The following is a 144179-nucleotide window of genomic DNA, read 5'->3' as shown; positions in this document are numbered from 1 at the left end:
CGCTCCCACTGTCCCTCTCTCCTCCCATCAGCATAGTGTCCATGGCTTTCTCCATGTCAGAGGCCTGGTTGGACAGATCTGGTTGTAGGCAGAGAAAGGTGGATTTGGATGAGAAAGTAGAATGAAGCATATTTATTCCTCCTGATCCCATGTACAAACATGCAGTAGTGAGGTGTGTGTGCAGTACCTGAATCTGCTGCGAACTGGGCCCTGCGTGAGGCGTACAGCGCCAGGACCTGAGACGGTGGGGGGCCAGGTGGGGGACCTGGGGGTTTCCTACCAGGGGGTAACCGAGGGACGCCTGCCACTGCTGCAGACATGGAGGCACTGATCCCCTTACTGAGAAAGAGGGAGATTACAGAACAGTTGGTAGGGTTGTGGTATGGTTCACAGGAATGATACTGAGACAGCACTGTAAATTCAGGGGACTGCCCACCTAAACGAGGAGCCCTTCTTCAGGATGGAGGGAGGCTGGGCCCCAGGCAGGGGGATGTCCTGGATCAGGATGCTGGAGGGGGCGTGGGGCATCTCTGGGAGTGGGATGCTATCCACCTCCACTAGTTCAGCATTCTAGTTGACAGAGCGAGGAAGAGAAAGAGTGAGTAGTGAACAACAGCAACAATTATGACATGATCTCAGCACTGCTTGGTTTATCTGTGCAATTTATACATGTTCATCAGCATAGCATACACACCTTGACTGAGTCGAAGTAGAGTGACAGCTTGCCGCGATTGCTCTCATAGTCCAGCTCCAGTTTGCGTAGCTCCTTGTAAGTGTCTGGGTTCTCTCTTTCGTACAAACGTACGATGCGCTCAAACGTCTCCCGTAGCTTCTTCCTCTTGTCCCTCAGCACCTTCTCATTCAGCAGCGGCTGCTGCACAGGGTTGAACTCTGGCACAGAAAAAAACAGAACAGATGTGAACAGGAGAAAATACAATTATTAGCAAGATCTTTCTGGAAGACAAATAAATGCACAACCTTGTTTAAAACCCGTTTGCAATGGCTCACCCATTTCATCCAGCTTCTCCATATCTTTGATGATCTGTCTGGGGTCCTTCATCTTCAGTACAGCTGTTCTCACCATCATCCTCTGCTTCTTGTTCTGTGGCGCAGCAAAGAAGAGCGCAGTGAGTTTTATAGACAGAATACAAAGTCAACCTGTCATTGACATTCAACTTGTCAGCCAAGGTCTTACCTTCTTCAGCTCCCGCTTCCTGGCCTCCTTCCCTGAAGAGGAAAAGGCACCGCATTAAGTTTGATGTAGAAACTGTTACCTGACAGCTCCTCTACGTTGATGCATTTACTATTGTTCATAGTGCTGCTGAGCTCAATAACAGACACAGAAATGATTTTCCTTTCACATACATGAGATCCCCTGAAGCTTAAGTAACAATGGGTGTCCACTGATGTGTTCATGCGCAAGTTGAGGTGAACGTATGATGTGAGAGGTCACATGATGACGGAAAGGGTATGACGTTACTTACTGGCCTGGTCGGTGGGGTTCATGAACTTCCCACTCTTGGTGGAGGAGGTTGAACGTCGCCCCATGGTGATGGCGCGTCTCCTTCACCCTGCCAGGGAAGATACAGTATCAACTTATTGGAATTAGGAGAAAATAAAAATCTATAAGTTATATAAGATAGCTGCTGGGATGGTGTAAATAAAACTAGGCTGCATTACACACTGCAATGGATATTCCAACCATGAGCCCCAGCCTGCTCTGCTCTTGCTGATCAAAAACGTTTTGTGTGATGCCTAACCAATGCTGTGCTGTGTAGGCCTACAGTGGCAGTTCAGAGGGAGAGTCAGAAGCTTCTTCCAAAAAACGTACTCTTGCGCATGAACAGTGTTTCCCAACCCTGGTCCTCCGGTACCCCCAACAGTACACATTTATATTGTAACCCTGGACAAGCATACCTGATTCAACTTGTCAACTAATCATCAAGCCCTCAATGAGATGCGTTTGTCAAGGGCCACAACGAAACAGTGTACTGTTGGGAGTATTAGAGGACCAGGTTTGGGAAACACTGCTATAGCCTATGTTCAGTTCAGTTTGACAAGGAAAGCGAGAAGATGAGGAGGACCGGAGGTCAACCTTTATAGCTTGCTACTACTATAATTGATTTGATTAATGATGAAGTAGGCCTATTTATCAGAGTTATTGACCTCACAATAAGCCAGATTTGAGTAACTTACATTGTGGTGCTGGAACGAAGCAGCGGCACAATCAATCGGAAAATGGACAGCTCATTGTGCTGAAAGTAGGCAAATTCGAGTAGGCATAATTCATTTCAACATTCTTAATTAGTTTACTAACAACAAGAGGGCTTTGTGTTGGAGCCTAGTTTGGCAGACTCACTTAGGCTATAGGCTGCTATGTCAATAGATTTGTTGGTCGATTCCTCCATCCACTCTTTAAATAACAGCACTTCACTGACACGGAGGTAGGCCAAGTTAAAACCAAGACTCGAATTGATGGGGTATGAGACGGTATGCCATAGGCCTGCTTTTTATTAAAGAAAATGGCAGAAAACAAAAAACAAAAATGATTATATAAAGTGATCTATACGAGTGCTTTGGTCCGCGATGCTTTACGTTGGAAACAAGCTGTAAAATATCCAGGAAAGACGTGACTCCGATGAATATGGGGATATCATTGTTTCTAGCATAAAGAACACAAATACATTCCTTTGCTTGGGAAGTAATCTAATTCTGTCACTATCAATTGATTAAGTTATTCACTTTCTATACAATATAAGATGTTTAAAACCAGACAGCTTTTAGGTAAACACTTCTGACCTCTCGTTGGGTTGGGCTACAGAAGAAGAGTAGCGAGCAGTTAAAGTTTCCATTTTTCTGTGTCGGTAGGTCCACTCTGTCTGGGGTCATAAATTAGGCCTAACTTTGGAAAGCACCATGCTCAGATTCCTAATGAGGTCTCAGATTTTATTATTTGCAAACAGGGGCAGTTTCATTGCAAACAAGACACATTGATTTGGCATTGGAGAAATATGATGAGATGAACACATATGTTCATTCTTAGCCCGTAATTTAAAAAAGATTCATCTTTAATGCTCTGGTCTGTCCAAGAAGTGAGAGTAAACGGTAGACATGTTCTCTGCTATCCACTTTGTTTTAATTATTATTTTGGGTATAGGGGAGGGTCACTGTTTTTTTGCGTTCAGGGAGGGTTTAGGTCAAATATATTTTGCTCTAGGGAGGGCCATCCATTTCAGAGAGGTCCTTATTATAAATAACTTTCACTCTCTTGTTGCGATTAAACCAATAAAGAATTGCCTTTTGACATTGTGCTGGGAAACATACTTGTACATACAAGTTCGTCTCCCAGCCCAATGTCACAAGACAATTATTGTTTGAATAGCAGTTAGTCAGAAGTATACGTTAACTAGTTCAAACTAACAACATTAGCTAAATTAGCTAGCAAAGCTGTACACGTTCTAATGTTAGCTAGCTTTAGACGATGCAAATACTCGCCAATATTAATTTACTTAAATGTTAAATAGTTAGTTAGCTGGCAAATGTTGTAACCAACGGTACCTATATCACCAAAGTCTGCAAATTTCACATCGGCATAACGTTAGCTAGCTAAATTAGCCAGTCAACTAGCTCGATGAACTTGAATTGACTCTACCTTTATCCACGTGAAAACTGTGGGCAGTGCTTTCCCCTCTCTTACTTTCCAATCGGGTAAATGGTCAACTATGAATGTCGTTGCCTGTATCAAACTAATTTGTGTAATACCCTTTTAGACATAAACGCTTTTGGCTAATTAATGCAGTCCGCCATGTTTTGAATGCCGCGAGCTAGGGCGGATGTCTCGTGTGAGATAAACCGAAAACGCCAAAAAAAAGGTCAAACAAAATACGCTCAGCCCCCCCCAGTGGCTGACCTAGTAGACTGCAGTTTTTCTTTGCTTCATGTCTGCAGTTTTGGGTGAACATTCTACCTTTGCTACTGCTACTGTTACGAATAGCCTACGCTTCAACCAAGTTCTCTTGCAGGTGAGTGCCTTTTGCATTGTATTACACATATCTTTTTGGGTAGAATGGCCAGGTTACACTAATCTTAAGGCAAGATGACCTTACATAAATACGAACATTATTGACAGTGATGACAAGTTAAATGCTCCAGCCTTGGGATCATTTATGCAATTGAACTTGTCTTTGTTTCGACAGAGGCACCACAGATAGATAGATATGTTTGTTCATGCAATATCAAATTCAATGTAGTCTAAATGTTTTCAGCTGTCATTTCATGAAGGTGCTGAAGATCTGTACATGTAACTTTTCTCTTTCAATATTTCAATAAACAAAGTCAGTAATGTCAAGCCAATGGAACTTTTTGCTCCACTATTTTGGTATCAAGGTCTTTACCAGCCTTTGATACCACAGAGGTAATTTCTTCAGGTCGCCATTAGTGTGTAGCCTAATCTGTTTCTCATTTGTTCCCTTAAGGAAATGACAGATCTCACACAATGTATCATGTTATAACATTGTTAGAATATTGTTATGTAATATGAAATAATTTAATGAAAGACACATTGTTTAGATAATTTTATTGACCGTACTACACTACAGAATATAACCAAAATAGTTATTTTAATAATTTCTCATTGTCCTCTTTCTCTCTCGCTCTCCCTCTAACACCGTATCAATTTATACTTCATTTATTTAGATTTATTCAGATGTTTCATCCTCAGAACATTACAACTATTTCTCTCCAAAAAGCCTTGCAAAATGGAAGTTGGTTTGTGGAGTGGATTGACATCTAGTATGGGATTGGTCCATAGAATTCGGTGTAGGCAGCAATGATCCCAGCTGTGTCCATCATGTTCTCACACCAGTAGTTAAGCTCGCACACCTCCCTCAGACTGGGAACGAAGGGGTTGGGCAGTTTCCATAAAATAAGAGGAAGAGGTGAAAAAAGAAAGGGGGAAGAAAAAATCCCAGATGAAAATCTGGATATTATCCAGTGTGAAGAAATAGGCTTATATAATTAACATTTCACTCCATGATAACAACAGCAAATTCCCTGAATATTTGAGCACATTTAATCTTAAATGAATCTTAAATAAAGAGGAAATTATGCTTGTTCCCATACAAACATTGATTAACAGCAAAACACATACACTGAGTGTACAAAACATTAAGAACACCTGCTCTTTCCATGATATAGACTGACCACGTGAATCCAGGTGAGAGCTATGATCCCTTATTGATGTCACTTGTTAAAGCCACTTCATTCAGTGCAGATGAAGGGGAAGAGGGATTTTTAAGCCTTGAGACAATTGGGACATGGATTGTGTATGTGTTCCATTCAGAGGGTGAATGGGCAACACAAGAGATTTAAGTGCCTTTGAACAGGGTACCGGGCACAACGGTTTGTGTCAAGAATAGCAACACTGTAGGGTTTTTCACACTCAATAGTTTCCAGTGTGTATTAAGAAGGGTCCACCCCCCAAATTACATCCAGTCAACTTCCCACAACTGTGGGAAGCATTGGAGTCAACATGGGCCAGCATCCCTGTGGAACGCTTTCGACACCTTGTAGAAAACAACCTTGTGTGCCAGGCTATCATATGACAGACGGGGGACAACAGAGCAGTACTGTACCTCTCCAGCTGAGTCAGGGACAAGTCTGCAAGGGCAGTGCCGGCTCTCTTCTGTCGCACCAAAGTGGAGGCCAGGTCCTTCTTAACAAACACACCTGTAAGGTCATAGAACATATTCACTTTTTAAAACGAGAGAAATATAAACAAGTGTAATCACACTGCACTTAGAATAACCATGTTCAGTGCATCTACGACTGGTCATCAACATTACAGTACACACAATCAGACCACTGCCATTCTGGTTCCAAATATCCTACTGATGTCTCTTACCCACTCTTTTGTCACTAGCAGGCTTTGAGGCAGTGGAGGTAGAGGAGTCTGTGTAGAGAGGAAACAGTATTGTACATGATTCATCATCTCGATCTGAAAACACAATTACAACATGTACATGTTTTATTTATTCTTTAACATTTATATGAAGTTTCATTATTTATTTGATTCTTTTCCATTCCATTTATGCTGAAATTCAAAAAATAGTTGCACATTTTGCACAGGTGCAAAACCTTGACTAACGCTGTCGCTCTATCTCTGCTCTTACCTCCAATAGAGTGGCACACACATGCCAGAGCACAGAGGACAAGGATGGCCAAGGTCTTCATCTTTCTCTTTGCTGTTGGTTCACGATCTGGACGATCAACAAGTATAAGATTTAGACTGTTCTGTCTTGCTTGTCTCTCTCACCAGTACATGAACACACACTCAGTTTATAGTTATGACCCTCACAATATCTTGAGTTTGTGATTGGTTGAGGAATCATGTATCATACACCCACAACAACAGCAAATGTACACTGGCACGAGTGAACAGATACACACACACACACACACACACACACACACACACACACACACACACACACACACACACACACACACACACACACACACACACACACACAAATCAAATTCTCAAATCATTTTGCATATATTCTAAACATTCGAAAAAACATTCTACATTTATGCTTCATCATATTTTTTGGTGAGGTCATGCTTAAAAAAAAATGTTTTTTAAAAACCCCATGAAAATATAGTGTTACACCTTTTATACTTAACTGTTGTAAAAACATATGTACATGTCTCTAAAAACTCCCACACCTACAGTGGGGGCCGAAATTTACACCCTTGATTAAGATGAAATAAATAATTAAATTGTATGCAAATTTTTTGGGGAAATGCTATTATTTTATACTAATAGACAGTGGTTGAAAAGTACCTAATTGTAATACTTGAGTACAAGTAGAGATATCTTAATAGAAAATGACTAAAGTAAAAGTGAAAGTCATCCAGTAAAATACTACTTGAGTAAAAGTCTTAAAGTATTTGGTTTTAAATATACTTAAGTATCAAAAGTAAATGTAATTACTAAAATATACTTAAGTATCAAAAGTAAAAGTATGAATAATTTCACATTCCTTATATTATGAAGCAAACCAGACGGCACTATTTAGATTTTTTAACGGATAACGAGGGGCACACTCCAACACTCAGACATCATTTACAAACATAGCATGTGTGTTTAGTGAGTCTGCCAGATCAGATGCAGTAGGGATGACCAGGGGGGTTCTCTTGATAAGTGTGTGAATTGGACAATTTTCCTGTCCTGCTAAGCATTTGAAATGTAACAGGTACTTTAGGGTGTCAGGGGAAATGTATGGAGTAAAAAGTCCATTATTTTCCTTAGGAATGTAGTAAAAGTAAAAGTTGTCAAAAATGTAAATAGTAAAGTACAGATACCCCAAAAAACTGCTTAAGTAGTACTTTAAAGTATTTTTACTTAAGTACTTTACACCAATGCTAATTTAATTATTCAGAGAAAGAGATTTTGTTTAAAGTAATACTTTTTTTCTCAAAAAGGTAGGGTTAAAAACTATTGACATCCCTGTTTTCAATACCTTTCAATACCTCACCTTGCTAGGATAATGGCAAAGGCATTTTATTTTATGAGTTGGAAAACATGTTGGGAGGGATCTTAGACCATTCCTCCATACATAACTCTTCCAAATCCTTGATATTCTTCATCTGTGCTTATAGACGGCCCTCTTCTATTCAAACCACAGGTTTTCTATGGATTTCAAGTTTAGAGACTGAGATGGCTATTCCAAAATGTTGATTTTGTAGCCAACAAACTATTTCTTTGTGGATGTTGACATGTGCTTGGGGTTATTGTCTTGCTGGAAGATCCACTTGCTGCCAAGTTTCAATCTCCTGGCAGAGGCAACCAGTTTTTGGCTAAAATGTCTGTGTACTGGGTAAAGTTCATGATGACGTTGACCTCAGCAAGGGCCCCAGGACCAGTGGAAGCAAAATAGCCCCATAACCTTCAAGATCCATCACCATATTTTACAGTTGGTATGGGGTTCTTTTCTGCTAATGCATTCTCAATTCGACGCTAAACCCACCACTGGTGCACGTGGCCAAAGAGCTCTGTTTTCATGTCATCTGACCATAGCACTGATTCCAATACAAGTGACAATGCTGTTTAGCAAACTCCAGGCGTTTACATTTGTTGGACGACATGAAAATAGAGATTGAAAATGTCCCAATTTTTTTTTGCATACAATATAGCTCAGTATTTGAATTATTTATTTTATACAGTCATTTTTGCTCATCTTTGTCAAGGGTGTCAATAATTTTAGACCCCACTGTATAAAGACAACACTCCTTTAAATGTGCAGTACCACCAGACAACCTCAAGAGGTCCGAGTTTTACAGCATGCCCACACGACATCCTATTCAAACCACTAACTACTGGTTGATAAAACCATATGATACTATTTGAACAAGAAGAGAAAACGCCATCCGTCATTTTGTGACAGACTTTTGATCAGAGGTTTTGCTTTTTTATAGCAAACCACAGTGAAGAACCTGAAAGCAATTTTTAGATTGATTGTTGATTGTATATTCATTCACCAGTAATACACATGGTATGGTATATCCAGTGCCTGTATGGAGCATTGATAGGCATATAAAAACTAAAACACATAAATTGTTCAACTACTGAAGTAGAACAAAATTCTATTCTATTCGGCTCCATTCTATTCTGCTCCATTCTTTTCTATTCTGCTTCATTCTATTCTATTCTGCTCCATTCTATTATATTCTGCTCCATTCTATTCTATTACTCGTTGCCTTTTCCTCACTCATGTTCCACTTCTTAATAAGTAGCACATTATTGCTTGACAGCATTGCAGAATGTAGCGTTATGTATAGACCTCACCCTTAAGGGAAATCTCCCTCTATATTTTGCTCTCTCACTTTCTTTCCATGTCGAACTTCTGGGCCACTGAAGTGGCCTTGACAATTCGGGGTGTAATTTCAGCGTCTGGGTCAGTGCTGGTGTCGTTCCTCCATGTAGGGACAAAGTTCAGAAATCTATCCTAGCAAGCCTTAATTATGAACATTTTAGTTCTGCGGAATCACACAAAAAACATCAATGTGATTGCCCATTCGTGGGCAGTGGTGGAAAAAGTACCCAATTGTCACACTTGAGTAAAAGTATAGATACCTTAATAGAAAGTTACGCAAGTAAAAGTGAAAGTCACCCAGTAAAATACTACTTGAGTAAAAGTCTAAAAGTATTTGGTTTTAAATGTAATGAAGTATCAAAAGTAAATTGAATTGCTAAAATATACTTAAGTATCAAATGTAAAAGTATAAATCATTTCAAATTCCTTATAATAAACTAAGCGGACGGCACCATGTTCTTGTTTTTAAATTGTACGGATAGCCAGGGGCACACTCCAAATCTCAGACGTTATTTACAAAATATGCATTTGTGTTTAGTGAGTCCGCCAGACCATAGGCAGTAGGGATGGCCACGTGTTCTCTTGATAAGTGAGTGAATTTCACAATTTCCTGTTCTGCTAATCATTCAAAATGTAAGGAGGACTTTGGGTTGTCAGGGAAAATCTATGGAGTAAAAAGTACAATATTATCTTTAGGAATGTAGTGAAGTAAAATAAAAAGTTGTCAAAAATAGAAATAGTCAAGTAAAGTACAGATACCCCAAAAAACGACTTAAGTAGTACGTCACACCACTGTTCGTGGGTGTGCCGTGACCAGATCCAGTGTGATGCTTGTGTCTCTCTCCTCTTCTAGAGACTGACATTCACTGTGTTCAGATGACCTCTGGTTCTTATGGTAGGGTAAGGAGCTGCATCTTGTCTACAAAAACAGTGACCAGCTGACTAATTATTTTTGTATGTGACCTGGAAATGAACATTTTCTATTGATACCATTGATGCTCCCATTTACAAAAGTTAGGGACAAAATGGCCAAAAATATATAAATTTACATTCCAAAAGTGGAAGATGAGGCCATACAAACTACTGGATAATCAAACAAATAGTAACTGACTTTGAACATCATTTACACTTACAGTTTAAAAACAGGTGCAAAAGTTGTCATGCTGGTGCAAAAATGTAGCTTCCCTTGGCTTTTATTGTTTCCACACTACATTTTTCTGATTTGTTGCTACCACACTAGTCAAACTGGGACAGCTATTAGCGTTCACACATCTGCTCCCTATTCAAAATCATATTCAGCTGAAATTTGACAACACGTGGAACCAAATGAGGTGGAATTCTGTAGCCCACAAGTAAGGTTACTAATCCCCTCTGAGGAATATCGTGACCCCATAGGATTTAGACAATGAATGTAAGAAACTCTTCAAAAACACTTTTTAATACATATAAATACATATGGGTTAGACAAAGACTGTTGTCTTAGTGTGGATGGAAAAAGGGAACAATGGAGTTGGGTGTGAAGCTAATCTTCACGAACAGATTTCTGAAAGCAGTTATTCTTTGAGGGTGTGGTGATTGTGAGTAGGCCATAAAGTTATACAATAAATGGAGCTTGAATTATATAAATACGCAAGAATATTGCTCACTATATTCGTAATTGATTTACTGATATGTTTTCATATATTTGTCACATCTCTTTTACTGTTACATCACCGAACCAATATCCTGTTACGTAATGTCAGAGTGTGTTGAATGAGCGTACAGTAAATCAATAGCAGGAATAATTGCTATGATAAGATGGACAGGGAATCAGAATCCACGGCTCCCCGTCGTGCCTGGATTCCTGGCTCCAAAATATCTCTGATAGGCCAGTTGGTAACCATAGCGATGGGCAAAGAAGCGACAGGGAGAGTAGTCTTCACATGTCTCTGAGCGCCTTTCCGCTGGAGACTTCATTGTTCTGAAACACAGACACAAGTCAACAACAATCACAGTCAACCATTATGAAACACAGATAAACAAAGAACACAGAGGCCTACAATGCCTTCAGAAAGTATTCATATTCCTTGACTTTTTACACATTGTGTTGTCCTACAGCCAGAATTTTAAATGGTTTCAATTGATATTTTTTCTAAAACATGTTTTTAGAAATGTTAGCAAATATATTGGCATTTAAATACAAAAATATTAATTTACATAAGCATTCACATCCTTGAGTCAATACATGTTAGAATCAGCTTTTGCAGCGATTACAGCCGTGAGTCTTTCTGGGTAAGTCTCTAAGAGCTTTGCACACATGGATTGTACAATATTTGCCCATTTTTCTTTTCAAAGGTCTTCAAGCTCTGTCAAAATAGTTATTGATCATTACTAGACAACCATTTTCAAGTCTTGCCATAGATTTTTAAGCAGATTTAAGTCAAAACTGTAACTTGGTCACTCAGGAACATTCACTCAGTCTTCTTGGTAAGCAACTCCAGTGTAGATTTGGCCTTGTGTTTTAAGTTATTGTCCTGCTGAAAGGTGAATTAATCGCTCAGTGTCTGGTGGAAAGCAGACTGAACCAGGTTTTCCTCTAGGATTTTTTTCCTGTGCTTAGCTCCATTCCGTAAATGTTTTATCCTGAAAAACTCCCCAGTCCTTAACGATTACATGCATACCCATAACATGATGGAGCCACCACTATACTTGAAAATACAGAGAGTGGTACTCAGTAATGTGTTGTATTGGATTTGCCCCAAACATAACACTATGTATTCAGGACAAAAAGTTAATTGCTTTGTTTTTCAGTATTACTTTAGTGCCTTATTGCAAACAGGATGCATGTTTTGGAATACTTGTATTCTGTACAGGCTTCCTTCTTTTCACTTTGTCAATTAGGTTAGTATTGTGGAGTAACTACAATGTTGTTGATCCATCCTCAGATACTCCTATCACAGCCATTAAACTCTGTAACAGTTTTAAAGTTACCATTGGCCTCATTGTGAAATCCCTGAGCGGTTTCCTTCCTCTCCGGCAACTGAGTTAGGAAGGACGCCTGTATCGTTTGTAGTGACTGGGTGTATTGATACACCATCCAAGGTGTAATAAATAACTTCACCATGCTCAAAGGGATATTGAATGTGTACTTTAAAAACAGAAAAACAACATCTACTAATAGGTGCCCTTCTTTGTGAGGCATTGGAAAACCTCCCTGATCTTTGTGGTTGAATCTGGGTTTGAAATTCACTGCTCGACTGAGGGACCTTACAGATAATTGTATGTGTGGGGTACTGAGATGAGGTAGTCATTTAAAAATCATGTTAAACACTATTATTGCTCACAGAGTGAGTCCATGCAACTTGTTACATGACTTGTTAAGCACATTTTTATTCCTGAACTTATTTAGGCTTAACATAACAAGAGGTTGAATGGTTATTGATTCAAGACATTTCAGCTTTGACATTATGGGGTATTGTGTGTAGGCCAGTGATCGTGTGTGTGGTACCTCCTGTAAGTGCTGCCTCTTGATGGAGTGTTGTAGGCACGTCCCCTCTGTGGACTCTGTGGGTTGATGAATGAGTTGGCTCGGTATGGACTGACAAACACATCTGGAACGCAATGGAATTAAATAAAACCATTTTATTAGAAGAAATTACCCCCATCTCAACAGGGGCGGGTATACAGATTTCATTGACAAAATCATATTGAATTCACTGAATGGCCTAGTTAGTCTGGAATTCTAAATCAGATGAAATAAAATAAAAAAATTACAAATATAGTGCTTTTATAATACATCAAATGTGTGGGAATGTTTTACTGCCATAAGAATCTGAAGGTCAATCACCTTCAAAGGATTCTGTGCTTTCTTGAGAATCTGTGGAAAAAAAGAGGAAAGTTATTAGTGACTTATCACTGTAGATCACCAGGTTTACTAAAAAGATTCTGAATTGACGTAGTGTTGATTTGTTGAAATGTACCGTAGCAGATGCAGAGAGAGATAATGACACACAGGGCCACACACTGGAGGAGAGTCCTCATCCTCACTCTGGCTGTCTGTCGGTCTTTTGGTCTGCTGGAGAGAAGACTGATGTTAAAATGTGTCATAATACCACCACCACCATGAGAGAAAGAAGGCATGGAGGGAGCGCATGACGTTACTGTACGTTAGGGACTGTGACAGCTATAAACAAGTGAACTGGTGATAAAGATTCTACATGGGTCTGTATGTGGGTTCATGTACATGTTAACGCAGCCATAAATCCATTGACTACACACTATTTCTCAATGTCAACAAAAATAGTAATATATAGGCCTATGCATTTATGTATTTCTAGAGTAGAGGGCAAAACAAATTCCCAAAACCAATGTTATTTTTGTGTGACTGGATTTTAGGGTCCCTCGTGATGTACAGACAGGAAGTACAGACAGAGTTTCTATGGGCATACGAGGGTGTGAAAAAGTATTTACCCCTTTCTAATTTTCTCTACTTTGGAATATTTATGTTACTGAATGTTATCAGATCTTCAACCAAAACCTAATATTAGATAAAGGGAACTTGAGTGAACAAATAACAAAACATTTACATACATATTTAATTTATTTCATAAATAAAGTTATGCAACACCCAGTGAGTGCCCCTGTGTGAAAAAGTAATTGCCCCCTTACACTCAACAACTGGTTGTGCCACTTTTAGCTGCAATGACTCCAACCAAACACTTCCTGTAGTTGTTGATCAATCTCTCACGTCGCTGTGAAGGAATTTTGGCCCACTCTTCCATGCAGAACTGCTTTAACTCAGCGACATTTGTGAGTTTTCAACCATGAACTGCTCGTTTCAAGTCCTGCCACAACATCTCAATTGGGATTAGGTCTGGACTTTGAGTAGGCCATTCCAAAACTTCAAATGTGTTACTTTTTAGCCATTTTCATGTAGATTTGATTGTGTGTTGACACAGCTGCACTTCAGCTTCAGCTCACAGGCGGATGGCCTGACATTCTCCTGTAGAATTCTCTGATACTTAGCAGAATTCATGTTTCCTTCTATTATGGCAATTCATCCAGGTCCTGAGGCAGCAAAGCATCCCCAAACCATCACACTACCACCACCATGCTGACTGTTGGTGTAAGGTTCTTATGGTGGAATGCAGTGTTTGGTTTTCGACAGGCATAATGGCACCCATGAGGTCCAAAAAGTTATACTTTTGACTCATCTGTCCATAGAACATTCTTCCAAGAGTCTTGATTATCATCCAGGTGCTTCCAGGTTTTTTTTGGCAAACCTGAGTCAACGTTTTGGACGGATCCCATTATGTCTGGCGAAAACCACACACACACACACACACACACACACACACACACACACACACACACACACACACACACACACACACACACACACACACACACACACACACACACACACACACACACACACACACACACACAGTGACCTTGCCAGGTTTCTGACACCTGTACAAATAGCCATCCCAGATGTCAACAAGACCCCAACCTTCTGAACAAAAACCCCCCACATTCACCCACATCCATGTGCCCCATGGCAGACCCTCTCTGTCGCCTCCTGTGTTTGTAGGGTTTGGATAACAACCTGGTACAACGCCCCTCCTTTACATACCCAACGGCACACGTCACCCCCCAGGCATGGGGCACAGCTGGCCCACAGGGAGGGCGCTCACAGACCTTACAGGCAAAAGGGTTACGAGGATATCAAGGAGTGGGTGTGTGTCTGTGTTAGTGAGGTGCTGACAGCATCGTGTGCAGCCTTTTATGCGCGTCTGCAGCCTGGCGGGCACACAGTAGGCCCTGAGACCTCCCCCCAGGCCTGAATGTGCTCACCTCACTGGAAAAAAACCTTTACCATGCAGGATGCTACGAACCCACAGAACTGCACCACCAGGCTAATGACCCCTATTCACTCAGCACTCAGTAGCACATCAAACAAACTGAAGGCTGTACCCATGCATCTCACTGTATCACTACTTTAATGGATCAAAGTCTGTATGTTTTGTTATTTACAGTTACACTTAATTCTAGGCTGCAAAAAGTGACAGCCAGTATTTACACCTAAACATTAACCTCCTTTATGGGATTTCTGTTAGAGTTATGTCAAAGTTACCAATATCAAATGTATATCTTGTTTTTAGTATATTGTGGATAGTATATTGTTATGTAGCTATAAACCTATGAGATAGTTGTACTTACCCTAAGAAGGTAGTTATGGTGTCAACTCTGTTGGTAAAGTCTCTTTCACAATCTCTCTCTCTTTCTCTCTGGGGATATTTCTTTATTCTGTATAGCAAGGCTTTTATACCTCTTCTCCCCCCACCCGTCTGTTTCCCCCTACTCCCTCTTTCTCAGCCCTCCCTCTCTCTTTCTCCTCCCTTCTTCTTACTATCAGCCTATTCCACCTCCTCAATCAGACCACACTTAACTCCCTCTCTCCCTCTCTCTTCTATAAACATACTCACACGTTCGCTGAAAAACAGATTATGGAAAGGTGGAGTGGAATGAAGCAAAACAGACAGGGTGTAAACAGAGAACTAGAGAGGGATGGAGGAGAGGAATAGAGAGGAAGGCCAGTAGCGGAGTTACCTGCTCTATCATAGCTACCTGACAATATTTACTGCTGTTTACCAACGTGACAGCATGGTATGAAAAGAGCAAGTAACATACAAACTCCACACGGACTGACTCCACTATTTATCATCAACACTTTACAAAAATGTCATGTAGAATTTGTACTGTAGTGCCAGTCCTTGTCATTTCATGTTTTTGACTGCCAAAACTGTTCTTAACTGCATAGTGGGGTGATGCATTTATTATACTAATCATATATCTAGGGCTATTTGAGTATAGTTCTACAGTTGGTTGTATGTAATAACCTCTTTAGATTTCAGCTCAGAGGAGAATATAAATCCCTTATGCAATCTCACTTAAGGTTTCCTTATGTAACCTCACTTAAGTTGGAATGTTGTAGGAATAACTCCGTGAAACCAGACCTGCCCAAAGGGAAACAAACAGAAGGTGAAGAGCAGGACGGATACAGTGCCTTCAGAAAGTATTCACACCCCTTGACTTTTCCCACGTGTGATTGTGTTACAGCCTGAATTTAAAATGTATCAAATGTAGATGTTTTGTCAGTGGCCTACACACCATACCCACAATGTCAAAGTGGAATTATGTTTTTGAACATTTTTACAAATTAATAAAAAATGAAAAGCTGAAATGTCTTGAGTCAATAACTAAGACTAAATAAGTTCAGGAATAAAAATGTGCTTAACAAGTCATGTAATAAGTTGCATGGACTCACTCTGTGTGCAATAATAGGTTTTAACATGATTTTTGAATGACTACCTCATCTCCTCATCTCACATACAATTACCTGTAAGATCCCTCAGTCGAGCAGTGAATTTCAAACAACGGTTCAACCACAATGACCTGGGACGTTTTTTCCAATGTCTCGCAAAGAAGGGCACATATTGGTAGATTGGTAAATATCCCTTTGAGCATGGTGAAGTTATGAATTACACTTTGGATGGTGTATCCATACACCCAGTCACTACAAAGATACGGGCATCCTTCCTAACTCAGTTGCCGGAGAGGAAGGAAACCGCTCAGGGATTTCACCATGAGGCCAATGGTAACTTTAAAACAGTTGTGATAGGAGAAAACTGAGGATGGATCAACAACATTGTAGTTACGCCACAATACTAACCTAATTGACAAAGTGAAAAGAAGGAAGCCTGAACAGAACACAATTATTCCAAAACATGCATCCTGTTTGCAAGACAACGTGGCACATTACTGAGTACAACTCTCCAAATGTTCAAGCATAGTGGTGGCTGCATCATGTTATGGGTATGCTTCTAATCGTTCAGGACTGGGGAGTTGATAAAATAATTTATATGTTTAAAGATAATGATTAAATAATTCCACCCTGAAACCTAACTATTAGGGATTATAGTTTATGTAGCATGTTTAAGGAATAATTAAAGTATTAAACGTATGTCCAACTAGGCTCAGAAGATACCTGTGAGGGAGAGAAATGTGTGTGTATGTGTGTGGCTAAGAAAATACAGAGAACAATTAAACTGTGTTTGACCCGACCTGGCTAGAACTCTGAGAAACTTATGATAGGACAGGGAGTACTTCTCAAGGTTTCCCTAATCTCGGGGGAATGGAACTGTCGGCTGGGTAGTGATACACAGTGGTGAGAACTCTGAAGAAGGATACAACTCACCTACTGCTCGTGCTAAACACTAAACACTAAAGCCGGGAACTAATTTCCGTTTAGTATTGAAATAAAAAATATAAAAAATAAAAACTTTAAGCTGTAAGTAACACTTACATTTTTTATGTTTTTAACAGTAGGATATCTACTGTTTGTGTGGAAGTATGTGCGTAAGTAAGGAGCAAGGTATAAAATGGATGAGTGCTCTCGTGAATAAACATTTTGACTATTGTAAGCTGGGAACTCTATCTGTTTCATTTAAACCAGAACCTTACAAATTCTGGGTTGCAGACTGGGTAGATTAATTGAAGTTTATGAACATTGATAACAAAATTCTCATAACAAGAGTTTTTCAGGATAAAAAAGAAACAGAACGGAGCTAAGCACAGGCAAAATCCAAGAAGAAAACCTGGTTCAGTCTGCTTTCCAACAATTCACCTTTCAGCAAGACAATAACCTAAAACAAGCCAAATCTACACTGGAGTTGCTTACCAAGAAGACAGTGAATGTTCCAGTTTTGACTTAAATCTATGGCAAGACCTGGAAATGGTTGTCTAGCAATGATGAACAACCAATTTGACAGAGCTTGAACATTTTTGAAAATAATATTGGGCAAATGTTGCACAATCCAGGTGTGGAAATCTCTAATTAGAGTTTTCACATATAGTCCTCTTTAAAATAACCTATCTCAGTTCTCTTTAAAATAACCTATATCAGTCCTCTTTAAAGTGAACTCTGGGGTAAAAAAGGGCTAGATCTCAGTTCTCGTTGTATTCACACTGCCCTTGCCTTTGAATGAGGACTCAACTGCCTGTTCACTGCCTGTTCACCCCGCTACCATCCAGAAGGCGAGGTCAGTACAGGTGCATCAAAGCTGGGACCGAGAGACTGAAAAACAGCTTCTATCTCAAGGCCATCAGACTGCTAAGCACCAATCACTAACTCAGGCTGCTGCCTACAAAGAGACTCACTAGTCCCTTTAAGCAATGCCACTTTAATAATGTTTACATATCTTACATTACTCATCTGATATGTATATACTGTATCTTATACCATCTATTGCATCTTGCCTATGCCGCTCGGCATCGCTCATCCATATATTTATATGTACATATTTTTATTTCATCCCTTTAGATTTGTGTGTATTAGGTAGTTGTTGGGGAATTGTTAGATTACTTGTTATGTATTACTGCACAACTAGAAGCACAAGCATTTCGCTACACTCACATTAACATCTGCTAACCATGTGTATGTGACCAATAAAGTTTGATTTGATTTGAACTATTTTCCAGTTCACTTCACCTATTTTGTGGTCCAAATCCTCTTTGCATTCTCATTGCTATGTTTAGAAAGGAACCAAGATCTTTTTCCAACATTCCCTCAGTGCACTGTGGGTTTTGCAAAGTGCAGGATAAGCCATTCCACATCAGAATGTGTTATTGGACAGCTAGATATACTCTACCATATACCTACTTACATTTTGGAAGCTAATAGATTGCATTTTGTTAAAAGGTGAGACATAATAAGTGTAATCAGAAGATACTATTAATATGCAAATATTATTGGCAACAGAATAAATAGCAGAATAATAAATGCAGATTAAATAATGCTATAATTGAAAAATGTACACCCAATGTAGGCTACTGCCCCTTTAAGAGCTAGAATAGATTTTGAACCTTGTGATTCTTACCAAGTAACGTTATGTTTTTGTCTTCTTATGCTATTCAAACCCCGCAATCAAACAAACAGTTTATGAAGCTCTCTTAACCTACAGATCACATATCCAAAACAAATAATCTGAACTAAAAACTCCACACATATTTTGGAATATCTGTGCATCCTTGACAATCGCTAATCAATATCCAAAAACAGCACACATATTTTCCGCGAACATGCGCATCATTATTTTCTTTCTTTTGTGGCAGCAATGTGAGTGGCTATGGCAGGGTAGGTTAGTGTGTGATGCGGGATTAATTACAAGCGAACCTGTGGAGCTTTGTGTTCACATTTCCCTAAAAAGGAGAACAGGACCCCGGAATTCAAGCGAACTGAACTCTCAGTTGGGTTCTCTTCGGGGGGCTCATTTTTGTGGTCTGAGTTCCTTTGGAGTGTTTTCACTGCACACAAAGTTAAGCAAACTGCACTAAGTTCACAACAATTGGCTGAAAAGGACCAAGTGTGAAACACCCTTTAATAGAGACTTTCCCAGAAAGACTCAGCTGTAATCACCGCCAAATGTGCTTCTAAAAAGTATTGACTCAGGGGTGTGAATACTTATATAAATGGACTATTTCTGTATTTTAATTTCAACAAATTTGCAAACATTTCTTAAAACATTTTCACTCGGTCATTGTGAGGTATTGTGTGTAGATCGGCGAGAGAGAAAACATCTATTTAATCCGTTTTAAATTCAGGCTGTAACACAACAACATGTAGAATAAGTCAAGGGGTATGAACACTTTCAGAAGGCACAGTCAAAATGAAGGCAGGGGCGTAGGCACAGGTTGTCAAACAGACGTTTGGCGCTCTGGTTCATACAGGGTTAGTGATGTGGTCATATTAGGGTTGCAACACTGGGCATGTGCAGTCGTGCTGAAGTTGAATATCTAATGGCAATATTAAAGATCCTATTTCCTTCTACAAACATCAACAGGAAGGAGAGAGATTGGAAGAAAAGGGAGAGGGATCATAAGAGAGAGAGGAATGCAACAAGACAAACATGAGAGGGAGCATATATGTGTATTTATGTTATTTTTGTCTTGCTTTCACTGGTATTCATATTGATTTCAGAGCTTTGGAACACGGCCATCTCATTACAGTGCCAAGATAGTCTTGTTTGATTTAGATATTTTTTTCAAAACATCTAGGGGAGAGACAGAAAGACAGAGGCAGAAAGAGAGAGTAGGCAGGAAACGGAAAGAAACGGAGAGAGTGAGAGCATGGAAATATTGACAGCAGTGTCCATGCTTTTTCACCATCTCTCGCTCTTTTTTCCCTTTGTCTTTCTTTACTCTAAACTAGCTGTATATTTCCCCCCCTCTTGTATTTTCTCTACTCTCTCCCTCTCTTTTACTCTCTCTTACGCAATTGCTGTCCTGTTTTCACCTATCACCCTCTGTCTTTTTACAATCTAAATATATATATATATATTCACCTTTATTTAACCAGGTAGGCTAGTTGAGAACAAGTTCTCATTTACAACTGCGACCTGGCCAAGATAAAGCAAAGCAGTGTGACACAGACAACAACACAGAGTTACACATGGAATAACATGGAATAAACAATAAACACGCCAATAACACAATAAACAAGTCAATGACACAGTAGGAAAAAAAGAAAGTCTATATACAATGTGTGCAAAAGGCATGAGGAGGTAGGCAATAAATAGGCCATAGGAGCTAATAATTACAATTTAGCAGATTAACACTGGAGTGATAAATGAGCAGATGATGATGTGCAAGTAGAGATACTGGTGTGCAAAAGAGCAGAAAAGTAAATAAAATAAAAACAGTATGGGGATGAGGTAGGTAGATTGGGTGGGCTTTTTACAGATGGACTATGTACAGCTGCAGCGATCGGTTAGGTGCTCAGATAGCTGATGTTTAAAGTTGGTGAGGGAAATAAAAGTCTCCAACTTCAGCGATTTTTGCAATTCGTTCCAGTTACTGGCAGCAGAGAACTGGAAGGAAAGGCGGCCAAATGAGGTGTTGGCTTTGGGGATGATCTGTGAGATATACCTGCTGGAACGTGTGCTACGGGTGGGTGTTGTTATCGTGACCAGTGAACTGAGATAAGGTGGAGCTTTACCTAGCATAGAATTATAGTCGAGGATCGGTAGGATAGTCAGTTTTACTAGGGTAAGTTTGGCGGCGTGAGTAAAGGAGGCTTTGTTGCGAAATAGAAAGCCGATTCTAGATTTGATTTTGGATTGGAGATGTTTAATATGAGTCTGGAAGGAGAGTTTACAGTCTAACCAGACACCTAGGTATTTATAGTTGTCCACATGTTCTAGGTCGGAACCGTCCAGGGTGGTGATACTAGTCAGGCGGGTGGGTGCGGGCAGCGAACGGTTGAAAAGCATGCATTTGGTTTTACTAGCGTTTAAGAGCCGTTGGATGCCACGGAAGGAGTGTTGTATGGAACTCAGGAGAAATGTTCTGGATGTCATTCCTAAAAAAAGCCACAAAACAAACTGTGCCAGATGCACGCTGCATAAATGAAAAACAGGATGAGAGACAGTCACCCGAGCCCACGGGTCCAGTTGTGACTAACACAGTGCACCTGTGTGTCTGGCTCTAAAGCCAGCGCCTGGACCAAGACCCAGTGACAGGCATAGGGAGAGGGAGAGAGAAATTGTTTTCTTGACAATGCCACACGCTCAATGTGGAAATTGGATTACCGTAACCCAAAACATCAGGTCCCTAAACATTCACACTCAAGACAGTCTTCTCTCTATTTGAAGCTGTCTAACAGGTATAGGTGTACTTTGTGGCTCTATCAGCTGGTTTGCTGGCTAGTGGGAAAACAGAACCCACGAAAACACTGGCTAACATTCACTCCAAACCCAAACCCAAACCCATAACCAAACTTCTATAGTAAAGCCTATCTTGGCCAACACTTGTGTTTTTCCAGCTATTTTTCCAACATATTTTTGTAATAGTCGTTGCTATGATTCTGTCTCAAGTTATTAGAGGACAGTAGACACATTTAGCTGCAGACACATTTAGAAAATGACTCAATAAAATGAGGAAATACAAACAGTAAACAACAGTGTGATGTCATGTCGTGGCTCCACCAGTACGTCAGCCAGTGGGGGATTTTACGAGACTGGACGTATGCAGACATTACTCAAGACCGTCTCCCTATGAGCCAACAATGGTTCCACTACTGTCCCTGTCCCTAGCTGGCCTGTGACAAGCCTGTGTGGGCCTTGTGCAGGGTGTAGTGAAAGTTTGGTAAGTTACCTCTTCAGTTCATTAGAACTGTAAAGTATATGCTCTTCAGGTTTAACATTTCAGCTGGCTCTTGTAGAATATGCATTCATAACAGGTACTTGTTATGCCAGAGTTGTTCTTTGGTGTGTGCTATTTCTCCTCTTGCTTGGCCAATAAAGTATGTTTATTCTGTCCCGCATCTCAGCAACAAACATCTCTCCTCTAACTGTCAGTGGGAAGGAGGAACAGGCAGCTAGCTGAACAATGCCAAATCCAAACACATCTCCTCTAACTGTCAGTGGGAAGGAGGAACAGGCAGCTAGCTGAACAATGCCAAATCCAAACACATCTCCTCTAACTGTCAGTGGGAAGGAGGAACAGGCAGCTAGCTGAACAATGCCAAATCCAAACACATCTCCTCTAACTGTCAGTGGGAAGGAGGAACAGGCAGCTAGCTGAACATTGCCAAATCCAAACATCTCTCTCTCTCTCCACCGCCCAACAGATTATTACTTAAACACCAATTATAAATTATTTCCTGAATTAATTCATTGTGTTTTGTTTGCCATTCTCTTTGAAATTAATTGCTCTACATTCTCTTGCATACGCCCTTTGTGAATTATACAAAATCAAGGAGGAAAAACTCTTTATTACAGCAATATCTCTGTGCAGCTTTGTCAACAATTATGATACTTGTTTTCATAATATTTACCATAATATTGTGGTGTTCCTGGCTGTTTGGGCTCGCTAGACAACGATTTGGATTTGTCAACGTGACAGCATGTCTGTGTATAAGATACATGTGCAAGCTGTTAAGGTTTATTCAAGGATGGGGTTAATTGTATCAATGAGTGGGGTCAGTCAAGGAGAGAAGTAGACTTTGAAAAGTAAGTGTGTGTGTGCGTGTGTGTGTGCATACAGTATGTGTGTGCAAGTATAGTTCTGTCTGCATTCCACAGTTTAATCTGATTCTATTCCTTGTCTGAGATTACTATCCAACTTTCTCTTTTTAAGTAATCTTAGTCTCTCTTGCCTCAGTTCCCCTACACTTCCTCAGTACCAATATCAACAAACTGTCCTGCACAATGCCAACACTCATTCTACCCTGTCAGCAGTTTGAGGTACGAACATACACACTCAGACATATCAAATACCTAACAGACAGTACAGTCACAAGAATATTTAACCACATCCTGTACATGGATTTAATCACACGTTTGGTACATTCACAAACACACACATTCACTCTAACAGAGATACACTGACACAAGACAGGATAACATATGGTGTAAAATGCGAACAGTAAACACACAGAGACACATGCAGAGAAGTTTGGACACACCTATTCATTCAAGGATTTTTCTTTATTTTACTATTTTCTACATTGTAGAATAATAGTGAAGACATCAACACTTTAAAATAACACATATGGAATCATGTGGTAACCAAAAAAGTGTTAAACAAATCAAAATATATTTTATATTTGAGATTCTTCAAAGTAGCCACCCTTTGCCTTGATGACAGCTTTGCACACTCTTGGCATTCTCTCAAACAGCTTCATGAGGTTGTCACCTGGAATGCATTTCAATTAACAGGTGTGCATTGTTAAAAGTTAATTTGTGAAATTTCTTTCCTTAATGTGTTTGAGCCAATCAGTTGTGTTATGACAAGGTAGGGGTGGTATACAGAAGGTAGCCCTGTTTGGTAAAAGACCAAGTCCATATTATGGCAAGAACAGTTCAAATATGTAAAGAGAAACAACAGTCCGTCATTACTTTAAGACATGAAGGTCAGTCAATCCGGAAAATGTCAAGAACTTTGAAAGTTTCTTCAAGTGCAGTCGCAAAAACCATCCAGCGCTATGATGAAACTGGCTCTCATGAGGACCGCCACAGGAAAGGAAGACCCAGAGTTACCTCTGCTGCAGAGGATAAGTTCATTAGAGTTAACTGCACACCTCAGATTGCAGCCCAAAAAATGCTTCACAGAGTTCAAGTAACAGACACATCTCAACATTAACTGTTCAGATGAGACTGCGTGAATTAGGCCTTCATGGTCGAATTGCTCCAAAGAAACCACTACTAATGGACAGCAACAATAAGAAGAGACTGGCTTGGGCCAAGAAATACGAGCAATGGACATTAGACCGAATGAAATCTGTCCTTTAGTCTGATGAGTCCAAATTTGAGATATTTGGTTCCAACCTCTGTGTCTTTGTGAGACGCAGAGTAGGTGAACGGATGATCTATGCAAGTGTGTTTCCCACGTGAAGCATGGAGGAGGTGTGATGGTGTGGGTTGCTTTGCTGGTGACACTGTCTGTGATTCATTTAGAATTCATGGCACACTTAACCACAGCATTCTGCAGCGATATGCCATCCCATCTGGTTTGCGCTTAGTGGGACTATCATTTGTTTTTCAACAGGACAATGACCCAAAACACACCTCCAGGCTGAGTAAGGGCTATTTGACCAAGAAGGAGAATGATGGAGTGCTGCATCAGATTGACCTGGCCTCCACAATCACCCGACCTCAACCCAATTGAGATGGTTTGGGATGAGTTGGACCGCAGAGTGAAGGAAAAGCAGCCAACAAGTACTCAGCACATGTGGGAACTCCTTCAAGACTGTTGGAAAAGCATTCCAGGTGAAGCTGGTTGAGAGAATGCCAAAAGTGTGCAAAGCTGTCTTCAAGGCAAAGGGTAGCTACTTTGAAGAATCTCAAATATAAAATGTATTTTGATTTGTTTGACAATTTTGGTTACAACATGATTCCATATTTGTTATTACATAGTTTTGATGTCTTCACTATTATTCTACAATGTAGAAAATAATAAAAATAAAGGAAAACCCTTGAATGAGTAGGTGTGTCCAAACCTTTGACTGGTATTGTACATAAAATTGCACATTCACATACAGAATCATGGCTTTCATAAAAGGGTGTTGAGTGCAATGACATGAAAGCAGTGAACAGGCAAACTCTGCCCTTTGCAATCTGTTTTAGAAGCATTTCCTCAAACCAAATCCCCATAGTGATTGTTATGCATAACCACAAAGACTTAAATGCAACAGTCTGCCCATCTATAAATAATTCTCAATCTTATTCACTCCCTCTCTCTTTCTTTCTCTTTTTCCTGCCTCAGCACAACAGTACTTTTCTCTTCTGTGGAGTCCCTTTCCTTTGGCTATAGGCTCCCCACTAATTATCCACAACCAACTCTAAGCTCAGTTTGTCTTCTCTTTTTTGGAATCTATACTTGAACTTTATAGCTGAATGTCTCTGTCTCTGTAGGGTATAACAGGTTTTATAATAATCCTAGTCCTTCTACCCCTCATCATGTCTGAGTTAAACACCTGTACTTTTTACTGGGACACTTTTGCGCTTTCATATTTCCTATGATTTCTTGCTTTTCATCTATATTTGATCAGTCTCAGATTCAATTTAATTTACCTCCCGCCTTTGGTGCACTCTCTGCCCTCTGTGTAACGGCTGTCTAATGCCTCCTCCTCGGATGAGGAGGAGGAGTAAGGGTCGGACCAAAACGCAGCGTTGAATGAAGACATAATGAATTTATTTACAGACAGACGAAGACGGTAAAACTCTTAAACAAACTACAAAACAACAAACGATGTAGACAGACCTGAACTTGAGAACTTACATATACACGAAGAACGCACGAACAGGTACAGACTACACAAACGAACGAAAACACGAAACAGTCCCGTGTGGTGCATACAGACACAGACACAGGAACAATCACCCACCTACAAACAGTGAGAACAGCCTACCTTAATATGGTTCTCAATCAGAGAAAACGTCAAACACCTGCCTCTAATTGAGAACCATATCAGGCAACACATTTAACCCAACATAGAAACACATAACATAGAATGCCCACCCCAACTCACGCCCTGACCAACTAAACACATACAAAAACAACAGAAAACAGGTCAGGAACGTGACACTCTGACACTCTCTCTCGCCCCCTCTCTGTCGCCTCTCCCTTTCACCCCCTCTCTCTCACCCCTCTCTCTCTCCCCTCACTCCCTCTGTCTGTCTGTGGTTTGTTGATGTCTGTGTAATAACATGTGTTGAGCCACTAACACAACACGCCAACACAGAATGGAACCAGCAAGTGACACACAGACAGTCCACAGACAGACAGATACACAGAGCACAGAGCACAAGCATTTTTACATGTAATCAGTGAGTTAGTTAACCCATGGAGATGAACTATGTTCAGGCCATATTCACTTGTGAATTAGACAGCATAAACCTATGGGCTGCATTTGAACTATATGACACCGCAAAGCCCTGATCATCTTTTCCCTAATCTCTTAGCTGCAGTCAATGTACGGTATAACGCCGTTTACAGTCCCTGCTCAGTAGAGTTAGTCTGCTCTCTGCAGGTGGATAGTGGGAGGTGTCTGCATGTGGTCAGTGGAACCTTTTTTGCAAACAGTCCCATGGCGTCCTTCTGTTGACCAGGTTTTACTTTGAACAAGGATGCCACAGATGAGTAAAGTCGATGAAGGACATGAACATTTGGACATTGTATAGCAATGTTTACAAAAATAGAATAACAGTACAATTTGGGAGAAATATAAATTAGTTGTAAAATAAAATGTATTTAGATCAGAGACAGATCTCAGATCTTAGGCAGATACACACAGAACAGATTTGTACAGTATGCAGGCTATTTCAACACCATCCCTTTTGCTCTGAGCCTCTTTCATTTACGATGGTTTTGGGGTGCTTGCCAATCCCATAATTCCTCGCTTGCGGCCTCATTTCCTGTACGCATGCACCCTCCACCCTCCAGCCTCCAGCTCCAACTCCCCTACCCTCGCCAAGAAGATCACCAGCCAACAGGGCTTGGCACTTGGAGGCCCATGCCTACATAGCCTCATTGCCACAGCGACAGAAAGGTCCTGTGCCAAACATATGGTTACAGAGAGAGAAACAGAATAGAGATGAATGGTATAGCAACATAATAATGACAGCAACTAGGAATAATGAACTGTATATCACTGTTTTCCTATGAGTATTTCCATACCAGTCTCTCGCTTTCACTATGAGTGTTTCCCAACCTCTCCCTAATTGCCTGTGTATCCTTTTCTCAGCTATCAGTAAACAGCTGTAAGTGACAATCTGAGAGTGGCTTAAAGGTTATTCCCCGTTCTCCTCTCTTTTCACCATCTGATGCTTTGCCTCCCATCACTCCCTGTCACCTTTTAGTCTCTCTCTCTCTCTCTCTCGCTCGCTCTCTCTCTCTCTCTCTCTCTCTCTCTCTCTCTCTCTTCATTTCATCTCTCAGCAACATTTCTCTCTTTCTCTCTCTCCCTCTCTCTCTCACACACACACACACACACACACACACACACACACACACACACACACACACACACACACACACCCTCTATCTCACTCTCTCGCTCCATCTATCTGTACATTTTCAACTGTGTGCGTGTGACACTGAGAGTGAGACCAAGACCACTGAACCACAAGGCTGGACTGAAGTATGGGAGGAGGAGGAAATCTGGGGAAGTTCAATATAGACTCTACGCTCCATGAGCCAACAGTCTGAACATCCACTTAACCATAGTTGGGGAGTCCGTTACATGTAAGGGATTGCAAAACACGGTAACTGTAATCCGTAACGTTACAAGCAAAAAAATTGTAATCGGATTACAGATACTTTTGAAAAACTAGATGATTACTTCAAGGATTACATTCAGAAAGGATGTTTATGACAAACAAATCTTTGACACTTCTTTGTTAATGACATTCAAATCAGCATTGAAAAAAGGCGCACATTTAAGTTTGTTCCACCCGAGCGAGTCTGACCACAAGTCGAAGACCACTATGACGACACACCAAATGTGTTTGATGGATCGTGGGAAAAGAGCAGGAATAGTGTTTTGTAGGCTACAGTTCAAGCTACTGTATTTCTTCCAATGGTGCGACTGCTGTCAGCATCCAAAGATTATCCAATTTGAATAAACTCTTGGAGGTAAGGATGACAGCAGTGGTGTAGTCTGAGGTGACATGGATATAATTTATTATTGATCAAAGCATGCCATTCCATGAGCACAGCATTCATTTTTCAACTCGAATCAATGAGCCCAATCAGTTCACCATGACAACAAAATCCTAAACAACAGAGTAGGGCTGGCTAATAAGTCCTTCATTTTGGTGCTCATGTAAAACATTATGGCTAATCTATGCTTCCATATTTCCAAGTCCTATTCTTGAAGATCAAGGGGTATAACATTTATTGGAATGACAGGAATTCTGATAGACTTTGGTTTTTAATGTAAGGATATAATTGAATCGTTTTATTATATATAGTAGAAAGTGATGGGTTAGAAGAAGCCTACATAACCAAGCCATAAAGTAAAATGTAACATCCATATATGGCCAGCTATGTAAACTTTAACATTTATCCTGCAATAGATGTGGTTCAATTGGTAACATACATTTTTTGTCTTCTTCTAATGCCTCTTAAAGGGGAAAGTAATTTAAAAGTAACTGAATGTAATCAGATTACATTACTGAGTTTGAGTAATCCACAAGTTAAATTACTGATTACAATTTTGGACAGGTAACTAGTAACTGTAACGATTACATTTAGAAAGTAACCTACCCAACCCTGCACTTAACACACAAAAAGCCTGAATGACAGGGGGATAAATATACCCAGTGTTGTCTGACATGCTTATAAAAAATCACATATGCAGTAAGTAAATGGAATAGCATAATATTATCTGTATATATGATTCGTTCATTGGTGTGTTCTATTCAGTAAGAGATACATGTGTAAAAGGGTATGCTAAGGGTATGCTTAGCTGTGACTGTGTCTATAATCTCTCGTGGGCAGACTTCGCAAACATTACGCAAGACTTACTGTGCCTACAAAGGTCTTTAGAAAATCTTTGCTGTAGGTTCACGGAGTTTGTTTTCTCCTGATTTGTTTACTGTTGCACTGCAGGTATTGTCTGCCACAGATTAAAAGTAAACATAGCATTTTCTATTACATTGAAGCCTAAATGTGGAAGTTGTTGGGTCGTTATAGGTTCTTTGTTTGGATTAGAAAGAACCTGTGCTGTAGCAGACAACACTACCAGGAAAGAGTGAATGGCGAGCCAAGAAATACCCTGGATACAGGATTTGATAATGACACTTCACAAGTCCTGTCAACCATTTCCCCCTGTTTTTAAAGAGACAGACTCATCTAAACGACATTGAGCTGGAGAACATAAGGTGGACTTTTGAGAAATATTTTGTTGATGTAAAGTATTTAGACATATGGTACATTGTATGTGTAATTGTTTTGCAAAGAGTTGGGCTTGAATAGTCATCCAATGACCTGTGTGTCTGTGTTTGAGGGAGGAGCATGCATTAACACTCTCACAATTCAACTGAACCCACTTTGTGAAAGCTATTTTTTCCCTTGATCAAATTAAATGACGTAATGGTCTTGGGTACTGTAAAACTTCCTCCAGGTAGACCCCACTCTTCCAGTTTTCAGAATAAGTCATGTGGGCGTGGTTATATCCACTGCATATAGCGAATATTAAGAGCACCTTCCTAATATTAAGTTGTACCCCCTTTTGCCCTCAGAACAGCCTCAATTCATCAGGGCATGTCCTCCACAAGGTGTCGAAAGTGTTCCACAGGGATACTGGCCCATGTTGACTCCAGTGCTTTCCACAGTTGTGTGAAGTTGGCTGGATGTCCTTTGGGTAGTGGACCCTTCTTGATACACATGGGAAACTGTTGAGTGTGAAAAACCCAGCAGCGTGCAGGTCTTGACACCAACCGGTGCTCCTGGCACCTACTACCATACCCCGTTCAAAGGCACTGACATTTTTTGTCTTGCCCATTCACCCTCTGAATGGCACACACACAATCCATGTCTCAATTGTCTCAAGGCTTTAAAATTATTCTTTAACCTGTCTCCTCCCTTTAATCTAAACTTATTGAAGTGGATTTAACAAGTGACATCAATAAGGGATCATAGTTTTCACTTGGTCAGTCAATGTCATGAAAAAGTATGTTTTGTATACCCAGTGTTTATGCTATAGCGGGTTCAATTCAGTTCCAGTCATTATGTTTTGAACCCAACATCTGAGGATGTGTACCATGGAAAATAACAAAATCTGTAACCAATTAGATTGAAGAGTAAAAGTCTACATATGGCAAGTAAATACATTGACTATTTGCTGTAATGTTCAATGATCAGAAATGTTACCAAAATGAACTGTTATTTCTCATTAAAGTTATATTTTATTGGTGGGTTAGGTTGGTCTGTTTAAACTGAATATGGCTCTGAAATAGGATTTTAGTATAAATCTCTAATTTCAATCCAAATGAATGCATTTCTTACCACATTTAAAGGGTAGCCAAAGTCTTAGACTACATGAGAAAACCTCAGAGATGTAAAAGCAGAATGTAAGGAGACGACGGGGAACCTCAAGTGTATAAAATTAAATGAGACTGCAACATGAGAAATCATATCAGATCAAATGAAAGGCATAATTTCCCCCTCAGTGTTCTGTTTCTTCATGTGGGGGTATGTTACTGTGAAAGCATCTGTGTTCTGTTTCTTCATGTGGGGGTATGTTACTGTGAAAGCATCTCAGTGTTCTGTTTCTTCATGTGGGGGTATGTTACTGTGAAAGCCTCTGTGTTCTGTTTCTTCATGTGGGGGTATGTTACTGTGAAAACCTCTCAGTGTTCTGTTTCTTCATGTGGGGGTATGTTACTGTGAAAGCCTCTCAGCGCTCTGCTTCTTCATGTTGGGGTATGTTACTGTGAAAGCCTCTCAGTGTTCTGTTTCTTCATGTGGGGGTATGTTACTGTGAAAGCCTCTCAGCACTCTGCTTCTTCATGTTGGGGTATGTTACTGTGAAAGCCTCTCAGCGTTCTGCTTCTTCATGTTGGGGTATGTTACTGTGAAAGCCTCTCAGTGTTCTGCTTCTTCATGTTGGGGTATGTTACTGTGAAAGCCTCTCAGCGTTCTGCTTCTTCATGTTGGGGTATGTTACTGTGAAAGCCTCTCAGCGCTCTGCTTCTTCATGTTGGGGTATGTTACTGTGAAAGCCTCTCAGTGTTCTGTTTCTTCATGTTGGGGTATGTTACTGTGAAAGCCTCTCAGCGTTCTGTTCTTCATGTTGGGGTATGTTACTGTGAAAGCCTCTCAGCGCTGCCTTTTAACTTTTTCCACACTGAATAACGTCTTTCATGCTGTTTATTTCTCTGGTTCTCATCAAAAGTTACCCACTTTTATACTCTCTCTCTCTCTGTTTCATTCTTTCTCTCTATTCTCTCTTTCTTCTCTCTCATAAATAGCTACTATATTTGTTACAACCAATGAACCAATTTACAAGGCACATGCAGTGTTAGTGTTGTTCACCTTGAATGTTCTTTGCTCTGCAGAGAGCCGTTAATTGAATTAACATGCATGCATACCTTCATCCATGCACGCACAAGCGAGCACACACACACACACACACACACACACACACACACACACACACACACACACACACACACACACACACACACACACACACACACACACACACACACACACACACACACACACACACACACACACACACACACACACACACACACACACACACACACAAACACATACACACAGACACACAGAGAAACCCTTTCTCTCATATTCTTCTCATAGCTTGGATTAAGAGCCTATTTGTGGCTAGAAAGCATCATTAGCCCACCGCGTATACATGGCTTGGCTTAGCATCGTTTCCATATGGTGTGCACATCATCTCTCTGTCACAGGTCCAGGCTCTCAGACACAGTGGTGTAAAGTACTTATGTAAAAAATACTTGGAAGTACTACTTAAGTAGTTTTTTTGGGTAACTGTACTTTACTTTTTATATTTTTGACAACTTTTACTTCACTACATTCCTAAAGTACTTTTTACTCCACACATTTTACCTGACATGCAAAAGTTCTTGTTACATTTTTAATGCTTAGCAGGACAGGAAAATTGTCTAATTTGTGCACTTAAAGAGAAAATCCCTGGTCATCCCTACTGCATCTGATCTGGTGGACTGACTAGACACAAATCCTTTGTTTGTAAATTATGTCTGAGTGTTGGAGTGTGCCCCTGGCTATCTGTAAATGAAAAAAATATATAATATAAAGAATTAATATAAAGAATTTGAAATGATTTATACTTTTACTTTTACTTTTGATACTTAAGTATATTTTAGCAATTACATTTACTTTTGATAGTTAAGTATATTTCAACAAAATACTTTTAGACTTTTACTCAAGCAGTATTTTACTGGATGACTCACTTTTACTTGAGTCTTTTTTTATTAAGATATCTTTACTTTTACTCAAGTATGACAATTGGGTACTTTTTCCACCACTGATCTGACGTCAGGGCCCTGATTTTGTCATATCCAATTAGTGCCTGCGCTGAGGGGAAACACTCAGTCCAATCTAATAAGTGCCCTGGCTTTAATACCCATAGAAAGCCTTAAAGCCCAGATTACAACTGCTGCTCTCTATCTATTTTGCTCTATCTCATCTCTTCAACTTGACCTTTTTCAACTTCACCCCTCCATCACGCTTTCTCTTCAATTCTCTTCCTTTCTCTCCCCTTCTCCATGTTTCTAGAATCGACACCTTTCTGTGCTGCCTCATCCATGCACTGTGTGACTTCCCTTGAGATTAGGGTCACACTGATTTCCTAAGTATTGTTCTTTCTGTTCAACCAGTCATGGTTACCATGTTGATGCTAAGAAGTGGTTCTTGTTATTTTGGGAGTGTAGGAGATGGATTGGGCGTTGAATGATAAGACAGTCCCCTTGTGAAGTGCCCTTTAAAACAAGCATGCTATCAGATCCCAAGCTGATCCAAACGGCATACTGCAGTGACTCACTCCTATCTATTTCTCATCTTCTCCCTCTGTATCTTTAATCTCCCGCTTCTTCCCTCTCTCATTTTTTATCAATTTGCGGTTGATTTCTAACTTCAAAGCCAAGGTCATGTTCATGAAATCTCAGTGTATGACAACCTGAATCTCAATGTAGATTTCCCTGTTTGTAATTCAAAATGTTGGTAGCAGCACAGCTATTTGCAAACCCTCACATTACTGCACACAAATGAACATGTCACACACGTCCACTCTCACTGGAGAGTTAAAACCCCAAAAGGATTCTGTGACTCCAAGTACCTAGTAGCTATAATTGGTCAGAGAAAAGTGGTATTTATACATCAAGTGAATCTCTTCTGCTAGGCCTTCAATGCGGTAAGGAGACAAAGTAGGATCTGAAGACACAATGTGAATCACAATGGCAACTGCAAGGCTATACAGTACCTTAAAATCACAGCCAGAAACCGTTTCCAATTTGAATCTAAATTGATGATATAAAAACGTATGTGACACGATCTATTTGCATATATTCCTTTTTAAAGGTTGTGTTGATGCATTTCTATTGTTCCAGTGTACCTTGTATCATTCACAGTATATCTATTTCTATTGTTCCAGTGTATCTTGTATCATTCACAGTAGATCTATTTCTATGGTTCCAGTGTATCTTGTATCATTCACAGTAGATCTATTTCTATTGTTCCAGTGTATCTTGTATCAATCACAGTAAATCTGTCTTTGTCATTCTCTAATTTGAGCAGCAGGGGCTGCAGATCAAAATGAGCTTGCGCTAAATCCTGTGTAATGTATGAAATTTGTGCACTTTTGTGAAAACTGTCACATGCTCCCTGACAAATGAATGAATTCAATATTGCAGGTGTCATTCACACAGCCTAATATGGACATTAACACAACTGGCAACTAACAACTTAAGTGCAGAATTTTGTCAAATACAGTTTTAGTCTAATTAAACATTTTTGAATGACCATTCTGTAAATAATTTGTGACCTTGTCATGAATTAATTATTAATTATTGTGATTCTCCCATAGAATCAACTTGTTACACTGGTGTCTGAACTGGTTCAATGACACGATTAAGAATTACATAACGACAAGACACATACATTTGGGAGGATTATTGACACTATAGTGATAACTTATATTGATACTACAGCTTCATAATCAACGTAAGCTAAATAATAACTCTAACAGTGGCTTTTAAAGCTGCAATATGTAACTTTTTGGGCAACCCAAACAACTTCACATAGAAATGTAAGTTATAGAGCTGTCATTCTCTTTGAAAGCAAGTCTAAGAAGCGGTAGATCTGTTCTATGTGCACTATTTCTTTGCTTCCCAGTCTTAAATTTTGTTTTCACTTCTTTTACTTTCGGGTTTGTACACCAGCTTCAAACAGCTGAAAATACAATATTTTTGGTTATGGAAAATGTATTTTATAGCGGTTTAGATGGTACAATGATTCTCTACACTATACTTGCTTGTTCTGTCACAAACTGAAATTAGGCGGACTATTAGAACTTTAGCAACCAGGAAATGGCGGAGCGATTTCTACAAAGTGCATCTTTAATTTTTCAGTTATATATATATTTTTAAGACATCCTAATGGGGTTAAAGCATTTGTGACTTGCATCTAGCATGTTTGTAGTGATTTTAAATTGGATACAATTATGTTGATTCGCCTACTACTGACAAAATATAGGCAACACAATATCTGATCCACGCCCACATACAAATCAGCCCAATATTGTGATAAGAATGAAAAAAATTTGAAGACGCTGTCTGCGCGACAAGTGATTTTTAACAACAATGTGTATAATTCTTGAGCTGTGGTGCACTGCAGTGCTTAAAATTATAATGCAAACAAATTACAAATAATCCATGAGCCAGGGGGGTCGGTCAGGCTCACTTGGGTTGACGATATCTCATAGTGATTTTCTTGAAATGTCCTTTGAGTTGGAAAATGTGTGATAGCAGTGCAGCAATGGGAGCTTTCTCTGTGTTATCACTCTTTCTTTCATCCCTCCATCCCATTCATTTCTCCCATAGGGATTTTAACCTATGACAATGTCAGTATACAACAAGTTATTGCTCACGTATACCTTTTAATCATATATCATTGGAAAGTTTAGATCCACAGTTATCCATCAGACACATTTTTTTGTGCCATTGACATTAGGATGTTGAAACCTTAGCTTATATCTGCTTCACTACATAGAATTCTTTCAAATTACATATGATTTAAGGGTTTATGTGAGCAATAACTTGTTGTATACTGACATAGTTTCTCACAGGTTAAAATCCCTATTGGAAAAATGTATGGGATGGAGGAATGAAAGAACGAGCTCTCATTGCTGCACATTTTCCAACTCTAGGGACATATACCTTCAAGGACTAAAACAGCAAATCCTGATAATTTGGTTGTTGCCATGGTAGCAAGAGATTTTGTCCAGAACTGAAGGGGTGAGGATTTTGGGATTCCACACTACAAAGCGAAAAGGAGCTTCATTGATTTAATAAAATATTTAAACAATCTAGTTTTTGAATGAAAAATTGCTAGTTATTTTCTTTTATATATTTATTGGGATAAATGTACATGAAAATAGCCTAAAAGCTTCAAACATAAAGTGCCAGGAAATATTCACACCCCTTACCTTTTTCCACATTTGTTGTGTTACAGCCTGAATTTTAAATGGATTAAATTGAGATGTTGTGTCACTGATCTAGACACAATAACACATAATTATGTTTTTGGAAATGTTTATAAATTAATAAAAAATTAAAAGCTGAAATGTCTTGAGTCAATAAGTATTCAACTCCTTTGTTATGGCAAGCCTTAATACGTTCAGGAGTAAACATTTGCTTAACAAGTCATATAATACATTGCATGGACTCACGCTATGTGTAATATGTGTTTAACATGATCTTTGATTGACAACCTAATTTCTGTTCCCCACACATACAATTATCTATAAGGTCCCTCTGTCGAGCAGTTTTCCAATGCCTCGCAAAGAAGGGCACCTATTGGTAGATGATGAAGTTATTCATTACACATTGGATGGCGTATCAATACACCCAGTCACTACAAAGATACAGTTGTCGTTCCTAACTCATTCACCGGAGAGGAAGTAAACCGCTCAGGGATTTCACCATGAGGTCAATGGTGACTTTAAAACAGTTACAGAGTTAGGAGAAAACTGAGGATGGATCAACAACATTGTACTTACACCACAATACTAAAATAACTGACAGAGTGAACAGAAGGAAGCCTGTACAACAAAAAAAAGATTCCAAAACATGCATCCTGTTTGCAACAATGCACAGTGCACAATACTGCTAAAAATGTGGCAAAGAAATTCACTTTTTGTCCTGAATACAAAGTGTTATGTTTGTGAAAAATGCAACACATTACTGAGTACCCCTCTCCATATTTTCATGAATTGATCTTTCAGCAGGACAATAACCATAAACACAAGGCCAAATCTACACGGGGTTGCTTACTAAGAAGACAGTAATGTCCAAGTTACAGTTTTGACTTAAATCTACTTAAAAATCTATGACAAGACCTGAAAATGGCGGTCTAGCAATGATCAACAACCAATTTGACAGAGCTTGAAGAATTTGAAAAGAATAATGGGCAAATGTTCCACAATCCAGGTGTGGAAAGCTCGAAGAGACTTACCCAGATAGACTCACAGCTGTAATTGCGTCCTAATTTGCTTCTACAAAGTATTGACTCAGAGGTGCGAATACTTATGTAAATTATATATTTCATTATTTGCTAACATTTCTAAAAACATGTTTTTTACTTTGTCATTATGGTGTGTAGATGGGTGAGAAAAAAAAATATTGAATCCATTTTGAAAATAGGCTGTAGCATAACAAAATGTGGAATAAGTCAAGGTGTATGAATACTTTCTGAAGGCACGGTATTAAATTCCTTTTTATATGATAAAAAATGTCAGCATTATTAAAGGCAATTCTCTCTTTCTCTCTCTAGGAAGTGTGCCAGTTACGAAATGTGTCAATAAGGTGACAGGTCAGTGTTGGTATTCTATTTCAGGGTTGCTTGGCGATTAAGGGGAATACGAAGGATTATATGCAGTGTCACACATCTCACATGGTCTATCTGTCCAGACACCTTTAGTCTAGAACTGGGTGAGCTGAAACAAAGCTCCTCTCTTCCAGACAGTCTAATATGTTGATATTGGTTGATACAGTTGAAGTTGATACCTATTGAAAAGGATATACTGTATGATACAGGGCTTACTTAAAAGGCATAATCCATGAAGGTTCTATGTCCCATTTGGCAATGTTATAAACTACACACATAATGAACCTGAGACTAAATAAAAACAAACCAGTGCACCCAGTTCCTCTTCTTCATTTGTTTTGTGCGGCAGGTAGCGCCAACACTGTCTCCCACAAAAAAGATTCCACTAAAGAGGAACAGTGGCATAAGATTCCAGCCTTATAATTGACTAGTGCCATATAAATTGGTGTATAGGATAATGGATATCAAGAGTATAAACTGGTTGACTACACTAGACCTATGTCGGCAGATGAGTTAGAGACACATGTGACTGCTTTTAAATGTTAGCTTGTGGTCAGGTTAGGGCTGGGCAATATCGCTTAAAAACTCATATCTTGGTTTTTTCAAACTTCTGGGCGATTAACGATATACAATAGCAGTCAAAAGTTTGGACACGCCAACTCATTCAAGGGTTTTTCTTTATTTTTACAATTTTTTACATTGTAGAATAATAGTGAAGATAACACATATGGAATCATGCAGTAACCAAAAAAGTGTCAAACAAATCTAAATATATTTTAAATTAAGATTCTTCAAAGTAGCCACCCTTTGCCTTGATGACAGCGTTGCACACTCTTGGCATTCTCTCAACCAGATTCATGAGGTAGTCATCTGGAATGCATTTCAGTTAACATGTGTGACTTGTTAAAAGTACATTTATGGAATTTCTTTCTTCTTGATGCATTTGAGCCAATCAGTTGTGTTATGACAAGGTAGGGGTGGTTTACAGAAGATAGCCCCGTTTGGTTAAAGACCAAGTCCATATTATGGCAAGAACAGCTCAAATAAGACAAGTGAAATGACAGTCCGTCATTACTTTAAGACATGAAGGTCAGTCAATTTGGAAAATGTCAAGAACTTTGAAAGTTTCTTCAAGTGCAGTCGCAAAAACCATCCAGCGCTATGATGAAACTGGCTCTCATGAGGACCGCCACAGGAAAGGAAGACCCAGAGTTACCTCTGCTGCAGAGGATAAGTTCATTAGAGTTAACTGCACCTCAGATTGCAGCCCAAAAAATGCTTCACAGAGTTCAAGTAACAGACACATCTCAACATTAACTGTTCAGATGAGACTGCGTGAATTAGGCCTTCATGGTCGAATTGCTTCAAAGAAACCACTACTAATGGACAGCAACAATAAGAAGAGACTGGCTTGGGCCAAGAAATACGAGCAATGGACATTAGACCGAATGAAATCTGTCCTTTAGTCTGATGAGTCCAAATTTGAGATATTTGGTTCCAACCTCTGTGTCTTTGTGAGAAACAGCGGATAATCTCTGCATGTGTGGTTCCCACCGTGAAGCATGGAGGAGGAGGGGTGATGGTGCTTTGCTGGTGACACTGTCTGTGATTTATTTAGAATTCAAGGCACACTTAACCAGTATGGCTACCACAGTATTCTGCAGCGATATGCCATCCCATCTTGTTTGCGCTTAGTGGGGCTATCATTTGCTTTTTCGACAGGACAATGACCCAACACACCTCCAGATTGTGGGCTATTTGACCAAGAAGGAGAATGATGGAGTGCTGCATCAAATGACCTGGCCTCCACAATCACCCGACCTCAACCCAATTGAGATGGTTTGGGATTAGATGGACTGCAGAGTGAAGGAAAAGCAGCCAACAAGTGCTCAGCATATGTGGGAACTCCTTCAAGACTGTTGGAAAAGCATTCCAGGTGAAGTTGGTTGAGAGAATGCCACGAGGGTAAAAAATCTCTCATCAAGGCAAAGGGTGGCTACGTTGAATATAAAACATATTTTGATTTGTTTAACACTTCTTTTGGTTACTACATGATTCCATATGTGTTATTTCATAGTTTTGATGTCTTCACTATTATTCTACAATGTAGAAAATAGTGAAAATAAAGAAAAACCCTTGAATGAGTAGGTGTGTCCAAACTTTTGACTGGTACTGTATATCTCCATTTAAAAAAAAGTGTTTTCTCTAAATAAGCTTTGTTGTACAATTAAAATGTCAAATACACTGCATTTAAAACAGTCAGCAATAATGTTTGAATTCAGAGCTTGTAAAATTATACATAGGCTGAATATATGCCTTCCACAACCATAAAACCCACTAATAATTTTATTCTCTCCTTCTCTCTTTCTTTCTCTCTCTTGAAGGACCTGAGCCCTAGGACCATGCGTCAGGACTACCGGGCATGATGACTCCTTGCTGTCCCCAGTCCACCTGGCCTTGCTGCTGTTCCAGTTTCAACTGTTCTGCCTGCGGCTATGGAACCCTGACCTGTCCACCGGACGTACTACCTGTCCCAGACCTGCTGTTTTCAACTCTCTAGAGACCGCAGGAGCGGTAGAGATACTCTTAATGATCGGCTATGAAAAGCCAACTGACATTTACTCCTGATTATTATTTGACCATACTGGTCATTTATGAACATTTGAACATCTTGGCCATGTTCTGTTATAATCTCCACCCGGCACAGCCAGAAGAGGACTGGCCACCTCTCAGCCTGGTTCCTCTCTAGGTTTCTTCCTAAGTTTTGGCCTTTCTAGGGAGTTTTTCCTAGACGCCGTGCTTCTACACCTGCATTGCTTGCTGTTTGGGGTTTTAGGCTGGGTTTCTGTACAGCACTTCGAGATATTAGCTGATGTACGAAGGGCTATATAAAATAAACTTGATTTGATTTGATCAAAATAGTGTACCTGCTTTTTTGTGCAATAATCACTGATCTGGTTTTCAGGTCTGTCTATAAAAAGTGCCTTTTTGTTAAGAATTTAACCAGAACCATACATACTGCACATTCACTAATACTGCAGCAGGCATTATAGAAAATGTACACCGGTCTCATAAACAATCTCTCAAGCAAAAGCCCACGCGTTAGTGAGTAGCCAGCTAATATTTTTATTTCAAGTTTAGCCAAATTTGATCTAGGTATAATCACAAGCTTTGAATTCAGCTAACAAGGCTAAACAGTTTAATTGTTATGAACACACCATTCTGTCCGTCTCCCAACTGTTTGAACAGCATGCTAGCCTGTCCAGTTTATTCAGATGTTGAAATCAAGTGGCCTACCATATTTCTCAGAATGAGAACGAGTTGACAAATATAATTGTTTTATGATTATTGTACATTTTTAAACACATACTAAACAACTAGTATAACAATCTTTATTTGACAAAAAATGCTGCTAGCCATACACCAGGGGTGTCAAAGTCAAATGGACGGAGGGCCAAATAAAAAATTTAGCTACAAGCCGAGGGCCGGACTGTTCGAATGTTCATTGAAAAATTTTTAAATGACGCATATAGTCTAGTGAACCTAATTGAACCTACTGAAAACCTAACAAATATATTCCAATATGATCAGATAAATAAAGCAATATTTTCTTATGGCTCTGTCAGTAATCTTTAATTTTCAACAGACACAAAAGACAAATTTCCTTTATATAAAAATCCCCATAACATGAACATTAAATGAAAGAAACCGGTATTCAAGGCACCATCAGTAGCCTATATTTTCTATTTTAGCAAAAGTGGGCTAAATTTACTTCAAAGAAAAAAACAATAATAGCAATTTTCTATCATCCACTCAACTGAAATATTTTTAAAATATAATTGGATTGAAATACAATAAAATAAAGTGCAAAAATCTATTAATCAAAAACAACACTTTGTTTAAGGAGAAGTAACATGCAGTGAAAACAAATATTAAACTTTAACTTTTAAACTTGAACTGAGTAAAAACTCTAAATATGTGATTGCACAGTAATGTTCACTTGTTTGAGGTTGAGGGTGATACTTGGTGGTGTCCCATCTTTTCCACAAGTTCATCAATGTTCGGGGTAAGGCTCTGAGCTGAGGAAATCCTCAGAATTGAGTGGAGGTGTTCAGCAGTAAGTCGACTTCTGTGTGATGTTTTGTTCAGGTTCATCAAAGAAAACAGTTGTTCACACAGGTATGTGCTGCCAAACATAGACAACGTTTGAGCAGCCTGGATGCGCAGCTGGGGCATTGTGTCGGGGAGGAAACGGGCGAACTCCGCAGCACCCACTGCCGCATATTTTGCCCTCAGTGCATCATTGCATTGGAGGTCAATCAACTCCATTTGGAGGTTTGGTGGTGAGCTTTCCACGTCAACAGCAAATGGGTTACCGAGCAGTTCCAACCTGCTTTTTTGTGCTTCAAAGTCAGCAAATCGGCGTCGAAAGTCAGCGGCAAGCATACCTATTTTATCAGCCAACTGTGCGCTCGGGAACGCACTGGTAGAGAGCTTCTCTTTCATGGTCTGGCAGCTGGGAAAGTGGCTCAAATTTTCTTTCCGCATCTGCGTCTCCCACAGAGTCAGTTTGGTTTTAAATGCCTTCACTGTACTGTACATATCAGAGATGACATGATCCCGACCCTGCAGCTGCAAGTTCATTGCATTCAGATGACTCGTAATGTCACACAGAAAAGCCATTTCACACAGAAACATTTCGTCTCGGAGTTGTGTTGTGTCTTTCCCTTTGCTGTCCAAGAACAGACAAATCTCCTCACGAAGCTCGAAACATCTTTGAAGCACCTTTCCCTGGCTTAGCCATCGCACCTCTGTGTGATAAGGCAAATCACCATGCTCCGTTTCTAACTCCGTCAGAAATGCCTTGAACTGGCGGTGATTCAAACCTTTGGCTCTGATAAAGTTAACTGTGCGCGTGATGATGCTCATTACATGCTCCATTTTCAAGGCTTTACCGCACAACGCTTCCTGGTGTATGATACAATGATAAGCTGTCAGCTCACCTGTCGCGTTTTCCTCTTGCATCTTTTCCCGTATCTTCGCCACCAGTCCGCTCCTGTGTCCACACATCGCAGGTGCTCCGTCGGTTGTCAAACCCACGAGTTTTTCCCAAGGCAGCTCCATCTCATTTACACATCTTGACACCTCTTCATACAAATCATGCCCCGTAGTTGTGCCATGCATAGGACGTAAAGCCAAAAACTCCTCTGTCACGCTTAGGCTGGAGTCCACTCCGCGGATGAAAATTGACAACTGGGCAATGTCAGAAATGTCGGTGCTCTCATCCACAGCCAAGGAATATGCAATGAAATCTTTTCCCTTTTTCACAAGCTGCTCTTTTAGATTGATGGACAACTGGTCTACTCTCTCGGCAATGGTGTTTCTGCTCAGACTCACATTTAAAAAGAGTTGCCTTTTTTCTGGGCAAACTTCGTCACAAACTTTAATCATGCAGTTTTTGATGAAATCCCCCTCCGTAAATGGCCGGGCTGATTTAGCGATCTCTTCTGCCAAAATAAAACTGGCCTTGACAGCAGCCTGGCCTTGTGATTTGGCTTTTTTGAACAGAGCCTGTCGAGATTTGAGGCCTCGTTTTAATTCCTCTGCCTTTTGTAGCCTTTGTTCCATGTCCATATTCTTGTTTTTGTCCGCGTGTTTCGTTTCATAATGTCGTCTCAGATTATACTCTTTCAGTACCGCCACACTTTCTCCACACAGAAGACACACAGGTTTTCCAGCTACCTCCGTGAACATATACTCCGACTCCCACCTTGTTTGAAACCCCCGGTTCTCAGTGTCCACCTTCCGTTTTGCCATTTTTGATGGGTATCTGAAAGTTAATTTTACTGTGATGCTGACGACTGCTGTGCCAATAAATATTGAAATGAAGCAGCCTACTGCTCGGTGCGTCACCGTTGCATTGTGGTAAATGTAGTATTGGTGCGTGTAAAAGATCTGCGGGCTGCCGGCTTGCTGCGGTCTGCGGGCCGGTTCTAATAATAAATCAAGATCATCCCAGGGGCCGTAAAAAACCTTCTCGCGGGCCGGATGTGGCCCGCGGGCCTTGACTCTGACATATGTGCCATACACGGTACCGTAATGCGCGCGCGACAAACTTGAGTATTAATTTTCCAGAATAAATGTCCACTGGTACATCCGTGCTCTGCTCGAAATTTGAGGAGTTTAAACATAAACAGTGTATGGTTCGAAAGGTTAACTTCTCCTTTATTACAGTAAAATAATGTATCCATGTGTTTCAGTGTCAATATGACCGATTCTGTTGGACCAAACCTCAAATGCAAATAGCGAGTTGAAACTATGTGTCAGAGAGTAGGAAGTGATCTCTTATCTTCGTTGTTGTGGGTGAGAGAAAGAGGCGAAGCGATAGGTTTCACTCTCTCCAAAATCTGTCCAAAATAACTCCAATGAATTTATATGCGCTTATTTTTAACCAAGCTTGTCGCCTGCCTTCCCTCCTTTGGGACAATGACTCCCATTGTTAGGGTGGAGACATTAGCATCTCGTCTTTATATACAAATCTCTGGTTTAAATGGTAAGGTGCTCAACACAGAAGGAGCGAACGGGACGGGACCAAAAACACAACACGAGAACTATCGAACATAAACGCTAATAAAAACAGGTCCTCCCAGTCTGGACCATATTAAGAAACGGTGTGTTCTTCTCAGTGTCTGGGAGACACAATCCAGACGTCCATCAAAACTAACTGAGGGAGGAGAAACATATTGAATGAATGCGTGTATGCAATGTACTCAATGCAGCACAGCACAAAGGGCTTTAACATAACACACAATCTATATACATATACAGTTGAAGTAGGAAGTTTACAAACACTTAGGTTGGAGTCATTAAACTTATTTTTCAACCACTCCACACATTTCTTGTTAACAAATTATAGTTTTGGCAAGTTGGTTAGAACATCTACTTTGTGCATGACGCAAGTAATTTTTCCAACAATTGTTTACAGACAGATTACTTCACTTACAATTCACTGTATCACAATTCCAGTGGGTCAGAAGTTTACATACACTAAGTTGACTGTGCCTTTAAACAGCTTGGAAAATTCCAGAAAATTATGTCATGGCTTTAGAAGCTTCTGATAGGCTAATAGACATAATTTGAGTCAATTGGAGGTGTACCTGTGGATGTATTTCAAGGTCTACCTTCAAACTCAGTGCCTCTTTGCTTGACATCATGGGAAAATCAAAATAAATTATTCAAGACCTCAGAAAACAAATTGTAGACCTCCAAGTCTGGTACATCCTTGGGAGCAATTTCCAAACGCCTGAAGGTACCACGTTCATCTGTACAAACAATAGTACACAAGTATAAACACCATGCGACCACGCAGCCGTCATACCGCTCAGAAAGGAGACGCGTTCTGTCTCCTAGAGATGAATGTACTTTGGTGCGAAAAGTGCAAATCAATCCCAGTGCAACAGCAAAGGACCTTGTGAAGATGCTGGAGGAAACGGGTACAAAAGTATCTATATCCACAGTAAAATGAGTCCTATATCGACATAACCTGAACGGCCGCTCAGCAAGGAAGAAGCCACTGCTCCAAAAAACCCAAAAATAAGACAGACTACGATTTGCAACTGCACATGGGGACAAAGATCATACTTTTTGGACAAATGTCCTCTGGTCTGATGAAACAAAAATAGAACTGTTTGGCCATAATGACCATTGTTATGTTTGGAGGAAAAAGGGGTATGCTTGCAAGCCGAAGAACATCATCCCAACCGTGAAGCACGAGGGTGGCAGCATCATGTTGTGGGGGTGCTTTGCTGCAGGAGGGACTGGTGCACTTCACAAAATAGATAGCATCATGAGGATGGAAAATTATATGGATATATTGAAGCAACATCTCAAGACATCAGTCAGGAAGTTAAAGCTTGGTCGCAAATGGGTCTTCCAAATGGACAACCACAAACATACTTCCAAAGATGTGGCAAATGGCTTAAGGACAACAAAGTCAAGGTATTGGAGTGGCCATCACAAAGCCCTGACCTCAATCCCATAGAAAATTTGTGGGCAGAACTGAAAAAGCGTGTGTGAGCAAGGAGGCCTACAAACCTGACTCAGTTACACCAGCTCTGTCAGGAGGAATGGGCCAAAATTCACCCAACTTATTGTGGGAAGCTTGTGGAAGGCTACCCAAAGTGTTTGACCCAAGTTAAGCAATTTAAAGGCAATGTTACCAAATACTAATTGAGTGTATGTAAACTTCTGACCCACTGGGAATGTGATGAAAGAAATAAAAACTTAAATAAATCAATCTCTCTACTATTATTCTGACATTTCACATTCTTAAAATAAAGTGGTGATCCTAACTGACCTAAGACAGGGAATGTTTACTAGGATTAAATGTCAGGAATTGTGAAAAAAACAGAGTTTAAATGTATTTGGCTAAGGTGCACGTAAACTTCCGACTGTACACACCAAGACAGTTCATGTAGAATGCATACTGTGTATTTGTCTTTCTATGTACTGCCTATAGTAAAGTCAAACCCCATCCAGGTAAGTCAGTGCTAATTTCTTAACCCCTGTAATCCAATTATCCAAGTATTACTGTTAGCGCACATAAAGAAAAGGCTGGGCCTGTGACTCTTAAAAGATTTACATATTGACCTACTAATACTAACACCATGTTTTGACTTTCTGTTGCTTTTAAAGTTAAATGTCAGTGTTGGCATGTTGAAATCGACATTGATTTCATCTGTGCACAGACAACAAAGTGAAAGACCAAGTGGTGTCTTCACAATGTATCAACAGAAAACGCAATATTCTGTTTATCCAATGTTCTGTATGTAGTTACAGGATATTAGCTGTTTTTGTCACAGGTCAATAATTGAACATAGAATCAAGATCTCTCTAAAGGGGTCAAGAAATGATCTAGTCCTAGCCTCATCAACCCAGGTACTGTCTGAGAGGCTGATCTATATCTATGCTTCTGAGTCATTCAGATAAGGGTTTCTATAACTGGCCTGCCCTCAAAACCAGGGGTCTGGGTCAACATATCCAAGAGTCATTCATAACAAAAAAAGATCCAAATTATATTAAATATCTCTTATGAGACACAGGACCGATAAGGGCATGTTGTCAACTTTGCTACCAATTCACCAATTAATTAAATACTGGTCCCCAGACCTCCATTATCAGGTACGTGATGAAGTACTGTATATGAAATAGCGTCAGCTTCCTTTAAGGGCCCTTGGTCTGCACTGCTTGGTCTGTCCTGTACCAACGGGTCCTAAATCTCTAATCCAGAATGTCCCCATTAACTGTAGGTCCATATTTGGCACTTCACCATGCCAGACCTCAAGGTCAACGTCATTGCACGTCAGAGCTCTGTGGTTAGACTGTTGACTCCTGTGACGATGTGGATTTTGCCAACACCGTCACGGTTAATTTACATTGACATTTTAGTCCTTTAGCAGATGCTCTTATCCAAAGCGACTTACAGTTAGTACATTCATCTTATTAAGATAGCTAGTTGAGAACCACATATCACAGTCGTAGTAAGTACATTTCCTCATTAAATGGGCACCTTCCCATCTAATTATTCCCCATGGACATTAACATTTTTACCACATATTCAACAAGGAAAAGTAAAATACAACACTACACCCTCTCCCCATACAGAGGTTTTGATTCATGCTGCACTTTATTACTAATACAAATAGCACTGAAGAAATGAATGGGGTAAAAAGAGTTTGATGGTGTGTAATGATCAAAAGTAGTGCTACACTTAAATTGTACTGTCTAGAGTATAAACTGTAGTGATTTGGGAATTATCTACTGTTACAGTTTGTTGTATTTGCTCTAAAACAAATTTCAGAACTATGTGCTTACAGTTAGCTCTGAAACATTCATAAAAAATCACTTATTGTTTGAATGTCCTTGACACAGTAAGATGCTGCGTGGTGATTGGATATATAGCTAAAAGTATTGGACTCACAGTATGTAGTCACATACTAGAAAAGGATGATCTTACGTAATGCAGATTCTCAGTACTTCCTCAATGCTCTGACGTATATACCGAATACTGCAAGACGGACATGACGACTAACTTGGTTTTCAGTTAACTTGGAAAAAATTGTCTAGCCAATTATGAGTAATGGGATTGATACATTATTCATTTTATCCACCAAAAAAATCCATTCTGAAAAATGTTGCTATTTTTTGCTATTGGCTTCAATGTTGTTTTAATCAGAAATGTTTTGATGTTATTTCTGATGGTAAATTACAGGTAGGCCTATATATACCAGCTGTAACAGGACTGTTAAAGAATGCCACCTGCAAAAATACACTAAATACAGACACACTGATTATCACCAAGTAAAATAACTTTAGTAAATTGACCCCTAACCTACATGACAAGTCAGGAAATGTTCTTTATTTTTCAGGTGTGTTTGTGTGTGCTATTTTTTATTTTACTAGATCGGTGTATCTTAGGTAAAATATCCCACTCAAGCAACAAAATAGTTGTCAGGAGAAGATAGTGGTCTAACCGTACCACCTGATCACAAGGATCAAGGAACATCATGAGTGACAACACAGTCTTTAAAGACCCATCACAGTGACAACGCAGACTCTTTAAAGACCCATCACAGTGACAACGCAGACTCTTTAAAGACCCATCACAGTGACAACGCAGACTCTTTAAAGACCCATCACAGTGACAACGCAGACTCTTTAAAGACCCATCACATGGACCAGGAACGCAGCCACATACAGACAATGTCGACTCCTTTGACAAGCTTGACACAGGCGTGCCAAGGCTTAATTGGATAAGTTAGTTAAAAACGACCATATTGACCTGCCTTACTGATGTCCCCACCCCCTCTGATGTCTAGGAATGGAGGTGGGGTGAGGGTGGTGAAGGAGCTGGCTGACCTTTTTGGAGACCATGTGACTGGAAACCAGGAGACTCCAGGATTAAGAATCGGGTATTTAAATGAAGGCCGATTCCTTGTGTTCATTTTGTTCTTGGACTGACATGCAGCAGTAGCTCTCATTTCGAGACAGAAGCTCCTTGGAACATTTGTGAAATTAGGTGAGGCAGAGACTTTTTATGTATTTATTTATTTTTATTTAACCCTTATTTTCTAGGTAAGTTGACTGAGAACACATTCTCATTTACAGCAACGACCTTGGGAGTAGTTACAGGGGGCCTCCTTATTGTTACTTTTTTTTTATTATTCCTTAGAAATAATACATTACTACTTAATTACTTATTGCTAATATAGATGAATACATTAGTGCTACAGTATAAGTACACATAACTTGTAAAGGAAGTATAAAGTAAAAGTTCTAAGAGTATCAAGCAGGAACATCTAAGATTGTGAGTGATTGACTCATGCAAATATAACACCTGTAGCCATGATGCAGAATGTACATGCATTTGTAATTGTAGCTCAACTGCTCAATTGAGAATTCTAGTATGATAGCAATGAGTGTGCATTCAGATTGGGAAGTGAAACAATGGATTATGGACACAGTGCATGGAGGAATCAATTTGTGTGGTAGACAGAAGTCCACATAGCTACAAACGTGTGCATCTTAACTCTAAAATCATTGGCAGCAAGTGCCAATGTCCGTACTAGAATACCATTAAGAAGGCATGCCCAATGCATTGCTTCACACTCAGTGGTATGTTAGTGTTGATATTGGAACATTGAGATTTTTTTTTATAATAGCGCAGTGGGAACTAGGTGAGAAAACATTTGTGCCAATCAATTGATAAATGATGTGACAGCAGAAACAGTTGAACTGTAGAAACAGTTGACCTGTTAATTCTGCTCATTAGTGGGCATTTTCAAAACCGCAGTGCAACATCTAAAAAGCTGTAAAACAATGACAGGATTTTCAATGTGCATCCAAAACTTCCAGTGGCAGGCAGATATCTGAGAGAGAGCAGACACCACATTCCTAGAGAGAGAGAGGCTAAACTCACCTGTTAGAAGCAGAGACAGAAATCACAACAACAGATGCTTTTGCACAGCTTTACAGATCTCTATCCACTCTGGATGGGCATTAGGCAGCAGCATAGGGAGAGCCAGATCTGTGATCTCATGCAGGTGCAGCATCTGTTGAGTTACATACCGTGTCCTGGTAAAGTGAGCTCCATCCACGTCATTATGTTAACAGGATTATGGAGCTCCCAGGTTCGGGGAAAGGGGTACTCAGGAGACAGATTAGGAGGATACTGCTTAAACGGATGAAGAAGAACAGGAACAAGGACAGAGTGTGGCCAGTATAGTGTCTGAGCCACTAAAGAGATTGGCAGGCCAGCCACTGCCGGTCTCAATGTCATCATTAATTGACGTCCGTCCCGACATCCTTACTAAGTCATAAGGATCAACCTTTTTTTCACTGACGACATCAAAGGCCAATGGGATCTTAAATCAGATGCACAGTAGTGAAGATATAATTTACAATACTGTTACAATGCTATATGCATGTATATAAATTCTCGTCAATTCAATACTTTAGTCAGGTCAAAATAATTGATAATGTAAAATCAGACATCCAAAAAGAAGAAGATGTACATGCTAAGAAAGGAGAGTGGCCAGTGTCAAGATAATGTACCAACCCAAATGGGAAAGATGTTTTGAAAAACATATTGTGGGGACTGAGAAATTAGGGAGGTGATTTTACCCCTCCCTGTAACGGCAGTCGTAATCCTCCTCCTCGGACGAGGAGGAGCATGGATCGGACCAACACGCAGAGTGGAAAGTGGTCATTATTTAATGAACGTAAACTGAACACTTACACATACAAAAACAACAAACGTGACCAAACCGAAAACAGTCCTGTGTGGCACGAACACTGACACGAGATACAAACACCCACAAAACACACGTGAAACCCAGGCTGCCTAAGTATGATTCTCAATCAGGGACAACGATTGACAGCTGCCTCTGATTGAGAATCATACCAGGCCGAACACAAAATCCCAACATAGAAAATCACACATAGACAAACCCACCCAACTCACGCCCTGACCAACTAAATAAATACAAGACAAAAGAAAACAGGTCAGGAACGTGACACTCCCTTTGTGATCTAAGCAATTGCGTGTGACACAGAGAACATTCCTGGGATTTAAGAAGGCAATTCATCAAATTGGGTTTTATATGGAATCAGAGATAATCTGGCTGTTTAGCCAAATCCCCCTAATCTTTTCTGATTACCAGTAAGGTGGCTGGAGGGAGCCTGGCAGAGAGATAGAGATTAGCAGAAAGACAGCAGTAGAGAAGAAAAGGGGTGGTGGACAGACCTGAAGTGAAGTAAAACTAGCTAAGATAGACGTAGAAAATGGGAGTGAGGATAATACATGATAGAGGGAAATTATAGACTTTCTGGCCAACGCTACAACAGCTCACCATCTCTCTTTCTAATGGGATTCATTGGCTTGGGAAGCATGTTTACATTACCAAAGCAAGTGAAATAAACAAAAATTAAATAAACAATCACAAATTAAGAGTAATCATTACACTCACAAAAATGTAAAAACAATACAGACATTTCAAATGTTATATTATGTACAGTCATGTAACAATCTCTGTCTCTCTGTGTCAGACCTCAGCAGAAATGAACACAGCTCCCCCTGCAGGAAGTGCCTTGGCAACGCCCGCTGGAACAGCTGGCCCCACCACCCCCAAGAAGGGACCCCCCAAGTTCAAGCAGAGGCAAACCCGTACATTCAAGAGCAAGGCCCCCAAGCCTGGCCAGAAAGGGTGAGAATCTCTCTGTCATCACAGATACACACAAAAACCACTCACAACCGTTCCACATATTCACACTAACAAGCACTTAGTTTTCTCACATTCTCAAACCTGTATAAATGTAGACAGACAAATTCTAGAATCTGTAAGATACAAACATGTTTCCTTGTCAATTGCAGATTTGGTGATGACATCCCCGGCATGGAGGGTCTTGGCACAGGTAATTTTGATATTCCATCTGCAATCATCAGTAGTCATGTTTGTTCATCTATATATTTGTATTTCTACTTTCAGTATACAGCACCTTCAGAAAGTATCATACCCCTTGAATTATCCCACATTTAGTTATGTTACAGCCTGAATTCAAAATGGATTCAATATTTTTTTTTTCTCACACAATACCCCACAAAGACAAAGATAAACATCTTTCTAGACATTTTTGCAAATGTAATGAAAATAAGTATACGTGCATAAGTTTTCACTCCCTTGAGTCAATGCATGTTCAAATCACCTTTGGCAGCGATAACAGTTGTGAGTTTTTCTTGGTAAGTCTCAGAGTTTTGCACAATCTTTTCCCATTATTATTTAAACATTTTAGCTCTGATCATTCAAGCAGATTTAAGTCAAAACTATAACTGGACACTTAGGAACATACACTGTCTTCTTGGTAAGTAACTCCAGCGTAGATTTGGCCTTGTGTTTTAAGTTATTGTCCTGCTGAAATGTGAATTCATCTCCCAGTGTCTGGTGGAAGCAGGCTGAACCAGGTTTTCCTCTAGGATTTTTCCTGTGGTTAGCTCCATTACGTTTCCTTTTTACCCTGTAAACTCCCCAGTCCTTAAAGATTAGAAGCATACCCATAACATGATGCAGCCACCACTGTACTTGAAAATATGGAGAGTTGTACTCAGTAATGTGGTGTATTGGACATAACACTTTGTAATCAGGACAAAAAGTGAACTGCTTTGCCACATTTTTACTTTAGTGCCTTGTTGCAGACAGGATGCATGTTTTGTAATATTTTTATTCTGTACAGAGGTCCTTCTTTTCACTCTGTCAATTAGGTTAGTATTGTGGAGTAACTACAATGTTGTTGATCCATCCTCAGTTTTTTCCTATCACAACCATTAAACTCTATAACCGTTTTAAAGTCACAATTGGCCTCATGGTGAAATCCCTGAGCGGTTTCCTTCCTCTCTGGCAACTGAGTTAGGAAGGACGCCTGTTTATTTGTAAAGACTGGGTGTATTGATACACCATCCAAAGTGAAATTAATAACTTCACCATGCTCAAAGGGATACTCAATGTCTGCTTTTATTATTTTATAGGTGCCCTTTGTGATGAGGAATCGGAAAACCTCCCTGGTCTTTGAAGTTGAATCTGAGTTTGAAATTCACTGTTCGACTGAGGGACCATACAGATAATTTTATGTGTGGGGTACAAAGATGAGGTAGTCATTTAAAAATTATGTTAAACACTATTATTGCACACAGAGTGAGTCCATCCAAGAAAATGTATTGACTCAAGACATTTCAGATTTTAATTCAATTAATTTGTAAAAAAAATTGAAAAACATAATTCCACTTTGACATTATGCGGTATTGTGTGTTTTAATCCATGTTCAATTCAGGCTGTAACACAACAAAATGTGGAATTCCTTCTGAAGGCACTGTATATCGACAACCAAGACAACCAACAAGTGTTCCTTGCCCTTTTTCATCAACTGGACAATCAATACTAATTGTTTCTCCCTCTCTCATTCTCTCTAGACATAGCAGTGGTCTGCCCATGGGAGGCCTACGGCGACATGGAGCTCAGTGATCTGGCCAAATATGGAATCATCTAAGACTACTGCCTCCTGCCTTCCCTTAACCTCTCCGCTCTTGACCCTTCCCTCTGTGTTAGTCTGGCGCGCCACCATAAGGCGACTGGCCATTCCCCTAAAGTCGTCTCGTCACTCCACGCTGTTCTTAAGTCTGTTGTGGTCAGGCACTGTGGCCTGAAAGACCACATACGGTGGGCAGACGGAACACTGAACTGTTTATTTGTATTATTATCATATAATAGTATTATACTGTATTTTATACAGGACATAAGAGATACTTGATGTGATACGACAAGACCACCCCCACCCCTCTCTACAATAGCCCACCTCGGCTCCCCATTCCCTCTTTCCTTTTGTAATCACTCAGATCCCTTTAGTCCCGCAATTCCTCTGGGAACCATCAACCACAGAAATGGACGCAAGCAAAGACTAGCTATGACTAGCTTGTACTTGCTTATAGTCTACTACAGAACTGTAAATATGTCTCTGTTTCCAATGCAACCTCTACCTTCGTTACCCTCCCTTTTTACCCCAATCTCTCTTTTTTTGCATTGTGTTTTTTACTTGTTGTTGATAAGGCGTGCTACTGTGAACACACAGGAAGCGAAAGGGATGAGACCAGGGAGGAGGTTGTGTGATGCTTTGTCATAGATCATTATGGTGAAGGCATTCCCTGTTATCCCTGTGGTGCCACACTGCCCCCTTCTTAGTGTACGGTACGCCACCAAACAAAATATAAATACATCGATGTGTTACGCACACAAACACATTTATATGACGGAATGTGTATGTGTGATTGTATGTCCTGATCGATCCATTAAAGTTTTTATTTTCAATACTCATGTTGTCCTTTGCTCTTCTGTCATCTCTGAGAAAATATGAGAAAATACAACCCCTTCCATGATGGGGTGTAAAATGAAAATCTGAGTATGTTATACTTTTCACGAACAACTGACATTCTTTTAATGAACATTCATAAGCATACAATTCAACCATATTTTTTCTACATTGCTCCACCATAGCAGACTGTAGTTTGAAACTTTAACAAATGTACAGTAACAATCAAATGTTTGGACACACCTACTCGTTCAAGGATTTTCTTTTATTTTTACTGTGTTCTACATTGTAGAAAAATAGTGAAGACATCAATACGATGAAACAACACATATGGAATCATGTAGTAACTAAAAAAGTTTTAAACAAATCTAAATCTATTTTATATTTGAGATTCTCAAAGTAACCTCCCTTTGCCTTGATGACAGCTTTGCACACTCTTGGCATTCTCTCAACCAACTTCATGAGGTAGTCACCTGGAATGCATTTCAATTAACTGGTGTGCCTAATTTGTGGAATTTCTTTCTTTCTTAATGCGTTTGAGCCAATCAGTTTTGTTGTGACAAGGTAGGGTGGTATACAGAAGATAGCCCTATTTGGTAAAAGACCAAGTCCATATTATGGCAAGAACAGCTCAAATAAGCAAAGAGAAATGACAGTCCATCATTACTTACTAAGACATGAAGGTCAGTCAATATGGAAAATGTCAAGAACTTGAAGGTTTCTTCAAGTGCAGTGGCAAAAAACATCAAGCGCTATGGTGAAACTGGCTCTCATGAGGACGGCCACAGGAAAGGAAGACCCAGAGTTACCTCTGCTGCAGAGGATGAATTCCTTACAGTTAACTGCACCTCAGATTGCAGCCCAATGTCACGGCCGTCGTAGGGAGGAGACCAAGGCGCAGCGTTGTAAGCGTACATTCTTATTTATTTAAAGAACAAACACTGAACAAAATGAACAAAATAACAAAACGTACCGTGAAGCTAATATGGATAGTGCAGACAGGCAACTAAACATAGATCAGAACCCACAAACACAAAAGGGAAAATGGCTACCTAAATATGATCCCCAATCAGCGACAACGATAAACAGCTGCCTCTGATTGGGAACCATATCAGGCCACCATAAACCTACACATCACCTAGACCTACATACCCTAGACTTACAAAAAAAACTAGACAATACAAAACTAGCATACCCACCATAGTCACACCCTGACCTAACCAAAATAATAAAGAAAACATAGATAACTAAGGAGTCAGGGAGTGACACCCAAATAAATGCTTCACAGAGTTCAAGTAACAGACACATCTCAACTAGAGGTCAACCAACTATGATTTTTCAACACCGATACCGATACCGATTATTGGAGGACCAAAAAAAAGCCGATACCGATTAATCGGACGATTTTTTAAAATGTATTTGTAATAATGACAATTACAACAATACTGAATGAATACTTATTTTAAATTAATAAGATACATAAAAAAATATCAATTTAGCCTCGAATAAATAATGAAACATGTTCAATTTGGTTTAAATAATGCAAAAACAAAGTGTTGGAGAAGAAAGTAAAAGTGCAATATGTGCCATGTAAAAAAGCTAACGTTTAAGTTCCATGCTCAGAACATGAGAACATATGAAAGCTGGTGGTTCCTTTTAACATGAGACTTCAATATTCCAAGGTAAGAGGTTTTAGGTTGTAGTTAATATAGTATTTATAGGACTATTTCTCTCTATACCATTTGTATTCCATATACCTTTGACTATTGGATGTTCTTATATGCACTTTGGTATTGCCAGTGTAACAGTATAGCTTCCGTCCCTCTCCTCACTCCTACCTGGGCTCGAACCAGGAACACATAGACAACAGCCACCCTTGAAGCAGCGTTACCCATGCAGAGCAAGGGGAACAACTACTCCAAGTCTCAGAGCGAGTGACGTTTGAAACGCTATTAGCGCGCACCCCGCTAACTAGCTAGCCATTTCACATCGGTTACACCAGCCTAATCTCGGGAGTTGATAGGCTTGAAGTCATAAACAGCGCAATGCTTGAAGCACAGTGAAGAGTTGCTGGCAAAACGCACAAAAGTGGTGTTTGAATGAATGCTTACGAGCCTGCTGGTGCCTACCACCACTCAGTCAGACTGCTCTATCAAATCATAGACTTAATTATAACATAACACACAGAAATACAAACCGTAGGTCATTAATATGGTCGAATCCGGAAACTATCATCTCGAAAACAAGACGTTTATTATTTCAGTGAAATACGGAACCGTTCCGTATTTTATCTAACGGGTGGCATCCATAAGTCTAACTATTCCTGTTACATTGCACAACCTTCAATGTTATGTCATAATTATGTAAAAATTCTGGCAAATTAGGTGGCCCAAACTGTTGCATATACACTGACTCTGCGTGCAATGAACGCAAGAGAAGTGACACAATTTCACCCATTTAATATTGCCTGCTAACCTGGATTTCTTTTAGCTAAATATGCAGGTTTAAAAATATATACTTCTGTGTATTGATTTTAAGAAAGGCATTGGTGTTTATGGTTAGGTACATGTTGGAGCAACGACAGTCCTTTTGCCGCGAATGCGCACCGCATCGATTATATGCAACGCAGGACACGCTAGATAAACTAGTAATATCATCAACCATGTGTAGTTAACTAGTGATTATGATTGATTGATTGATTTATTGTTATTTTATAAGATAAGTTTAATGCTAGCTAGCAACTTCCCTTGGCTTCTTACTGCATTTGTCTAACAGGCAGGCTCCTCGTGGAGTGCAATGAGAAGCAGGTGGTTAGAGCATTGGACTAATTAAATGTAAGATTGCAAGATTGAATCGCCGAGCTGACAAGGTAAAAATCTGTCGTTCTGCCCCTGACCAAGGCAGTTAACCCACCATTCCTAGGCCTTCTGTAATGGTGTTCCTCCTCTTCTTCAACCGAAGAGGAGGAGTAGTGATTGAACCAAGGCGCAGCGTTGTGAAATGACATATTTTAATTAAACAAGACGGAATAAACACGAAACGAAAACACTTGAATAATTAACAAAATAACGAAACGAAAACGTAGACAGACCTGAACTATACGAACTTACATATAACACGAAGAACGCACGAACAGGGAAAATAGGCTACACAAACCGAACAGTCCCGTATGGTGCGACAAACACTGACACAGGAGACAACCACCCACAACGAACACTGTGAAACAACCTACCTAAATATGACTCTCAATTAGAGGAAACGCCAAACACCTGTCTCTAATTGAGAGCCATACCAGGCAACCCTTAAACCAACATAGAAACAGAAAACATAGAATGCCCACCCAAACTCACGTCCTGACCAACTAACACATACAACAAACTAACAGAAATAGGTCAGGAACGTGACACCTTCATTGAAAATAAGAATGTGTTCTTAACTGACTTGCTGTTGTATTTTTTAAATAAAAAATACAACAACAAAAAATCTGCCAAATCGGTGTCCAAAAATACCGATTTCCGATTGTTATGAAAACTTGAAATCAGCCCTAATTAATCGGCCATTCCGATTAATCGGTCGACCTATAATCTCAACATCAACTGTTCAGAGGAGACTGCATTAATCAGGCCTTCATAGTCAAATTGCTGCAAAGAAACCACTACTAAAGGACACCAATAGCAAGAAGAGACTTGCTTGGGCCAAGAAACACAAGCAATGGATATTAGACCTGTGGAAATCTGTCCTTTGGTCTGATGAGTCCAAATTTGACATTTTTGGTTCTAACCGCCGTGTCTTTGTGAGACGCAGAGTAGATGAACGGATGATTTCCATGTATGTGGTTCCCACCCTGAAGCATGGAGGAGGAGGTGTGGTGGTGCTTTGCTGGTGACACTGTCTGTGATTTATTTAGAATTCAAGGCACACTTAACCAGCATGGCTACCGCAGTGTTCTGCAGCGAAACGCGATCCCATCTGGTTTGCGCTTAGTGGGACTATCATTTGTTTTTCAACAGGACAATGACCCCAAACACACCTCCAGGCTATGTAAGGGCTATTTGACCAAGGAGAGGAATAGAGTGCTGCATCAGATGACCTGGCCTCCACAATCACACGACCTCAACCCCAATTGAGATGGCTTTGGATGAGTTGGACCGCAGATTGAAGGAAAAGCAGCCAACAAGTGCTCAGTATATGTGGGAACTCCTTCAAGACTGTTGGAAAAGCATTTCTCATGAAGCTGGTTAAAAGAATGCCAAGAGTGTGCAAAGCTGTCATCAAGGCAAAGAGTGGTTACTTTGAAGAATCTAAAATAGATTTTGATTTGTTTAACACTTTTTTGTTACTACATGATATGTAGTAACATACTACATGTGTTATTTCATAGTTTTGTTGTCTTCACTATTATTCTACAATGTAGAAAATAGTAAAAAAATAAAGAAAAACCCTTGAATGAGTAGGTGTGTCCAAACTTTTGACTGGTACTGTATATACACTGCTCAAAAAAATAAATGGAACACTTAAACAACACAATGTAACTCCAAGTCAATCACACTTCTGTGAAATCAAACTGCCTTTGTGCAAGGAGGTGCACTGCCAGAGCCCTGCAAAATGACCTCCAGCAGGCCACAAATGTGCATGTGTCAGCATATGGTCTCACAAGGGGTCTGAGGATCTCATCTCGGTACCTAATGGCAGTCAGGCTACCTCTGGCGAGCACATGGAGGGCTGTGCGGCCCCACAAAGAAATACCACCCCACACCATGACTGACCCACCGCCAAACCGGTCATGCTGGAGGATGTTGCAGGCAGCAGAACGTTCTCCACGGCGTCTCCAGACTCTGTCACGTCTGTCACATGTGCTCAGTGTGAACCTGCTTTCATCTGTGAAGAGCACAGGGCGCCAGTGGCGAATTTGCCAATCTTGGTGTTCTCTGGCAAATGCCAAACGTCCTGCACGGTGCTGGGCTGTAAGCACGACCCCCACCTGTGGACGTCGGGCCCTCATACCACCCTCATGGAGTCTGTTTCTGACCGTTTGAGCAGACACATGCACATTTGTGGCCTGCTGGAGGTCATTTTGCAGGGCTCTGGCAGTGCACCTCCTTGCACAAAGGCGGAGGTAGCGGTCCTGCTGCTGGGTTGTTACCCTCCTACGGCCTCCTCCACATCTCCTGATGTACTGGTATGTCTCCTGGTAGCGCCTCCATGCTCTGGACACTACGCTGACAGACACAGCAAACCTTCTTGCCACAGCTCGCATTGATGTGCCATCCTGGATGAACTGCACTACCTGAGCCACTTGTGTGGGTTGTAGACTCCGTCTCATGCTACCACTAGAGTGAGAGCACCGCCAGCATTCAAAAGTGACCAAAACATCAGCCAGGAAGCATAGGAACTGAGAAGTGGTCTGTGGTCACCACCTGCAGAATCACTCCTTTTTTGAGGGTGTCTTGCTAATTGCCTATAATTTCCACCTTTTGTCTATTCCATTTGCACAACAGCATGTGAAATGTATTGTCAATCAGTGTTGCTTCCTAAGTGGACAGTTTGATTTCACAGAAGTGTGATTGACTTGGAGTTACATTGTGTTGTTTAAGTGTTCCCTTTATTTTTTTGAGCAGTGTATTTCTCACAACTGGTTACTATGTTAGGTTTTTCCCAAACATACTGTACATGTCCTTATCACAGAAACACATCCAACTGTCACCAGTGTCTTACACAACAATGTCTCATTTCCATGACATACCAACCACAAATATTGAGTAAGAATAATACAGTATGCCACTCTTGGAATATTCCAGACAATATCCTGGGTGTTAATCCCTTAGCACACGAAAGGATGGCGAAATCAACTCCTTTATTTCACAGTCCCCCAAATATCTTTCTCAAAACGTCTTTGCCATTTGTGTTGCTACATTGTTTTGGTTGATGCCCTGTGGTCATAGGTCAGTCTGTGTCTGTGCTTTAATATTTATTTAGTAACTCTTGATAGTCTGCTGATACTGTATATTCTTCGCCTAGGTCCCTGAAGCTTATGGAAATCCTATACTGTGAACAGACAAACTATCCCGGCCTTTGTGTCTGTCTCTATGAAAGCTTCAGTGTTTATCCCATTTACACACACCTTACAGAACGTCCTTGCCTGTACAGACTTGAACCCAGGAGCTCAGCACGGGCTTGTTCATACAGAGACCCATTGGAAGGCATTCTCCCTCCCTGACATACACCACCTGAGGGGTATCAATGTTGTGAGCTTATGTCTAAGTGGTTACTGTTAGTCTCAGGGACAGTTAGATGAGTCAGTTGTGTTATTCAGCCTCTTCTTTCCTCCTCCTTGGTCATCACTAGTTACTACAGCCACAAAGTAATAAACCATGTCCATTTCTACAAAAATTAGATTTTAAACCTAACCTTAATCATAACCACACTTATGTCTAAACCTAACCTTAAATTAAAACCAAAAAGCACATTTTTGTTTGAATGAATAACCCATTTTGAGTTTGTGGTTGTAGTAAATAGTGGAAACCCTCCCCCTCACCTCTAACCTCTCTCTGTAACATAGCAACCAGCAGTGTGATTATTTATGATGACCTGGCATTCAGATCTTTGCCTATGGATATCATTTCCAATCATGTGGTCAACTCTCATAGCTAGATGTTCAACTTTAGCATTTCCTTGATACTGTATATATATATATATTGTGTGTGTGTGTGTGTGTGTGTGTGTGTGTGTGTGTGTGTGTGTGTGTGTGTGTGTGTGTGTGTGTGTGTGTGTGTGTGTGTGTGTGTGTGTGTGTGTGTGTGTGTGTGTGTGTCGGTGCCTGTTCCATAGCCTCCAGGGATTCGAGCCCCACCTATACATTGCTGTTTTGTGAAACAGACTAAGAACAAGACAGTGAGAGGAGGGGAAGTCAGGGGCGGGTCAGTCCAAACTTCTCTCCTATCGCTTCACCACTAGATGATATAGATTCTCTCCTATCGCTTCATCACTAGATGTAAATGTGGGTGAGGTGAAAAAAAATCCTGATCTTTCGTTTCAAAAGAATTTCCTCCCTCTCTCATTCCTCTCTTCCTGCTTTCCCTTCCTCCCTCCCTCTTTCACTGCCTGTAAAAGATATGGGAACATCCTTGAGTTAGGAGGCACGTTCATACATAGATGACTGTCTACTGATGCATCAGCTGAGAGTTTACTGCAAATCTCAAGTGGAACTACAAGTAGGAGAGAAATAACCACCAACCACAGAGGTGGATGCACTGCAGCCTCCGGATAAAGGGTAAATCAATCAATGTTACTCGTCTTTGTTAGTTTGAAAGTTGTAGCTTGAATGGAGGTATATCCTACCAATTTTTTTACCACCTGTTTTGCCACAGGAAGAGTTTGTTGTTTTAAAGTAAAAATGTTGCTCACAAGATTAAAAGTAAGCAGTTGAAGCAGCGATGCCTTCATGTCTCCTGTTGTTGGATGACAATTAATCATTATTGTTTAGACTGTTGTTACTGTCAACCAATTCAACAACCCAATCAATGGAAAAACATTCAAAACAACTGTTTTATTCAATATTTGTTTATGTTATGTAACAAATTACCAGTCACATAAACATGTTCCTGAAATAATCAATGAAGATAGACTTGATAGAGATGTTTTAGTGACTTTTAGAGGTTTTATCTCCTGCCCTCTGTGCAAAACAGAGTTATCCTTAAAGGTTAAATAAAGTGGCCACGGCCATATTTACCCAGCGATAAGCATATTCAATGTCATATTTGAATCTCTGACACTGAAACAAGGGCTCTGTTATGAACTAGAGGAAGTGACAATCAACTATCAGGAGAGTATATCTCTGGCTTCTTTATCTCACTCCCTCTCACTTCCAATCTCAGTGTGTCAACCCCCCATTTCATTTGTATTTCACTGTCACGCTCACTCCCTATTGCCCTCTTTCCTGGTTTCACACGACTTTATGAGTTAATGTAGTCTATATTTGTCCTCTGTGGGAGAGCAGGGATGGGCAACAGGACGTCCCAATTTATTTATTATAAAATCAGTTGGGGTTTCAACTTACTGCTGCGAGTTAAAATAGTGGAATATACAAGGTGCAATTTGGAAATGTGGTTGTGCATCAGCAGTTATTCTCTTGTCATGTAAAGCACTGATAGTCACTCAATTAGCCCATGTCAGCTAACATTTTTTAGATCCCTAAGTTAGTTTTGCGGCCAGCTATCTAAACTGTCCCGTATAAAAAACAGTATAATGCTATGATATGATTATGTTAGTCAGTCACTCAGATATAATATTAAAAACTGAAAACATTTCTCTCCACCCTATGGAAAAATGTGTAGAATTGCAGGAAATGATCTGTAAAACAATGTGGGTACGCAGACCCGCGAGCAACTGCGACCCCTCGTGATGAGTTCAGATCTTCTGTGGCCCTGACTCCCTCCAAGTTGTACATCCCTGATGTAGAGTATCTAGAACCTGTTCCTAATGAAATCACTCCTAATTCCTCTATTCTTACCGTGTACACAAAGTTATTTCCCTGTCCTGGCATGTCTGTGGTCTGGCTGCTCCCTTCCCTCTGGCTGCTCTCTCTCTCTCTCTCTCGCATCTTTATTCAAAATCACCTTAATTGATTTGATTGTCCTAAATACCGCTATGCTCTATAAATAAAGATATTCAGAGTTAAAAATACATGCTCTCATGTATGCTACTTTTTCCAGGTAGCAAAGGCCCATCTGAGCAGGGAGTATACCATCAAAACAGAAAACCAGAGAGGAAGGACAACAACATGCAGACAAAACAAAACACAAGGATGGTCTTTTCATTCCAGATACACAAATCTATTTTTCTCATCCTGCTACTCAATGTCCCACTTCCCAGCACATGTCAGACCACACTGAATGCCAGCACCCTCAACCAAACCATCCCTCCCACTGCTGCCACTAGCTCTAATGCTGTCCCCAATACCACCACTAACAATCCCACTGTAAAATCCACTATCAACCGAGGCACCAATTCCTTCCTCCAGCGCAACTCTTCCTCAAACTCCACTTCCCAGGATGCAATCCTGGGGTGTGGGGCGGATCTGGACCCCGTGTACTCCTACTTGTGTGACCGTCAGGCGGCGTGGGGTATCGTGGTGGAGAGCCTGGCCTCACTGGGTTTTGTGGTCAGTTCAGGGCTGCTGGTGGGGCTGCTGTTCTGGACCCTGTGGATGTGTGTGTCGTCCCGCCAGCGCAGGGGCATCGGGGGGAGCGTAGCCTCCATGGCTCTGTTCCTGCTCAGCACGGCAGGGGTCTTCGCCCTGACCTTTGCCTTCGTCATCCGCCTCACCACCCAGACATGCCCCACGCGCCTCTTCCTGTTCGGGGTGCTGTTCTCCCTGGCTTTCTCCTGCCTGCTGGCGCGCTGCCTGGCCCTGCTGGGCTTCTCTGTGGCCCGGGGCTGGGGGGAGGCTGGGGTGGCCCTGGCTCTCTTCACCCTCCAGGTGGTAATCGCTACAGAGTGGCTGATCATCGTGCTGCTGCGGGACGGCCAGCCCTGCCAGTACTCCCAGGGGGAGTTTGTCATGTTGCTCATCTACGTCCTGGTTCTGCTGGTCGCCGGCCTGGTCCTCTCCCTATGCTGCCTCTGCCGCTCCTGTCTCACCTACAGCTACAGCGGGGGCAGCCACCGACAGAGCCAGGTCCAGGCCACGCTGCTCTGCCTCACCCTGCTGGTGTCTGCTGCCATCTGGGTGGTGTGGATCGCCCTGCTGACCCGGGGTAACATGGAGATGGGCCGGCGGCCGCAGTGGGATGACCCGGTGCTGAGTATAGCCCTAGTGGCCAATGGCTGGGTCCTGCTGCTGGGCCACGGACTAGCCCAAGTGGTTCTCCTCTGCAGGTGGGAGGCCAGCTCCAAGGAGGGCCCCCTAGACTTTGGCGGATGGACCAGTCCCAACGCCAACCTGCCAGGACTGGGGAGCCCGAAAGAAGGGAGGGAGAACAGAAGCTTTGAGAACGATGGTGAGGAACGGAGAAGTGAGAAACAGTAGCACTGGAAAGGAGTAAAGCAGGGAAATGTACTGTACTGCATGTCTACGTTTAGTTAATCAGCAACATAACATTAGAAACACAGAAAATTGACTGGTGGTACAGTACTCATAAGTTAGCATGAAAAGCTACATTATATATGGACTAGCTCAAATGAATAAAATTTGACATCTGAGGTTAATTACACAATCTGTCACTTTAAGACTCACTGTATGGAATCTGCAGATAATTGAGTCATTGTATCATGTTCTCTTCCCCAGGCAGAAAACAAGACCCCGTTTTCCAATCACCATATGAGTCAGGATTCTCAATGACAGTGAGTAGGCCTCAAAATGGCTCTGGGCTTACTGGGTGACTAATAGGAATGAGAATCAGCATGTTGTAATAAAGAATAACTAACAAAAATATATGCTTAATCCAGTGTAAGATAATGTATAGAATTGTATTTTACAAGAGACAAAATTCACAAATTCTACAGCACAAGTGTAGAGTCATGTCTTAAGTGTAAAACTAACAGACTCAATAATCGATGCCTTCTGGGAATGCTATTAAGTCCAGAAGTTGTGGGCGGAGCTAGAAAGTTGGCTGTCAGAAGTATTACAATGTAAATGTACTTTTAATCAGTCTTTCTGCATATTTCATGACATGGCACATGGGGGTGTAGTGAGACACCCGGTGGTTTGGATGATTCTCTAACAAAAACTGAAAACCATACCCACATCCAGGTACTTTACATGGACGCCTGATGAAAACTTAAGTGTTGAAATAAATATCACCTGGGAGCATGAGCAGCAGCGCGCGGCGTTGTCCTTTCTGTTTTCCATGGACAATTCTCTTCTCATCACTCATCTTGAAAAAACGTATACTAAAAACGTGAAAATCAATCAATTCGCCATTATTAACGCAATGGAAAAATCAAATGATTTATTATTTCAATATAGAAAGAGCGTGGGCTACGGAGAGAAAGAAAATGGTGCAGTTTCAGGCCATGTGGAGGAAAGTAATGGGGGTTGTGTGCTAGTGGATCTGGGCAGGTGTGATGTAGTTGATGTTTGTATGATGTTGTCATTTGAATGTTTATGTCTTGTATTGTTCATAAAAGATAAATAACATCTTACAAAATAATATGACCCTTGCCATTACAAGCAATGTATATGTAATGCTGAACAACTAATTGCCATTATTTACTGTACTAATGTTTAAATGTTTCACTATGTTTGTGTTTCAGGAAATAGATCCTGACAAAGATTACTCCATCCCTCGTCCTCAGACCACCAACATCAGCGAGCCCTATGATGTATACTATGGACACAGCCTGTCTGATTAAGATCACTTTGCTTTTCATGTACATACACCCACAGACAGACAACCTAACAGCTTAACATATAAAAAAACGTTACACCCGCAATAGCATCTGCTATATATGTGAATGTGACTAATACAATTTGATTTGATTTATACATGCACTCTCACATGACCCAGAAATGTTTTGGAAGTTCAGCTACAAATGTATATTTCTTGAATAGAACCTGCATTTCAACATGATTTCCATAATTACGTGACTAAGGCTCAATTGATTAATTACATTTTTCTTTACTCAGGCTTGATCCAGATAGAATGAGCTTACTGAATCTGAGCTAATGTGACAAGAGTGTTTTTGCAACATGCTGCTTGAAAACACCAGAGACAGTGTCTAATAGTCTCAGGCAGGAGGAGGCGTGAATCTGTCTGTATCAGGGTGCCAAACTGCAGGGATGGGCAGGGGCAGCGCCAGGCATGTATGAAGGAGACAGGACCTGGCAGCGATAAAATAGATCCTTGTCATCATGTCTTAACATCTTACGTAAAGGTGGATGCCATTTCTTTTTACATCCCACTTTATAAATACATGTTTAAATCAATGTTATGCTATGCATATTGTGCCGTTTGAAAAAAAGTGTTATTAAAATGTAATGTTAAAAGGTACATTTGTTAGTCATATCTAACAGCAGAGGGCTGATTCATTCTCACACAAAAAGAAGCATAAGCTAGACTGAGTGGTAGTACTGTTTTAACCACTAGGTGACACTGTACAAGATGTGAATTATTGTTGGTGTGATTCAATTTACCTCATGTTCATACCATTATTGAGCCACCAAATGTAAACAAATGCATTCCATCATGTAATTTCCCCATGCAAATAGCAGTTTACTGATATGATAGATCTGTAGCGCTCTAGGAATGACATGAGAGCAATATAACTTTCTACTCTGCCTGCCTATAGCCATCAGGGTCATCTCATAGTGGGTGAGTAAGTCGGGTCAATACCTCAATAATTCAGTGGATCCATGTGCTTTATTGTTTCACTGATCAAACTGCCCTCGATGTAATCCTTTCAATTAGTCCTACTTCAATAATCTGGAAGTGCATGTCATCAAATTGGCAATTAGCCTCTTGTGCATTAGAGCAATTAACAGGGATATGAGATTTCCTCCAAGCTCAACCCAGACATTCACATTCATTAACTTTAGACACAATGAGAGATTGGTTAGAGAAAATTGGCTACTTTAGAGTTCAAGTTGGCATAGTTGCACATAGTTGACCTGTGTGGCCAAACCATTCCCTATGATTACATAGAAATAATCAATGGCAACAAAATCTACCAAACATTTTACCCAAATAAGGAGTTGAGAAAAGAAGAGTATAAAAACCAAACCGTTTATTATGTACATTCAATAACAATGACAGGAAATAGAAGGCAAACATGAAGATGGCTGAAATCAAGAGAAATACACAAGTCACTTGAAGAAAATAAAAACAATATCACTTGGATCAATGAGCTTAGCAATGCACATGTGAAAACAAAAAAGTCACATGCAATTCCAACTCATATGAAATCCCTGTCCAACAACTCCCACTAGGTTGACTTCAGCACAGTGCAGGGGTAAGTCAGACACACAGCTGGGTCTAAGGTGATCTCAGCAGCCGTGAGAGGGCACATGGGAGTCTCCACTGCTGGGTAACAAGTGGAAGGTTATGGAGGGATGGTCAGTTGCTGTGCCATAGAGCAGTCTTGTGCTACAATGCAAGGCATTGGAAACAACATTAGTTCAGTCTGTGCTGAACTGCTGTGCATGGTGGGACAACATCATTGGTTTACTTAACATACTTCAAAATAAAAACTGCAGGGGTTCAACATTCCAAATTAAAATTGAAATAAGAGATATAACTGGTAATTCAAATGATTCCATGACCACAGAAGAACATAGATAACCCAGGCATACATTTAAAACAAGCAGTATTTTACATATCATTATTCCCCCCAACTAGAAACAAACTCAAGGGGACTATGTTGAAGCCCCTCTCTATCCTGCCTTCATATTTCACATAACCTCCTTTCCATAGAAATTGTTTTGATTCATGCAACAAATGAAATGACTTTTGACCCCGTCCTTCTCACAGAAACATGCATACTGATACTTTTAATACTTTTAAAGAGAAGTTCAAAATTCTTATTCTCATGATATCATGGCATAAATACTCAACAGAATAACTAATGCAGCTGTATGCATCCCGCCGGGCCTGATAAAACAGCTAGTAACATGGTAATCATCATGTCAACAGGTGGTTTATGGCTCAGCTCTCTACCTGGGTCCTCCACCCTACAACTGTCCCTGAACTACACACTCACTCCCAACTGGAAAAAGGAGGCATGTGGGGGCTCTTTAAAATGGTGTGGCATAGAATGCTTTGTTTCACCATCACACTCACTCTAGTCTGACATTTATTCTGTATCAAAATGCCAAATTCCCCTCTCAAGTCTACTGTGGACTCCTAAATGTTATATTTAACCCAACATTTTACACTGACTTATCTGCCTGGGACCACTTCATCCAAACCCCTCGGCACATTCAGCAGCCCCGTTTTAAAAGACCAACTGTGACAGTTCCCAAATGTATTTTGGGGATTTTAAGTCTATTAATCTGTTGCTATAAAATTATGGAAATAAATTCATGTTTGCCCCCATCTTCCCTCTCCACTTCTCAGATGACATTTCCCAGGACACGGTGCTTTTAAAACACCACCATCAGCAAACTGAAAGGGAGCACTTTGAACCCACCATAAAATAGAATAAGAGCTAAAATAACAGCAAGAACAATCATAAAAGTATAATAAATGTCTACACTTGACCAACAAATGTGCTTTTAGAGAATCTTTGGAACCAAAAGACAAACAATAGCAATAAGATATTCAGAGTATATGGAGATACATAGGTCAAAGACTATTTATATATTTTTGTTGGCCACTTCCTGTACCTTAAAGTAGCATCGAGGCAGTGACTTTAATACATACTGGACTAGAACATTCCCAGACTTAGGAGGGAGGAAGATTGCATTGGGTGAACATTACTGTGTTTTACTTCTCACGTGTCTGTATGTGTCAATTTGACAGAAAATATATATTAAAAATGGTGAAAACAAAAGTAACATCAACTTGCAGTGTTTGTAACTCATATGTTTCCTACCATCTGGTTTGTTCCCTCAAACCCCTAAGAATTCCATTCTTATCTGTGAATAGCTGGGTCCAGCTTGCATGACTGGTTTCTACAGCATGTTAACTATGCCTAGACACTTTCAATGTTTTTACCCCTTTCAGTCACAATTTTGATGCTACACCTGAAATGTCATATAGTCTAGTAAAGAGAAAATGTATAAGGAGTTGTGTTGAGCAGGCATGAGTTGTACAATATTCTCAAAAGGAAAAATGAAAACAATGTAGGTATATAATAGTAAGGATACAGGTCAAAACACGTGTCATTATAGTTTCAACTACAATAAGAATCATAATACTTATGAAGGAACTGATAACTGGAATGCCTGTACAGATACACTACTGCCCTAAATGTTTACATTAAGAATCACAGAAAAACATATCCAAAAATTATTTTGCTTTTTGACCTGTATCCTTACTAATAAGGTCAAAACCTTGTTTGACCTTGTTTTGACCTTACTATTATATACCTACATTGTTTTCATACCAGCAATAACAGTATTAATCAACTGGAAAATGGGAAAATTATGATAGTGGATGTAATTTCATTGCATCCACATTATATAACAATTTTAAGCAACGCTTTTTCATAGACAATTATAGAAAAGAAAAATTGAGGTAAAGCAGAACAAAAACAAGTCATTTTGTTTATTTTTCCTTGTCATTTTCACACCATTTATCGTTTTTTGTCTTTTACAGTTGGGTTGGTGGTGTAACGGTAGACTGTTTGGATTTCTCTAATCATTTTCCGTGCGTCGTCGCTCAGCTTTTGTAGTTCAGATTATGGACTTTTTGCTACTTTTGCGTTTCTTCATGCCATTCACTTTTTTGTTGAATAGGTTCTAAAAAATAAAAATAAACTTGGATGTGTTCATTGTTTAACTGATGGGAGTCCACCACTGGGCAGGTTTTTGTCAATGTAGTGTTTCATATAAAGGACCTAAGATTTCAGGCTAGTGATGGCCTACTTTTAGGTCGTACTAACACATTGAGCTGTGTACATATGTGTGCATTTTACATTTGAGTATTATTACCACAGACTATTAGGAGCAAAGGTTTGTAGTGATGTAGTGTAAAAAGTTACTGGTGGGCAGCAATTTCTCCATCCATGTCCAATAGTGTTTTTTTATGTAACCATTCTTGTTCTTCCCACAGTTGTCTTCAATTATTGTTGCCAGTCTTGAAATTCACAGGCAGTTTTCATTCGTCCATTACTATGTCACTGAGTGTGACAGTTGAAGCAAGCCGAGTTACAGTTGAGTTTATCTTGAGTGGATGACCTTTTTCCAAAACACATGGGTTAATACTACCACCCGTAGAAAATGGAGGGGAGCTCTTTCCAAATGAAGAGGTTCAGAAATGTGGAATTCCATGGTGCGAGTGCTGTTTAGTACGGAGCAAACCTACTGTATCCAGCCCGATATAAACTAGCCTGGAGGAGAGAGAAAGGGAGAGAGATAAAGAGAAATAAGAAATAAAGAAAGGAAGATGTAGCTGTTTTTAAACGACAGACAGCAGTGAAAAAGATGTGCGAGAAGTAAATAACTACATTTACATAAAGTGAAGATAACTCAGTTTCCAGCCTGTTGTTGTAGTGTTGCGGCTGGGGGGCTCTTACCATGGCACCGACTCCATAGGCAGCGGCAGCAGGACCTAGAGCGTGGTAGGGATCTGTAGTGTACACTCGCCCATAACTGTCCCAGAGGAATACCAACACATATGTATTTCAGCTGCACATAGTTACAGTGAGAATATAACACACACCTTGCACTGACTCATAAATAGGCTGAGATATTACAAATCACATAAAAGATTTGTAAGATCACGTGTATCATAAATACCCACCAAAAAAACACATCTAAAATAAATTCTACTATGAGTCATAGCCTAGCATGTTATTGTGTAAAAGTCTGGCCACATTATTGCATTTCGAGGCTGCTGTTTTTGGATGCGAGTCCTCAGACGATCCTCCTTATTCTTACCTGTCACTGTAAGCAGCAGCTGCGGCGGCAGCAGTTGCCCCGGTTACAGCAGTAGGCTGAGCAAAGCGATAGGCAGCGGCAGGATAGCCTCCCTGGGAGACAGAGGGACAAATGGAGGTTATTACCATGGTACAGCTGAGGTAGACAGGATCATTACTGAGGCAGAGTTGTGTAAGTGCAGAGTGAGTTAAAGAATCACACAGTACAACAACCAAGTTTAGAACATTTGTGGTTAAAGATTGAAGTATTAACAAATGTTTAAAAAAAATTATAATAATTACACTGGAGGTTGTTGACAATCGTCAATAATGCAGCATATCAAAGATTCAGAATTATAGAGAAAGATAAGTAACATTTACACAAACCATCCATATTATCGTTGTGATCTCTCATATGCATAGAAGACAAAGCGAGAGGGGGAAAATAGAGATGCCACTCAAACACACTCACAGTGTCACCTCCTGGTATTGAGACAGCATGCATGCCCCAATTCAATGCAAATCTATTTGAACACACCACTGCATTTGGACCTAATCATACAGAACACAACCCAGAGCATTCCCCTGGAAACCTGCAGTACAACTAGTGACAGGACAGAGGGAGGGGGGCTGTGAGAGAAGTTAAGGGGGAGAGAGAAAGGGTAGGCCTATGACTGTAGAACATGCAGACGTGGATCAGCATGCTTCAGTAATTGTAGCTCCAGAGTCGAGACCGGGAAGGGGTTGGGGACAGGCTTTAGTAATAAGAAACCGTGTTCTCCTCGTCTTTAATTTCAGCCCCACGGGGCACTGCTGCTACACAGATAGAGTATCTTCCAGCTCATCTCTGTACCTGTTCCAGCTATGGATGTTACTCAGCATAATGGATGTGGTAACTTCCAATCATAAGAAATGGTGCTGGGAACATTGGTGTTTGTATGAAATAAGAGGCTCTCTGCCAGTGACTTCAAGACAAATACAACTGCCGCCTTTCATGTTATCACTGCCAGCAGTCTACCTTTCAGAGACCAGGTTCTCTTTGAACAAACTGGCAAAAAACACATTTAGTAGCTTAGTAACAAACCCCTTCCCCACAATCCACCTGTGCAGATGTCAGTGAGTTAGTAGGAAAATGAAAAGCATGTTACCGTTTCAAAACAACATCAAAAGATCATAATCACCAGAGGGATAATAAAAATACACACTGTGTTTGGTAATGACCCTACCTGAGGCAATCTGCTACTAATGACAGAGTCCTGAAACACTATTCTATAGAGAGAACAGAAACAGCCATTGTCAACCTGGACACACGCACGCACACTGACAGGCACGCACACTGACAGACACGCGCCCTGACACAAGCGCACACAGAGCGGCCCGGCTACCCATGTTGGAACCCCGTGTTACAACACCAGACTACAACACCCTCTGTTACAGTCTGTTTCTGGGAAAACTCAGACCCACAGGTGTGATCCCAGGCAGCGGTGGAATGGTAAAGTACAGAGTGTACACATTAGCATAATTCAACATAGGAGCTGTGTGCATGAAACAGTCGGGTTTTTCAGTCACATTTGGGCAGCTCTGTGCAGCGCAATTAATTATGCACATGCAGAAACGCACAGAGAGAAAGGAGAGAGTCGTGAGGGAGTGTGAGGAGTGGGAATTTACTTACGTATAAGTCTGCAGCTCCATAAAACCCACCATCCTGATACACCACGCTACGAGAGAAAGGCAGACAGTGGAGATGGCAGACAGAGGAGATGGCAGATGAAGAGAGGGGTGAAGAGAGGAGATAGGGAGAGACAAAGGATGGAGAAACAGGAGCAGTGGAGATGGCAGACAGTGGAGATGGCAGACAGTGGAGATGGCAGACAGTGGAGATGGAAGGGTCGGTGTGTACAGTGAGATGGTCCAAGACCAGTGGCAGGAATGAAAGCCAGTGTGGAGGAAAGTAAACAGGGAGATGATTGAGGGGAAAAGTGAACGCACAAGGAGAGAGACAGAACAGTTATTTCATACACATGCAGCATGCAGAGGAAATACACTACCATTTATTTGTTCCAATACTGCTGAACCAAGTGGTATTATCAACATGACTGTATTATAGGGTACCATCCTCTATCAGCATCCCCCAGGGAGAGGGAACGGAGGCCCATTTACATTGACGAGGACAAGGTCCTGGACAGGCTGAGAGGAAAAGTCAGCCAGTCGTTTTAGGTCAGGCAGTAGTGGATTAAATATGGAAGAGGCATTTCCTGCAACACTAGTTAAAAAAAAATATATATCCAGAATATCACAGCAGTTGCATCCCCATTAACCAATTGGCACAGCCCAGCAACATGCAACACAGTACAGTTTCTCTGTGAGTCAATCTAGTGGAATTACTGCAACATAGAAAAATAGGAAGAAAGTGTGTCTGGTCTTTGTGTGCAGTGTGACGCAGAGGATCAAATTATTGTTCTGCTCAGAGGGAGTTTGTGTCTATACTACCAAACTAATGACATTACACTTATTGGTATTTATAGTAAACTACTGAATTTACTGAAGGAACGTATATAAATGTCATGTTAAGTGTGTCCGTTCAGAGGATGGGTTCTGTAGTTGAATCCCTTACCCAGGGTAGGCAGGAAGGGCAGGCTGTGGCATCGCCGCACGCACCGCGCTGTACACTGGCCTTCCCCGGCCCCTAAGGTGGGCACCACGGAACGCTGCTGCTGTGGAGGCTGCCGCTGCCGCAGACGGGTAGGGGAACCCCGGAACTGAGGGAGAGGAAAGGAGTGAGAGGGTATGAACGTACAATGCCTGGGGGCAATATGAATTAGGGATGTTTAAATTAAGACAGATTTGGGTGAAATGAAGGGCATGCAATCTAAGAGGAAGACAAGGTTTACCTGCATAGAGCTCTGGTCCGTACATGGCCTGCACCATTGGGCTTAGCTTCCATCCTGCTGAGAAGCAGAGAGGAGGGTTTCATATAGATAGGGGATACACAGGGAGATGGGCAGCGGACTAACAGTTAGTTAGGAATCATAATGAGGCTAATGGAGTGGTTTGCATCTGGTTACCATATGGCAGGGTGCTAAGGGCCTCTCCGTTGGGGTAGGGGCTGACCATCTTCTTATTGGTCATCACCCTGGCCGTGGCATTGTTAACCTGGGGAGTGGGAGGAGGGACAGTGAGCACAACGTTTGGCCTGTTCTATTCAATTGAGGAAACACACACAAACACTCTGACACAAAAGACAATCACACAAGTTGACCAATATTAGACATTTACACATGATAGCAATTCATAAAATAAAGCATACCTAACTATGAATGTGTGAATAATACAATGGTAATAACACTCCTGCTGTCTAAGATCATCAGACCATTTGCCAAGAAAATGGCGATTTTGTGTACACATACAGGGAGGACACAGTTACAGTCTGCTCCCATTCACCATCGCTGGATCATTCACATCAATATGGTGGTGGGTTTGATGCATCACATCGTTAACTCATCCCTGCCAGGCTGCCTCCTCCCTAGCCAGTTATACGACAGCTGACAACATCGGTTATGATGAAGTAGTCTCTGCTCTCCCTTACGGTGTTTGTGTGCGCGTGTGTACATGAGTGGGTGGAGGATTGTTAGGGGGAATCTTAGTCATGCAATTAAAGTGTTCTGCCCAAGAGGAATGTAATCGATGATTCATTGTGGAGACAACTAGCTACACTGAGGGCCAGTGGTTAAGCCCAGCGATGAGAAGAAGAGAGATTTATAGGTAAGAGAAGAAAGGAAGACGGCGAGATAAGGTGAAGGAGAAGAGCTGGGATACATGGCACTGCAGGATAATAATAATATGTGTTTGCAGTATGCAGGTGTGTGAACAAAGACGGGTATTTCTGTCTAGTGCTGCGCCCGGCTGTTGAATCAAGATGGCTGCTAGCTAGGCTAATCCCCTCACTGAACTTCAAAGGGCCATATTAGGCTCCCTTAATCTTTATCCATCTCCTTTGATGGGGTTTATGAGAATGACTGTTGTGCCGTGCAATTGCACAGTTTGAGTGTGCCGTCGCGCCATGTCAAACTTTGTTGTGAGCTACTAATGACAAAGCCAATTGTAGAGCTTTGAGAGTTCTATGTGACGAAGTTCCACTTAGAAGGCCATTATGGGTTCAGCCACCTTCAACACCCCACTAGTCATACTCTTTCACGGCAGCCCTCATTCAAATGGAAATGAGAATTACCTAATTTTCCTTCATTGCAAATGAGATGGTCAGCCTTGAGTGATTCAATTAGCTGACATAATTGTCCCTGTGAGTGAAGACACTAAAATAAAATGAATAAATCAGCCTAATGAATCAGATTAATGCTGATAATCTTTTTATATCACAGCATTCATATCCGGGTCATTTATAAACCCCTATTTTGGGTGTGATAACTGGGCAATGATGCATTTCCTTATGTATAGTTAGTGGTGTGTCAATGATCCATTTCCTTATGTATAGTTAGTGGTGTGTCAATGCCAGGGGAGGTAATGCAATCTGATCAATCTCACAGAGAGGTAGACATGCAAATCAAACAGAGACCAGTGAGAAACACATCTGCATGGGTTAATAATAAACATTCAACCCCATCCATCCCATCCCACCCCTCAACTTAGGACATAAGCCCACAGCAGTACCAATAGAACTGGACCAAAGTAACCCAAATCGACCTCAAATTAAACCAAACTTGTTGGGGTTAACCTAAAAAGAAATCAACATCAATACATAAAAAGGGGGGGAGAGAAAGAGGAGTGCAAAAAACATTTGTTGGACAAAATTAATAATTTTATAATAAGACAGAAATTATACGCAGCCAAATATGGGCGCATCACATGACCAAGAGTGAGAATAAAGAACCAAAAAATGTAATTCAGCCAATCAGCAAGCGTCGGATGCAGCATAGAGACCAATCAAAACAATCGCAGCACTCCCATATCAAACACATACAGAGACAGATGGGACAGGTAAGGAGTTCAGGAGAGGGATGCAGGTGAGAAGAGAGAGAGAGATAGATACAGAGCCAGTCCACATACAGAAACAGGGAAACACAAAGATGGTGTAAGGAAGAGAGAGACATCGTCTACATAAGCAACAACAAAAATCAACAATTATTTTTCAAAAACTAAAATAACAAATACCAAGGTGCGTCAATCAAAAAAAGCAATTAGATTCTGTGACCATTCTCCCAGAAATCTCACTAAGTTATATGTGGAGGGATAGAGAGACAGAGCACCAAAGGATGGAGAGAAGAGAGAGAAAAGCAATCCTCATACCCCAAAAAAGAGAGAAATAAAATAATACAAGACACTGCCAGGCATTATTACTGTGTGTCACAAACTAAGACCAGTACACAAACTAATACACACACACACCATTCAATAAAGGAAAACCAAACCAAAGAGAAGTTAAAAGGACAGCAAAAGACAGACCAAAGGATCACCCAGTTAAACCCAATGTGTTTATATACAGTTGGTTAAACCCCAAATCTTTTCAGAAATTAGGCTACTCTATAAAGGAATTCACAGAACAGAATGTATCTGTGTGCTTTAACTCCTGGTTGTTAATCCCATTACTGCACTCACTACAGAGAGATAAGTTATTGCTGTTATAAACTTTATTGACTGAGTATTCTCTTAAAGTGCATTCCATAATATTCCCTCCTACTGCTCGCTACTTGAACTTCAAAAACCCTCAAACTTTAAGAGCAACACGATTAACGCCGCTTATCATTGTGAAGAGAAAATATGGACAGATGGATGAGCCATCTTTTCTAAACAATTACAATTTCACCTACTCCTGTAACAGATATACTTACAATGACTGCTGAATGGACATTAATCTTATACCTTTTGTTAATGCATGGGCGTAGACAGAAATTGGTGGGTGGGCCTGCAGAAATTCAGAATGGCCAACAGGACCAATCCAATCTGATTGGGTGGGTCTGGCAGGGCCTGGCTCCCCAGTGGATGGGCCTGTGTCCACCCCACAAATGCCTGTGCCCCTGTGTTAATCTATCGGTTTCCATGAGTGATTCTCCCTGAAGTTTCAAAATGTGAAATACATAAAGCATACACACTTTAGCGCAGTATACTTTCACATTTAGAACACAGAAAAACACATAGAATTAGGAATTAGAACACTAGAATTGACATTAATATTTTTATGATTGTCACGTTCCTGACCTATTTATGTTAGTTTTTGTGTGTTAGTTGGTCAGGACGTGAGGTTGGGTGGGCATTCTATGTTATCTGTTTCTATGTTGGTTTCGGTTTGCCTGGTATGGCTCTTGATTAGAGGCAGGTGGTTTGCGTTTGCCTCTAATTAAGAGTCATATTTAGGTAGGGCATTCTCACTGTTTGTTTGTGGGTGATTGTCTCCTGTGTCCGTATGTTATGTTCGTACCACATAGGACTGTAGCGTTTGTTTGTTTCGTTTTCGTTTCGATGTCGTCTGTTACCTGTACGTAAGTTTATGTTTAGTTATGTAAGTTTATGTTCAGGTCTCGTCAACGTCGTTTTGTTATTTTGTAGTTTTGCAAGTGTTTGTTTCGTTTCGTGTTGCCATCTTTATCGTTGTGTTAATAAAGATGGCTTATTTCCCAAAGCCTGCGTTTTGGTCTGAGGATCCTTCTCTCCTCACCTCTTCCGAGGATGAGGAGAGCGTCACCCGTTACAGAATCACCCACCAAGCTAAGACCAAGCGGCAAAGGGAAACTAAACGGAGTAAAGGACAGGAGAGAAACAAGGATTTCTGGACTTGGGAGGAAATATTGGACGGGAGAGGTCCATGGGCACAGCAGGGAGAATATCGCCGTCCCAAAGCTGAGCTGGAGGCACGGAGGAGAGCAGAGGCTACCTGGGAGAGGAACCGGAGCTATGAGGGAACGCGTCTGGCACGGAAGCCGAAAAAGCCCGTAAGTAATTCCCAAAAATTTATTGGGGGGGGGGCTAGGAGATAGTGGGCCAAGGGCAGGTAGGAGACCTGCGCCCACTTCCCAGGCTTACCGTGGAGAGCGGGAGTACGGGCAGGCGCCGTGTTACGCAGTAGAGCGCACGGTGTCTCCTGTACGAGTGCATAGCCCAGTGCGGGTTATTCCACCTCCCCGCACTGGGAGGGCTAGATTGGGTATTGAGCCAGGTGTCATGAGGCCGGCTCAACGCGTCTGGTCTCCAGTGCGTCTCCTCGGGCCGGCATACATGGCACCGGCCTTACGCATGGTTTCTCCGGTTCGCCTACATAGGCCGGTGCGGGTTATTCCACCTCCCCGCACTGGTCGGGCAACCGGGAGCATTCAACCAGGTAAGGTTGGGCAAGCTCAATGCTCAAGAGTGCCAGTACGCCTCCACGGTCCGGTATTTCCGGCACCACCTCCCCGCCCCAGCCTAGTACCTACAGTGTATACACTACGCACTAGGCTACCAGTGCGTATCCTGAGCCCTGTTCCTCCTCCACGCACTCTCCCTGTAGTGCGTGTATCTAGCCCGGTGCCTCCAGTTCCGGCCCCACGCACTAAGCTACCAGTGCGTCTCCAGAGCCCTGTACACACTGTATATTCTCCCCCTACTAATCCTGATGTGCTTGTCCTCAGCCCGGTGTCACCAGTGCCGGTACCACGCATCAGGGATAGAGTAGGCTTTGAGAATACAGTGCCCTGTCCCTGCTCCCCGCACTAGTAGGAAGGTGCTTGTCATTAGCACGGTGCCTCCAGTTCCGGCACCACGCACCAGGTCTACAGTGCGTCATATCCGGCCAGAGCCATCCGTCTCCCCAGCGCCATCTGAGCCATCCGTCTCCCCAGCGCCATCTGAGCCATCCGTCTCCCCAGCGCCATCTGAGCCATCCGTCTCCCCAGCGCCATCTGAGCCATCCGTCTCCCCAGCGCCGTCTGAGCCATCCGTCTGCCAGGAGCCTGCAAAGCCGCCCGTCTGCCATGAGCCTGCAAAGCCGCCCGTCTGCCATGAGCCTACAGAGCCGTCAGCCAGACAGGAGCCGCTAGAGCCGTCAGCCAGACAGGAGCCGCTAGAGCCGTCAGCCAGACAGGAGCCGCTAGAGCCGTCAGCCAGACAGGATCTGCCAGAGCCGCCAACCAGACAGGATCTGCTAGAGCCGCCAACCAGACAGGATCTGCCAGAGCCGCCAACCAGACAGGATCTGCCAGAGCCGCCAACCAGACAGGATCTGCCAGAGCCGCCAACCAGACAGGATCTGCCAGAGCCGCCAACCAGACAGGATCTGCCAGAGCCGCCAACCAGACAGGATCTGCCAGAGCCGCCAGCGAGCCATGAGCAGCCAGAGCCGTTAGAGCGCCATGAGCAGCCAGAGCGCCATGAGCGTCGAGAGCCGTCAGAGCGCCATGAGCGTCGAGAGCCGTCAGCCTGCCATGAGCGTCGAGAGCCGTCAGCCTGCCATGAGCGTCGAGAGCCGTCAGCCTGCCATGAGCGCCGAGAGCCGTCAGCCTGCCATGAGCGTCGAGAGCCGTCAGCCTGCCATGAGCGTCGAGAGCCGTCAGCCTGCCATGAGCGTCGAGAGCCGTCAGCCAGCCATGAGCATCGAGAGTCGTCAGTCAGCCATGAGCTGCCCTTCAGCCTGAAAAGGCTAGATACCCAGAACTGCCCATCAGTCCAGAGCTGTCTCTCTGTCCGGAGCTGCCTTTCAGTCCGGAGTGGCCCCTCTATCCTGATCTCCCTCTCTATCTTTATCTACTTCTATATTCTTATCTATCCCTCTGTCTTGATTTATCTCTCTGTCCCGGTGTTGTCATTATTAGATGTGTTATTAAGAGGATTTTGTGGGGGAAGAAAGAGGGTGGACATGCTTGGAGGGAGGAGGCTAGGATGGATTATGGTGGGGTGGGAACCGCGCCCGGAGCCTGAGCCACCACCGTGGTTAGATGCCCACCCAGACCCTCCCCTAGACTTTGTGCTGGTGCGTCCGGAGTTCGCACCTTGTGGGGGGGGTACTGTCACGTTCCTGACCTATTTATGTTAGTTTTTGTGTGTTAGTTGGTCAGGACGTGAGGTTGGGTGGGCATTCTATGTTATCTGTTTCTATGTTGGTTTCGGTTTGCCTGGTATGGCTCTTGATTAGAGGCAGGTGGTTTGCGTTTGCCTCTAATTAAGAGTCATATTTAGGTAGGGCATTCTCACTGTTTGTTTGTGGGTGATTGTCTCCTGTGTCCGTATGTTATGTTCGTACCACATAGGACTGTAGCGTTTGTTTGTTTCGTTTTCGTTTCGATGTCGTCTGTTACCTGTACGTAAGTTTATGTTTAGTTATGTAAGTTTATGTTCAGGTCTCGTCAACGTCGTTTTGTTATTTTGTAGTTTTGCAAGTGTTTGTTTCGTTTCGTGTTGCCATCTTTATCGTTGTGTTAATAAAGATGGCTTATTTCCCAAAGCCTGCGTTTTGGTCTGAGGATCCTTCTCTCCTCACCTCTTCCGAGGATGAGGAGAGCGTCACCCGTTACAATGATTGGATAAAGGTCAGCCATTTTGGTCAGGGAGTTGGTCAATTATGGTTTGCCAATGCTGTGATAAGATGTAAAACAGGGCTGGGAAACTGGTGGCCACAGCCCCCCTTTTTGAAGGCCCTCGGATATCATATATATTTTTTTTTATTGGGGGGGGACACACTCAGTCGGGGTCACAACTTACTTTTGCGAAGCAGAATACACAAGGTGCAATATAAATGTTTTGTTGTGCATCAACTGTTTTCATCTTATGTGAGTCAAATTAGCCCATGTCAGCATGTTTTAGATTGGTAAATTAGTCTAGCAGCCAGTCATCCAAACATATAGTAATCAAGGTCGAATTAGAGCCCGGGGGCCCCCATTGATTTTGTTAGTCAGTCTCACAGACATTATATTAAAAACTGGAAACATTGCTCTCCACCTTATGGCAAAATGTGTAGAATTGCACGTAATTAACTCTAAAACTAAAAAAGAGTGCATGAAATTTGTTCGAAAATTGGAAAATCTTCTCCCACCCCATTGCAGATAAAAACATGTTTTTGCAGTAAACTAGCTCTAAAAGAGCAACATTTTATCTACACCCATGGTGCCCATCCCTGATATAAAATAATGAATTTGAGGAATTTATCTGCCCTGTATGTTTGTTAGCTAGCAAGCCAGCCAGTTTTAGAGGAATGTTTCCATAGATTTATTTTAATTAACTGCCAATATGCCAACATTCCATTCGATCAATACAGTCAATTCACAGCCATACATTGGCTGAAATCAGTTGATAGGACTTAGACAAGTTGGAAATACAACAAGTACTGATATTATATCATAAAATAGCACCCAACTTCCCATGAAAACAAACATTTTTAACATGGTTAAACAGATTGATTAATGATTGTACTATCTAATCAGCATAACTGATGGGACGTGTTTGAAAATGGTAACTGTAATTTCTTTACTACTTTCTGTGTGTCTGAAAGCAGACGAGCCACATTTTGTGCATTAGGATTTAAAACTGCAATATGTCACTTTTTGGGCGACCCGACCACATTCAAATAGAAATGCGAGTTACAGATGTGTCATTCTCAATGAAAGCAAGTTTAAGAAACGGAAGATCTGGTCCATGTGCGCTATTTCTATGCTTCCCGTTCTTAAGCTTAGTTTGAGAGTCTTTACTTTCATTTTTCTACACCAGCTTCAAACCAGAGGTCGACCGATTAATCGGCATGGCCGATCAATTAGGGCCGATTTCAAGTTTTCATAACAATCGGTAATCGGCCTTTTGGACGGCGATTACATTGCAATCCACAAGGAAACTGCGTGGCGGGCTGACCACCTATTACGCGAGTGCAGCGCCAAAAGGACCTTGTGGCTGCAAGGAGCCAAGGTAAGTTGCTAGCTAGCACTAAACTTATCTTATAAAAAAACAAATCAATCTTCACACAATCACTAGTTAACTACACATGGTTGATGATATTATTAACTAGCTCGTCCTGCGTTGCATATGATCAATGTGGTGCTTGTTAATTTATCATCGAATCACAGCCTACTTCAACTTCGCCAAACGGGTGATGATTTAACAAAAGCGCATTCGCGAAAAAAAGCACAATCGTTTCACAAATGCACCTAACCATAAACATAAATGTCTTTCTTAAAATCAATACACAGAAGTATACTTAGCTAAAAGAAATTCATGTTCGCAGGCAATATTAACTAGAGAAATTGAGTCACTTCTCTTGCGTTCAGTGCAAGCAGAGTCAGGGTATATGCAACAGTTTGGGCCGCCTGGCTCGTTGCGAACTGTGCGAAGACGGTAATTAATTTGCCAGACTTTTACATAATTATGACATAACATTGAAGGTTGTGCAATGTAACAGCAATATTTAGACTTAGGGTTGCCACCCGTTCAATGAAATACGGAACTGTTCCGTATTTCACTGAAAGAATAAACATTTGTTTTCGAAATGACAGTTGCCGCATTTGACCATATTAACTTCTCTAGGGTAGGGGGCAGCATTCGGAATTTTTGGATTGAAATGCATGCCCAAATTAAACTGCCTGCTTCTTGGGCCCAGAAGATATGATATGCATATAACTGGTAGATTTGGACAGAAAACACTAAAGTTTCCAAAACTGTTAAAATAGTGTGTGAGTATAACAGAACTGATTTGGCAGGTGAAAACCTGAGAAAAATCGATTCAGGAAGTATTTTTTTTGTTGGTTTTGTAGTTTTCTATTCAATGCCATTACAGTATCCATTGACTTAGGACTCAAATTGCAGTTTCTATGCCTTCCACTAGATGTCAACAGTCTTTAGAAATTGTTTCAGGCTTGTATTCTGAAAAATTAGGAAGTAAGAGCAGTCTGAATGAGTAGACCCTAAAGTGTCACAGAGCTTTTTCATGCGCGAGACCGAGAGTGCGTTTCTTGTTTACCTTTTAAATTGACGACGTTATTGTCCTGTTGAAATATTATCAATTATTTAGGCTAAAAACAACCTGGGAATTGAATGTAAACATCGTTTGACATGTTTCTATGAACTTTACGGATACAATTTAGATTTTTTTGTCATCCTGTTTTGACTGCGTTTGAGCCTGTGGACTACTGAAGAAAACTGAGGTTTTTGGATATATAAAGACTTTATCGAACAAAAGGAACATTTATTGAGTAAATGAATGTCTGCTGAGTGCAACCATATGAAGATCATCAAAGGTAAGGGATTAATTTTATCTCTATTTCTGACCTGTGTAACTGTTCTACTTGGCTGGTTACTGTTTGTAATGATTTGTCTAGTGGGCTATGTTCTCAAATAATCGTAAGGTATGCTTTCGCCGTAAAGCATTTTTTAAATCTTGGATTCACAAGAAGTTAATATTTAAACCTACGTAAAATATGTTTTGTTTTCTGAATTTTTATAATGAGTATTTCTGTATTTGAATTTGGCACCCCGCAGTTTCACTGGCTGTTGAAGAGGTGGGACGCTAACGTCGCACGTACCCAAGAGAGGTTAATGACCAAAAGCTCGTATTTCTGTGTTTATTATAATTAAGTCTATGATTTGATATAGCAGTCTGACTGAGCGGTGGTAGGCAGCAGCAGGCTCGTAAGCATTCATTCAAACAGCACTTTACTGAGTTTTGCCGGCAGCTCTTAGCAATGCTTGAAGCACAGCGCTGTTAATGACTTCAAGCCTATCAACTCCCGAGACTAGGCTGGCAATACTAAAGTTCCTATAAGAACATCCAATAGTCAAAGATATATAAAATACAAATGGTATAGAGAGAAATAGTCCACGTGTCATAATTCCTATAATAACTACAACCTAAAAGTTTTTAACTAGTAATATTGAACCACCAGCTTTCATATGCTCTCATGTACTGGGCAAGGAACTTAAACGTTAGCTTTTTTACATGGCACATATTGCACTTTTACGTTCTTCTCCAACACTTTGTTTTTGCATTATTTAAACCAAATTGAACATGTTTCATTACTTATGAGACTAAATAGATTTTATTTATGTATTATATTAAGTTAAAATAAAAGTGTTCATTCAGTATTGTTGTAATTGTCACTATATATATATATATATATATATATATATATATATATATATATATAAAAATAATAATAATGTATTTTTTTTTTAAATCACAAAATTATAATAAAATCAGTTGATTAATCGGTATTTTTTGGTCCTCCAATCAGTATCGGCGTTGAAAAATCATAAAATCGGTTGACCTCTACTTCAAACAGCTGAAAGAAAACTATATTTTTTCCATTATTGAAAATATATTTAACAGCGGTTTAAATGGTACAATGACTCTCTACACTATAGGTCACTTGTTTGTCAAATAAACAGAAATTAGGCTAACTATTAGAATTTTAGCAACCAGGAAATGGCAAAGCGATTTCTGCATATTGCACCTTTACACAGCCCCTTCCATGAATCTGAAACCCACCCAACACTAGAGACAAAGAAAAGTTATAATGACAGATTTATTTTCCCCTTAACTAACACTGACTGAAGCAGCTGAAGGGATGATAACACAATTGAACAGGAGCTTCCCAGAGAGCCATGGGTTATTATCATTACTGGTGATAACAATTCATTAGGAAAAATATACATACAATGAAGTATTAATCAAATGGGTTCTGGTAAGCCATGTCATTGCAAAGAGGAGGATGATTAAACTTGGACATTCCGGGGAGGTGTTAATGAGAGGAGGGGAGGGGGGTGGATCCATTATTATTACTAGTTGGACCAGGCTGTCAATGGGCTGTGTGTCTGTGTCTGTCTGTCTGTCTATGTGTGTGCCTCGTCACTGCTACCTTCCCTATCAATGCAGGCCCCATCATAACAGGGACTTATACTCTGGATAGCTGGAAGATCAGAACAATGCTAGCCTACCATACTTCAAATTGATTTGTAATATACAATACAAAGATGCTGTGGACATAACTAAAGCATGCAACTACTGTACATCTTGCTCCTAGCATCTACTGCCACTGAGCTAATTGATATATTGGAACTACCAAATTAACGGTTCCTTTAGGAATATTCAAAACAATGTGTGATTTTGCATATACTGCCTTTTTCAAGGGAGGGGTGGGGGTCAGATCAGCGATTATGTCATATATACACAACTTACCGTTGCCGAAGAAACAGCGTGAGGACACGCGAGTGGTTACCGTGGAGACTGACAACACACATAGAAGTCATCAGGGAAACAGAAAAAATATAATAACAAATAAATAAACCAACAAACAACCCAATAAATTAAATCCCCCCAATGTGAAATAAAATGGGTATAATAGTTGAAAGCAGTGATACAGTTTTTGAGAGAAAAAAATCATCCAAAATGAGTTTCTGCTCAATGCATGAGGGTCTTTCCATTTCTAGAGAGACACACGGACTGGAGGGGTGCTTCGTTCAACGTATACAAATTATAGTGGTCATAAGAGAGGAGTAAGGGACACAAAAACCAGGTCGACCACTTTTGTATTAAGAGATTGGCTTAATTGCGTCTGAAAATATGTCTCCCACAGTCAAGAGTGGCAGTAAAAATACTTAAGTGAAATGTAGCATAAAATGATTCTTAGTAAAAGGCGACGTGGGCAGGATTCATATTTTGATCTGCAGAGGGGGGTAATTGTATAAAGAAATTACTTTGGAACATTTAGTTCCGCCATGAATCACAAAAAAATAACATTAGAATAAAAATAAAAAAGATAAAGAGAGAAGGATGGGGTAAGGGACTAAAGACGAAAATATAACATGTGAAAGGACATACAATGAGAGGTATTACACACACAGGTGCACATATACAAGACAAGAGGGTGAGGACTGGGAGTGTCACACAGGGAAAGACATAACAGTGGAGAAACAAAGGAAGACAAACTTGACTGGCTTGGAGAGAATGGGAGAGTGAAGGAGAGAGAGATGGAGAGTGAAGGAGCGAGAGAGTGTGAAGGAGAGAGAGAAGGAGAGAGAGAGAAAGAGAGAGAGTGAAGGAGAGAGAGAGAGAGAGAGAGAGAGTGAAGGAGAGAGAGAGAGAGAGAGAGAGTGAAGGAGAGAGAGAGAGAGAGTGAAGGAGAGAGTGAAGGAGAGAGAGAGAGATAGAGTGAAGGAGAGAGAGAGAGAGAGAGTGAAGGAGAGAGAGAGAGAGAGAGAGAGAGAGAGAGAGAGTGAAGGAGAGAGAGAGAGTGAAGGAGAGAGAGAGAGTGAAGGAGAGAGAGAGAGTGAAGGAGAGAGAGAGAGTGAAGGAGAGAGAGAGAGTGAAGGAGAGAGAGAGAGAGAGAGAGAGAGAGAGAGAGTGAAGGAGAGAGAGATGGAGAGTGAAGGAGCGAGAGAGTGTGAAGGAGAGAGAGAAGGAGAGAGAGAGAAAGAGAGAGAGTGAAGGAGAGAGAGAGAGAGAGAGAGAGAGAGTGAAGGAGAGAGAGAGAGAGAGTGAAGGAGAGAGAGAGAGAGAGTGAAGGAGAGAGTGAAGGAGAGAGAGAGAGATAGAGTGAAGGAGAGAGAGAGAGAGAGAGTGAAGGAGAGAGAGAGAGAGAGAGAGAGAGTGAAGGAGAGAGAGAGAGTGAAGGAGAGAGAGAAGGAGAGAGAGAGAAAGAGAGAGAGTGAAGGAGAGAGAGAGAGAGAGAGAGAGAGAGTGAAGGAGAGAGAGAGAGAGAGAGAGAGAGTGAAGGAGAGAGAGAGAGAGAGTGAAGGAGAGAGTGAAGGAGAGAGAGAGAGATAGAGTGAAGGAGAGAGAGAGAGAGAGAGTGAAGGAGAGAGAGAGAGAGAGAGAGAGTGAAGGAGAGAGAGAGAGAGAGAGAGTGAAGGAGAGAGAGAGAGTGAAGGAGAGAGAGAGAGTGAAGGAGAGAGAGAGAGAGAGAGAGAGAGAGAGAGAGAGTGAAGGAGAGAGAGATGGAGAGTGAAGGAGAGAGAGATGGAGAGTGAAGGAGAGAGAGAAGGAGAGAGAGAAAGAGAGAGAGTGAAGGAGAGAGAGAGAGAGAGAGAGAGTGAAGGAGAGAGAGAGAGAGAGTGAAGGAGAGAGTGAAGGAGAGAGAGAGAGATAGAGTGAAGGAGAGAGAGAGAGAGAGAGTGAAGGAGAGAGAGAGAGAGAGAGTGAAGGAGAGAGAGAGAGTGAAGGAGAGAGAGAGAGTGAAGGAGAGAGAGAGAGTGAAGGAGAGAGAGAGAGTGAAGGAGAGAGAGAGAGTGAAGGAGAGAGAGAGAGAGAGAGAGAGAGAGAGTGAAGGAGAGAGAGAGAGAGTGAAGGAGAGAGAGAGAGAGTGAAGGAGAGAGAGAGAGAGAGAGAGTGAAGGAGAGAGAGAGAGAGAGAGAGAGAGTGAAGGAGAGAGAGAGAGTGAAGGAGAGAGAGAGAGAGAAGGAGAGAGAGAGAGAGAGAGTGAAGGAGAGAGAGAGAGAGAGAGTGAAGGAGAGAGAGAGAGAGAGAGAGAGAGAGAGAGAGAGAGAGAGAGAGAGAGAGAGAGAGAGAGAGAGAGAAAGAGAGAGAGAGAGTGAAGGAGAGAGAGAAAGATGGAGCAGCCTGTGGTCTGGGAGAAAGAGAGAGGAGTGGAAAGGGAACAGTTCATACTCCCTGTCCCCTTTTCTTTTGCCCTCCTCTCACAAACACACACAACCACACCAATCCATTCACAAGTTCACCTCTTTTTCTCTGTCAATCATGCAACGTATCTGAAACAAGCAACAACCATGACTAAACCCAAAGCTAAGCCCAGTTTATCACAAACAGCCCATTTAGAGCAGTAATACAGTTCTGGGGAGCAGAGTTATCACAGCCTTCTTTTGATTGGAGCCAATTCACATCTAAAGCTCAAGTAAAGGAGCTCGTGTTCAAAAAGGATCCAAATCGATGCCTTTTCAATTAGGTTGACACCGAGGTGGAATGTCAGGATTAAACATCAAGTCTGATTGGTTTTCTTGAAGAACATGACCCTTTTCTTTAAAAGACTGACAGAACTGTTTCAAATGGAGGCTGTGAGCGGTTTGCCACCTGCAGTAGTGTAGCGTACATCTATCACTGAATGAGAACGGATCAGCCATGCAGGATCAGATGAACAGTCCCAGTAAGTTAGTCCTTATCACACCCAGCTCTCTCTTTAGTCAGAGACTCAGGCTCATGCAGTGGTGACATTGTTGGTCTCTGAGTGAGGAGTTTTCCTCTCTGCGACCCTGTGTCTGATGAGATGCATGCAGACTCAAGAGCACCAGGAGACGAGACGTCGCTCGTTCTCATTACCACCACTACTGGGGTGATAGACTGCACCTTCATATTCTACTGCACCTAATGTCTGTCTAAAACTCTGCGCCACGGAGCAATCACTTCCCATCACACCAACACATCAACAAGAGCGGCATGCTTCACGGTGAGAGAGACACACCTACACGTTCAATACGCTGTTACTACAGTACTTCAGGTTGGGAAATGTGGTGTGACAGCACGGTGACAAGACTTAAAGGGCTTTATCCGTCAAATGTCGGGGTATCCCACAGTCAAATGTCTTAAATGTCACTTTCAAAACATCAGTGTGATGAGTTGCTTTGATGGCATATAATTGTCTGCCTGGAAATTGATTAAGCGTCTATGGCAGGGCTCTCCAACCCTGTTCCTGGAGAGCTACCGTCCTGTAGGTTATCTAGCACACTCAATTCTAACAATTACACGGTTGAAAGGCTGAATCAGGTACATCGCAACTGGGGTTGGAGCGAAAACCTACAGGAGGGTAGCTCTCCAGGAACAGGGTTGGAAAGCCCTGGTCTATGGGGTGTGATGTCAATGTCTTTAGTTAGAGTGCTTTTTGTGGAATACCCTTTGATATGAGGAGGACACACACAGACTGATGGAGATGCATGGTGTGTGTGCAGACTTAGACACACACAGTAGTGTGGAGTGGAAACACAAACAGCAGGAAGACAAGTGAATCGGACCACTTACATGGGTACATTGGACGCGCACGGGAAACTGACTTCTTCAAAGCGCAGAGTTTTATTCCAGACAAAAAGAAGTACACTTCGATGTAATAGAATAGGTCACCACAGAGATCAATACTACACTCTGTGTATAACCAACAGCCATGCACACTTAGGATTCCAAACTGACTAGCTAGGAGAACAATAGCTACAGATTCCCATGCACGGACAGACTTTAGTCAACAACATGAAATAAATGATTGAATCTAATCAACAACTATTGCCTTTTTTTGTTTTATGGATAAACATACCTTCATAAAAGTAGTAAGGCGTTTTCAACTTTGAGAAGATGTCATGCTAAACAACCAAAAGTCCACATCACCAAAATCATCTAGTCTTAACAAAATAGCCGATATAAAAAGACATGCAAGAAATCCCAGACTGTCCGCACTAGTGCTGCAGTGACAGCCATGTTACAACACCATAGTATTATCATGCACACATACTTCCAAGAAATCCCATGCAAAAGGACAGCAAATGGAATATTCACACTCCTGATTTCAAAAACAATCTGGTAAAATCCTACCATGGTATATCTTTCAGTTTCCTAAGCAAAACAATGTGTTAGGAAACTCTGAAAGACATACTAGGGTAGTATTTTAAGCAAAACAATGTGTAATCTAAGCCTAGCCTAGCACGGGGCAATTATAACATCTAAACATTCCTCATGTCAGAACATTGCCTCTAAGCTTAGCCCGTTTTAAATTAGCGTCTTCACATTTGTTAGAATATCAGCCAGTAAAAAAAAACTGAAATTATATTACCAAGGACAAAGCTAGGGTTGCAAACAACTTCTAGGAGAAAGAAGAATCGTCACATAGCATTGCCTCAAAGGAATGCTGGGCTTTTCCTTCGCTGTTGAATGAGTGTATAAATACAGAACAACCTTTATTTGCCCTTAGTCTGTACGGCTGTTCTATCCCATGCACTAGTCAAACACAGACAAACCTGATGACAGACACTCCTGTTGACCCCATGCTGATTACAAAGGACTGGCCACAGCTTCAGAGTACAACTACTGTCACACATGCAGCAATGATAAAAGGTGAAGGAGAGAGAGAGAGAAACTTCCTTACAATTAAAGTGATAAAGTTCATGCATGGAACAAGAAGATACTCCAAAGACTACAGAGACAGAGGTTACAGAACCACCAGGGCCAAACAAACAGGTTGTTGATTTATAGAAGTTTAACTGATGTGGGTTTTCATTGGGCTCCATCAGTATCCATTCAACTTGCTGATTGACTGAAGGTGAAATGTAGGGCTTATAGACCATTGGATGCAGGTGTCATTCAGAACCAGACGTTGGAGAGCTGACAGATGAAACCCAAGCGGGTCCAGCCATCACCATCATGCAGGACACAACTACCACAGAAAACCACAGCAAGGAGGCAGGCGCCCATGCAGAATCGTGATTGGCTAAGAACCTGGCTTAAAATAGATCTGCTCCAGAGATGGGTAGGATATCACTGGCACGCAAACGGACAATATTTCAAAGAAAAACATGCATCTTCTCAGCTTCTCCCCAACCCTGAAACAGTCACATACGAGCCAAAGCTTCATGAAAAAAATGATTGTGAAAGGAGGGAGCTTAACATGAAATATATGGCGTAGTTATTTTACAGATGGAGAGTAGAGGAGAGCACTGTGCTGCATGCTGGAGGCCAGGAGCCATAAGCTTGTCACTACCACTTTGCAGCACGGGGGGGGGGGGAAAGGAACATTCTAGACTAGGTACTAAGATATGATCAACCTGGCTACAATCGGACATGCATCATCATCTCATCACGTTCTCCTAATGTCCCGCGGTTCCAGCAACAGAGAAAGATGATTTAGATTGTATTTTGAAATCAAAGCAGTGGAAGCTATAATAAGAAATGGTGCAAGACAGAACCGAGACCTAAACGATTTAGAAAGTGAAAACTTCCCAGCATGCCTTGAGGTGTCCCCCCCCCCCCCCCCCCCCCACCCCAAATGAACCAGGAAACAAGAAACGCCCCAAAAAAAGGCAGCAAACCATCTGGGGGGTACCAGCAGAGACCACATCAGAGCATGTCAGTGGAAAAGGATGGCAGCTAGTGGAATCAGTGTACAGGCAGAGGAACGATGGTAGGAGGAGGAGATGGGTTAAATTACCTCTATCTTGCGACCTTCCACTAGCGTGCCGTGAAGCCTTTCCCGGGCTTTCTCCGCGTCGGCGCTGGTCTCAAACGTGACAAAGCCAAAGCCCTGGGGTAGACAGACAGAGGGGAAAGAGGAGCACCACAAAGACAGCGTAAGGAGAGGGGTGGAAGAAACATACCAGTTGTTCTATAGAAAATCAAAACCCTTTGATTTAGCTAGTTTTACTCATTTCATTACACATTTACTGAACAGGTACACAGTTATAATCACTGGTTTATACTGTTGTTTGTTCTAGAACTGATACGGTGGTTACTGATTAGTGAAGGGTTGGGCAAACGGAATGTCGAAATTCAACAGAGGGCCGCACAGATTTTCTTGGGACCGATTTGCTTTTCAAAATCAATTTGCAGTTATTAGAAAATATATAGGTCCATTATAATTTTGACTTACACTCAATCTAGTTTCAGACGTTCAATAGTGGCCTGGAGTGTTTTTGTTTACCCATAATACTACCCTGTTGTTTATACTATCAGTGCAGGTCAGTCGGACACAGTGCAGTGTGGAAAATGTAGCATTGAGACACAGTGAACTTTTTCATCGTAGTGTCCACAGCGGTGGGACTGAGGACATGTTTACCATCTCACTTACCTTTGAGCCCCTCTCATTGAAAATGATCTCAACATCAATAATCTTCCCAAATTGCTGAAAATCAACAAAACACAAGAAATTAGGATACAAACAAAAACTCAACTTGCATTATGTGTAATTAACTGACAATCAGGGGTGAACTACACCTGCAGCTCACTAGGAGGCAGTATTGTACCAAAATAAATTCAATCAAATTGCACCTACCTTCTATTGTCTATTTTTCTATCCCTTTGTTACTACATGCCTTCCTTTCCTCACTCGTTCACCAACTACTGACTACCTCTCTGTGGCTCTCATGGCCCTGTGATAGAGCAAATCAAAGGACATGAGTGTTCCTCCCTTTGTGACTGTCTGGCCCTTTGTTCTTCTCAACACCCACTCTGACACCAACCATCAATTAAACAACAGGAGGGTTAAAGTGATTTACTCCTCATCTCAAAGTGCAGAAAGGAGGTTCCCATATTCTTACCCCAAACATCTGCCTGAGGTCAGGGTCTCGGAAGCGGAAGGGGATGTTGGAGACGTGAAGTCGTTTTGGGGTTCCTTTGGCCTCTGCGGAGTCAGCCCCGGATACTCCTGCTAATTCTACTGCCACGCACTGCCCCACTCCATCTACCTGACCTGGAGACACTTCTGTCTGCTGGGGGAGAGGAGAGAGAGAGGGAAAGGGAGAGGCTAATAAATGGAATAAACGTAGTAGTTATGAGCATTTTCGGGACAAATGCAGAGTGAGCCTAACAACAAAACCAACCATAACACTCACCTGGGTGGGTAAGATGTTGGAAGTGGCGGCTGAGCCATTTGTTCCAGCCCCTGAATCCGAAGGCCCCTGTCCACTAGCACCAAACAAAGCACCGACAAACTCTGTCCCCAGGCCATTCTGCGGAGGGGGTGGTGGAGGGAACGCTGAGAAGGGCGGGGGCACCAGCCCCTCCTGGCCCCCCGTTGAATCTTGAGAACCCTGACAGAGAGGAGAAGATAGGGTTAATACTGGTAGGCATTACTGTACTGTACCGTGCAGATGGAGGGCAGGGAGAGTCTAGAACAAGGGTTAAAAACACCGCTTAAATTTCACCCTCCCTCCTACTCTCTCCATATCTCTGACAGCAGAGCGTTTCAGTCAGCCTACCATGAAATATTCACTCCAACCACATCTATTATTGACAGTCACAAAATCTGATACACACACACATTGCTACACAAGCCTGCTCACTATCCATGTACACGCATATCCAGAGAATATTTACAACAATGAGTACCTGTTATACCCCGTGAACAGATACTGTCACCCTATTTAGTTACACTTGATATGAATTCATATCATAACCAGTTGAGTTGGGAGACGGCTCCAGGCCAATGCCACAGCACTGTTACTATGCTGTCTTCATAAGCACGGTAATGGATTGTAGCGCCGTCCGGTCACGAGTTAAAAAAAGGTGTCAGTTATATGGTGACACTGTGATATAGCACTCCTCAGTCACACACTCAAGGACATCCTGTAATAACTTCAAAAACACCCCAACTGTGATCAGAAAGAGCAAAGCTTGTAGGGAGGGAGGAATGGGGGGGGGGGCGCCATTTTGTTTCAGTCCATGAAACTGCTTCGTGGCCTTCCAGGCGTGATGACAGCATCCAATACCATTAAAACAGGACAGTCAGTCAGTCAGCCAGTCAGGCCTGGGCGAGGCGACACCCAGGCTCCAGACAGCCTTTTTAATTACCAGGGAAACTAAGTTGCGGTGCAGTAAAGCAAATGAGGATTCACTAATCCCAGAGACTGCAGACTTCTCATCTTGAAACGACAGTGGAAAGAACCGTCCCGGCTACTGTTAAATCCCCTCTACTTGATAAGGAGGACTGAGCTCTCGGTTCTGTGCCTCCAAGATAACGAGTGCAACAAAAGTAGGTTTAATTCAGAACAGGGTCGAAAAACTGTTCTACTGCTATATTCCACCAGCCTCTCCTTATGTATTCTGGTCCATATGAATCGCTTGTGAGGCTGACTGCATTCATTGCAATGTCATTAACTTAATAATAACAATAGCACATAAGGCCTGCATAAAACGGGGAGGATGATTAAATGAAGGAGGATTCCAAATAGGTTAAATGGACTCCTTCCTCCTGTAAAGACATGTCATCCATAAACAAGTAGAAGCCTGGAACCAGGAAGTAAAGGGTGCTTCTCATCATCTGAGTCACAGTGACCAAATCCAAATCTGTGTTGGAGGCTCAGAGGATGGGGGAGGGGTGGAAGTGAAGTGGGTGTTTCTAACAGTACAGTATCTCGATCATGTGAGTACTGGAATGGATATTTAGGCTACTCACTGGTATCCACTGATGGATGGACAAAGCTAAATAGTAGAGAGAAGGTACTGGCTGAGGGCTGGTAGCACTCAACCCATTGGTCAACTGGACATTCCTGCCACACTCACTGAGAGTAACACTGCCCTAAATGGCAGTATCTCACACACAGAGCAGGAGAGGAGAGAGAGAGGAGGGAGGGAGAGAGAGAGAAGGGAGGGAGAGAGAGAGGAGGGAGGGAGGGAGAGAGAGAGGAGGGAGGGAGGGAGAGAGAGAGGAGGGAGGGAGGGAGAGAGAGAGGAGGGAGGGAGGGAGAGAGAGAGGAGGGAGGGAGGGAGAGAGAGAGGAGGGAGGGAGGGAGAGAGAGAGGAGGGAGAGAGGGAGAGAGAGAGGAGGGAGGGAGAGAGAGGAGAGGAGAGGAGGGAGAGAGGGAGAAGGGAGAGAGAGGAGAGGAGGGAGAGAGGGAGAGAGAGAGGAGGGAGAGAGGGAGGGAGAGAGAGGAGGGAGGGAGGGAGGGAGAGAGAGAGGAGGGAGGGAGGGAGGGAGAGAGAGAGGAGGGAGGGAGGGAGGGAGAGAGAGAGGAGGGAGGGAGGGAGAGAGAGAGGAGGGAGGGAGGGAGGGAGGGAGAGAGAGAGGAGGGAGGGAGGGAGGGAGGGAGGGAGGGAGAGAGAGAGGAGGGAGGGAGGGAGAGAGAGAGGAGGGAGGGAGAGAGAGAGGAGGGAGGGAGAGAGAGAGGAGGGAGGGAGAGGCTATTATAAAAAGGGAGTAATGCTGTATTGCAAAAAGGAAAGAAGGAAATCATGTGGAAAAACATTGTATTAAAAACAGAAACTAAATGATCAAATTGTTTACAAATTTCAAGAGACAGGGTGGGTGGTGTACAGTCAAATCGTATAATATTTCACAAATATGTATATTTGTATAATAATATCATAACTCACTAGTAAGCCACTAGGTGATATTTATAGGCAATGCAGGAATTCATATAAAATAGTCTAAGCATAACAAATCTCATTTGACCACAAGGTTACCCTTTCAAAATAACTTCAGATTTACTGTTCTGCATGAAGGTATAACACAATATTAAATGCACCATCTGAATTACGATAGGCTAAACTCTGCATCCCTCTTCACACACCACGGCGGTAGTACAGAAGTGTTACCTGAGACACCATAGGTTTTTCCATACACCAAGAGGACCGGGGGGAGAGAGAGGGCTTGCAATGTGGGTCAAAATATTCAGCGAACGTTGCGAGAGTGCATGTGTTAAAATGTGTGCAGTGACTGCAGCGTAATGAAATAATTTGAATTAAATTGCACAGTACAGCAGACAGTCAGTGAAGAGTGTTAGTAGACTACAGTAATCCCTTTAACCAGCTAGTTACTCTAATCCCAATCCGTGTATCATGAATGAATAACTGAATGACCACTTAATCTAATCTACTGTGACGCATTGCTTTGCATTAAATATGCCGCCTCTTCCCCTCTCTCTCTCTCCAATGCAGTAGTACGCTCCTCTTCCCCCCTCTCTCTCCACTGCAGTAGTACGCTCCTCTTCCCCCCTCTCTCTCCACTGCAGTAGTACGCTCCTCTTCCTTTTTCTGCAGCTGGAGAAATAGATTTGCTTTCCCTCTTCTTTTTCCTCTCCTTCTTTCTCCCTCCTCGCTTGATGAAATCCAGACGAGGGTTTCTACCTCCGCCCCGCCTCCCCCAAGTCAGTCAAAGCCACCGCCGCTATGAAACGTGACCCACGGATCCCAAGAGCCAGTCATGCATAGCGCTGTAGCCGCCTCCCATCTCCATGTAAGGGCGCCTATAAACTGAAACCCTGTCACTCCTTCAGGGTTGTCATCCAATGAAAATCACGACACATAATATACAGCCTATCCCTCCATGGTACATTAACAGCTAATTGGCTTAAACCCTACAGGCACCACAAGCAAAATAACACATGGCAATTCATTTAAGGGTAACGGAGCATTGGACTCTTAACAAAAGAGTTGGTCAGTTTCTAAAGGTCTGGTGGTAGTACAGGCTATTGTATTCACTGACTCTGTCAATATTACATAAATGCATCAAAGAGATCAGAGGTTGTTGTCGGCCATGAAGGATGGGACCATGCAAGGCCAGTTGGAGGTTCAGCCGTACCACACTGATTCTGAAAGCCTGGCTGGACCCGTCTCACAGGACACCTTTAAAAAGACTTCCCTCAGCAGCCTCCCCATTATATACTCCTACAGACGGCCCAGCTGGAGCCACGTCCACTACGGCACCAACACCATGGTGGCCATACACGGTCCCAAAACTCTGAAAGATGTCTGGTATGGTGGAGGAACAAACCTCCTCCCTGACACTTAACCTTTGCCAAGTTCACTGACATGACCCTCCTAATGCTTCGGTCTCTCTATGAAACGCTGCTCTATGCAGCTAATTGCAGAGGGAAACAACCCAGCACCCTAAGACCTAGCCTGCTGTAGGGGTACGAATCAGTCTATTTGGGAGGATTAACATCCATGCCCAATTGCTGTTAAAGTTTCCTCACAATATTTGATTGAGTCAGCCACCAACACTAGTGAGGATTGCTTCTCTTTCAGCCCAGAGAAGAAGGCAAGAGAATAAACGTTGCTGCGCCATGTGTCCATTGAACTGAACCAGCTCCGTCAGCCGATAGTGGGGGAAGGGGCTTAAGGAGCCTCTGAGACTCAACACTGCACTGCAGCAGAACTGGCCATTGTTTCTGTCAGTCACAATAGTGCATGTGTGCAAATTAACATACTTGCTGTGCTGTCTATTCAAAACTCAATGCTTTTCTGCACGTCCCTTGAGCCAGCTGGATTGTCAGTACTGCAGGTTTAGATGGGCAGTGAGCAGCAGCAGTAAGCCTGTAGTGGAGACAGATGTCTCAGAGTGCATTAGTGCTGTAATACTGTCTGCCAGTTCTGCAGCAGTTTGGTTGGTGCAAATGTGAAGCAGCAGGTAAGTCTCTTACCCCTGGGGGTGAACACTTGGGTGGGGCTCCGCAAAATACTTTCAATCCCTGCCTTCCCTCTCTAAACCAAGCAGGGTGGCTGCAGTAATGGAGGTGAGGCAGCAAAATACACCACAATCATGCCATTTCTCAGAACCCGACATTCATATGGTTGGTTGCGGTGTTTGCACTTTGCTTGGTTGCTTAATAGCAAAGCTGTAAGTTAAATTGATGGGGGAGCAAACAGCATTTATAACCCAAACGCACTCACACGCATACACTTTAAATCTGTGTTATAATGAAGAAATGTCAACTAAAAGAAGGCATTTTCTTAACCTCACTTCTCTCTGATCGCATGGGACAGTGGATGATTGGTGACACCTTTAAAATCCATTCACACTTGAACCCCCCCATTCAATTTGGCTGCCCATGCCGTTTGATGAGAAAAACAGGTTTAGGTAACAGCTGCTGATGCCTGAGGGAAGAGAAACAGCAGAGAAATGGGAGAGAGGGGAGGGTCGAGCTCCAAGTCACACAGCCCTAGAAATGCATGTGCTGGAGTTAAAAGCACCTGGGTAGATTCCTGCTGCTAACTGTCCAATCAGCACCCAGAACACAGAACCTCCCAGCACCCCATCCAGATCATCCAGTATTGTGGCGGGAGGAAAGGGGAGGCTGGGTTGTACCAACAGAGAAGGATTGAGGGGAAAGAGTCACAACTGTTTCTTGGCACCTGTCTCTTTCACTCAGAAGGGGGGGGGGGGGGGGGGGGGGGTTTAACAGCAAAGACAGCTGGGAAGACAACAAAGAATTGCTGTAGCACCCCCTTCTGATTCCAACAGCCCCCCACCGCCCCCCCTGGACTAACATGATGTTCTGTACAGTCAGCATGGCCGCAACGTGCGACATACACACAGCTCAACCCTGCTAATTTACAGAGACATTCTCCGAAGCCTGGACCTCCTTGAGGGCCCTGAAGCACAGACAGGACCACAGAACATGTTGGGGCACCAGGCTCATTAGAACATGTACACAGTTAACCCCTCTTGCTGCCAGTAACACATCTACATATTTAAATGATAAAAAACAAGTTACGTTACATAAGTCGTTACACAATACTAGTCACAAAACACTGAGCGTTCCTCAATGTCTAGGCTATGTGCATGTATTTGTTGTAAAAGAGAAACAACAGTATAACTCCATGTAGTAATCTGAGGCCTTGCCTTATGCAAACTAGCTAGGTAAACATCAGTCGAACCAACAGCATATTTTTCCAAAACATGTAGAAAAGAGCAAAGTATTTTGTTCTTTAGATGTTCCAGGTCTAAACCTGCTACACTGGATAGGAGCGTACAGAAAACTAGCTATGACATGAACTCACCGGCAACACCGCAGGATAGTACAGCCCCATCATTGTCTGCACGGGAAGGAAGAGTCTCTCTATTCCGCTCTGAATGTGGTCTGTTACCATCCGCCGGGAAGCACCTTCTGTCCACGTCTCTCACAGATTCAAATTCTCCCTCGCTCTCCGCCAGTGTTCCCCCTTAGCAACACGCAAGCCTTGTGTCCTTGTCACTCTCCCCCTCTTCTCTGTTTGCCCCTTGTCAGTTCTCTCCTCTGACAACGCGAGTCTCTTCTCTTCTTCCTCTGATGTGTGTCACTTCTCACTCACACTACCTCTCCTGCTCTGCTCGGTCATGGCTTCTGCATGTTCCATCCCCCTTCAAACTTTCCCTCTCTGTGAGCCTGGCTGGGTCCCTCCTATCCATCAGTCTCTCCATCCCCTCCCCTCCCCTCTCAGGCTAGGTACTGACAGGTTAGGAAGGAAGGAGCTGCTGTTTGGCAGCCCTGAGTAGAAGACGCTCCGTTTCACACTGTAACGCTACCCACTGCATTGCAGGTTTTTTTAATCATTTATTTATTGGATGGCAGCTTGTCAACCCCATGTTAGGCTGGCAGGCAGGCAGCTCCCCCTCACCTCCCCACGTTCATTACCCAGAGAGGAAACAGCTTCAAACTGCTACGGCCCAATTCTACACCTTCACAACATGTATATTTATTACTCTGCATTGCGCCTTTTCATTTCCTACACTACAGTACTGTTGGGGTTCGATGGGAGAGAGGAGTGCAGTTCCCCTGCACTTCTTGTTCTTTTCTCCCCTTTTCTGCCCTGACTGCAAAACGTCTATGCCAGTATGCAGACATCTGCTGAGGTTGGCTACTACAGAGGGGAGAGAGAGATGGAGAGCGGGAGGGAGGGAGAGAGGGACCAAAAGAGGTGATGGGAGGTGGTGGGAAAGGGGTAAGCGAGAGGCTGAGAGAGGCAGTGGATGTGAGCGAGAGATAACGGGATAGAGATAAAAGGATAAAGGGATGGGGAAAGAGCGAGGGATGACGGGATTAGGGTGTAAGTGAGGAGGATGAGAGGATGAATGGGGGATGATCTAAGGATTAACTACACAGACTGAACACACTGATAAACACACAGATGCACAGCCATATTTATTGTGCACCCTGGCAGGCACACAAACACACACATGCTTTCAAACAAAGGGCTATTTCCATCACAATCTCTCTCACACACATACATTCAAACAATGCCCCTCCCCCACAAACACAGATCATCATAAGGCCATGCATATTTGGATGCACTGATATGGGCATTCTGGGCTGATGCAATAGTCCTAATCAATATTTTCTTGTCCACGATGGATTATATATCGATATGGCAATATTAATCTGAAGGCCAATGCATGCACCCCTACATACCAACAAACAATACATAGCTCTACTAATTAGGTAGATTGAATGTATTAGACTATTAAAAGTAGTAAGCTGGTTCAGCCAGAGAGTTATAATACTCATGATAAGCTGTAGACCACACTATTTACCAAGAAAGATTTCATCTATATTTTTTCTTAGCTGTCTATTTACTACCACAAACTGATGCTGGCACTAAGACTGCACTCAACAAACTGTATAAGGCCATAAGCAAATACTCATCCAGAGGCAGCGCTCCTAGCGGCCGGTGATGTTAATGCAGGAACACTGAAATCAGTCTTCTGCAATTTGTACCAGCATTTAACCTGTGCAACTAGAGGCGAACAAAAACTCTATATCACATTTAATCCACACAGAGACGCATAACAAAGCTCTCCCTCCCCCTCCATTTGGCAAATCTGACCATAACTCTATGATTCCAGCTTACAAGCAAAAACTCAAATAGGAAGTAGCAGTGGCACCCTCAATATGGAAACAGTCCAATGAAACGGATGCCAAGCTACAGGACTGTTTTACAAGTCGAACTGGAATATATTCCGGGACTCATCCGATGGCATTGAGGAGTAAACCACATCAGTCACTGGCTTCATTAATAAATGCATCGATGACGTTGTCCACACAGTGACCGTAGGTACATATCCCAACCAGAAGCAATGGATTATTGGCAACATCCGCACTGAGCTAAAGGCTACAGCTGACGCTTTCAAGGAGCGGGACACTAACCCATAAACAGGCAAAAGCATCAATACAGGACTAAGATCGAATCCTATTACACTGGCTCTGATGCTCGTCGGATGTGGCAGGGCTTGCAAATCATGGATTACAAAGGGAAACCCAGCCGCGAGCTGCCCAATGAAGTGAGCCTACCAGACGAGCTAAATGCCTTCTATGCACTGAACCATGTGTGAGAGCACCAGATGATCCGGACAACTGTGTGATCACGCTCTCAGTAGCCGATGTGAGAAAGCCCTTTAAACAGGTTAACATTCACAAGGCTGCAAAGCTAGACAGATTACCAGGACGCATACATGCGCTGCCAAGCTGGCAAGTGTCTTCACTGACATTTACAACCTATCCCTGACCTGGTCTGTAATACCAACTTGTTTCAAGCAGACCTCCATAGTCCCTGTGTCCAAAAACGCCAAGGTAACCTGTCTAAATGACTATCGCCTTGTAGCACTCACATCTGTAGCCATGAAATGGTTTGAAAGGCTGGTCATGGCTCACATCAACACCATGATCCCAGACACCCTGAACCCACTCCAATTCACATACCACCCTGAATCCACTCCAATACCACCCTGAACCCACTCCAATTCACATACCACCCTGAACGCACTCCAATTCACATACCACGCTGACGGGATCCACAGATGACGCAATCTCTATTGCACTACACTGGCCTTTTCCACTTGGACAAAAGACAAATCTACGTGAGAATGCTGTTTATTGACTATAGCTCAGCGTTCAACACCGTAGTACCCTCCAAGCTCATCACTAAGCTAAGGACCCTGGATATCCTGACGGACCACCCCCAGTTGGTAAGGGTAGGCAACACATCCACCACGCTGACCCTTAACACGGGGGCCCCTCAGGGGGTGCGTGCTTAGTTCCCTCCTGTATTCCCTATTCACCCATAACTGCGTGGCTGCGCACGACACCAACGCAATCAATAAGTTTCACGACGACATGATGGTGGTAGGCCTGATCACAGACGACGATGAAACAGCCTATAATGAGTGCGATTCCAGGACAACAACCTCTCCCTTAACGTCAGCAAGACAAAGGAGCTGATCGTAGACTACGGGATACGGAGGGCCGAGCACGCCCCCATTCACATCGACTGGGCTGTAGTGGAGCGGGTCAAAAGCTTTCAGTTCCTTGGTGTCCACATCACTAAGTATCTATCATGGTCCAAACACACCAACACAGTCGTGAAGAAGCACAACAACGCCTCTTCACCCTCATGAGGTGAAAAGATTTTGAATGGGCCCTCAGATCCGAAGAAAAGTTCTACAGCTGCACCACTGAGAGCATCTTGACTGCCTACATCATCGCTTGGTATGGCAACTGCTCTGTCTCTGCCCGCAAGGCGCTACAGAGAGTAGTGCGTACGGCCCAGTGCATCACCGGGTCCAAGCTCCCTGCCATCCAGGACCTCTATACCAGGCAGTGTCAGAGGAAGGCCCTAAAAAAATGTCAACGACTCCAGCCACCCAAGTCATAGACTGTTCTCACTGCTACAGCACAGCAAGCGGTACCGATGCATCAAGTCTGGAACCAACAGCACCCTGAACAGCTTCTAGCCCCGAGCCATAAGACTGCTAAATAGTTAGGTAAATAGTTAACCAAACAGCTACCCGGACAATCTGCATTGACCCTTTTTGCACTAACTGTTTTTACTCATCACATACACTGCTGCTAATGTTTACTATCTGTCGCCTTATTCCTAGTTATATTTACATATCTACCTCAATTACCTCATACCCTTGCACGTCGACTAGGTACTGGCCCCCGTTGTATAGAACCAAGTTATCGTTACACATTATGTATCTATTATTACGTGTTTTACTTTTATTTTATTTCTCAAATGTCTTTCTCTGTATTGTTATTAAACTGGGTAGCATGACCGAGTGGTCTAAGGCGCTGGATTTAGGCTCCAGTCTCTGGAGGTGTGGGTTCGAATCCCACCTCTGCCAATGTTGATGTTATCATGGGGCGGAGGGTAGCCTGGTAAAAAAATCTGTCGTTCTGCCCCTGAACAAGGCAGTTAACCCATTGTAAATAAGAATGTGTTCTTAACTGACTTGCCTAGTTAAATAAAGGTTAAATAAAAATAAATCTAAGAAATTAAGGGCCCCCTCAGTAAGCATTTCACTGTTAGTCCACACATGTTGTTTATGAAACAAAAATACATACATACAAGTTAAAAAATAAAAACACAATAAAGCCAGGAGTCTTATTTCCATTGTAGTCATCAGGTATGGATGTGATTTTGCTGCAGTAAATGCACAACACACTACTGCACAACTGACCCCACAGTCAGAAATTCTCTTCTATATAATCAGAGGCAGATACAGCACTGTGTGGTCACTGTATACTAAAGTCTTCGAAAGCCAAGTTAATAAACAGATCACTGACCATTTCAAATCCCACCGTACCTTCGCCGGTGTGCAATCCGGTTTCCGAGCTGGTCACAGGTGCACCTCAGCCACGCTCAAGGTACTAAACGATATCATAACTGCCATCGATAAAAGACAGTACTTTGCAGCCGTCTTCATCGACCTGGCCAAGGCTTTCGACTCTGTCAATCACTGTATTCTTATCGGCAGACTCAGCAGCCTTGGTTTCTCAAATGACTGCCTCGCCTGGTTCACCAACTACTTCTCAGATAGAGTTCAGTGCTTCTACTAGAGGTCGACCGATTATGATTTTTCAACGCCGATTCTGATTATTGGAGGACCCAAAAAAAGCGGATACCGATTAAATCGGACGATTTTTATTTATTTGTAATAATGACAATTACAACAATACTGAATGAACACTTATTTTAACTTAATATAATACATCAATAAAATCAATTTAGCCTCAAATAAATAATGAAACATGTTCAATTTGGTTTAAATAATGCAAAAACAAAGTGTTGGAGAAGAAAGTAAAAGTGCAATATGTGTCATTTTATTTTATTTTATTTCACCTTTATTTAACCAGGTAGGCAAATTGAGAACACGTTCTCATTTACAATTGCGACCTGGCCAAGATAAAGCAAAGCAGTTCGACACATACAACAACACATAGTTACACGTGTCATGGAAGAAAGCTAACGTTTAAGTTCCTTGCTCAGAACATGAGAACATATGAAAGCAAGTGGTTCTTTTTAACATGAGTCTTCAATATTCCCAGGTAAGAAGATTTAGGTTGTAGTTATTATAGGAATTATAGGACTATTTCTCTCTATACCATTTGTATTCCATATACCTTTGACTATTGGATGTGCTTATAGGCACTTTGGTATTGCCAGTGTAACAGTATAGCTTCCGTCCCTCCCCTCGCTCCTACCTGGGCTCGTTCCAGGAACACATCGACAACAGCCACCCTCAAAGCAGCGTTACCCATGCAGAGCAAGGGGAACAACCACTCCAAGTCTCAGAGCGAGTGACGTTTGAAACGCTATTAGCGCGCACCCCGCTAACTAGCTAGCCATTTCACATCGGTTACACCAGCCTAATCTCGGGAGTTGATAGGCTTGAAGTCATAAACAGCGCAAAGCATAAACAGCGCAAAGCCCTGAACGAGGCAGTTAACCCACTGTTCCTAGGCCGTCATTGAAAATAAGTATTTGTTCTTAACTGACTTGCCTAGTTAAATAAAGGTAAAACATTTTTTTTATTTTTTTATAAACATTGACACAGCCAAACCTACAGGCAGATCAACCAACGCACAACAGCTCATAGGAACTCCAGCTAGAGTGTGGGCTAGTTGTATGTTTGACTAGTCTTGAATCAAATAAGTAAGTTATGATCCAAACAAACACATGGGAACCTAACTATTTTAACAACCTTACCAAATACATGTTATTTCAGACGTTTCTAGCCCAATGGTATTCAAACTTCTTCAGCTGGAACCCAATTCCCTCAGCAAGAATTTCTGGCGTCCCTATTTTTTTCGCAGGGATTTCTCACCAAATCTAACATAGGTAAAATTATTTTTACATCAACAAATAATCTTCAATTCATTACATTTTCATCTCTTATCAAAATGAAAAGAAAAACAATAACATTTACTCAATAACATTTTATTTTTTAAATTATCTTTCCTAAAAACATTTGTATATTGTCCTATACAATAAAATGCACTCTTAATTTTTATAAAAATATAGATTTTGGCAACCCCACTGCAGTTCCCCCGTGATCCGTCTAGCCTATATATTACCTCACCACAGAAAGGTTAACTTCAATATGGTGGCTCACTTGCTTCAGTCTCCATCTTCCGATGCCCTCACTTTCCCTCTCTTCTGCCTTCCATCCACCCCTCCTCCCCCTCTCTCCAGCACAAGCAGCTAGCGAGCTGCATTCCCAAGAAAGGAGATGGCAGGGGTAGAGGAACGCACGTTGGAGGAAAAAACACATAATGGAGATAAAGCTGTGGAGACCCATCACGTTGAGAGGAGAGGAGTGCAGGCAGGCAGACCAACACCCCCCTCCTGTGGCTCTGCCAGAGACCTGCACTCACATCTCAGCCATGACAACAGACAGAAGACACAGCACTGTGCTGCTGCTCCCAGGCAGATAAGAGACTCTCAGAAACAGCCCTGTCTGGCGCACATAAGGAACTCATTACTGGAACCGATATTTAAAACCCCGGCCAAACCCGGACGACGCTGGGCCAATTGTGCATCGCCCTATGGGACTCCCAATCACGGCCAGATGTGACACAGCCTGGATTCGAACCAGGGACTGTAGTGACACCTCTTGCACTGAGATGCAGTGCCTTAGACCGCTGCACCACTCAATATGGAGGGAGAGCACAAGAAATTAGAGAGAGAAGGGGAATGTGGATTGTGGAAAAGTGTGCACAGCAGCCAGGCAGATCAAATTGATTCAGAGTGGAAAATGTCGTCACAGTTTCTGTAGGCTATGTTCGTGTTGGGCCTTCTGAAGTACTATAATGTGTTTCATGAAACTCCATGATACATCCATCAATTATACCTAAATTAAAGGAGACTTCAGTAAGACGGTACTCTTACCTGGCTGTGAGGTGGGTATCCAAGGAAACCTGGGGTTAAAGGGTCGTTGTTCTAAAAAAAAAAAAGTAAAAAGAGAGAAAGGTAAGGGTTTGGAAAATGTGATGTGATTCAACATGAGTCTAACATTTTGCAGTGAAGTCGCTTTTCGGCTCCAATCTTCACCCCTAACAAAGTAATACGCTCCAGAGGAGAAACAGCCTAGCTATTACTTGTGATGGGGGGAAAATGTATACAGTAAGATATCAGGATATCATTTTTGCCGTCATTTTGATATTATCGCAATATTATGTTTGTATTTTTCCTTCTTAGCTTGTTTTCCATCTTGTTTTCAGCACTTTCATCAAAACTCGTCTTCTCATGACTCGCTCTAGTCCCTCTGCAGCAGACGTATGGTGAGCAATATGTTTGGAATCGCAACACATATAGAATTGTGAGAATCGCAACACATATCATATCGCCACCTAAGTATGATGAGTTCCCTGGCAGTTCCCAGCCCTATCTGTTACGATATACCCTACAGACCAATACATTTATGAAAATACGTATGGTGCAGGAAAGAAGCAGGGAACTTAAGGTGGCACATTTCACAAAGGATTATGCAAGTTAACATGATAATCCTTTTGGTTTAGACCCCGAGTGCTGCCTCAACCATGTAGAGCAGCTGGTGAATCATTCTGCAGCCAGGCCGGGTCCTTATTCAGCAGACAAAACAAATTGCACTCCGCAACAACAACAAAGAGCACCCTTCCCCCTTCCATGCCCCAGAATCTAGTGTTGTGGTTAATTGATCTGTAATTACTTCTAATTAGATTATTTCTGTCGCCCCTCCCTCTCCCCCTGGCAGAAGAGCCATTGTTCATTGCAATGTAAGAGAAGGGAAAAGAACGGGGGAGAGGGGGCAGGATATAACAATAGGGGAAAAGTTAAACCAAACAAAGATATTGACAAGAGTAAGGAGAGAGGATTCCAGCGATCCCGTCTGACATGCAAGCAGTACACTGTGCAGGGAAAAGAGGCAGAGTAACAAGACTCCGGCCTTTTCAATCATGCTCAGGGGAAGGAGGGTGGAACATCCTACACGTGTTAAAAAGGGTGAATATGTTTCCATTGTGCTTGTGCTAAAAGACAAGAGTCAGCAACTCATTTTAAATTCATACAGTATCTCCATTAGCTTCCATTCAGTGAGCAGCCAGTGCTGGTGTAATGTAGTAAAAAGGTGGTCAAGGCCTCTTCATTGTAAACAGACAGAGGTAACCTCCTGCTTCTGCCCCAACCTGCTTCCTGGGGGAATTGGTCCCTCCCTACTATAATTTTTTCAACCAATCATGGGAAAGGCCCGACTCAGGATGCCATGGCGACAGCACGGGAGAGATGCCCTCTCAGAAAGCTAGCTGTGCTTACTGCACTAACCCTGGATGGGGCTCCACAGCCACACCACAATGAGACATGGCAGTGGTAGAGCAAAAACAGGGAGGGGAAAGAGGAAGGAAAGGGGAATGAGGTCAATCAAACAAGTAGAGAGGGACAACATTTGACGGGGCACAGAGAGCATTTAAGTAGTGAGCAGCAGAAGTGAGTGACAGACTGATGTGTGATGCTGTCTGGACAGTACAGACTATAGCATACATGACCCATGCCAGAGGAGTGAGATGTATGCTACTCAGTCCAGCAGTGTCCGGTCTCCCTCTCCAACATAAAACAGCCCTCTCTTTGTCTCCCTCTCTCCACTTCCTGTTTCATCTGGAACCAATTTCCCCCTCGTGCCTCGTCCCCTGGGGAAACACACTCCTCAGTGCACCGCATTAAAGTGGGAGAGCCGCCGAACGGACAGTGCTGTATTCAGCAACACACGAGGTAAAAACACTGGTTGTCTTCAAAGAATGAACAGTGGAGGACTGATGAAGATGCGACACACTGAACATTTGAAAGGACGCAGGTCTCCAATGCCTCTGGCAATGTATACCCGAGTGTGTAACTCTGACAAGGCACCATCAGTGGAAAAACAATGTAGCGCATCACTTGGAAACCAGAACTACCCCACACGATTCAATACATAACAAGGTTGCAGTAGAAAAATGATTTGTTCAAGTAGAAAGGCAGGATGAAGAGGGAGGAGTTTAGGTTAGAACAGGGGGAGGGAGAGAAGAATTTGGTAACATCTGGAATCAATCTGTCTGGAGGAAAGGGGGAGGGAGAAGAATGGGGGATGGAGGGTAAAGAAAGAACAAGAGAGTGAGATGGAAATTAGGAGAGAAAGACAGGGGTGGAAGAATGTGGGGATTAAGAAAGACAAGAAGTAAAAAATACAGTGAAAAGAAGAGACCAAGAAATGGAGACAATGACTCATACCCCAAGAATGTCATGTGACTTATATTTCCTTAAAGGGTGGGGGGAGGGGGGTCTGAACTTGATACTCATTGTTAAAACACACACACTTTCTTTTGCGGGGCATATGGCGCGTTGGTCTGCATATCAGGTCTGCTTTGAGTCTGTAAAGTTTTTCAAGCTTTTATTACGCTCAACAAAACTCATGACACCCTCTTCCATGCAGATACAGACAGTAATTTAACAGGGTACCAACCACTTTGGTATTAATTACACTCATTTACAGTAGAGGGGTAGTTATGAGGTGTGGCTGCTCTGAGGGCCAGGGCTGCAGACTATACGGATCAGAAATGTACAGACACACCTCATACAGTGACTTTCTCTCTGTATGCTCAACTAAAGGGCGTCGCTCTGCTGGGTTTTTCTCTCCCCCACTTTCTATTTTAGGAAAAGTCAAGAAATTGAGAGTTGGAGCAAATGGGCAGAAAAAGAGAGCAGTGGAGGGAGGAGGGCAAAATGGCATGAGGTCAACAGATGGTAAGGGAGGAGGGGGATGGGAAAGAAGGGATGCAGGGGTCGGACAGAGGGTGATACATTGAGGAGCAAAGGGGACAAAAAGGAGAAAGAAGACAGGATGAATCAACGTTACCGACAGGGAGACATTCGCGGGTGGAGATGGAAGTACATATGACAGTTTGGGGGCAGCGGTGTAGAAGGGGAGGTGACAACAACAACCAGTGTCCAGAGTTAACATGTGAGTGTAAGTGGCAGGCCCTGCACCTGATTAAATGAGTGGCGGACTGTAAAAAAAGGGGGGGAAAGTTTGAGCACTGTTGTGTTGAGAAACATCTTGAAAATAATTTTGTGCCTATCTCAAGGGGTGAAAGGTCAGGGGTGACACCGCTGCACTGCGCTCAAAGTTCAGCGACAACCATTAGTGAGTGTCCACTAGTGTGCTGCACATTATAACTCCTACTTCTTTCTTTGGGGTTTTAATGACAGCCAATGTTCCCGCTATTACTAGTCAACATTCCCTGGTAGCCTGATAGTATCAAAGAATACTGCACCTTTGGAGCTTATCTGTTCAAAACTGTATAATCTTAATTATTTGTTTATATCGTAGTTTCCCCTTCAACACTCGCCCACCCTCTCCCCCCTTTACTCTCCTCCCCTTGAAGCGATCAGTCTGGTTAATGCTCTCTCCGAAATGAGCTTTGATCTCGTTAGCGCGACACAAAGCCTCTTTACTGCCAACGATAGGATAAATCTGCTCTCGGGGAGCCGGAGGGAGGCATATACAGCACACTGTACACTATCAGGCTGGACTAGGCTAGGGCACATCAATACTGCATAGTGGGAAACAGAGAGAGAGATTGGACGGTAGAGATAGTGAGCAGGGGTGGGGAGGTTTGTCTCACTGGCAGTGCACACTCAAATTCTATGGACCAGGAGTTAATTAGCAATCTGGAAATATGCCTTGGGGGAGGATGACGGAAACAAAAGAAGAGGATGGAGATGAGAGGACACTCCTCTCTCATTTAATATGTCAGCCATGATTTAGGCTGTTAGCCATCCTGTCCTCTGGGTAGCAATGAACATCAAATAGCTATCCATCGACACACCAAAAATATTTAGTGAACTCATCTTCTCAGCACTGAACATGGTGTCACCTACAGGACTGGATGATGTAATCCAGTCTAATAACATTAAGCACCACCATTGTAATTTCCTAATGTTTACCCTTAGTTATTGTCAAACCTAAGCTGCTTAGAGGATTTTTCTACATCTTTCTCCTTCTCTCGTGTTAAAATGTTCTCTCTCATACTGTAAATACTGCCTTCTATCCTCCTGTTTCCTCCCTCTCTCCTGTGGGCGTATTTCCAGCCTGTTCCACAATGGCAGGAGATCAATATAAGTGATTGGCAGCGAGATCCTGTTGCACATCTCATTGTCACACCATCTACACGTAACCCTTTGTCATCACCATTCATCCATTATATGGTGTGAGACACATGGCCTGCCCATTTGTCATTGCAATAGGTATGCAGCAGTACCAATTGAAGCATTTTCCCAATCCCCAGGATTCAATTATCCACAGCTGACCCAGAACCATGTTTGACTGCTGCCTCAAACAAAAACACTATGTCAGCTATTTTCAATGATGCTTACAGATACTGTATGTGCGTGTAATATCACCGGTTAGCCGAAGAGCAGAGCACTGTTGCTATGCTGTATCAGCAGTCAAGTCATGGAGAGGCCCATAGCTAGAGGCAAGGTATCCTAAAGCCCCTTTCCTTCCTACTCCCTTATTTACGAATAGGGGTCTGTTCTTTGTCTCTCCCATAGTGACCCCTCCCCCTCCCCCCTGTCTCTCTCCTTTTTTAGCACCTAGCTCCAATCACAGACCAGGGGGACTGGCACAAATTACTGTTCCCAATGCGGGTTCCCTCCTGTATCGGTGGCTGTGATGTCCAACGACAAAGACAGACCATAATGGTAAAGGCGGGAATATCAGTGTGTACATATCTGCAGTGCACGTAAATGCATGAAAGGCCTTTATGTATCGTCGGATATATGCTGTAGCTTAACTGTCATTGTCGAGAAGCTGTGGGCTATCATATTACCTTTGCCTCGGCCATAATCATGGTGCTAGTCTAGCTGCCAAGAGCACAGAACAATGTGCAAGACACGTTTTGTACCTAGATTGTAATTCTACTGCACGTTCGTTACTGCAGTTGATGCGACGAGGAATGCTTTTGATAGGTGGGCCTGCCTGTCAGCAGAATCATGACCCACTGATGTTCTTGAAACAATAGACGTAACGTTAGCGTGCTATTGAAATGAAATCGTTTAATGCAGGGGTAACAATGTTGCACGCATTCAATGAAAACAACACATTGAACGGAAACAAACAGCAATTTGGCTTCATTTGTTGATGTTCTACTCCTTACCTGTCCAATGTCACCAACACCCACCGTCCCGTCTATCCTTGGCCGTTTGCACTCTGCTCCTGCTAATTCGGTCAAAGCTGCAGCTGTTTGCTCAGGATCCCCTCGTTTCATTCCCCGGACTATTGCTGCTGGACCCCCGGTCGTGTTCGCGTGGGGTCCAGTTGCTGTATCAATGTCCTTTTCCCGGTCCATCATTCCCCGAGAAACGGGTAACATTATGGATGCGACGTCGGTCGACATTAACATCGGACGGCAGATAGTCTACACTTACAAATCTAGCTATTTTTTTTTTTTTTTTTAAACCTTTGACTTCTTCCCTATTCTGGGATAAGGAATGCTATTCCTTGAATGTGCAAATAGCTGATTGTAGCTGGTCTTCTTGGCCAAATGTATTGTACCGCTAGCAAGATTGTTATTGTCTAATCAATATATAACACCATGACCATGTGTGGCTCGTGCACATTTCACACGATTACTAGCGTTAGAAAAATAGTCAGAATAGAACATGTAAACCAAGTAAATACAAAAACACTAATTCCTTGCTAATTAGCTAGCTACACATTCCACTAGCTAGCTAACGATACTTCTATCTTCGCCGAATATAGAAAATGTTAGGAAATGATTTGAATCACTAATCTTCTCCTTGCGAAGCCAATGCGTCCTCCGCTCCCAACCAAATATATTTTTAAGCCCTTCTTTGCTTCCACCTTCTCTTTCTCCTAGCCTTCTTTTTATCACCGTTCTTTTTCTCGCAGTATGTTCAGTGAATTCTAGTGGCGTGTACGAACTGGCGAGGAACACGATTTCCTCTCTATCGTGTACGTCCCGATTGGTGTGGAACGGGCCGCAGAGAGTGCACTGATCTGGTATCAGTTTTTTCTCCATGTGCTAAGATTACGATAGGGGTAAACAATTTAGACGGGTCCTAGATCTGCCCTCTCTATATTCCCCTCCTTTTCCTCTGTCGTATTCCCTCCTGCACCCCCCCTTCTCTTTTTTCACCATAACATACACAGTGGCATTTCATTTAGCGTAGCCTACATCAAATGTATTTTTACGACTTTTGTCATTACCGATAGATTACATTTAAATAATTGAATTTCGTAAACATTTATCGTGTAAATTGGTATGTTTATTTTTATGGGATTGTTTGTGTGTAAATATAAGACGGCTTGCCACGATTTATGGCGAGGTATTTGTCTTATCTTTTTCATTTTTTTACGACTTTCACTAGTCAGATGGCGGTGATACAGCTAATGAAGCGGAGGGGAGGAGTTATAAATAAAGAGGGAATAGATGGGGTAGGCCTAAAATAACACACAACTAGCAATTTAACAATGTAGATTACGTATGTGTGAGAAAAGACGCAGGGTAGTGCAGGCCTGGCTGCACACATGTTAAATATGATCTATTATAAACCACTCAAACCTAGGCAACTTCAAAGGCGAATTATTTTACAGGACTGATATGAATTTTTTTTATTTTTATGATAGTGCGACGCCTGGTGGATATCAAACAACTTAATCAATGGACATGCAAGTGACACGTTTCAAGTTTTTAATGTAACATGCACAAATCCAGGGAAATACATTTCTTGCAAAACTCTAAACCCAACAAAACTGTAATGAATAACAATGTAATAACAAATAACATAAGGTAGAACAAAAACACACGAGAAATAAGAAAAACATGAGAAAGTAAGTAAGAAAAATATATACAGGGTCAGTCAGCTCCAGTACCATATTTACAATGTGCAGGGATACTGGAGTAATAGAGGTAGATCTTTGGGCTACCGAGTGGCGCAGCGGTCTTAGGCATGGCATCTCAGTGCTAGAGGTGTCACTACAGATCCTAGTTCAATTCCAGGCTGTATCACAACCGGACGTGATTGGGAGTCCCATAGGGCGGCACACAATTGGCCCAGTATCGTTAGGGTTTGGCCCGGGTAAGCTGTCATTGTAAATAAGAATTTGTTATTAACTGACTTGCCTGGTTAATCAAATCAAATCAGTGGAAGCTGCTGAAGGGAGGACAGCTCATAATAATGTCTGGAATGGTGCACATGGAATGGCATCAAACACATAAAAACCAGGTGTTTGATACCATTCCACTTATTGTGCTCCAGCCATTACCACAAGCCCGTCCTCCCCAATTAAGGTGACACCAACCTCCTTTGGTAGATATGTATAGGGGTAAGGTGACTAGGCATCAGGATATATGATAAACAGAGAAGCAGCAGTAGACTGTAGAGTCAGTATAAATGTATGTGCATATTATGTGTGTGAGCAAATGATGGCGTGAGTGTCAGTGTGCGTGACTGTATAGGGAGGGACCTGTGAGTGTGCATAGAGACAGTGCAAAAATAAAATTCAAGTCTCAACTCTGATAATCCATGTAGCCATTTTGTTAGCTCTTTGGCAGTCTTATGGCTTGGGGATAGAAGCTGTTCAGGAGCCTCTTGGTGTCAGACTTGATGCACCGGCACCGCTTGCCATGTGGAAGCAGAGAGAACAGTCTGTGGCTTGGGTGGCTGGAGTCTTTAACAATTTTCCGGGCCTTTCCTGATATAGAGGTCCTGGTTGGAAGGGAGCTCAGCTCCAGTGATGTACCGGGCTGTCCGCACCACCCTCTGTAGCGCCATGCAATCGAGCGTGGTGCTATTAACATACCAAGCAGTGATGCAGCCAGTCTAGATACTCTCAATAGTACAGCTGTAGAACGTTTTGAGGATTTGAGGGCCCATGCCAAACCTTTTCAACCTCCGTAGGGGGAAGAGGCGCTGTCACTCGTTCTTCACGACTGTACGTATGTTTGTGGGCCATTTTAAGTCCTTAGCGATTTGGACACCAAGGAACTTGAAGCTCTCTACCCGTTCCACTATAGCCATGCTGTTGTGGATGGAAAACACCAGTCTTAACGTCAGCAGTGAAGAGGCAACTCCGGGATGCTGGCCTTCAGGGCAGAGTTGTAAAGAAAAAGCCATATCTCAGACTGGCCAAATTAAAATAAAAGATTAAGATGGGCAAAAGAACACAAACACTGGACAGAGGAACTCTGCCTAGAAGGCCATCATCGCGGAGTTGCCTCTTCACTGTTGACGTTGAGACTGGTGTTTTGCAGGTACTATTTAATGAAGCTGCCAGTTGAGGACTTGTGAGGCGTCTGTTTCTCAAACTAGACACTCTAATGTACTTGTCCTCTTGCTCAGTTATGCACCGGGGCCTCCCACTACTCTTTCTGTTCTGGTTAGAGCAAGTTTGCGCTGTTCTGTGAAGGGAGTAGTACAAAGCGTTGTACGAGATCTTCAGTTTCTTGGCAATTTCTCGCATGGAATAGCCTTAATTTCTCAGAACAAGAATAGACTGACGAGTTTCAGAAGAAAGTTCTTTGTTTCTGGCCATTTTGAACCTGTAATCGAACCCACAAATGCTGATGCTCCAGATACTCAACTAGTCTAAAGAAGGCCAGTTGTATTGCTTCTTTAAATCAGGACAACAGTTTTCAGCTGTGCTAACATAATTTCAAAAGGGTTTTCTAATGAGCAATTAGCCTTTTAAAATGATAAACTTGGATTAGCTAACACAATGTGCCATTGGGACACAGGAATGATGATTGCTGATAATGGGTCTCTGTACGCCTATGGAGATATTCTATAAAAAATCTGCCATTTCCAACTACAATAGTCATTTACAACATTACCAATGTCTACACTGTATGTCTGATCAATTTGATGTTATTTTAATGGACATAAAATGTGCTTTTCTTTTAAAAACAAGGACATTTCTAAGTGACCACAAACTTTTGAATGGTAGTGTACATTATCCCCCAATTTTAGGGGACCAAATGTATTGGAACAAACTCAGTTATGTGTATAAAAGTAGTAAAAAGTTAAGTATTTGGCCCCATATTCCTAGCACGCAATGACTACATTAAGCTTGTGACTGTAAAAACTTGTTGGATGCATTTGCTGTTTGTTTTGGTTGTGTTTCAGATTATTTTGTGCCCAATAGCAATGAATGGTAAATAATGTATTGTGTCGTGTTGGAGTCACTTTTATTGTAAATAAGAATAGAATATGTTTCTAAACACTTCTAAATTAATGTGGACGTTACCATGATTACGGATAATCCTGAATGAATCGTGAATGATGAGTGAGAAAGTTAGACGCACAAATATATCCCCGACATGCAAACCTCTCACCATTACATTAACAAAAGGAGGTTCGTGTTTTTTGGGGGGGTATGATTGTTACGCACGCCTCTGAGAAGAGGGAACGCAACTCCCTGCTACAACTCAACTCTCTGAAGTGCAAGAGGTATGGACTGTAGGTGCGAGTAAGGATGACACAAAAGCAGAATTTACCGTTTACTAGAATTTATTTTCTTATACGGTAATATGGGGAAAAGGGGCTGGACGGAACCAAAGCAAAGAAAGTAAATATCAAAGTTCCCCCTCTCCTATCTAACCTGCCTACCCACTTAACTTACCTAACTTAGCACTGTCTGGTGCCCTAACCAAAATACAGGGGGTGGTCCGCCCAGGTCTTACCTAGTGTGCCTAGACAGTAAATATACTACGGGTATATGTATGCCCTCGGGCCTCTTGCCTAAGCACTCCCAAAGTGCCTTCTCCTTCCCCCCTGGGAACAAACTAAACAGATTAATTATTAACGATTTCACAAACACAGGACATAGAAAAACTGCTACCAACAACAACAGAACTGTTACCAACAACAACAGTACATACCACACTTTCTGATACACAACCAACACTATATCACAATCTAATTTTTCTCTCTCTCAATCTCCAAATCTCTACTCCTTATCTCATCTCTCTCCTCTCTCTACTCTAATCTCTAATTTCTAATTTCTCTCAATCTTTACAAAATATTCAATTCTCTCTCTGATCTCCAAATCTCTCCTCTCTCAATCCCCAAATCCTCTTGGGGCAGAACACTGGTTTTTATCTTCAGGTGGCAATGGTGATTAGTGTCAGCTGCTTCTTGACGAGGGGGCGGGGTCAGCTCCAATCACCAATTAGTCTGGGGTCGACCAATCAGCTGGTTGGGGAGTACTTCAGGAAGCCATCTCCTGAAACACACACTCAAATACAAAACAGAACACAGAAACTGGGGAATGTAACAATGATATTTATACCTCTGTAACTTTTTCACTCATCATTATTCAGGATTCATTCAGGATTATCCACAATCATGGTAGCAGCCACATTAATGTAGAAGTGTTAATTGCAATGTAAAGGAGAGGAAGCATGTGATATAACAGGCCAATACTTTCTGCAGCAGTTTCAGTAATCAATAAAGTGCATACAATTTCAATTGCTACTTGCAGCTATTTTCACTCACATGTATGTTTTTTTATTTTTTATTTAACCTTTATTTAACTAGGCAAGTCAGTTAAGAACAAATCCTTATTTACAATGATGGCCTACCAGAGAACAGTGGGTTAACTGCCTTGTTCAGGGGTAGAACAACAGCCCTTGTCAGCTCGGGGATTTGATCCAGCAACCTTTCGCTTTAACCATTAGGCTCCCACCGCCCCAAAATAATTTATTTAACTACGTTACATGTAGTGAAATAATAATACATAAAGTATATTCCTCAATTCTTCTTTCTGCAAGCGCTGGATTTTCACCCACAGTGGCCAATCCACCAAGTTATATTATTTTAGTGGGGATTTAAGGGACATCAAAATCGCTGTATCAATTGCTGTGTCTGTGGTAACACTCACATTTTTATTGAAAGCAAGAACATCACAGCATAAAAAACATCAAAGATGAATTTAACTTACAAGGTGAACAAGCAACAACCAATTCAATTCTATTTCTACCTTACCTTTGAGATTGCTCCTCCACAATCCCTTCAGCATCACTACTTCAGAAAACATTATTGCAGCCGCTTTGAGATGGGTGTCCATCAGTGCTATCACAGCCCTCTCCTCAGCAGCCACTGAACCTGCTATGAACTTCCAGGGGTCATTCCATTGTCTGCTTTGGCCCAAGGAGGGCAGGCCAGCCATAATTCTGACCTGTAATATCATGGAATTTCTTGGGGCCATGGACTTTATTGATCATGGAACAGAGCCAAACCAGTTGGATCTGGCTCCTAGGGAAACGATTGTCCACATAACAGGTAACGCACCAAAGGTGAAGCAAAAGCCTTTTGCGTCCCGATGATACACCGATCAAATGCAATATACTAGTTATTCATGTTCAGTATACCTGTGTGAGTGTGTCAGTGGAGGCTGCTGAGGGGAGGACGGCTCATAATAATGTCTGGAACGGAGTGAATGGAATGGCACTCCAGGCATTACCACGAGCCCGACTCCCCAATTGAGGTCCCACCAACCGCCACCAACCTCCTGTGATGTGTGTGATGGCTGTGCTAAGGGTAGGTCTGACCTCAGAAATAAATTCCCCTACCATTGGTGAACCAGAGCCAGTCCCAGTCATAAGCGGCCCGAGACATAAGCAGTTGCTTAGGGCCCCCGGCCGCTAGGGGGCCCCAGACCAAACCAAATTGTTGCGTTTGTGTTTTGTTTTTTTGGAACTCAGTGGGGGGGGGGGGGGGGGGGGGGGGGGGGGTTGACTAGGTGGTATACAGCTATGACCGGAAGCTACTTTTTCGTAGCAGATTAGGAGAATTAGGTTGAGACTTCTTATGGCTGGGGGCAGTATTGAGTAGCTTGGATGAATAAGGTGCCCAGAGTAAACTGCCTGCTACTCAGTCCCAGAAGCTAAGATATGCATATTATTAGTAGATTTGGATAGAAAACACTCTGAAGTTTCTAAAACTGTTTGAATGATGTCTGTAAGTATAGCAGAACTCATATGGAAAGCAAAAACCTGAGAAGAAATCCAACCAGCAAGTGGGTTTGTAGGTTTGCCTATCCAATATATAGTGTCTATGGGGTTATATTGCACTTCCTAAGGCTCACTAGATGTCAACAGTCTTTAGAACCTTGTTTGATGCTTCTACTGTGAAGGAGGGTGGAATAAGAGCTGATTGAGTCAGGGGTCTGGCAGAGTGCCACGAGCTCACTCAGACGTGCCCCCGTGAGAGGGGGCTGCATTCCTTCTCCTTTCTAAAGACAAAGGAATTCTCCGGTTGAAACATTATTGAAGATTTATGTTAAAAACACCTTAAAGATTGATTCCAGACATCGTTTGACATGTTTCTATGAACTGTAATGGAATTTTTTGACTTTTCGTCTGGCCTGCGCTTCATCAATTTGGATTTTGGAACTAAACGCGCAAACAAAAAGGAGTTATTTGGACATAAATTATGGACGTTATCGAACAAAACAAACATTTATTGTGGAACTAGGATTCCTGGGAGTGCATTGTGATGAAGATCATCAAAGGTAAGTGAATATTTATAATGCTATTTCTGACTTCTGTTGACTCCACAACATGGCGGGTACCTGTATGGCTTGTTTTGGTCTCTGAGCACTGTACTCAGATTATTGCATGGTGTGCTTTTTCCGTAAAGTTTTTTTGAAATCTGACACAGCGGTTGCATTAAGGAGAAGTTTATCTAAAGTTCCATGTAAAACACTTGTATCTTTTATCAATGTTTATTATGAGTATTTCTGTAAATTGATGTGGCTCTCTGCAAAATCACTGGATGTTTTGGAGGCAAAACATTAGTGAACATAACGCGCCAATGTAAACTAAGATTTTTGGATATAAATATGAACTTTTTCGAACAAAACATACATGTATTGTGTAACATGAAGTCCTATGAGTGCCATCTGATGAAGATCATCAAAGGTTAGTGATTAATTTGATCTCTATTTATGCTTTTTGTGACTCCTCTCTTTGGCTGGAAAAATGGCTGTGTTTTTCTGTGACTAGGTACTGACCTAACATAATCAGATGGTGTGCTTTCGTCGTAAAGCCTTTTTGAAATCGGACACTGTGGTGGGATTAATAACAAGTTTATCTTTAAAATGTTGTAAAATACTTGTATGTTTGAGGAATTTTAATTATGAGATTTCTGTTTGAATTTGGCGCCCTGCACTTTCACTGGCTGTTGTCAAGTCGATCCCGTTAACGGGATCTCAGCCGTAAGACATTTTAAGGGTTATAGTTAGCTAAAATGCTCTCCTAAAATGCTACAAAAAGTAACTTCCAGTTGTAGCTGTACTCCATCTAATCACAACCCAGTCGGGGTTTCAACCGATTATTGAGAGTTAGAATAACAGAATAGACAAGGTGCAATTACGAAATTTGGTTAAGCATCAGCGTTACGTCAGTCACTCAATTAGCCCATGTCAGCTAAAATTGATTTCTTTGGTAAGAAAACATGGTCGAATTACCGACCACGGGGTCCCCATCACTCTCACTCAGATGTCATAATAAAAACTGCAAACATTTCTCTCCACCCTATGGCAGAAAGTGTAGAATTGCAGGAAATTAGCTGGATGTGGGTACGCAGATCTGTGAGCCACTGCGGCCCGTGATGATGATTTCAGATTTTTTGTTGCCCCCAGCCCCATCAAATCAGTCCAAATCAGATGTTATCACAGGTGCAGCGAAATGCTTGTGTTTCTAGCTCCAACAGTGCAGCAATAATAACTAGCAATACAAAACAAAACACACATGATCCAAAAGTAAAAATAAATAAATTAAGAAATATCAGAATGAGCAATGTCAGAGTCCAGAATATATTAAGGGGCTGAAAAGTTATGCAACAACTATATTTTAGTTAATTAATTTGTTTTCATCTTATTTTTTTTGTTGCATTTTTCTTCCACTTTGACATTCCAAAGTATTTTGAGTAGATTAACACTTTTGCAAGGCACTAATATATATATAAATATTACCAGTCAAAAGTTTGGACACACCTACTAAATCCAGGCTGTATCACATCCAGCCTTGATTGGGAGTCCCATAGGGCAGCGCACAATTGGCCCAGTGTCGTCCGGGTTTTGCCGGGGTAGGCAGTCATCGGAAATAAGAATTTGTTCTTAACGGACTTGCCTAGTTAAATAAAGGATAAATAAAGAAAGAATACTTTTAAAATAAAATAATTCAAAAGGTTTTGATTTATTTTTTCTATTTTCTACATCGTAGAATAATAATGAAGACATAAAGTGAAATAACACATATGGAATCATGTAGTAACCAAAAAAGTGTTAAACAAATCATAATATATTTAAGATTCTTCAAAGTAGCCTCCCTTTGCCTTGATGACAGCTTTGCACACTATTGGCATTCTCTCAACCAGCTTCATGAGGAATTCTCCTGGAGTGCATTTCAATTAACAGGTGTATATTGTTAAAAGTTAAATAGTGGAATTTCTTTCCTTCTTAATGTGTTTGAGCCAATCAGTTGTGTTGTGACAAGGTAGAGGTGGTATACAGAAGATAGCCCCTATTTGGTAAAAGACCAAGTCCATATTATGGCAAGAACAGCTCAAATAAACAAAGAGAAATGACAGTCCATCAAACTTTAAAACATGAAGGTTAGTCAATATGGAAAATTTCAAGAACTTTGAAAGTTTCTTCAATTGCAGTCGCAAAAACTATCAAGCGCTATGATGAAACTGGCTTTTATGAGAACAGCCACAGGAAAGGAAGACCAGAGTTCTCTGTTGCAGAGATGAGTTCATTAGAGTTATTAGCCTCAGAAATTGCAGCCCAAATAAATGCTTCACAGAGTTCAAGTAACAGACACATCTCAACATCAACTGTTCAGAGGCTGCGTGAATCAGGCCTTCATGGTCGAATTGCTGCAAAGTAACCACTACTAAAGGACACCAATAAGAAGCTTGCTTGGGCCAAGAAACACAAGCAATGTACATTAGACCGGTAGAAATCTTTCCTTTGGTCTGATGAGTCCAAATTTGAGATGTTTGGTTCCAACTGCCGTGTCTTTGTGAGACGCAGAGTAGGTGAACGGATGATCTCCACGTGTGGTTCCCACCGTGAAGCATGTAGGAGTAGGTGTGATGGTGTGGGGGTGCTTTGCTGGTGACACTGTGATTTATTTAGAATTCAAGGCACACTTAACCAGTATGGCTACCACAGCATTATGCCGCAATACGCCATCCCATCTGGTTTGTGCTTAGTGGGACTATCATTTGTTTTTCAACAGGACAATGACCCAACACACCTCAAGGGTGTGTAAGGGCTATTTGACCAAGAAGGAGAGTGATGGAGTGCTGCATCAGATGACCTAGCCTCCACAATCACCCGACCTCAACCCAACTGAGATGGTTTGGGATGAATTGGACCGCAGAGTTAAGGAAAAGCAGCCAACAAGTGCTCAGCATATGTGCGAACTCCTTCAAGACTGTTGGAGTAGTAACAGTATGTAAACATTATTCCTCAAAGTTGACAATCCCTGATCTACATAAGTCTGTCCTATCTGGTGAAATTCTTCTGTCTCACCTGGTGTCTTGTGTGAACTTAAGTGTGTATACTCCCCCCCCCCCCTCCCCTCTTTCTCTCTCTCGACTATGCCTCAGGACTACCTGGCCTGATGACTCCTGGCTGTCCCCGGTCCATCTAGTTGTGCTGCTGATACAGTTTCTGCTGTTTTGCCTGTGGCTATGGAACTCTGATCTGTTCACCAGACGTGCTACCTTGTCATGCTGCTGCTCCAGTTTCAACTGTTCTGCCTGCGGCTATGGAACCCTAACCCTTTCACTGGACGTGCTACCTTGTCCCGGACCTGCTGTTTTCAACCCTCTCTCTCACCCTCCCTCTCGCTCTACTGCACCTGCTCTCTCAACCTCTGAATGCTCGGCTATGAAAAGCCAACTGACATTTATTTCTGAGGTGCTGGCCTGTTACACCCTCTACAACCACTGTGATTAATATTTGACCCTGCTGGTCATCTATGAACATTTGTAAATTTGGAAGAACGACCTGACCTTAATGGCCATGTACTCTTATAATCTCCATCTGGCACAGCCAGAAGACTGGCCGCCCCTCAGAGCCTGGTTCCTCTTTCGGTTTCTTCCTAGGTTCCTACTTTTCTAGGGAGGTTTTCCTAGCCACAGTGCTTCTACATCTGCATTGCTTGCTGTTTGGGGTTTAGGCTGGGTTTCTGTATTAGTGATGGGTCGTTCGCGAACAAGTCGGCTCTATGAAACGATTCTTGTAGGTGAACGTTGTGAGCCGGCTCAAATATCAGAAGAGCCGAATCTATTTATAAAATTATTTAAAAATTAAGATAGGAATAATCCAAATATTTAAATGAATAGAATTAATTAATTCAAAGAACAAAAAAATAAATAATATAGGCCTAAATTCTCAAGCGCACACACATTCGTTCTGAAAGATCTGCAGATCCTCTGAGATGGTGGAAGAACAAGGCCTCTGTCTACCCACGGCTTACTATAGTCATGACAGGTAGACTGCACAGTGGCCACATCCGTTCCCTCTAAGAGGGTCTTCTCGAAAACGGGACAAATAATTACTGAGAAGAAACCACATCAGCCCCTCGAAAGTGAGGCAGCTTGCATTTCTGAATGCAAATCTCTCATAAAAGCAAAATATGGTCAGCATTGCTGTGTGCTGCCAGTTATAACATGGCAATAAAGAAGAGAGAGAAAAGAGGGACCAGTTGAATGTTTTAAGTGGGATGCTGGTTATAACATGGCAATAAAGAAGAGAGAGAAAAGAGGGACCAGTTGAATGTTTTAAGTGGGATGCTGCAGTTTTGCACATTGTTATTTATTTTTCTTTGACATGGTGCAATATTATTTTGTTCAGATTGTATTCGTTTTGAATTGTTAGATTTATATGCACTTTGTTTATATACATTAAAAAGTTATACTTTAAATGCATATGTTTAATAGCATTTTCATAACAAACCAATGCATTTTTAAATACATTGTGGTTAAGGTAGAGTATGATTACATTTAATAATTTAATTAGAATTGTTTTAACACAAATCAGTCAAACTATCGCAAACTGTTCGACTTGAAAAAAATACAAAACATATTTTTTTTAATAGCCGTTTGGGAGCCAAAAGAGCCGGTTCTTTGTGGTGAGCTAAGCTGAACGGCTCACTGAAAAGATACAGAATGCCCATCGCTATTCTGTATAAGCACTTTGCGACATCTGCTGACGTAAAAATGGCTTTATAAATACATTTGATTTGATCATTTGATCATGAAAGGCCTATATGATATACTGTATGTGGCTATAACTGTACAGTACACTTATCTGCTTACTGATGTTCACTCATTATTACCTGCACAACACACCTGCTTGTGTTTTCGAAAGTGTTTTCTCAGAACTGGCCAAAGATAAGTTTCATTTCACCATCATTGCCACTCCTAAATCCTCTGTTATCCCGTTTTCTGAGTTATACTGCCCCCCCACCCTTCACTCACCAACCTAATCCAATCAAATGATTCATTCGGATTGAGGGGTTGGACTTAAACCAGACGAAATCCCACAACACATTGTTTTCTTCACACACGTCTGAAATTTAAGAACGGGTTGGTGTTGCAGTTACATTCTGCAGTGTGAAGAGACTGATCTGCACGGAAATAATCCAGGTAGGATCTAAATGCATGCGTTACATTTCCCTCACTGTAGTTCGAGGTAGAAGATCAAACACGAGCTGTTACAAAATGTTCGTAATGAAGTATTTACCTTGCAATGATTCAACCCTGTCTATGATACTGTATAGTTAACTAAATACTTCCACCAACCCTCGTATGGGGTCAATTTCACGCCCTATGTATTGAATTCAAAATCAAAATAAATCGGGAACATGACAAATAAACCTGAGAATATAAACATTATATTTGACAGGTGAAATAATGGATGTTGAAATAAAAACAACAACAATTGAAAGCAAAATGTAGAGAATTGTAAACAAAAAGACATCAAAAGCAAAGCCCTAAAACTTGTAAGCAAATCATTTAAAAGCGAGAGTAAAACTTTGACAAATGATTAACAAAAATATTTGAAAACGAATGCAAAAATCATTTTAGGTTAAACTTTCCCAGCAACCAATCCTATTGAATACTTTATTTTCTACGCTCTTGCCTGCATGTACTGCCTTTTACATCTAAATGTTTACAATATCTTCCATTCTTTTCCCAGGACACCAGACTGTATTTCTGACTTCCTGACTGTAGCGTGTTAGCAAACTTTTGATCATGGCACTGGACGGATGTGGCCAGCTGTGCAAGTGTATCCTCATCCTTTTCAACATCCTTTTTGCCGTAAGTATCCGTAATCTAAATAAACTGTAGTCCTAGTGGTAACAAATTGGTATCTGGTGTGTATGACAAAGAAAAGGGTGCTGGTGTAAAATGTGAATAGTTCAAAGGGCATTGTATATTTATCTTTGATCAACCTAGGCAGCATTTGCCATTTACTGATTTGGAAATAAGCTTTACTTAAAGTCAAATAGCTAAATCTCATATTTAAATTTGGTCCAGACCCTTGCTACCAGCTCTGTATGGGTAAGAGATTCACTGCTGTTATTAAAAGGCTGCATGTATTGTCTGTCTGAATAAACCCCTTTCCCATCAAAGTATCAGCTCATGTCTATTGCTCACAGTTGTCCACTTCAAATCAAATTGAATTTGTCACATGTGCCGAATATAACTGGTGTAGACTTTACTGTGGAATGCTTGCTTATGAGCCCTTCCCAGCGATGCAGATTTTTAAAAGAACAATACAAATAAAATAGTAACACAAGAAATAAAATAAAATACAGGAGAATAGAGCTACAGACAGGGAGTACCAAATCAATGTGCAGCTATATACAGGGAGTACCACATCAATGTGCAGCTATATACAGGGAGTACCACATCAATGTGCAGAGGTACGAGGTATTTGAGGTAGATATGTACATGAAGGCAGGGTAAAGTCACTAGGCTTCAGGATAGATAATGATAAAAGGTAAAATAAAGTAACAGCAGCAAATTGTGTGTAATGTGGATGTAGGTCTGTGTTTCGGTATGCGTGTGTGTTCATGCGTATGTAGTGTACGCACACATCAGTTCTCCTTCATTAATGGAAATGAACAAGACATTTTGTTTCAACATGTTGGCGTTCATCCACACAACCGCTTAGGTGACCCTTCTGATCGGGCTTTTATATCCAATCAATGTAATAAGAATACAAAAGAAGCAACAAAACAACATTTACCTTGCTGCTGAAAAGCAGGCCTAAATCATTGAAATATGAGCCGACAGTTGCAAAACCACAGACTTACTGCATCATTGGGGTGTGGTTAGTCCACTAACTGATAATCGAAGCAGGGGAATTCCCATTTAATGAATCAAAAGTAAGACACGAAATCCAAAACAAACTTAAATAGCAGAGTAGAATCACAAGTGTGCTGTTTATTTCGTTGAACTAGTTTAATCCTGCCCACTGTCTGAGGAAGCTATTCTTTTCAGTATTTATTCTGTGCTTTGAAAGGAATGCCTCTTGAAACATTTTCTTAATGTCTTGTTTATCTAGCTTTCCCAAACTAGACTATTTATTTACAGTCCTTTTTTCTAAACAGTGCTGCACCTCACATTACATGATGACATTACTGTCATCATGTTACCAATCATCATTTTCGGATGAAAACCTTCTCCAAAACAAACTTTTCAGGAAATGAAAGAAAACGTCCATATTTTCCCATTAAAAAAGATACAATTATGAAACTTCAGAAGCTATTTTGAATACATTTCTTGGTCCTAGAGTCATGAAATGTTCACAGTACATTGAGGGGAGTTACTGCTTCCAATATACAGTACAAGTCAAAAGTTTGGACACACGTACTCATTCAAGGGTTTTTATTTTTTACTATTTTCTAAACTCAGCAACAAAAAAAAACGACCTCACTGTCAACTGTGTTTTATTTTCAGCAAACTTAACATGTGTAAATATTTGTATGAACATAACAAGATTCAACCACTGAGACAAACTGAACAAGTTCCACAGACATGTGACAAATGGAATAATGTGTAAAATCAAAAGTAACAATCAGTATCTGGTGTGGCCACCAGCTGCATTAAGTACCGCAGTGCAACTCCTCATGGACTGCACCAGATTTGCCAGTTCTTGCTGTGAGATGTTACCCCACTCTTCCACCAAGGCACCTGCAAGTTCCCAGGCGTGCTCAATGGGATTGTGATCCGGGCTCTTCGCTGGCCATGGCAGAACACTGACATTCCTGTCTTGCAGGAAATCACGCACAGAACGAGCAGTATGGCTGGTGGCATTGTCATGCTGGAGGGTCATGTCAGGATGAGCCTGCAGAAAGGGTACCACATGAGGGAGGAGGATGTCTTCCCTGTAACGCACAGCGTTGATGGCCTGCAATGACAACAAGCTCAGTCCGATGATGCTGTGACACACCGCCACAGACCATGACAGACCCTCCACCTCCAAATCAATCCCGCTCCAGAGTACAGGCCTCGGTGTAACGCTCATTCCTTCGACGATAAATGAGAATCTGACCATCACCCCTGGTGAGACAAAACCGCGACTCATCAGTCCTGCAGTCCTGTCTAGTCCAGCACCGGTGGGTTTGTGCCCATAGACGATGTTGTTGCCAGTGATGTCTGGTGAGGACCTGCCATACAACAGGCCTACAAGCTCTCAGTCCAGCCTCTGTCTATTGCAGACAGTCTGAGCACTGATGGAGGGATTGTGCGTTCCTGGTGTAACTCGGGCAGTTGTTGCCATCCTGTACCTGTCCCGCACGTGTGATGTTCGGAGGTACCGATCCTGTGCAGGTGTTGTTACACGTGGTCTGCCACTGCGAGGACGAGTCTTAGGTGTCTCACAGTACGGACATTGCAATTTATTTGCCCTAGCCACATCTGCAGTCCTCATGCTTCCTTGCAGCATGCCTAAGGCGCATTCACGCTTTTGGTGCCTTCAGTAGAAAGGCCTCTTTAGTGTCCTAAGTTTTCATAACTGTGACCTTAATTGCCTACTGTCTGTAAGCTGTTAGTGTCTTAACGACCGTTCCACAGGTGCATGTTCATTGAACAAGCATGGGAAACAGTGTTTATTAAACCTTTTACAATTAAGATCTGTGAAGTTACTTGGATTTTTACGAATTATCTTTGAAAGACAGGGTCCTGAAAAAGGGACTTTCTTTTTTTGCTGAGTCTATATAGATAACGGGCTTCGTTGCCAAAATCCAGAAGTATCCCTTCACTACTAGAACATATTTTACACTATATTTGTAACATCTTGTGTGAGACTGATCTTGAGGTGTGGTTGCACAACCGGTTTCATGCACAGTTTGTGGTTTCTTCTTCTGACAGCTGGTGGGTTTTGCAATGTTGGGGTTGGGCTTGTGGCTGAGGTTCAGCTCTGAGACCAGAGGATTTTTCAACGTAGACCTCAACACACAACAGTTTGTCATCGGTGAGCTCACAACACTGCTCTCTACAAATTTCATCCCCAAATGTTTAGGAAAGCGTTTTGCAGCTGTAAGCCATGGATAGACAGACTATACAACTTTGTTTATTGATGACTTATAAACCACAAATAATTTATAAAGTAAACCTTAAGTATTACTGAAAAATAATTAGCATTGACAAATGGGCATCTCTTTCTCCCTCTCGTACTGTAGGTGTGTCAGTGTTGATTGCTTTAGGAGCAGTGATATTGCTCGTGGCTGTTTTCGGAGACTATGGAGCATGCAATGAGAATAGGACTGCATTGGGAGTGGTAAGCTACAACGAAAATAAAAACATCAATTTTCCATTAGTTACACTACACTGAAGTGGGGGTACAAAGTATTTGACAGCCCTGATTTAGAGGCTTGAGTGGGCAGAGGTAAGTAACCTGAGCTAATAACATACATTACTTTCTAGTGAGGAACTCTTATTAGGAAGTGAAAGTATCTCAACTTGTTCAGCCCAATATTTCACCCAAAGCCCATACCCGCAAAGCACCAGTCCAATATTTCACCCAAAGCCCATACCCACAAAGCACCAGTGGAAATCTAATATGTGACATGGAGTGTTTGGATTGTTGAGTGAACCTGCTGCTTTTTCCCGCCACAGAATTCTTAGGTTCTCCTTGACGCACCTCTGCCCTCTCAAGGGCCTAGCAAGCACTTGTCATCAATCCCTCAACTGATCCGCTACCTCAAGAGCCATGGTGCACTTTGCAACCATAGAAGAGCACTGGGAATCTTGCCTCTGTCTGAGAAGGCCAGAGACTTTTAAGCTCCCATTTAACAAGAGCTTGAGATAGGAAATACTTGCTTCCTGTATGAAGCTTTGCTGCAGGACATGCCTTAGGCATACATTTTTGTGTATGACCAACTCAGTGGGTGACCCGTTTCCTGGTTCACCACCATTCCATGGGTATTGCGACAGGTTTCCAGTTCTTAGGGATAGTGAGTTCAAGGAAGAGGTCAAAGGGTCTAACAAAGTTCCTAGATTTGGAAAACACTTTCACAGCATGAAATAACCCCTACGAAACACACTACAGTCCTAGATGTCAGAGAGAAACAGATGATGCAATTATGATTGCTTCATATCTCAGATTGACAAAGCAATGCACTTACTAATTTACAGCTATGATGAGCTGAAACTTGTTTTTGGCTACAGGTTCAAGGTAGAAATCAGACAGTGAATTATTTCTTGCTCATTTGTTGCCATTTTGAGGCAGCGATTGCTTTCTCTGTGTGGTTTATTATTGGATGAATGACTGAGTGTGTCATACAGTATGATCGCTCTCACATTAAAATCAGCACTCATGTTGAGGAATGTTAGCGCTTCTATGCTTGAGTAGCTTGTGAAGATAGCCAGTGATTTACTTTAGAGGCACATAGTAACCTTCAGTTTCTCAGAAAGGTCATGGTCTTTTCTCATTGTTGCAACTTCAAATTCAACTTGATTTATTGTGCATACATTTAACGTCAACACAAATAAGAAATAAGTCAATTTAAAGGACAGTTTATACATATCCAGTGATACATATAACCACAGTGTGGTAATTCATACTGTATGTGTTCTGCTGTTTACCTGATTTGTTTACCTGCCCCTCCCAGTTTTCCTGCCTGCTGGCTATCCTGGCTCTATTAGAGATTGGAGCCGGTGTGTTCGCCTACATGAGAAGCGATGAGGTGAGCGAGAGAGTGAGAGAATTATGAATGATAAACAACTTCAAGCCAAGGCTTCCTTTTCATGCAGATCACCAAACCCTGTGCTATTTCATTAAGTGGTAGTAGTCAACGATGTAACTACCTCATGTGTTGTCTTCTATTTTTTCTGTGCAGGTGGGAGAGCAGCTGGCAAAATTCTATATGACTGTGTACGCTCAGTATGTGGACAAAGGAGACCCTGGCTTGGCTGTTACCCTGTCCATGTTCCACAATGTGGTAAATATCAAACCTATTCCCAAACTATTAATAGCATCACAGCTTTAGTTAGGCACGTTTCACTCCATCAGAGCTAATTCAATCCACAGCTCTTTAACAATTGTACAACTATTGTAACAATTATGTACACATTCTGAATGGCACTTGCCTTCTCTCTCTCTCTCTCTCTAGTTGCACTGCTGTGGAATCATTGGTGCCCTGGACCTCTTGGTCAAAAAAACATGTCCGGATACCAGCTTTTTGGAGACCTTCACTCTCCCTGTGAGTGTGTTCATTATAGGCCAAATCCTATTAACTTAAAAAAACATGTGCAACTTGAACTTCAATGTATTTCATGCATTGTTGTCCATCCAATGGATATTTGCGAGTAAATAGGTGCAGAAGCTGCCCTGTGCCCATTTTCTCAAAGGCGCAGCATTTTTCGCTTATCCGTTCACAGCGTGCCTCTCCAGGTTGCTGTTGGAGAGACGCATTGCTGCGGCGCTCCACCAACGTTCCATCAAATCTAGCATAAATCATGTAGCAAATACAGGATATGGTAGAAAGAGTATGTGGCATTTTTCTGTAGCCTACAGGCTGGAGATAATCTATAACAATGTAACGAGATGGACACTTTTACAACATGCAGATTTCTCCGATCAAAGAACCAAACCTAAAATGGCACCCAATCAAACGTGCTTACACGTTAACAACATATCCTAAAAACAGGACAGGTCAAAGTAAAATGGACAATCAGGCTAGTCACAACTGCTGTCAAGGAGTTGCACCTTCTGGGTTAAATTGTCATGATCAGTGGCTTCAAGTTTGTATCTGTAAATTTGTTGACGAGCTGATCATAGCGAAAAATGTAATACTTCTGCATTTCCTGCTGTGTAAACACATTGCAAATAGGTTCAGGATAACTCCTGATAATGTTGGATAGCTGATATTCAGAGTTTTTTACCGCCAAATTGATTAGTCACAGCCAATGCAATGTTTAACAAACGGTGGGCCTACCACATGGATGGACATTCATAAAATTCCATTGTGGGCTGACACAGTTGGCTACACCCCAGTAAGCACGGACCGACACCTTTTGGACATCATCCGGCATTAATTTCCACGTCCACAGATGTTGGTTTTTGGTCCAATCATAGACGTCTATGATTGGTTCAGATTTGGTGCGACCTTGATTAATGTCCACGGACACTGATTTTTGGTCCAGTCCGAACCAAATTAGATTTCGTCTGGTGTGGACCGGCCTAGATTTGGTCCAAACATAGACGTCTATAAACGACATCTTTTCAACTTTCATTCAGAACCAAAAATAAAACTGATTTCAAAGTCCGGAAATTATGTATTTTTCAATGTGCCATAAAATACAGAACCTAAATTGAACATGATTTCTGGGAAAATACGTATTTTAGGCAGATTTTCAACGTCATTTTGCTTACTGGGACCATTTTGTTTCATTTCGCCAGGACCCTTTACCGGTGCATAGTCGTTTCTCTTTTTTTTTTTACCCCTTTTTTCTCCCCAATTTCGTGGTATCCAATTGGTAGGTAGTAATTAGTCTTGTCTCATCGCTGCAACTCCCGTACGGACTCGGGAGAGGCGAAGGGGGACAGGTTAGGGTCAGTCCTCCGAAACACAACCCAACTGCTTCTTGACACAACGCACATCCAACCCGGAAGCCAGCGCGTTGTGTCAGAGGAAACCCCATACACCTGGCAACCTGGTCAGCGTGCACAGTGCCCGGCCCACCACAGGAGTCGCTAGTGCGCGATGAGACAAGACTATCCCTGCCAGCCAAACCCTCCCTAACCTAGACGACGCTGGGCCAATTGTGCGTCGCCCCATGGGCCTCCCGGTCGCGGCCGGCTGCGACAGAGCCTGGGCTCGAACCCAGAATCTCTGGTGGCACAGCTAGCACTGCGATGCAGTGCCTTAGACCACTGCGCCACCCGGGAGGCCCAATTCATATTGACTGTATAACTGACTATAATAAAAACATATGTAGAATAATCTGTCGACTGTGACAAATTACATTTGTTACTTTATTTATTCTACTACGGAGGCATCGAGGAGCCTGGCCTAGATTTCCATATCTCTCCTCTGTACTGAGCCCAAGGCCCTAACCTGTCCCCCTCTGGTGTCTCTGTCCCACTGCAGGCCTGCCCCACAGTGATCGTCAACCTCTTTGAGTCCAAAGCGCCTCTGGTGATGGGCCTCTTCCTTGGGACTGCTGCTATGCTGGTAGGCAATACTACACACAGTTCAGTGGACAAATTTGTTAACCAGGGTATTTGTTGGTGCAGGGTTAGAAATGCACTGGTTAGAAGAGAGAGCCACAGACGGGTATTAAACATTGTTCCCGTGCTGAATGTGATGAAACTGATTGTCAGAGGAGAGTTGAAGCAAACCAACCCTCTGCTTCTCCTTAGTTATAAACCCATACCTTTGTCTGTTTCTCCCATCTAATACCATCCCTCCCCCTTCCTTTCCCTCTCTCCATCCTTTCAGATCTTGGCCCTGGTGTGCAGCTCCCTCCTCAGCAAAGAGATCCAGCGCTCCCAGTCCTCTCCTCCCCCCTACATCCTCCTCTCCTCTACTGTCCTCTCCCCCCCTAACCAGGACCCTGTGGTCTTTACCCCGCTCCCCGTCATCATACCTGTGGCTGATGCACTGTAACTCCTTACCCCTCCATCTTTATTTACACCAGTGATCTATCATTCTTTCCTTGCACACTCACAGATCCTTTCTCTTTCCACTACTCAGTAAGGTCAATGTAAAGTCTCACTGCAAGCTATCCAACTTCTCCCATTAAATGTCTGGAATTAGTGTTTCTCGTCTTCAATTCACACTCTCTTGGTACATTTGCTTGTCTCAGAAGCAATATTTTAGGTGGGGATTTGCACTCATGAATCTCACCCTGTTACAGCATGTGGTCTAATCCTAAAGGTGATGGGGGATGATCGCTCCACCCTGCTCTTTTTATCTGATCCCATTCTGCTTAACCCTTTTCCTCCCTGCATCCCCACCTTCTCCTGTTGCTCCTAGATCATGGCCCTAGTGTGCTGCAGCATCCTCATGAAACAGATCAAGATGAGTCACCTCTCTGCCCCCTGTACCACAGCCAGGCCGTGTACTGAGGGGACAGGACCACCACCATACTCAAACACAGTTTTCTCCAGTTGGAGACCAAACCAGATAGTTGTCATTCAGTGATCATCACCCCATCCTTTCACGTGATACTTCTGGAGAGGCGCCCAATAAAAACGGATGTCCTAATTAGCTTTCATTCATTTGCGTAGCTGGACAGGGCTCTAGATCATCTTGACATGCCATTAGCAGCGTTCAGAATGAGACCACACCATCCATTTAGATGACATATGAACAAGGCAGACAAGACACTGTTGCTCTGTAGCAGTTGTTTGTTCTGCCCCTCTTCCCACTGTAGTCCTTAATCTTCATTTTCTTTAAACTTTTTAATCACTTATCAAATGTTAGTGAATAGCTGCTCTTGCTGACATGAATGCTGCTTCCATGAATGGGACCATTTTATTAATATATTCAATGCTGTGTATGACTGAGGGCACTACTGTAATTAGAGAAGTGAAGCTGCTCATGCTTAAAAAAAAATCACTGTCCAACATGTTGACCTATCCCTGTAATCGCATCAATTTAGAATCATGTTTGTGTTGCAATACATATCAATGTACTGCTGACAGAATTATCATCTTAAAATGAGTGATCTTAGAAAATGTATTTCTTAAGGTTATAATTTTTACAAGGATTTAACTGCGAAATGGATTGATTTGTAGTTGGTTCTCCATGCCAAATTGAGTACATTTATTAACAATGTAGTTAATTAACATCTTAATCAGTCTTTACAATACTAATCCCCCTACTCCAGCTCCCACTTGTACGATCTGAGATGATATGAAACACCTTTGATTTCTTCATTCCATGTTTGGATGCTGACGTTGGATGATATCATATACAAAGTTGAGTCAGGGATCCTTAAATATGGCTATGGAATGTTCAAATTTGCTTGACTTATTCTATTACTTTGATGTCAACTATTTTTATTAGCAAACTAATGTATGCAACTAGGATACATTTCCTTGTAATTTTGAGTCACTCAAACCTTATTGCTCTTGGGAATCATCTCCCTGAATGCCCTGTCAAGCAGCAGTTGTAATGGAGGCGGAGTGTGATAGAATAAACACTTCATATGGAGTGCCTTGATACACTAGCCAAAGTGTTGCCCAGTAAACGCAGGCCGTGTCAGGCAGGAGTAGGCCAAATGGTGTACCTAACCAAGTCAAGTGTCTTGTAGCGAGTCTTATTTTATAGGTCTTCATGAGAATTTCAATTTGAGAGAACTGCTTATGTTCTGTTGCAAGCTAATACTACTGACTGCGTAACGTATTTTCTATTTTTTCTATTTAACTAGGCAAGTCAGTTAATTAAGAACAAATTCTTATTTACAATGACGGCCTACCCCAGCCAAACCCTAACGACGCTGGGCCAATTGTGCGCCGCCCTATGGGACTCCCAATCACGGCCGGTTGTGATGGAATCGAACAAGGGTCTGTAGTGACACCTCTTGCACTGAGATTCTGCGCCACTCATGGCACCAAATGTGGAGCTTTTTGTTAAAATAAATAGTTTTCCCCCCTCTTGTCTGATGTCATTGTGCTTACTGCATGACTGAATAAGTGCTGAAGAAGAACAAATCATTGACCAATTGTGAGTAAACGTGTATTTGTTCAGTTGTCCAGCTATGTTCCTACAAATGAGTAACAGTTAATGTAACTAAGACCGCAAATACATGTGAGTGTCACATTGAATACTGTAAGAAACAAGTACATTTGAGCACTACAGTATTAATACAGTACATTATAATAACTTCAAGAAATGGATGGTTTATACTCCCACCTTGTGCTCAAAATTGTCCAAACCATTATAGGAGTGTTAATTCAAACACTGAAGCAGCCCTCAATACAGTCTCCGTCTGCTGGGGAGCACATGAAGTAGAGCTGTTGTGGATGAAGACAGGAGAACACATTCAAATGCACTGACCACAGAGTACTGTATCAAACTCAGTCTATAATATGACCCCATTGGCTGAAACTGACCTGGTCCTCCAGGTGGGAGGGACTTCCTGTGGGTAAAGACTGGAAGGTGGTGATTGTGAGCTTCCGGGTGTGACGGGGTTGGGCAGGAGGTGGGGGAGGAGCCTGGGAGTCACCACGGCTGGGACAGCTGAAAAACGAGACAAAACAACTTGGAGGTTTTCTTCAGACAAAATAACGGCCTGTTCACTATATGGACAGTTATTTAGTGGAGCTGAGCAGCAGGTTCTGTGGAAAAACCTATAGAATATGGATATTTCATGCATCTTTGCAGTGCTTTCTCTGTGCTGTTGCATGTAAACAAACAGGAACTATAGTGGAACAACCTACCCATCATAGATGAGCAGCCAGCGGGCCCATGGTGTGTCTGGGTAGGCCAGACAGTAGTGCACCAGGAGCACCAGGCCAGGGTCCATGTCTGGGGGGCTCAGCAGACCCACCTCCAGGTGCAGAGGTCGCCCCTGAAGTAGACTGAGTGGTCGATGTTTCTCTGAGTAGAAGCTGCTGTAGTGCTCATCTACAGGCAGAGGTAAACATGGGGAGGGTAAGTGGTTAGTTGGCAGATACAGTATGATAAAACCCACTCCTCAGAGTCCTACATAGCTCTGCTGCTACTCCTGAAGGTTTCATTACTTATACAGTCCTACCTGTAGCGATTCGTAGCTGGACAGCCAATGAGCCCTGAGTGGGGACAGGGGTGATGTTCCTCACCTTCCCTGGAAAACCAGGAGAAGACCTGCACTCCACCATCAACCTACACAGAGGACAAGCTCATGTTACACTATCCTATATGTACTAAAGGATTGCAAGTTCATCATCATGGTTTGAAAGCATTAGCATTCAAATGGTAACTTCTGGGGAAAATAATGAAACACATTTGCTAGTGATTTGAACCATTTGTTCTTGTAGTAAAAGGGCTTTACCGGACAGGTGAGTCTTCAGACGTGGTGTTGTGTTTATGTTGTTGAACTCCAACAAGTGGACCATGGCCTGACCATCCTCCTAACCAAACAGACATGAGCAACAGGTCAAAAGAAAGAACATCAAACTATAACATACAAAATAATCATACACAAGTAATATGATGAACAGTTTTATAAGTATGTGGAGTAGCAGTACAGTAACGTACGTATCTGTGCACTCCACAGCCATCCAGGGGTACACTGTACAGGTCAGAGGTCATCCTCTGGGGGGGTGCAGGACACGTGGCTGTCCACAGGCAGAGGGGGAAGGGTGGCCGTGGGGTCCACCAGAGAGCCAGGGACCGCAAAGACAAATTGACTCCCTGATGTACACTCTGAGGGTTGACACACACACAGCCTGAGGACCTAAGACACAAATCAGCGCATTGTGTAAACTAATGAGTAGCAAAGCAGTTCGAAAACTGACATTCCCGAAATACCAAGCATGTGCACATGGTCTTGGACACGCTGGAAGACCACTTCCACTCCTCCTATCTTAGATCTTCCTCTGGGACGTGTTTTGATGTCAGCGAAACACCAAACTGCCAACTGTTATGGATTCTCCATAGCAACACCAAGACCCGTAGCTTGAGATCGAGAGACTAACCATTCACAAGGTAAGAGCAGCAACCTAAGGAGCCGTCACAGTCATGGTCGGACAAGCCACATGGTGTGTGTGTGTGTATCGGCCTTTAAACCAGGGTCTGTATGGAGGAAACGGGACTGGTGTGACAAACCAGGTTTTTGAACTTCTACATAAGAAAGTGGATATTTGATACTGAAGTGAAACCAATTACACTGTTGTCTCCAAGATCACCTAGTAGAGGTGAGGTGCCCTCTTGTGGTTCTTTATAGTGCATGCACTGATATGAGACAACCACCACCTTTCAATAGTGGTGCAGTTCACACATACAGTAGAAATATTCAAGATGAAGACTTACCTTTCATCACTGTGTCTGGCAGATCTCCAGGGGCCCTGGGTTGGGACGATGAGGGGAAGGAATGGTTGAAGGTTGTGGATGAATGATGTGATGGTGTGAGGGGTTATGAATGGGGTTGGTGGTAGGATGGGGTGCATGGGTTGGACTCGCCACAGGAGTGTGGGCAAATCTTCCTCTTCTATAATGGTCAGAATCTAGGGGAGCTTGAGCCCCTGATGTCTTTTCGGCATGTGTACTGGGATCATAGCTTTGGTCCTGGTCGTAGATGAACATTCCAGGATGGTAGTAGAAGTAGTAGTAGTAAGGGTCAAAGGGAATAGGTGGGATTTCAGGAGTTGTAGATTCTGGGGTTTGAGGACTGTTTGTGGCAGGAGAAGGCCGAGGTTGGGTAGTAATCTGGATAGGCATTTTGGCCTGGGCGTAGTCATATGGGAGGGCTGGTTGGTGAGAAGTCTCCATAGTGTGAGGAGCAGAGGTCTGAGATGGAGGAGTCAGAGCTCCTTTCGATGGGGCAGAAGATATATGATCAACAGGTTGGGGTAATCTGTATGGATCATAAGGCATTGAGTAGTAATGGTATGGGTGATTGTAGTGGTGTGGATAAACTGGATGGCCAGATGCTGGAGTAGAGGTTGAAGAGGATGCAGGCGGAGTAGTGGGGAGGACATTAACAGGGTTTTGTTCTTGTTGAGGGTTGCTGATGGGTGATTTGAGATGAGGGTAGTACAACAGGGGGAAGTTTGGAAAGAGAAGAGGTTGGGTTGTAGCACGGGCAACAGAAATAGTAGACAGGCTCTGAGCTGTGTGTGAATTGGAGGGTTGTTGTTGTGGAGGCCTTTCCACTTTGATCAGGAGACGACGCAGGGGGAGAAGGGACAACTGGAGGTTGTTCGTCCATGGGTATAGAGGGATTGTTGGTCTGGAGACCAATTCTATGTTTCTGGATCAGTGGAGGCTTGTAAGTGACAATTAAGAGTGTATTGGTAGAATGGGATCTCTGTTAAGGTGGGAGATGAGTTAGGGGAAGTGATAGGTTTCAAAGGTTGAAGATGAATAAAAGAGTCATCAGGGTGATGGGATCTCTTGACTTCACCTCTGGGTGTTTGTGGGGTGTAGTAGTGAGGATAGGGTGGAGGGTGAGGCACATGAGAAACAGGAGTTCTACGGTGTGTTTGTGAACTGCTAACAGGGAGAGTAGAGGACTGAGAGGCAGGGCTATCAGGCTGAGGGAGTTGGGTGGGTTATAGGGAGGCACTTTGGGGTGGTTGAGGTAGTAGTGTGGAAACACCGGGAAGATCGGGTTAGGGGTGTGAGGGGCAGGTGGTTCAACCTGAGGACCATTGGTGGAAGTACCCATCTTGGCACCTGGACTGGGCCCTTCAGGTGTTCCTAATGTTTTGTTCACTCAGTGTAAAACACAACATTATTAAGCAAAGAAATTGGTTTAGCAAATTTCATGTAGAAGCAAAAAGGACAGTCAAGTAGCCCTGAGTCATCATTTCCATCCCATGTCATAGCGCAATAGGAGTGCCACGGCTCACAGGCAGTGAAGGGTGCAGATATGAACAGCTCTCCATGTTGCCTGTCCATACTGTAGCCACACTGCAGGGCCAGCGAAAGCAGTGGTGACCATTTTCCTCTAACTGCAGGGGGAAACCAACACAGCGCACATACAGACCTGACAGTATCCCCATAGACTCATGATAGCATGATAGCAGTAGAAATATAGTTACAGAAACATTGGATTCAGTCAAAATGATGCCTCTAAATCTGTCTGTTCAGCAGCCATAGTGTGCAGGCTGTGTACAATTGTGATAAATGATGCTATATAACTCCACACTTACCCTGGACTTGGAGCCCCTCTTTGGCTCCATGAACTTGCAGTCTGACAGTCATTCCCTGAGACGAGCAGCAGAGGGAGGGAGGGAGGGCCAGGGCCTGAGCCTGGGACACTGGGCAGGACATCTTCACGGGGGTCCCTCTCCAGTTCAGAGGCAACACATAACTACCATCCTGTCAGCAGCACCGCAGGCCACAGGAAATAAGTGAATAATGGTGTGTGAAGAACAATAGAATAACTTTTATGTTGACAGAATGACAGTCACAGAACAGTTTTGACCTGCCAGTCTGACAAGTTCGGAGAATGGATTGTGACTATGGACATCGAGTTATTTTTAAAGGGGAGAGGGGTGAGTGCTACTTTACCTCTTCTTGCCTGACGTGACAGGCATTATAAGGTAACACAAACATCCGGTCTCGCCATGTCGACTCGACAGAGTAGCCATATTCAGAGGGTAGTTGGGCCAAGGGAACAGCAGAGGCATTCGCTAAAGGCAAAAGGACAAATGAATAGAATAGCCTAGTTGTGCATCATTCACACCCACACATCTTGTGGTCAGACTTAGGCTCCTTTAGTCCATTATTGGGCTAACTTTACTCCTTATAGTCCAAGGAGCTTACATGTTCTGTTTAAAGGCGAATTGGCTCTGGAAGCCAAAATAGTCAAATACTCCATCTAAAACGTGAAGCAATTCTCAATTGCAGTATGTTTCTAGAAACATAAATCCCTCTACTTTCATATCACATCAAAATCATTTCACAAATGAAATTACTGTACTGTTTTTAACACAGTTGCAGCCCAACATTTTTTTTTGTGACGACTCAAGTTTGTGGCGTCCGTTTTCCATTTACACAAAGGTGTTCAGAGACGCAGATAGCTAATTAGCACAATAGGCCACTGTCTTCCGTATTATTCTGTACGTAAATCCATGACACCCCATGTAGTATGATATGCTACGTTTCGTATGGTATGTATTCATTTCTAGAAAAAAAATGTCTAACTTCAGCTAGGCTAGGGATTAAGGTTAAAGTTAAGTAACCTTCTGTTTTATGTAACCATACCAAACTAAATTGAGTGTCCCAGATTTACACTTACTATGTTACGTCTAGGCTGGGGAACCCTAACTCTAAAAAAGGTGTGTATCAATTTAACTTTCTGTTTTTATAAAAGGATGTCTTGCTGATATGAAAGATAAGGAAGGTCCTTATGCTTACATAAACCCTACCCCAAGCGATGTGAGTTAATGTTCAGACCGAGCGTCAGGGCTCTTTAAAAAAACTCAGCTGTATAGAAGACGCCTTCATCCAATGACTAATGTGTAACGGAACTAAGAGTCATGATCAACGGGATAGGTCACTGTCCGATTTACCCGTCTACTATCAGATGTAGGGCTCTTCTCCCTCTGACAGTGAGGGTCATTGTCTCATCTCCACATTCTACCTCTGGCTCCATTCTCATCCAGCTCTCTGCTTTTGCTATCTCACCTCGAACTCGGAGCTTTCCTGCACGCACTCCTAAAACAGACATAACATTAGCCTATTATGCATATTTTGAGAAAAGAAATACGTGGCTAGTCAAACTAAACGGGATAGGTTGAATGGTAGAATAGCCTACATGACAAACAGAGCCCACTTATAGCTTAAATGGAGTTACTGAATCTGAGTGGTAACGTTAGGCCATTTGTGAGTGGTTCTCATCGTTTCCTGTGATGGAAAACTTTCCAAGATGTAAATTCTGAAATTTTCCTTGATTGCAATCGCTATTACTGTATGATTTAAATGGCAAATCTTCCGAATGCTTCTCCTCGTGTTGTTTGGCATGGTACTTGCCATTCTTATCATTGAATACCACCATTCGTTTTCTACCCGAAAGTCGTGATCTGTTCAATTCTTCAAAGTCCTGAGATAATTTCTATTTTCGCGCGTTTTCGTATGATTCACCAATTTCACCTGGCTTGGTCTCGTGGAGCTGTCTTCGCGCTGGCATTTCTACTCGGATTCTTGACTGGTTTGTTTTACGGACGTTGTTTTTTGTCGTCGGGATGTCATGAGTCAGTTTATCATTACGGGAGACACTGTCGCTTGAAATAAGATTTTGTGTGGATTCTGTGAACTCAACAGGTGTGTACATTTATATTTTACCTGTCGAATCGTGAGCCTGACACAGAGTGATTGTTAGAATGTAAAGTAGGAGCATACCGTAACCTTTTTGTTTAAAATACATTGTCAATATGATTTTCTCAACGTGCATCAACACACTGGGACGAGGCCAAAGGGAAATGTGTATTTTGAATGCTGCGCATGCACCACATGTGTTCACGTATTCAAGTAGTCTTAATTGGCAATTCATCTCAACAATGGCATGCCGATTCCAATTATGCTTGTCATTTCTACAGGGATATATAATTACAGGCGTGCTATATAATTTACCATAATAAAAGTCACGTTGAAACTTAATCACAATACGTTAGAGATTACAAGCTCTCCTCTCTCCACAAGAGGGTGGCATTGCCATACAAGTCAAAGCACACATTGAATTCTCCAAACCCCCGAGGAGCCTCTTACCATTCCACCCTTACCCTGGTATGGCCAAGTAACATAATTCAGTTCCTATAACTTTGCTTTGTTATTATGGTAGGAAAATAAACCATAATCTGCTGTAGTATAAGAACATCAGCAATTGCTGAGAGGTGAACCTGGCCCTCATCAAGTTTCACCTTTGAATTTATGGGTTAGGGAACCTGCTTTTGTACCAACCCACATGATGTAATACTATAGTATACTATGGTTTAAATACTACAGTATTACTATATTTATACACTATAGTATTCACCGTAGTGTTTTAGCAGAGTAGTGTATTATTTACTTTACTGTATTGTTTTTGTATCTTTGATATAAAAGTGGGGTCTTTCTCCTTGAGGAAACCTGCTGGACAAATACTAAAAGAGCAAATGTTCCATAACCTGTATGTAGGTAGGACTGGAGCCTGAACAGATAGTTCAGCTCTTCTGTAACCCGTAGGGAACACAACATATGATCTATGCTTGGGATATGGGGGAGGGGAGTGGTTGGGGTATATGCAAATTAAAAACTAGCGTTTTTGCAGACGCTGTAGTGCTTTGGGGGGGAATAATACTGTAGTATTTACTATAATATCCGACAGTATACTACACAATCGAAGGATACTACAGTATGTAGTATAGTATTATACAGTATTCTACAAAATTCGAAAGTAAGCACTACATGATCGAGGGATACTACAGTGTGTAGTGTAGTATACAAAACAATTATATAGTAAGTACTACATATGATCAAGGGATACTACAGTGTGGAGTATATTATTCTACAGTATACTACAACATTCTATAGTAAGCACTACACGATTGAGGGATACTCCAGTGTGGAAAATAGTGTTCTATAGAATTGTATAGTAAGTACTATAGTAAACTGTAGTATTTTTGGTGTGGGAACTGCCCTGAAATGAACTTGGAATAATCTAGCAAATTTGTGCATCATAGGGATTTTATTTAGTGTTTCCTTTGTAATATCATCACTATAACCATTGCTATTATTGTCATAGTGACACAGTGCCACCACATGACAACATCAATGTTGATCATTATCAACCGAATAGTACAGTGGCATGAATTGTACGGACAGCAGTAGGCCTAAGAGTGACAGTGAAAAACAAATTCCACTGTACTTTCCTCTTTTATCAGGCATCTGCATACAAACTATTGTAATATTCAAGAAGGACAAGTAAGTAACAGAGGGATTTCATTGAAACTGAGCATAATGTACACTGTCTAACTGAACCACACTATTCAATAGGCTACATGAAGAGAGTGTACAGGGGGGGAGAGGTGGTTGATGGGCGAGGCAGAGTGATGACTCATATTGTGAGTTGCCTAGCTACCAACAGTCAGGAGTTGTTTTCTTTTCAACATTTCAAAGCAAAAAATATGTATGTCTGGATTTCATTGAGAGAAAAGAGGGAGAGGGGGTGGTAAACGAGGGCTGAGCAGGAAAAGGAGGGACAAAACAGTCAGAGAATGAGGAGGAGGAGGGTAGATCATGTGCAAACTAAGTGAAATGTAGCAATGTGAGATCTAAAAAAAAAGCCACAGGGTGGAAGTGACAGAGAGGGAGTGGATCTAGAATAAAACCCTGACCAGTCACCATGGAAACGGGTGGCTCCACTAAATAACAGGATTTCTTTTGTATTGAATGTAAACAGTTGTTGGAACAACCAAAACAACTAGTGGCTACATTTCTTATCAGTTTTCTGTTACTACATTGGGCTACATGTCCCATTAATATCTACATATCCCTGACAGTTGACTTTTTCTTCTTAAAAAAAAACAACAACAGACTGCTTTAAGACCTGTTGGAATTCCCCTTGCAGGGACCCACGTGAAAAAAATACTATAGTATTCTATGGTATAAATACTATAATATTCACTGTAGTGTTTTTGCAGACTTTACTGTAGTACACTGTAGTATTTATTATTATTATTAAATATATTTTTTGTACCTTTATTTAACAAGATAAGCCAGTTAAGAACAAATTCTTATTTACAATGATGTCCTACTGGGGAATAGTGGCCTTGTCAGTTGGCAGTGCCTTGTTCAGGGGCAGAACGACAGATTTTTACCTTGTCAGCTCGGGGATTCAATCCAGTTAACTATAGTATAAATACTGTAGTAAAAGAAAATGGTAGTATAAACTATGGTTATTTATGTAGTGCTTTTGCGGATTGTAGTATACAGTAGTATTTACTGTAGTATTTTTGCGGCCTGTAGTATGTATTGTAGTGTTTTTGCAGACATTACTGTAGTATTTAGCTTACTATAGTGTTTTTGTTTTATTATCTTAGACGTGGAGGCTTTTTCCTTCAGGAAACCTACTGGAGAAATACTAAAAGATCACATTTTCCATAACCTTTAGATAGTAGGACTGGGGTCTGAACGGATAGCTCAGAGCTTCTACTCTTTTCTATAACCTGTAGGTAACACAATACTGTATGTGGTCTATACTTGGCATGTAGGTTTCTCACTTATTTCTTGCTGGTATTACTGTAATATTTACTACAGTGTTTTTTGGGGGGATAATATTGAGTATTTACTATAGTATTCTACAGTACACTTCAACATTATATAGTAAGTACTACACATTATCGAGGGATACTACAGTTATAGTATAGTATTCTACAGTATAATACAGTTTCTATAGTAAGTACTGTAGTATTCTATAGGAAACTGTAGTATTTTTTAATCGTGGGGAGCATTGAGAAACCCCAGACGAATCTAAAGGAACCACAGACTGCCATAGTTTTGCCGTTACAGGCCTCAACTGATCACTGTCCCTATGATCCCCAGGGAAATCAGAGTGTTATGCAAAAGTAGATATAATCCCAAAATGATAATGACAGAGCAATTCAAATGCCATTCTAATTCTGGTCACGTATAGGGTAACACAAATCACAGGATGTCCATGTACTCTGCATAATGATATCATTTAGTTTCGAGGCTTACATAAAATCACATTGATGTATATGTCCTAGGACCTAGTCCAACTCTACCTGTTTCTGGCTTACCTATGATGGCACCTGGCTGACCTGAATGTTGCTCCACCTTAAGTAGGCTCATACGTCTCTTACTTTGGCTGGCTCTCCAGTGGCTTACCAGGTTCACCACATAATCACAGACCCCTACTACTTTACACTTTCCTCTTGAATTTTTCAGCCAGAATTGTGTCCCTGGGATCTCTAATGGAGGGAGTGACCAGATTTAGCAGCCCTCACTACACTAATATGGGTGGTAGCTGCACCTGGGCTGTTTCAAGGGGCTTGATCTTGCTTCTGAATTACTTGTGCATTACAGAGAATAATGTATGTGGAAGGAGCATGCCACAACATGGAGATCATGGGAGTAGCATCCTTCAACTGGCAGCAATGTTCCCTCTAAGCTGTGAGCACGTGTGCGGGCGTGCAGCTCCTTGGGACTGCCATGCAGAAGAAATATCAGCGTGCAGAGAAGCACGAGATTAAACTTTTCTCAACTTTCTAGAGTTTCCACCCTTAGTTAACACTATACATTAGCTGCTACTGTAGGCTGAAAGACAGAACAGCTATTACCATGTTAAAATGTTATGTGATGCATTTTCTCCATTGATTTTGATGGTAGGCCACTCTGGTAGGCCTACATTATGATCAGATAGCCACAGTAGCCTACTTGACCACTGTTAGAACTAACTTAAAGCGGGTACATCCTCAGTGTTCACAGTAAACGCTGAGAACAAATTCTGAAAACAGAATTTTCAAGTTTGCGTTCAACAGACCCAAAATTTGCTCAGTGATGAAAAGAAAATGAGAGGGAACATTGACTGGCAGGCATAGAATTAGACGGTCCATTTGCTCCAGGTGCTATTCCCTGTAGGATAGGGAGCTCCTTTCACCTTGTGTGGCTATGACATTAATCTGAGGGCCAGAAGGGTGTGATCGTGTGTGTGTGTGTGTTACAACGGCACTATGACGTCAGTGTGTACCTTACCTGTATAGGAAACCAGTCAAGCGACAAGTGGGAGTGAAGGGATGAGTGAGGGATGAGTATCCCAATAGCCTCATCCCAGTTAGTCAACAGTGGGTAGGGAGAGAGTTTCAACACACTGTTTTTGATACAGGCTATTATCTGTTCTGACCCATTAAACAGTTTTCTTTAAAATTACCCAGCAAATCCCCTACATAGCCTAGCTGTCTTTCTAAATGTAAACCTAGCAATCAGACATCCAGGACAGTCATATTGCTGTAGACAGACTCAGACAGGCAGAGACCGGGGAGAATAACACAGTTAACCACAGCAGATAATTTTACCATTGTAAAGCGATGTGCTTATGGTCACGCTTACTCCCCTTGGCATGGGGACACTGGAACTGTTTCACACGGCCGTGTGGAAATACTCTGTCAGTGAGCGGCCCTGGGAGCTCCTCAGCGTTGAGTCACAAGCGGCATGGTCTTTCTCAACGCTCCCAGAAGTAACCCACGCATTCTAACTTCTCATCCCACACAAGGCAAGGCGAGCCACAGCCACGCTGTAGACCCACCTTGGATCTGCCTTGAATATGAAGGAGCGAACACGTTCTTAATACAGTACATACAACACTTCAAACAATATCACAACTGTTCCAGTCTGCCTTTAGGGCATGTGTCA

The 144179-nt window shown here is 42.0% G+C and overlaps 7 protein-coding genes and 1 non-coding gene across 23 annotated transcripts in view; 3 read left to right on the top strand and 5 right to left on the bottom strand.

The window, feature by feature from the left end:
* The window catches only part of LOC129833242 (WW domain-binding protein 11-like), a 6423-nt gene extending 2570 nt beyond the window's left edge, over positions 1–3853 (bottom strand). The window contains exons 1-8 of the mRNA XM_055897681.1: positions 3653–3853; positions 1485–1571; positions 1196–1227; positions 1009–1102; positions 695–891; positions 437–570; positions 188–339; positions 1–78 (exon numbers count right to left, since the gene is read on the bottom strand). The exon at positions 1–78 is cut by the window's left edge and continues 162 nt beyond it. Coding sequence (XP_055753656.1) covers positions 1–78; positions 188–339; positions 437–570; positions 695–891; positions 1009–1102; positions 1196–1227; positions 1485–1548 — 751 coding nt within the window. The 5' untranslated portion in view covers positions 1549–1571; positions 3653–3853. The remainder of the gene's footprint in view (positions 79–187; positions 340–436; positions 571–694; positions 892–1008; positions 1103–1195; positions 1228–1484; positions 1572–3652) is intronic.
* A 706-nt stretch (positions 3854–4559) lies between these two features.
* On the bottom strand, positions 4560–9045 carry LOC129832748 (osteocalcin-like). 4 transcript variants are annotated; one of them, XM_055896744.1, is made up of 5 exons: positions 8849–9045; positions 6171–6257; positions 5903–5995; positions 5634–5727; positions 4560–4891 (listed from the first exon to the last, which is right to left on the bottom strand). In XM_055896744.1, the coding sequence occupies exons 2-5, from the start codon at positions 6229–6231 to the stop codon at positions 4789–4791; spliced, it is 351 nt and encodes a 116-aa protein (XP_055752719.1). In that variant the 5' UTR covers positions 6232–6257; positions 8849–9045; the 3' UTR covers positions 4560–4788. The 4 variants fall into 4 exon arrangements, with proteins under 4 accessions (XP_055752719.1, XP_055752721.1, XP_055752718.1 ...); XM_055896746.1 differs by having other exon boundaries at positions 8887–9045; XM_055896743.1 differs by lacking the exon at positions 8849–9045 and having other exon boundaries at positions 6171–6343.
* A 1251-nt stretch (positions 9046–10296) lies between these two features.
* Positions 10297–15185, bottom strand: LOC129833241 (matrix Gla protein-like). 2 transcript variants are annotated; one of them, XM_055897679.1, is made up of 5 exons: positions 15078–15185; positions 12836–12927; positions 12703–12732; positions 12364–12466; positions 10297–10836 (listed from the first exon to the last, which is right to left on the bottom strand). In XM_055897679.1, exons 2-5 carry the CDS (start codon positions 12894–12896, stop codon positions 10686–10688), a joined length of 345 nt encoding a protein of 114 aa, XP_055753654.1. In that variant the 5' UTR covers positions 12897–12927; positions 15078–15185; the 3' UTR covers positions 10297–10685. The 2 variants fall into 2 exon arrangements, with proteins under 2 accessions (XP_055753654.1, XP_055753655.1); XM_055897680.1 differs by having other exon boundaries at positions 12836–12930; positions 15078–15176.
* Positions 15186–46363: 31178 nt separating this feature from the next.
* Positions 46364–53406, top strand: LOC129833920 (retinal cone rhodopsin-sensitive cGMP 3',5'-cyclic phosphodiesterase subunit gamma-like). Its single transcript, XM_055898745.1, has 4 exons — positions 46364–46408; positions 50640–50797; positions 50965–51005; positions 52555–53406. The coding sequence occupies exons 1-4, from the start codon at positions 46364–46366 to the stop codon at positions 52629–52631; spliced, it is 321 nt and encodes a 106-aa protein (XP_055754720.1). The 3' UTR covers positions 52632–53406.
* A 7159-nt stretch (positions 53407–60565) lies between these two features.
* Positions 60566–65425, top strand: LOC129832747 (G-protein coupled receptor family C group 5 member D-like). Its single transcript, XM_055896742.1, has 4 exons — positions 60566–60717; positions 62159–63445; positions 63733–63788; positions 64701–65425. Exons 1-4 carry the CDS (start codon positions 60693–60695, stop codon positions 64797–64799), a joined length of 1467 nt encoding a protein of 488 aa, XP_055752717.1. The 5' UTR covers positions 60566–60692; the 3' UTR covers positions 64800–65425.
* A 730-nt stretch (positions 65426–66155) lies between these two features.
* On the bottom strand, positions 66156–110715 carry LOC129833240 (RNA binding protein fox-1 homolog 2-like). Of its 11 annotated transcripts, none has more exons than XM_055897675.1 (13): positions 109767–110703; positions 104491–104541; positions 91458–91655; positions 91164–91334; positions 90695–90748; positions 90059–90151; positions 73028–73115; positions 72854–72907; positions 72577–72721; positions 71635–71680; positions 69985–70076; positions 69621–69696; positions 66156–69434 (listed from the first exon to the last, which is right to left on the bottom strand). In XM_055897675.1, the coding sequence occupies exons 1-13, from the start codon at positions 110010–110012 to the stop codon at positions 69390–69392; spliced, it is 1359 nt and encodes a 452-aa protein (XP_055753650.1). In that variant the 5' UTR covers positions 110013–110703; the 3' UTR covers positions 66156–69389. The 11 variants fall into 11 exon arrangements, with proteins under 11 accessions (XP_055753650.1, XP_055753649.1, XP_055753648.1 ...); XM_055897674.1 differs by having other exon boundaries at positions 72854–72910; positions 109767–110701; XM_055897673.1 differs by having other exon boundaries at positions 69558–69696; positions 109767–110697.
* Positions 110716–122189: 11474 nt separating this feature from the next.
* LOC129833239 (CD9 antigen-like) lies at positions 122190–132771 on the top strand. Of its 2 annotated transcripts, none has more exons than XM_055897666.1 (9): positions 122190–122301; positions 122855–122976; positions 126037–126139; positions 126348–126445; positions 127779–127853; positions 128007–128108; positions 128280–128369; positions 130260–130343; positions 131148–132771. In XM_055897666.1, the coding sequence occupies exons 2-9, from the start codon at positions 122911–122913 to the stop codon at positions 131313–131315; spliced, it is 786 nt and encodes a 261-aa protein (XP_055753641.1). In that variant the 5' UTR covers positions 122190–122301; positions 122855–122910; the 3' UTR covers positions 131316–132771. The 2 variants fall into 2 exon arrangements, with proteins under 2 accessions (XP_055753641.1, XP_055753640.1); XM_055897665.1 differs by lacking the exon at positions 131148–132771 and adding an exon at positions 130611–130928 and having other exon boundaries at positions 122194–122301.
* A 7100-nt stretch (positions 132772–139871) lies between these two features.
* LOC129834043 (U7 small nuclear RNA) lies at positions 139872–139927 on the bottom strand. Its single transcript, XR_008756172.1, has one exon. It is a non-coding gene; the product is annotated as a U7 small nuclear RNA (small nuclear RNA).
* Positions 139928–144179: the final 4252 nt, after the last annotated feature.

The sequence above is a fragment of the Salvelinus fontinalis genome, chromosome 34, assembly GCF_029448725.1.
Source record: "Salvelinus fontinalis isolate EN_2023a chromosome 34, ASM2944872v1, whole genome shotgun sequence".
In the NCBI taxonomy this organism is placed as follows: Eukaryota; Metazoa; Chordata; class Actinopteri; order Salmoniformes; family Salmonidae; genus Salvelinus; species Salvelinus fontinalis.
Note: the sequence above shows the minus strand (reverse complement) of the source record. Positions and strands in the feature narration are given on the sequence as shown.

Excerpts from the sequence above, each read along its gene's own strand:
- LOC129832748 (XM_055896744.1), bottom strand. The coding sequence starts at position 6,231 with ATGAAGACCTTGGCCATCCTTGTCCTCTGTGCTCTGGCATGTGTGTGC. Across the intron at positions 5,996-6,170 it reads TGTGTGCCACTCTATTGGAG|ATCGAGATGATGAATCATGT; the intron begins GTAAGAGCAGAG and ends TTGTGTTTTCAG. Across the intron at positions 5,728-5,902 it reads TGCTAGTGACAAAAGAGTGG|GTGTGTTTGTTAAGAAGGAC; the intron begins GTAAGAGACATC and ends ATGACCTTACAG.
- LOC129833241 (XM_055897679.1), bottom strand. The coding sequence starts at position 12,896 with ATGAGGACTCTCCTCCAGTGTGTGGCCCTGTGTGTCATTATCTCTCTC. Across the intron at positions 12,733-12,835 it reads CTCTCTCTGCATCTGCTACG|ATTCTCAAGAAAGCACAGAA; the intron begins GTACATTTCAAC and ends TTTTTTCCACAG. Across the intron at positions 12,467-12,702 it reads AAGCACAGAATCCTTTGAAG|ATGTGTTTGTCAGTCCATAC; the intron begins GTGATTGACCTT and ends ATTGCGTTCCAG.
- LOC129833920 (XM_055898745.1), top strand. The coding sequence starts at position 46,364 with ATGCCAGACCTCAAGGTCAACGTCATTGCACGTCAGAGCTCTGTG. Across the intron at positions 46,409-50,639 it reads TTGCACGTCAGAGCTCTGTG|ACCTCAGCAGAAATGAACAC; the intron begins GTTAGACTGTTG and ends TCTCTGTGTCAG. Across the intron at positions 50,798-50,964 it reads CCCAAGCCTGGCCAGAAAGG|ATTTGGTGATGACATCCCCG; the intron begins GTGAGAATCTCT and ends TGTCAATTGCAG.
- LOC129832747 (XM_055896742.1), top strand. The coding sequence starts at position 60,693 with ATGCACTGCAGCCTCCGGATAAAGG. Across the intron at positions 60,718-62,158 it reads CTGCAGCCTCCGGATAAAGG|GTAGCAAAGGCCCATCTGAG; the intron begins GTAAATCAATCA and ends TACTTTTTCCAG. Across the intron at positions 63,789-64,700 it reads AGTCAGGATTCTCAATGACA|GAAATAGATCCTGACAAAGA; the intron begins GTGAGTAGGCCT and ends TTTGTGTTTCAG.
- LOC129833240 (XM_055897667.1), bottom strand. The coding sequence starts at position 110,012 with ATGTTAATGTCGACCGACGTCGCATCCATAATGTTACCCGTTTCTCGG. Across the intron at positions 91,656-104,490 it reads GATACCCACCTCACAGCCAG|GGTTCTCAAGATTCAACGGG; the intron begins GTAAGAGTACCG and ends CCTCTCTGTCAG. Across the intron at positions 72,908-73,027 it reads CCTTAGCACCCTGCCATATG|GATGGAAGCTAAGCCCAATG; the intron begins GTAACCAGATGC and ends GCTTCTCAGCAG.
- LOC129833239 (XM_055897666.1), top strand. The coding sequence starts at position 122,911 with ATGGCACTGGACGGATGTGGCCAGCTGTGCAAGTGTATCCTCATCCTT. Across the intron at positions 126,446-127,778 it reads ATAGGACTGCATTGGGAGTG|TTTTCCTGCCTGCTGGCTAT; the intron begins GTAAGCTACAAC and ends TGCCCCTCCCAG. Across the intron at positions 128,370-130,259 it reads TGGAGACCTTCACTCTCCCT|GCCTGCCCCACAGTGATCGT; the intron begins GTGAGTGTGTTC and ends GTCCCACTGCAG.